Below are 134,598 nucleotides of genomic sequence, written 5' to 3'. Positions count from 1 at the left end.
TTATAAAATCACCACCAGGGGAGATATAGGTTTTATAAGGTTGAAGTTTGTGCATTTTGAGAGAACCTCTTACATAGAATACATACTTTTGGAACAAATTAGTTAGAGCACCTTGGAAAGGATTCACTTAGATGAATGAGCCTGAAGTTTAAAATTCATTAGCTTCACAGTAAGTCTACCTCAGCCAATTTCTGCTAGGCCTGATTCTTCCTACAGCCTCCAATGATCTCTCAGTGAAATCTTTCACAAGATCTCATGTCTTAGATAATCTATTGATTCCATTTTTTTTTTTTTTTTTCCATAGTGACATCCTCTGGAACCTACCTCTGTGCCTATTAGTCTGGACTGGTTGCTGTCTGGGCCTGCTACATAGTTGAGATCCTGGGACTTCCATTTGTCCTCATCCTGGGAATGATTGTCAACTGTCTCATGTATAAATTCTTGTGTCCTTGATCTCAGGTCATCCTCTTCCTTGGCTTCATCTTTTTGGTGGAGAACACCTTACTGAGAAAAGGCACATAGAAGATAAATTGTTTGAGAGCTTACATTAATGAAGATTATTTTATTCTACTCTCACACTTAGTTTGTTGTTTGGCTGGGTATTAAATTCTAGATTGAAAAGAATTTTCTTCAGAATTTTGAAGGCATTGTTTCTTTATTTTCTGGCTTCAATATTTTTTGTTGTTGTTTTGTTGTTTTGTTTTGTGTGTTTTTTTTTAAAAGAAAATTTACTTTATGGGGTGCCTGGGTGGCTCAGTCAGTTAATTGTCCAACTTTGGCTCACATCATGATTTTGTGGTTCATGAGTTTGAGCCCTGTGTCGGGCTCTGTGCTGACAGCTCAGAGCCTGGAGCCTGCTTCAGATTCTGTGTGTCTCCCTCTCTCTCTGCGCCTCCCCCTCTCCTGCTCTGTCTCTGTCTCTGTCTCTCTTAAAAATAAAAAAATAAAAACATTTAAAGAAAATATACTTTATTTAGAAAGCATATATACTATGTCCCATGATATAAAATTCTAAACAGAGTATATTTTAAAAACAGCATAATGAAAAATATAAATATCAATATTCTGTTCCTATGTATACCTTTTATGCACTTACTGTCCTTTCCTAGGTTTGCATTTTTCTTTATTTTACAATTTGATTCATATTTCCAGTAAAAACATTTTAAATATCATAGATAGGTATAAAGCAAAAAGCAGAAATTCCCTTCTCTTCATCCCCTCCTCAGATATTGGTAAATATCCTTCCACACTGTCAAACAGCTGGATATATTTTTGTTTTTTGCATAGATGATTTCACATTATACATGTTCTGTAACTTACCTTTTTAAAGAAAAATGTTTATTTACTTTGGTGGGGAGGGGCAGAGAAAGAGAGAGAGGGAGAGAGAGAATCCCAAGTAGGTTCCATGTTCATTGCAGAGCCCAACACAGGGCTCAATCTCACTACCTCAAGATCATGACCATTAGATCGTGACCTGAGCTGAAACAGGAGCCAGATGCTCAATCAATCGAGCCACCCATGCAATCCATGCATCTTACTTTTTTCACTGAATGCTGTAGTGGAAACCATTCATGATAGTACATATAGAGCTACTTCATTATTTTTAATGCTTTTATTCTTTTATGTATCAATATCTATCTAGCCAGTTCCCTCATGATGGCTATTCAAGATATTTCCAACATTTTATTAATAAAAACAAGGCTGCAACAAACATGTTGACAGCTTATTTAGACAAATGCCATTAATATATTTACTTATGTATCCCTACACCTCCTTTTAAAAACTAGTTGTTTTTTGGGGTACCTGGGTGGCTCAGTCAGTTAAGCATCCGACTTCGGCTCAGTTCATGATCTCAAGGTTCATGAGTTGGAGCCCTGCATCGAGCTCTGTGCTGACAGCTCAGAGCCTGCAGCCTGCTTTGGATTCTAAGTCTCCCTCTCTCTCTCTGCCCTTCCCCCTGCTCGTGCCCTCTCTCTCTCTCTCTCTCTCTCTTTCAAAAATAAATAAACATTTAAAAAATCAGATGTTTTTGGGGCGCCTGGGTGGCTCAGTCGGTTAAGCGTCCGACTTTGGCTCAGGTCATGATTTCACGGTCTGTGAGTTCGAGCCCCGCGTCGGGCTCTGTGCTGACAGCTCAGAGCCTGGAGCCCATTTCAGATTCTGTGTCTCCCTCTCTCTCTGCCACTCCCCTGTTCATGCTCTGTCTCTCTCTGTCTCAAAAATAAATAAACATTAAAAAAATTAAAAAATAAATAAATAAATAAAAAATCAGATGTTTTTAATGAAAGTTAAAGTATTGAAAATGAGTAATGGAATATGTGGGTAATATGTGAATTGAAAGGGAAAGAATCAGGGTTTCTGCAATCCTATTTTCATTAAGTAATATTCACAACAACAAACCAGAAAGCCATGTAAAACTAACTCGATTTATTTATTTATTTATTAAAGTTTATTTTTGAGAAAGAGAGAGCACGAGCAAGCGGGGAAGGTACAGAGAGGGGGGGAGACTGAGGATCCCAAGTGGGCTCTGTGCTGAGGGCAGAGAGCTGGATGCAGGGCTTGAACTCACAAACCGTGAGATCGTGACCTGAGCCAAAGTCAGACGCTTAACCAACTGAGGCAACCAGCTGCCCCCAAACTAACTCTTTTTAAAGACTATGACTGAGTTGGCGAGATGGAGGATTATCTAGATTAAGGGTGCTTTCTTATTATGGAATTTCTTGATGGCTCCGCTTAATTCCCTAAACACGTCCTTTTTGTTCCATGCTCAGAAGCCGCCTGGTTTATTTCAGTTCACTTTTCACTTTCAAACCTGTTTGGCAGCAGGTGCTGTACATTTTTTTTTTTTTAACATTTTTAAATTTATTTTTGAGACAGGGAGAGACAGAGCATGAACAGGGGAGGGTCAGAGAGAGGGAGACACAGAATCTGAAACAGGCTCCAGGCTCTGAGCTGTCAGCACAGAGCCCGACGCGGGGCTCGAACTCACAAACCGTGAGATCATGACCTGAGCCGAAGTCGTCCGCTTAACCGACTGAGCCACCCAGGCGCCCCTGTACATTTTTTAAGATATTTGTATCAAAAGAAATTTTTAAAGACTTTATTATTTTTTTAATGTTTCTTTTTATTTTTGAGAGAGAGAGACACAGAGTGCGAGTGGGAGAGGGGCAGAGAGAGAGGGAGACACAGAATCTGAAGGAGGCTCCGGGCTCTGAGCTGTTAGCACAGGACCCCAGGCAGAGCTCAAACTCAGGAACTGTGACATTATGACCTGAGCCAAAGTCAATGGCTTAATCGACTGAGCCACCCAAGCTCCCCTCTTCTTCTTCTTCTTTTTTTTTTTAAGTGCCCCTCTTCTTTTTTTTGTTTTTATTAAAAAAATTTTTTTTAACATTTATTCATTTTTAAGAGAGAACAGAGCATGAGCAGGGGAGGGGTAGAGAAAGAGAGAGACAGAATCCAAAGCAGGCCCCAGGCTCTGAGCTGTCTGCACAGACCCCGACGATGGGCTGGAACTCACTGACCGAGGAAGTCACTGACAACAAGATCATGACCTGAGCCAAAGTCGGACACTCAACCAACTGAGCCACCCAGGGACCCCTTCTTTTATTTTTTAAAAATAGTGTCCTGTACTTGTTTCATAGTATTATTTTTTTTATCTCTCTGAAGATATAAATTATATATATATTTTAAAATCTTTTTCTGTTGCTTAGTCTCTTTGTTTTCTCCAAGCCCCGCCCCTCCTTTTTTGTTTGTTTGTTTTAGTCTGAGTTTTCCCTATTGGAAGCCTTTCTTGGATTATTCTGCAAACTGACTGTTCCTTTATATGTGAGAGCGTGAAACCAAAAAAACTGATTAGAAGCTCTGTGTTTCAGAGAGGTATGTTGATAGATGAGTTTCACTGTGGGGAGAAGCAGGCAGTGAGTTGGATTTTTGTTGGGGGGTACCCAAGTATCAGTAGCTGTAAGTCTCTCTGGAGCTGTTCGGTCTCTCCAGAGAAGAACATTCCAGTTTTCTTTGAGGCGGGTGAAATTCTGGGTGCTAGCATGCTAGTGGCTGGGAAGGAAAAGGGATCTGTCTCATTCTTCGGTGTAGCAACTGTGGTAGGCACACACACAAAAAATGCACACCCCCACCAAAGATATATGCACTGTCTAGTGCCCAGAACCCGTGAATATTATATAGCAAAAGAATGACTATTTCCATGTATGGAAAGATGTGATCAAGTTAATGATCTAAAGAAAAGTTAGTTTATCCTGGATTATCTGGGTGGATCCTAAATGTAATTATATATATCCTTATAGGAGAGAGGCAGGGGAAGATTAGATGGAGGTCCACACAGAGGAGAAGGCAATGTGAAGCTGGAGTCAGAAATCTGAGTGATGAGGCCATAAGCCAAGGAACATCTAGAGCCACCAGAAGCTGGAAGAGGCAAGGCACAGATTCTCCCCTAGGGCCTTTGGAATGCATGTGACTCTGCTGATACTTTGCTTTTGAACTTTTGGTCTCTAGACAATGAGAGGATAAATCTCTATTGCTTTAATGCCACCAAATTTATGATAATTTGATAGCGCCATTACGGGAAACTAATACAGGGACTTTCACTTAAACTCCTGTTCTCATTCTGATTTAGTGCCCTGGTCTCCTCTGGGTCCTCTGGCTCAATTTCTCTGGAGAAAAAACTTCATATTTCCTTCTGGGAAGTTATCTGAAGAAGTTACCTGGCCGGGGAAGCATGGGAATGGGGATCTTATACAAACTATACAAACTGTCCCTTTCTCTTGCAATCTGAGGGACTTGTGCCTCCAAGTTCTGAGGCTTCTGGAATGAGGGGATGGGGCAGAGTTGTAAATTGGCATGCTTCTTATTGGTTTCACCCACTATGGGCATTTAGGCTTCATCTTGCACCAAACTGTGAAGTTATCACTCCTCCATTTGATTTCCAAAATGTGTTATCTCCTATCTACTGTTGACCTCTTTCCAGTTCTCTTTGTCCTTGTAGGTTTATTTACTTTTTTATTCTTTTACTAGCATTTTAGAGGAGAGAGTGTTCCATTTGCCTGCTTAACTGGACTTTTTTTTTTTTAACTTTTCAAACTTTTAAAAATGTTTATTTGATCATAATGGCTTCTGGATTTTGCCCGATGCTTTAGAAATAAATACCTTTTTTTTAATGTTTATTTATTTTTGACAGAGAGAGAGAAAGAGACAGAGAGAGAGAGAGAGACAGAGAGAGAGCATGAGCAGGGGAGGAGCAGAGAGAGAGGGAGACACAGAATCTGAAGCAGGCTCCAGGTTCCGGGCTGTCAGCACAGAGCCCAATGTGGGGCTCAAACCCGCAAGCAGTGAGATCATGACCTGAGCCGAAGTCAGAGTCTCAACTGACTGAGCCACCCAGGTGCCCCAGAAATAAATACCTTTTAAAAATACTTTTATGTGGGGTGCCTGGGTGGCACAGTTGGCTAAGTGTCTGACTTCAGTTCAGTTCATGATCTCACATGGGAAGCATGGGAATGGGGATCTTATATAAGCTATATAAGATTGTGCTCTATCTCTTTTAAAAATAAAAAGAATATATTAAAAATACTTTTATGGTTCATTAATTTACATTTCTTCTTTTTTTTAAGTTTATTTATTTATTTATTTATTTATTTATTTTGAGAGAGAGAGAGAATCCTAAGCACGCTCTGCACTGGCAGCACAGAGCCCAAGGCAGGGCTCAAATCCACGAACCGTGAGATCAAGACCTGAGTGGAAACCAAGAGTCTGGTAGATTAACCGACTGAGCCCTCAGGGAGCCCCCAGTAATTTACATTTCGATCACTGTTTGGTCTGCAATTTATTTCAGTTCATTTAATGACATAAGATCTAGCTTTTTCTTTCTTTTTTTAAATTAAATTTAATTTAACTTATTATTTTTTGTAATGTTTATTTATTTTAGAGAGAGAGAGAATGACAAGGCGTGAGCAGGGGAGGGGCAGAGAGAGGAGACACAGAATCAGAAGTAGTCTCCAGCCTCTGAGCTGTCAGCACAGAGCCTGATGCTGGGCTCGAACCCACCCACGAGCAGTGGGATGATGACTTGAGCCAAAGTCGGATGCTTGACTGAGCCACCCAGACACCCTGCTTTTTTTAATGTTAGAGAGAGAGCACATGGGGGAGAGGAGCAGAGGAAAAGAGAGAGAGAATCTTAAGTAGGCTCCACACTTAGCACAGAGTTTGAAGCGGGGCTCCATCCCACAACCCTGGGATCATGACCTGAGCTGAAATCAAGAGTCAGAGGCTGAACTGACTGAGCCACCCAGACGCCCTTTGATTTTCTTTTTTAATGACAAATAATTGCCTTAATTCTGTTCATTGAAAAATCTACTCTTTCCTCACTGACCTGAAATACCCTATTTATTATATGGGCTAAATTTAAAAAAAAAAAGTTGTTTCTTTGATTAATGGGTAATATTATTTCTAACTTTGGAAAGGTTTTATTTTTGTTCCCATATATACACTAGTAATTTTTTTAATTAATAAACTTTATTTTTTAGAGCAGTTTTAGGTTCACAGAAAGATTAATCAGGTACAGAGAGTTCTCATATACTCCCTGTCCCCACACATGCAAAACCTCCCCCACTATTTACATCCCACATTACATTTTTACTGTATCTGTAGTTTTGCCTTTCCAGAATGTCATATGTAACCTTTCCTGATTGGCTTTCAGTTAGCGATATGCTAACATGGTTCCTCCATGTGTTTTCATGGTTTGATAGCTCTTTTTATTTTCAACATAGAATAATATTCCAGGGGCACCCGGGTGGCTCAGTGGGTTAGGTGTCCAACTCTTGGTTTTAGCTCAGGTCATGATCTTGTGGTCCCTGTGATTTAGCCCTGTGTTGGGCTCTGCATAGACAGCGAGGAGCCTGCTGGGGATTCTCTTCCCCCACCTCTGCCTCTCCCCCACTTGCACACGCTCTCTCTCTCAAAATAAACAAACTTGAAAAAAAAATAATATTCCACAGTCTGGATGCACTACAATTTATTTATCCACTCACTTACTGAAGGATGTGTTGATTGCTCCTAAGTTTAGGCAACTATGCGTGAAGCTGCTATAAACAAGCATTCACGTGCAGGTTTTTGTGTGGACACAAGTTTTGGCTCATTTGAGTAAATACCAAGGAGGGTGGTTGCAGGATTTTATGGTAAGAATATGTTGAGTTATGTAAGAAACTGCCAAACTGTCTTCCAAAGTGGCTGTACCATTTTGAATTCCCACCAGCGATGAATGAGATTTCTTATTGCTCCACGTCCTTGGCAGCATTTGGTGTTGTCAGCGTTTTAGATTTTGACCATTCTAACTGGTGTGTAGTGATACCTCATTGTTGTTTGTAATTTGCGGCTCCATAATGATATAGGATGTTGAAGATGTTTTCATATGTTTACTTGCTATCTGTATGCCTTCTTTGACAAGATGTCCAGGTCATTTGCCCATTTTAAAAAGTCAGATGGTTCGTTTTCCTATTACTGAGTATTTTTGAATTTTAAATTATTTAAGTTAAATTTCATGAAATTCTGCTTGTTTTAACCTTTTTTTTCTGAGAGACAGAGAGAGGGCCCAAGAGAGGGAGTGACAGAGGGAGAGGGAGAGAATCTTTTTTTTTTTTTTAAGTTTATTTATTTTTGAGAGAGAGAGAGAGAATGAGCAGGGAAGGAGCAGAGAGAGGGAGAGAGAGAATCCCAAGCAGGCTCTGAGCTGTCAGCATGGAGCCTGACATGGGGCTTGACCCCAGGAACCATGAGATCATGGCCTGAGCCAAAATCAAGAGTCAGATGCTTAACTGACTGAGTCATCCCAGGCACCCTGGGAGAGAGAGAATCTTAAGCGGGCTCCACACCCAGCTTGGAGCCCAATGCAGGACTCAATCTCACCACCATGAGATCATGTCCTAAGCCAAATTCAGGTTAGATTCTCAACAACCTGATCCTTCTAGGCGGCCCTCTTATTACGAATTATTAAGAGTTCTTTGTATATTTTGGATACCAGTCCTTTATCAGATGTGTCTTCTGCAAATATTTTCTTCCAACCTGTGGCATGTCTTCTCATTCTCTTGACATTGTCTTTCTCACAGCAGAAGTTTCTAATTTTACTGAAGTCCAGCTTATTAATTGTTTCTTTCATGGATCGTGCCTTTGGTATTGTCTCTGAAATTCTTTGCCATGCTCATGCTCAAGGTCATCTACATTTTCTCCTAGCAGTTTTTTTTAAGTTTTTTTTTTTTTTTTTTTTTTTTTGAGAGAGAGAGCGTGAGTGAGTGAGCACAATCAGGGAGGGGCAGAGAGGGAGAGAGAGGATCCAAAGCAAGCTCTGCACAACCAGCACGGAGCCTGATGAAGGGCTTGAACCCACAAACCGTGAGATCGTTACCTGGGCCAAAATCAAGAGGTGGACACTTAACCTATTGGGCCACCCAGGCGCCCCTCTCCCAGCAACTTTATAGTTTTATGTTTACATTTAGGTCTATAATCCATTTTGAGTTAATTTTTGTGAAGAGTATAAAGTGTATGTCTAGATTCATTTTTTGGCATGTGAATATCCCCACAGCAAGATCCTTAATCGCATCTGTAAAGCCCTTTTTTTTAAAAAAAATATTTTTATTTTTGAGAGAGAGAAGGAGAGAGTGTGTGTGTGAAGTGGGGAGGGAGAGAGAGAGAGGAAGACACAGAATCCAAAGCAGGCTCCAGGCTCCGAGCTGTCAGCACAGAGCCCGATGTGGGGCTTGAACTCACAAACTGTGAGATCATGACCTGAGACTAAGTCAGATGCTTAACCAACTGAGCTACCCAGGCACCCCTGTAAAGCCCTTTTTGACATGCAAGGTAACATATATAGAGGTTCTGGGGATTAGGACATGTTTGGGGGCCATTATTCAGCATAGCTCTGTGTTACAAAGAACCAAGAGCAAGGATGCATCTGTTCTTGTGGAACCAGAAGAGAAGCTATCATGAGCCCAGGTGTGTTCTTCCCATCTCTCCTCTCCTTTTGCCTCCAACCTTCTGTTTTTTGTTTTCTTTCCTAGCAATAGGCTTCCTCTCGTTTTTGTCTTGAGAGGCGGAAAATAGCCACAACTTACTGCCTGAGCTTTACATGTTTCAGATCCAGTCACATAAAGAGATAAATGTATTTCTTTTTCAGACCCAACTCCTGGGGGATTGGGAGGAATAAAACTGCTTGACTCCGTTGTCTATCTCTGGTTCACTTAGCAGGTCTGAAGGACAGAGTTTTACATAGCATAAATATGGCTGCTTGCAGTCACCCATTTGACCATGTGGAAGGGGGACAGAGAAGAGGTAATCATCGTGAGATGGACAAATTTCCCACCATATTTACATACATATACCTTTAACCTCTAAGCATGTATTTTCATAATCTACTTGGGGAATTTTGGTAGAAATTTTAAGAAACACCAATAGATTCAGTAAGTGAAGCAGCGAATGACAAATTAATACAATTTTTGCCAATGGTCAGTTCTTTTATTTGCAAGGGTACAGTTTGATTAGTCAGAAAAACAACTCTTTCTACTTGCCCTCAAATAAATGCCCTTAATCCAAGCTAGGATTCTTAGACTCCTTGAGTTCTCACCCTTTTACTTGTTTCTTTTTCACTCTCTTTTGTCTCTGGCCACCACCATTGGCCTAATATCAGAGGGTTAACATGCTTGCTTATCAGTTTCATCTGATTTTATTGATCACCATGGCTACTCTGGTCAGTGGCCAGCCTTAATTTGTGGCCAGTGATCAACTAGATATTTTTCTTTCTGTTCCAGCTCCTGTTTCTTTTCTTTTTTTAAATTTTTAATGTTTTTATTTATTTTTGAGACAGAGAGAGACAGAGCATGAGCAGGGGAGGGGCAGAGAGAGACAGAGACACAGAATCTGAGGCAGGCTCCAGGCTCCAAGCTGTCAGCACAGAGCCTGACATGGGGCTCGAACTCATGGATTTTGAGATCATGACCTGAGCCGATGTCAGACGCTCAACTGACTGGGCCACCCATGCACCCCACCAGCTTCTGTTTCTAAATATCTCCAAATCTTTCCTCCCGGTGTGCTCCTATCCCACTAATATCTGGCTTCCTTTTTGTTTTGTTTTGTTAAGTTTGTTTGTTTGTTTATTTATTTTGAGAGACAGAGAGAGAGAGAGAGAGAGGGAGAGAGCATGAGCCAGGGAGGGGCAGAGAGAGGGACAGAGAGAATCTCAAGCAGGCTCCACGCTGATAGTGTGTGGCTTGAACCCATGAACTATGAGATCATGACCTGAGTCAAAGTTGGACAACTGACTGAGCCACCCATGCACCCCTGGCTTCCTTTTTGAAAGCAGGAAGTTATGTATCATCTCAAGTTTTTACAACATGGAGCATCACTCCTATAATAACACACACACACACGCAAAGACACGCTAAGGAGTGTTACAAAAACGGGCAACAGGCGAATGCACACATCATTAAGAATAGCTTCTGGATAAAAAAAAAATCTGAGAATACAGCCTTCTTTAGGATCCACAGTCTTCTTTTTCCATTATCTTTTTCTATTTCCCATTTTTTTAAAGTTCGTTTTTATTTATTTTGAGAGGGAGAGAACAAGTGAGGGAGGGACAGAGAGAGGGAGAAGGAGAATCCCAAGCAGGCTCCACATTGCCAGTGCAGAGCTCAACGCGGGGCTTGAACCTATGAACTGTGAGATCATGACCTGAGCTGAAATCAAGACTCAGATACTCAACCAACTGAGCCACCTAGGCGCCCTTATAGTTCCCATTTTGAAAACTTCTTTCGCAGCTGAGGGGTAGTGCTCATTATGCCAAAGCTGCCTGCTGCTCAAACTGGAACTTTAATTTTTTTTTTTTAACGTTTATTTATTTTTGAGACAGAGAGAGACAGAGCATGAACGGGGGAGGGTCAGAGAGAGAGGGAGACACAGAATCAGAAGCAGGCTGCAGGCTCTGGGCCATCATCAGCCCAGAGCCCGACGCGGGGCTCGAACCCACGGACCATGAGATTGTGACTTGAGCAGAAGTCGGACGCTTAACCAACTGAGCCACCCAGGCGCCCCTTAAACTGGAACTTTGACCCTTTGACACTTTAAAATCCTTTAGCACTTTCTTCCTCACTATCTGCAGGACATACTTCCTCCAGTGTCAATTAATGAATTCACTAAGAAATAAAAACAGAACCAGACTGGTGAACCCTCCACTATCCTTCTTAAGTAAGTTAGGAACAAAACATGGGCTGCAAAGGAGAGCCTGCTCCCTACGTGCCTCGCCCATCAAGCACAGCCTTCTTACCCCGCCCTCCCCCCCCAGCCCTCTCTGCGGTTGCTGGCCTGGTGGATGCAGAACTGGGTTATCCCTGGGTCTCCTTTCTCCCATCTAGTTACTACCCTCTTCAAAGGGGGAAGTCAGTGCTGAAGTCCTTCTTTTGCCAAACCCCTATCAGAGCTTTTTGCCAATACATAAGGGAGCCAAACATGAACTTTCCACGCCCATGACAGTTCCCAAACATTACAACAGATCTGTTTCCTGGGATCACAAAGTGAGAACAGGAGGCCAGAGTGTTCCCCCATATCCTACTGCCCTTGCGAAAAACAAAAATTAGTTTGGTTTTCATTAAGGAAAAAATAGTCATTCCCAGAAGGAGCAAAAATCCTTTGTGATATCATCATTTCGTTATAATCCTAGATGCTGAAAGAACACTTAAGCTTTTTTTTCCCCTTTAATTTAGTCACTTCAAAAAGAAAAAGTAAACTTGAGGGGTGCCTGGATGGCTCATTTGGTTAAGTGTCTGAACCTTGATTTCGGCTCAGGTCATGATCTCACGGTTTGTGGGTTCTCACTAGCAGTGCAGACCCTGCTTGTGATTCTCTCTCTCTCCACCCCTTCCCTGTTCATGGTTGCTCTTTCTCTCAAAATAAATAAATAAATAAATAAATAAATAAATAAATAAATAAACTTAAAAAGAAAAGTAAACTCTATACCCAATGTGGGGCTTGAATTCAGGACCCCAGGATCAATAGTGTATGCTCTATAGGGATGTCTGGGTGGCTCAGTCCGTTAAGTGTCTGACTTCGGCTCAGGTCATGATCTCACAGCTCATGAGTTCAAGCTCCGTGTTGAGCTCTGTGCTAACAGCTCAGATCCTAGAACCCGCTTCTGATTCTGTGTCTCTGTCTCTCTCTCTACCCCTCCCTTGCTCTTGTTCTGTCTCTCTCTCAAGGATAAATAAACATAAAAAAAAAAAAAAAGAGTGTATGCTGTACTGATTGAACTAGCCAGGTGCTCCCACTTAAGCTTTTTATTCCTCTACTCCCCTCCTTATTCTGGAGGCTAGCATTGATCCCTTCATGCATCCTTTTGGCACTGTCCTGGGTAATGGTATAACCAGCAGAAGCCTCCAGCAATCTCCAGGGGAGTGCTGTGGGATAATACTTTTTTCTGTGAATTGGGGTCAAGGAGCAGATCTTGGTCTCCCTCACAGGAACTAAAGAACTTAAGGATTTGGGTCTGATGTCCTCTCAGCTGAGCCAGTTCAGGCCAGTGCCCCAGTGGGTGCATGTTTGAAGAGCTATGGGTGGGTGGGAATGCCCACGATAGGGGAATGTTTGTAGGGTTCTGAGGAAGTCTGGAGCATCCTGGGAACAGAATGAGCTGGCCCAGGCCATGAGCCATCTCCAAACCCCTCCCACTTCTCCTGTCACTAACCAGTTCCAGCTGTGCACGATCTAGCCCATTGCTTCCCATCTGGCTTCTAGGAACTCATGACTAATTAAAGGAGTGTGTGTTGGGGGGTGGGGGGAGGTCCTCTTAAAAACAGAGGTTTCCAGGGTAACAGCTTGGAAAACTCAATCCCATTCAGCCAGGGAAAGTTCCCTCTCTCCTGATTCCCTCTGGGCTCAGGGGAAACAGGCCAGAGGCTAACACCACATTTCTCTAAATCAAGAGCAGTATCTGTGCCCGTGAGTTATATCTTATGTTTTTCTCACCTCCAGTTTCCAGTTTCAGTTCCCAGACTTACCCTTATACCAGGATGTCCAGCCCTAGGAGCCACCCCATTCGGATAAGGGTAGCTGTCGGAGAGGGTGGGTGGTGGTTTACACATTGGCTTCTCTTGGATTTAGAGACTTCTGCAAACTTTTGCCCCATGGCCCCTGATCACTAGAAAATACTCTCAGAATCTAACCTACTTCCTCCTGCTACCCTTTCAAATATTTTAATTAATAATATTTCTATACAAACTCTTCCACCACAATTTGTGGGCAGAGAGGGAAACTAGTTTGCAGGAAGGGAGCAAGCAAGCCAAAGAACTTGGGAGTTCTTTCTCTCAGACTCCTGTTCTCTTTTGGGGGCAGGCAGACCACATGCCCTAACCCTTTGCACACATCCCCATATCTCCCCCAGTGAGAGATGACAAATTCAGAGGCAAAAAGAGCTGGCCAGCCTGGCTCAGGGGGTGGGGGCTGGCGGAAGGGGTGGTCACCATGCCATTATGGGAAGAGTTAGTCATGCAATCCTTGACCAGATGCCCTGCCTGCAGCTCCTGGCTCTGTAGGGGGGTTTTGTTTGGGTACGTGTGGAAACTCTTGGGAAGCTGCGCACATCATCATAGCTTGAGCCCAAGCCTCTGCTGCTTCCTGGCTGTGTGACCTGAAGTAACCTACTAGACACTCGGTTTCCTTTTCTGTAAGAAGATGATAATACCAGCCTGGTTGTTGAGATTTAAACGAGGTAAATTATTTGGCAGCTTTTACTAGTTTACTCTATTCTCTCCTGGCTCCTTAGCATCTAGAATGTAGTTTCATTCCCCCGGGGCCTTCCAAGGCAGGCCAGAGTGAGCACCTACCTTTCATAATAATAATCATCTCACTAACATGCTGTCACACAATCTTAAGCGTCTGCCCTGTTCTGTTTGTTTTTGTCTTTGTTTTCGTTTTTGTTTTTTACTTATGTGAGAGAGGAGAGAGTAGTCTGCTATCACATTCATCTACTTTCTTTCATATCCTCCTGCCTGTGTCCTCCTCTCTCCCCACCACCCTCAGCTCCTGTTCCTCCTCCATTATTTTTACTATTTCTTACCACTTTTTCTTCCATCCCAGCCCCAGTCTCCAGGGGCGGAGTCTGGGCAGGCGGAGCTAGAGCTGAACCAGGGAGTTTCAAGTAAATGAGTCAAAATGTTGCTAGTGACTCTCTTCTGGGTAGAAGCCTAGAATTTAGTGGTGGTTTTCGTGTTCTTCCTTGCTTATTTTGGTATTTTCCAAATTTACGACAACAAGCAAAGGATAGCTTTTGTTCAGAAAAAAGAGCAAAGACTTTAATCAGAAAGAAATTATAATACTCAATTGGACCATGTCCTGTTCTCAAAAAAAGAGGGAGTGAGGGGTGGAGGATGGAAAGCAGGAGAGAAGGGCAAGGTTGAGAAACAACCCTGCGGGGGGCTGAATGGGAGCTGGTTCCTAAACTCTGTCATTTCCTGGGGACATCAGCCTTGGTGATGGCTTCAGTCCTGGCCTTTGTCACTCATCAGTCAGAAGCTCTCTGTTCTTCCTGGCCTGTCACTGGCCATTTGGGACTTAGTTAGCTGATTGTTACCCAGTTGAGGGTTGGATGGGTCAGGGGGATCAGCGTCATCAAAGGAAACAATGTGACTCAGGCGTCTCCCCGACCTCAACCCTGGAGTGTGAAGTGTCCCCCTGTAGCCTGCCAGCCTTATAGCCTAGGGTGTGGGGAAGGGCTCAGAATTGGGATCCTACTGAGAACATGAGTTCAGTAACCCTTTCTCCCAGTCTTACCCCTACTTCCCTGCACAACATTGTATGATGCATAAGTAATAGTGGAGCCCCTAAAGTTTCCCCTAAACATTTAAAGAACAAAACTCTGAAAGTCATTAGTGTGGTGCATGGAAAGAGTATGGGTTATGGAGTCAGCAGAGGGATTTGAATATAGCCTAGATCAACTGGGAGCTCCGTGTCCTTAGTCAAGTTCCCTCTCTGGGTCTCCATTTTCTTTTACAAAAAATGTCCAGAAAAAAAAAAAAAAAAAAAAGGCCAGAATAATTCCTCTGTTCCTCTGTCCTAGGAGGGTTGTGAAAATTAAATGAGATAATAGTTAAATCACCCAACACAAAGTAAGTGTTTTAAAATGTAAGTTTTTCAGGACCTGGGTGGCTCAGTCAGTTAAACATCCATCTTTGACTCAGGTCATGATCTCACGGTTCGTGGGTTTGATCCCCATGTTGGGCTTTGCCCTGATAGAGCCTGCTTTGGATTCTCTGTCTCCTTCTCTCTCTGCCCCCTGGTCCTTCTCACATAAGCGTGTGTTCTCTGTCTCTCAAAAATAAAAAATAAAAAATAAACTTTTTTTTTTTTCATAAATAAAATGTAAGTTTTTCACTTCTTCCTTAAATAGCCCTCAAGACCCCCTCTAAACTCTGGCTCCCAACCACTCTCCCACCCCAGTTATTTGACAAAGATTCATTAAGCACCACCTGAAGCATTGAGCTGGCCTGAAGTAGGTACTAGGGAGTCAGTGGTGAATGAAGCAATCCAGACCCTGGAAAACCACTCAGTGAGCACAGTGGCTTTTCTCAGCTCTGCACTTTTACTCAAGGCCTGCACTGTCCGTGTCCCTTGGTACTGTTTTACTCCATCCAATTCTTAGCCAGGCTTCAAAGTCTGGTTTCTTGGCGAACCTCCCCACGGCCCCATGATCCTTAGGATGGGGCATCTCCTGCCTGGCATCCTGGTTCCCCTCATTTCGGGTACTTGGGTCAGCCTTGCCACAAGCTTCCACAAGCTTCCTGTGGGCAAGCTCTGGCCTTTTACTTCTTTGTACCCTTGTTAACCCCCACCCCCACCCTGACATTATGGGCTCATGAAATGCTTGAAATAATGACTTTTTGTTAAAGCAGACACAAGTAGGCTTCAAGAACATTTAAATTCCTAATTTGGTCTTGAGTACAAAGAAATTGAGACCTCATCTCTGATTCCTCCACCTGAAACCTGAGCACCTAAGCTGCTTCCTACCTCTTCACTTTTATTTTATGTTTTTCCTATCCTAGAGCAGACAGGGACCTATGAAGGTTGAAGATGAGGGGTTTGCTGCCCAGGGTTCCTGGGGCACAGGAATGTCCAACTCCAGGGGATAGCCATGGTCCCCATCCCTAGCTCTGCAGAGACTCTGCTTCTCATCCTGCCAGGATGCCCACCCCTGGGGCAGGGCAGTATGAAAAGTCTTCCCATCTCCAGCAGAGGACCCTGTGGGAATGGGCTGGGGGCCCTTCTTGATGGAAGCTCTGTGGCAGGGCAGGGGTTAATGGAGAATTGCAACATACCTCTGGGCTTAGTCACCTCCCACTGCCACTCCCCCCAATTCCCCTCCCGTTAAGTTTTGTAAAGAGGGCCAGAGACTGGAGAGTGGAAAGAACTGGAGGCAAGAGCCCCCCACCAAGCCCGACTCCCCAGGCTCCCAGAAATCTCAGGGCAGAGGACAAGGACAGCCTCTGGAGTTCCTGCCTAGTGGGACCATGAACTGGCAGTGGCTATGGCTGGGCTTCCTACTCCTTATGACAGTCTCAGGCCGGACCCTGGGGCCTTCAGGGAAGGAGGCAGCCGTGGTGAGTTCTCCACACCCCTCCCGGGGAAAGAGGGACCAAGGCCTAGGAAGGGATCGGGGTACTGCGCCACAGTCCCATCTAGGCCTCCATCCTGAACTTCAACGTGCCTCTCCCTTCCTTTACTTTATGATCTATTCTGGCCCATCTCCCACTCCTTGCCTTTGTTCTACCTGAGCCCCTTCCTGAAGGTGCCTCTCTCCTTTAATCCTTCCATGTCTGTCCTCCCCTATCCTTATGGATCTGTTGGATCACTGAGAAGCTTTACCCTAAGACTAACTCCCTTTTTATTCTGCTTACCCTGACCCCCATCATAGGATTACCTGTTGCAGTATGGATACCTACAGAAGCCTCTCGAAGGACCTGATGACTTCAAGCCAGAAGATATCATGGAGGCTCTGAGGTGAGAGGTCATAAGGCACATGCTGTAAAGGTTGAGGTTGCAAGGTCATCTTTCCTTCTTCTCATCTCTTCCTCTCCCCAGGCCCACTTCTGCCTGACCCAAATCCATGTCAGGGATCTAGGGAATAGGACACACCATAGTTTGGGTGGTGAGGTGTGGAGTGAGATGAGGATCAAAGATGAGGAGCAGTCATTGGGTCTTCCTAAGCCCTAAGCATCGCTTTGGGGGCTCCATTCCACATCATATCCAATATACTATTAGTGACATCCCACATGAAGTATGATTTGTATGTAAAGCTATGAGTTGGGTTGAATTGGAGTTGAGTTGTTGACATGATGTTGCTTTTTGTAGACTTTTAAGTCAGCATTTACTTATATTTTGAAGTTTTCTTTTTATATTTTGGATCTAACGGATAGTTTTTCTTTCTGCTTTCGGTTATGTTTACAGTCCCTTCAAAAACCACGATGCCTGACATGCCTATGGGATGAAATTGCCCCAGAGCAGGCTGGGCTGGGGGGGGGGGGGTTGTCTAGCCAGGAGGACAAGGCTGAGGGAGGACAGGCCCTCAGGTGGGATCAGAGGTGGGAGAGTCTCCAGAGCAGGGGGACGGGACACTTCCTCAGGAGAAGGTTAGAAATTGTAGGGGAAGAGGGCTACACCTGAGGGAAACCTAACACAAATAAGAGACGGAAGATGAGGAGATGAAGCTGGAGTATCGCTATTTCTGCAGAACTGGAGAGAAAGTCCTAGTTATGAGGACTGGATACTGGAGTGATCCCATCAGCTTCAGAGATTCTGTGCCATTCTCTGCTACCACTTTGGGCAGCAGGTGGCCAGAGAGCTTTCCCCAGCTTCCAGTCATTCCAGATTCCCCTGCTCTGCTGGGCCCATCATTCTTCCTCTTCTCAGAGCTTTTCAGGAAGCATCTGAGCTGCCAGTGTCAGGTCAGCTGGATGATGCCACAAGGGCCCGCATGAGGCAGCCCCGTTGTGGCCTGGAGGACCCCTTCAACCAGAAGACCCTTAAATACCTCCTGCTGGGTGAGGACTGAGACTGGGAAAGGGAGGGAAAGGAGGGGGTGGCATGGCTCTGGAGTACAGGTGACATTGGGACAGCTCAGTGTTGAATGGATGATCACCTGGTGATTACCTGATCATCACCTGCCTGGAGACATAGCTTTGCTGAATGAATGCCCAGACTCAGGGGATCTTTCTGGGGCTGGCAAGGGATCTGTGTTTCTAACCTATTTTCTGGTCTAATAACCAGGCCGCTGGAGAAAGAAGCACCTGACCTTCCGCATCTTGAACCTGCCTTCCACCCTCCCACCCCACACAGCCCGGGAAGCCCTGCTTCAAGCTTTCCAGTACTGGAGCAATGTGGCTCCCCTGACCTTCCGGGAGGTGCAGGCTGGCTGGGCTGACATCCGTCTCTCTTTCCATGGCCGCCAGAGCCGGTACTGCTCCAATTCCTTTGATGGGCCTGGTAGGTACCAGCTCTTGGCTCCCACATCACAGGCCTCGAGATTATCTCTGTCCCCTTGAGCTAGTGACTCTGGAACCTTAATGTTCAGTCTGCCGCCTATGTCCAACTGCACCCTACACTCTCTAACTACCTTCTAATATTCCTTTGGGGAGCAGTTGGTCACCTCCCTGGGGCCTTATCAAGCCTCCTCTTTGAAGCTTATGTCTTATTCCTTGGTCTAAGTTCCCCTTCTCAAGGCACATCTCAGAGAGGATTGGGCCAGAGAGAAGAGAGTGGTTGGGAGGTACAGAAACAGAGTGATGGGCATCCCAGAGAGAAGTGGGTGATGACAGGGGATCTGAAAGGTGAGAGAGAGAGAGGCATGCAGGAGACTGAAAGTAGATGGAATTTTAAGGGAATGGAGAAATTGGGGGTTATAATAGGCAGGGGATGCTCTAGCCTAGGAGACTCTGACCTCATTCCTGTTCACCCTTGCCTTTGTCCAGGGAGGGTCCTGGCCCATGCTGACATCCCAGAGCTGGGCAGTGTGCACTTTGATGAAGATGAACTCTGGACGGAGAGGACTTACCGGGGAGTGAACCTGCGCATCATTGCAGCCCACGAACTGGGCCATGCCCTGGGGCTTGGGCACTCCCGATATACACAGGCCCTCATGGCCCCTGTCTATGCTGGTTATCGGCCCCACTTCAAGCTGCACCCGGATGATGTGGCAGGGATTCAGGCTTTATATGGTTAGTCTTTTCCCCCAGTGATCATGAGGGTCAGTGTGACCAGCATCTCTTCAGGCTTATAGAGACAGGTCTAACCTCCATGGCAGGAAATGACTTGTCTTCTTCTCTTCCTCCTACCCAGTTATTCAGGCATCTTCATTTTCAGGAGCTGTTTTTCTGACACTTCCATGTCTGATCTTCCTTCCAGGCCTCTCTCCCCTCTTGCCCTTTCTTGGGAATGAAGAATGAATATTCCAGCAAACTTCCTTCTCCCTTTCTGGTGCCTGTCAACACTATCAATTGATATCAATATGATCTTGCTTCCCATCAAGAGAAACACTCTAGGATTCCCTTTTCCCCTTTATACAGGGCCTCTGAGCCAAACTTACAGAAGAGTGGGGGGAGGTCAGTTGCTATGAGTTCTCTCCTTGAACAGCATCATGCTACCTTGCAGGGAAGAAGAGCCCAGAGACAGAGGATGAGGAAGAAGAGATGGAGCTCCCCACTGTACCACACGTGCCTACAGAACCCAGTCCCATGCCAGACCCCTGCAGTGGTGAACTGGATGCCGTGATGCTGGGTGAGGCCCTTCCCTTTCAGGCTATAGGTGGGCAGTGGCAGCAGCCCACTCACTTGAGACTTGGACAAATGGGAATGACATGGAACCTCAGCATGAGCAACAGGGGTTAGATACCCAGCAGAGGTTAGTGGCCATGGAAGGAGGCATGTGGCATGGGGAGGGAGGCTTCAGAGCCAAATTAAAGGTGGGTTAGGCAGGCATTTACCTCGGTTGCCTCCCTATAAGGGTCACTAAAACACATCTGGTAATCTAGCAAGATGGAGAAAACTATATTTACTGGAATGTCTATTAGAGAGCGTGTTATACATGCATGGAAGGACAACTTGGAAGCTATTGGAATGGAAGGTGAGGTCCCCAAAGGGGATCAGCTATCTGCAGGGCTTTTGTTTTATTGTTCAGAGCTAAGCTGCTCTGAACAGCAAAGAGGCTGAACCCGGAGTCTTCCTTCTCTACCTTTAATCTTCTCTTTGAATTAACGTTGAGTGAATTTCTGAGGGACCAGCCTGTGGGATGAAGGCAGATTATCAGCTTGTCTGAGGTATCCACAAGTCTTTATTTGACCCATCTCTTTTTGACTTGACACACTTTTGCTCTCAGGGCCCCGTGGGAAGACTTATGCCTTCAAGGGGAACTACGTGTGGACTGTGACAGATTCAGGGCTGGGTCCCTTGTTCCAAGTGTCTGCCCTTTGGGAGGGGCTCCCAGGAAACCTAGATGCTGCTGTCTACTCTCCTCGAACACAATGGATTCACTTCTTTAAGGGTAAAGGGACTAGTTTACAGTGTGTTACCTGAGGAGGGCCTACCATTAAAGAAGCCATAAAAGGGAGGGAGAGATGAGAAGTTCCTGAAGGGTGGAATGGGAGGACCGAAAGCTATCACCTGAAGACAGAGATGACTTGTTCTTTCCTTACATGCACTCAGGAGACAAGGTGTGGCGCTATATTAATTTCAAGATGTCTCCTGGCTTTCCCAAGAAGCTGAATAAGGTAGACCCCCACCTGGATGCAGCTCTCTATTGGCCTTTCAATAAAAAGGTGTTCCTCTTTAAGGTAAACAGTTCAAAGCAAGGGCAAACAGCTTCTTAGGAGGGGTGGGCTACCTCACACTGAGAAGCCAACTTGCTGTTGAGGGGAGATCATCTGCAGCTGCGGTGGGTTGGGGTTAGACCTCTGGGGATCCTTAAGCTCTCTCCTCATCCTCTTCTCTTCCCTACCCACCCCACACCTAGGGCTCCGGGTACTGGCAGTGGGACGAGCTGGCCCGAACTGACTTCAGCCACTACCCTAAACCAATCAAGGGATTGTTTACAGGAGTGCCAGACCAGCCCTCTGCTGCTATGGGTTGGCGGGATGGCCATGTCTACTTCTTCAAGGGTAAACAGTACTGGCGCCTCAACCAGCAGCTTCGAGTAGAGAAAGGCTATCCCAGAGATACCGCCCACAATTGGATGCACTGTCGTCCCCAGACCTCAGACAATACTCCATTGGGTGGGAACACCACTCCTTCAGGGACTGACAACTCAGCCATAGGAACAAACTTGGATACCACTTCCTCAGCCATAGATACCACCCTGAACACAGCCCCCTCAGCCAGAGACCCAACCTTGGACATTACCCCCTCAGCCACAGTCTCCACCACCCTTTCATTCCCTGGTAATGTCACCCTCGCAGATGATAAGATGTGAAGCAAATGTCTGCTCACTAGGCAGGAGGGCTGCACCAGGGGCATGCCGTAGACCCCAGGCCTCTAACTCCTAGCCACCACTCCTCTGTGCTCTTTCCCTCCTGGGCAGTGACTCCCTAACTCTGGGTCAGCCTCTAGACATTTTTCCTCCATCCTAGATAGCACTTCCAGCTGTGTTATCTATTCTCTGGAAGACAGTGGTAGAAGGAAGGCACCACTCAGGCCCCTGGCTTACAGGCAGCAAAGCTGGGAAGCTAAATGCCTGGGTCCGGTTCTTCCTAGATAAAGTGCAAGGAAACAGCATGGCCAGTAAAATGAGCAAGGGCTTTGGAACACTTGAGAATCACATTTACTTGCTGATGACTTTGGACAAGTTAACTAACCTCACTGAGCCTCAGATTCCCCATCTGCAAAATAAGGTGGATACCAATCCTGAAGGGTTATTGCATTAAATGAAATACTATTTGTGAAGTATATGGCACAGTGTCTGGCACATTTGTGCTTAATAAAGGCTAACTCCATGTTCATTAGGGAGGACTGAACAGTTCTTCCTCTGGCTGTGTGTGTGTGTAGCTGTGTGTACCGTAGTCCAATCTGATAAGATCATATCAGACCTTTAGGGGACAGAGGACTTGTCAGTCTGGCTAACTGGGGATGCAAAAAAAAAAAAAAAAAAAAAAAAAGAAAAAGAAAAAAACAGCAACAGCAGAGGCTGGACTCCCTGGTTCAGTGTTCAATGCCATTTTATTCACGTGCTCCCATGTTCTTCTTCCCACCCATCCTAGCTTTGTTGCCCAGGGGAGGAATATATCTTCCTTCATGCTGTCTGGAGAACCAGGAAACAGACTTTGAGCGGGAGAATCAGAGGAGGGAGAGTTAGAATGGGTTAGTGGGTGGGACAAAGTTCTAGTTAAGGAGATTAGCATCACCTACAATGAGAAGCAGAGAAGGCACTTGTCTCCTGTGCAGCCTTGAAGACCAGGCTACTTTGGGCAAAAGGGCAAGACTCTGGCATGTGGGCCAATGCTTTCTCCTTGGGGCAAATAGCCAGCTTTTGGGGGAGGCAGGTGCTGTTCCATACATTGCCCCATCGTCTTCCCTACATTAAGGAGGGAAAAGGAAGCACCATGGAGGACAGTACTCCCAACTGACGTAGGAGAAGGAGGCTTGAGCCTATGGGACTCAGGAGTAAAGGCTAACCAGGAAGCCAACTACCTTTTAATGAGAGAGGCCTAGGGATTAGGTGATCCTAGAGTTCCTCTGTGTCCTTCTCCCCATCAAAAAGCTATCAAGTGCTTTAGGGGGCTTCCTGATTTTCAATAGGTCCTAAAACAACAAAACTCCTTATTTTACCATTGTGAGGCACACCAAGGCAAGTATATAAAAGGCTATTTGGGTAAGGGCTCTCCTTGGTTTAAAGGGAATTAGAAAGTCAGTTACTTTAGGGACCAGGGCACCTCTATTTTTGGAAGAGGTAGGTTCTCCTACTTCCATTCTTCTCCCCTCCCCACGAGATTCTCCTTTACCTGTCCCTGAAACATATCCCTACAGGGTTGGTCTGGGTTGGAGTACAGATTCTATCCCCAATCTGAGAGGTGGGGAAGTTTGTGTGTGTGTCCTGTGGGCTCAGGCCTTGCACATTTGGGTGTTCCCAGGCTCTTGCTGGGGTGGAAGCCTCAGTGGAGGTTTAGGCTCAGGTATGGGTGGAACCAGAAGGTGTGGTGAGGGGTACAGTGGAACCACAGTCAGAATCCAAGTCCAGGACGGTGTGCGGGGCTGTGGCCCGGGTGCCTGGTCCCAGTTGGCGCTCTCGAAGGCTCTGGAGATAACTCTGGAGAGGCACAGGGCAGAGAAGGCAGAAGGAAGGGCCTAGGTCAGAGCCCCCCTCCCACCCCGACCAGCCCTGAGTGCCCTCTGCCCCATCCCCAGGTGTGCCCCTCCCCTCACTCACAGGAGCCAGACTATCAGCAGGGCTCCGGCCGTTGTGGGGGAGCTGGCGCCGGTAACTGCCCTCACAGAGCCCCACCCCAGGGGATGTTCGGTGCCACTTGGCCTCTTGCTGGCGGATCCGAAGGAGTTGAAGATGCCTTCGCTGGTGGCTCAAGACCACTGCTTGGGAGGGGGCAATACAGACTCAGGCCTCTTTAGACCCTAAATCCCACCCCCAAACACACTCACCCTCGACAGAAACCCATTTGTTCTTCCTGTTCTGGGTCTCTCAAACCTCATCTTTCCCCTGGTTATTCTAAAAGAAACTCTTCTTTGGAATCCTCCTACACTTTCCTCCTGGACTTCCCTGAGATATTCCTTTCCTTCTGTAACGGTCCCCAGTAACTAACTCCTCCTTATTCCCTCTGACAATTTTTCCTCATTCTCACCCAGACGGTTGGTTCCTCCAACTCTAACTTTCTTCCGATGCCCTGCCCCATTCACCTTAGACACTTCCCCCCTCTTCCCTCCCATCAAGTCTGGGAACTGGGGACATGGGCACAGGTTAGCTGCTTCTGTACCATGGCACTAACTCACCATTGGCGTGGCCTCCATGTTCCTCATCCATGAGCTTCCACTGGGCCAGGGCCCCAAGGGCCCCCAGGGCTGGCCAGGTGCCCAGCAAGACCCAGCTATACCAGCAGAGAGGAGGCAAGGCTGGAAGTGCCTGCAAGCGTTGGCCCAGCCGACTGCCCAGTGCCAGCCCCTCTAGGAAGTAGTCAGCACAGGCCACCAGCACCGCAGCACCCAGCAGGGCCGTGCCCAGAACTGTGAATGGACGTGGCCACCGAAGCGTGAGCAGGGCTCCCAGCAGTGCCAGCCCCACCAGCCCCCCAGCTGGCACCCAGGCTGAAGGTGGTTGGTAGATGGGCTCTGTGCCCAGCAGGGCCCCGGCACCCAGGGTTAGGCCTAGCAGGAGACCAGTCAGGAAGAGCCCAACGCTGCGAACCAACATGGTGACCAGGCCACAGAGGAGTCCGATGCCCAGCGCAATGCCCGCGCTCACCTCCAGGCTCAGCTGTGTCTCTAGCACTCGCTCCTTGTGGCACAGCAGGAAGATCACCAGAGCTCCTGACAGCAGGCCCGAGAGAAACATTACTGCCTTGAAGCAGCGGTAGCCTGGGAAGGGAGGCAGGAGGCACTGAGAGACAGAAAGGGGGCATCTACAGGGATGACTCTGATGAATTACAAGGGAGAGGAGTGGCTAACGAGAAGCAGAAGACAGGAGCAGCAACCCAGGGACCAAAAGGCAAGGGGTAAAAAGGGATCATCTCAGGGAGGGCAGGGACCCTTCAAAACCTGTGAGGGGTGGGAGGAAAAATTAGGAGGAAAGATGGACATGTTGAGGGAAATAACTATAGAAAAAGGGTTTAGTCCTTCCAGGGATGGCAGAAGGAATCAGCACAGGCTGATTCAGGTTATTGGGGAAGGGTTGAAGAATCATGGAGGATAATGTGGGAATGGAGTTTTGAGGTAGGAGGGAAGGGTGAAGCAAGTGATAGTTGCCAGGGGTCAGAGTCAGGGGGCATGGATGTGTGTGTGTGTGGGGGGGTGGACAAGAAGAGCTGGCAAGAGCAGCAGGGGCTACACTGAAGGTAGGCATCCCCTAATAGAGGAGTAGAGGTGGCCTAGGAGCAAAGAAGAAAGTTCCCATCATCCTTGAGGATGAGAGTCTTGGGCAGCTGCCCCCCAGAATCCTGGCCCTGCCCTCACCGAAGCAGCAGTAGATGATTCCAAAGCAGCAGCAAAGAGCACACACCAGGGCGGGTGCCAGTTCAGGATTGTCCTGGGGTTCCAAGACACATCTTGGGTCTGGAGGCTCTGGGAGTTGTTGATTAAAGGGCCTGGGGTCAGAGGTCATGGCCAGGGGCAGCAAGGCTTCCTCCATGGCCGAAGAAAAGGTGATCACAGAGGGGAAGGTCAGTGTCAGCTTCTCTCATCCATCCATGAATGTCTTGAGGGGGTTGGGAAACCTGCAAGGGGGTAGGGGGCAGGAACTTAGGTGCCCATGAATCTTGAGGATTCTGTACCTCTATGTCTTACGAAGAAAGGCCCATTTCAAGAGGGAGCATGGACTTGCTGGGGTAACTGAAAAAATCTACAGGAGTGGGTCAAGGGGAGCTGGCTGTCTCTTTACTAACCTCTGAAACAAGGACACTAAGTGAAACTTAAACTAAACTCTTATAAGGTAATGAGACTTTGTTCCCTAGCTTTCCAGGGTGGGAAGAGTCAGAAGTCCTAAGTGGGTGGAAGGAGGGGCCCAGGGGCATTAGTGGGACTGGGAACTGAAGGTTCAGCCGCCTGTTCGAGCTAAAAACAAAGCTTGCCCAATCTGCAGCTGGAACTCAAAACGACCCTACCGGACTGGGAAAGGTGGGGTTAATCCTGGGGGGAGGAGGAGAAACAGGAGAGAATGAGTCATAGTGGGGTCTCTGGACAGCTGCTCCAACCCCAGGGAAGGAAGACTTAAAAAGAAGCATATCAAAAAAGTTTGGGACAAGGAATCAGAGACAGTTCCCGCACTTTGTCAAGGTTCTGAAGCCTCGGCTTCATAGGTAGATGGAGTTAAGTTGGGGGAAGGGGTATCCGGCCACAGTCCAATTCCCATGGTCCCTCTTGGACTAAGCAGGCACCTTGCCCGCAGACATCTCACATCCTGGTAGCCTCTTGCTCCTCCCCTCAGGACACTGGTGGGACTTTTCCTACCCGCTCCCCTTTCCCCAGGGGTGTCAGGGTTGCCAGTGGGGTTTGAATTCAGTTCCTGGAAGGAGAACACCAAGGAAGGGCTGGTTTTGGGAGCACTGTGGGAGTGGGGTAGGGTGGATGCAGGCACTTTCATCTGTCTTCTTTTGGACATCAAGGTCCTAACAGGCTGGAGGGTTGGCGTGGGGAATCCCTGGGGCTCCTCACCTCAATCCGCTTGGAAGTCTAGGGACCCTAAATAAGGAGAGGGTTGGGGAAGGAGTGTTAACTACTCACCACCCTGCCAGGACTCAGGAGAGGAGGGGGTAGAAGTGCTTCCCTAACCCCCCTGCTGCATCCTTGCCCGGAGGTCCTAGGCGTCGGGGCGGCTGTCGGGCGTGGGCACCCCCAGGGCCACTCTGTTCGTTGCCCCCCTAAACTCTTGCAAGTCGTAGCCCAAGCCCTGAGAGCTAAATGCAATCAGCCTAGGGGGTGGAGGAAGGGGACAGGGTGTGTGTGTGAGGGTGGGGGAGTGGGGGTGACATCACGGGGCGGGCCCCTCCAACTCTTTTCCCTATGTGTGGGGGGACCCAGTTTGCCCACTGATCTAAGATGGGACCAGAGACCCTCGCAACCATAGCAGGGAAGGGTTTGGGGGCACCACACGAAGTTGAAGAAAACGTCTCTGAATACTTAGGCGATAACTCGACAATTAGAAGCTCTCAAAGCCCCAACGGGGGTCCCAGCGTCCCCCTAGTCCCGGCTTGGTTTCTTCCACTTCCCAGAGAATTGGAGTATTGTCTTCTGGAGAACCTGGTGGTCGAGACGGGGACCCGGGGAAGGGGCTTTTACAGGACTGGGGGCGCCGGCGAGGGGCTCATGGGCGGAAAAGCTTGCGGAGCAAGACGGGGTCTGGAAGGGGACTAACGAGAGAGGCGTGTGCAGAGGAGGGGACCAACAGAGAGGGGACCCAAGCCTGGTCTGCGTGGGGGCGGGGGCGCGTGTCGACGTCGACCGAGAGCAGCTCGGTATGCAAATGAGACGCAAAGCAGCATGCAGATGAGTGCAGTGTTTTTTGGCACTCCGCTCGGGTCCTGAGCCCAGCGGAGCTACGTTCCTGGTCGCCTGGAACCGCTCCGTGACCGTGCCTGGGAGCTGCGTCCTGAGGGGTGGGTCTGGGCCGTGGGAGCTGTAGTTATACCGGGCAGTTCGCCAGCTGGGTCTGGCGCTGGGGAGGCCGAAGATTGCTGGGAAAGAAGGGGCAGTGCAGGGAGGCCAGGGTGGGGGCTAGCCCGGGGCGTCCTCCCCGCCGCTCCACCTCCGCATGATACAAAAGGTCCTCTGTCCTCGCTACAGGCAGCAGGGAAAGGATCGGGGCGGTGGCTCCTCTACGCTCCCTGGTTTTGTCTGCAAGGGAAACAGACTGTGGCTCGGTGGCTATCCTCTATCTCCCAGTCTCTACAAAGCCCAAGAATACAGCCAGAGGAACCCTGAAAATCTGCCCCCAGTCCGCAGGCACAGCTGCAGCGCCCACCAGCGGTGCAGCCAGCGGGGATAGGACTCCAGCACTCGGAGGGCGGCAGCAGAGAGCCCTTTAAGGGGAGGGGCCAGTTTTCCCTAGGACCGCCTCCTCCGATTTGACTCAGCGCTTGCTGGACTGGCTCGCGCCTCCGCCAACCGCTTTTTCGTTTCCTTCCCGTCTCTTCCCTGGTGACCCCGGAAGTGGAAGTAACCGTAGGTCGGTGGCCACGGCGGGGACGGAAGGCGGAAGCTGAGCGTGAGCGGGAGGCGGAGCCGGGGGAGCTGCTCTCGTAGCTCCCCCTGGCCCTAGGCCCAGCTGCTGGAGGGGGAGGAGTTACCGCCGCTCTTCCGGTACGTTACCTTTACCCCCTCTACCCAGCCCAAGGGTTTCCTGGATGTCTTTCTCAGCTGCAACCCTAAGCTCGGTCCCCCAGGTTTTTCTTAAGAGCCGCGAGGTCCCCACCCTTTCGGGCAGCCTGCGGCACCCCTTTCCGGTCGTCTTTCCCTTTTTCCCCCACGAGTAACCCTAGGACCACACCCTTTACGGTACCTCCCTCTTTCCCAAATTTTGGTTTGTAGCTTTCTGGGGGAAGAAGAAAAACTAAGGGGATTTGGAGGAGGGGAGGGAGCATGGTTGTGGTTAATGGAGTATTTGCTTATTGCTGGGGACAACGAACGCTCCAGAAGAATCTGAGAAAACAAGGGAGGTGGGTGCATTAACTGTATCCCCAATTTAAGATTATTTAGCCCCTCTCTTTGTGTCCTATACTTGATCATCCCCACCTTAATACCTTTGTTACAGGCCTCAGAACTTACCATGATGGCTGTGACCTAAAATCCTCAGGAAGCCCCGGGGTCATGGCCCAGAAGCACCCCGGAGAAAGAGGGTTGTGTGGAGCCCACCACAGTGGTGGCGCCTCCCTCAGGACTTTAGGATCCTCTGTGGACCCTGAAATACTTTCATTCTCAGGACTCAGGGACTCAGCGAGGCCTGCTTCTAATGGTACCCGCTGCCTCACAGAGCACTCTAGTCCTAAGTACACACAGCCCCCAAACCCAGCCCACTGGTCGGATCCAAGCCATGGCCCCCCAAGGGGTCCAGGACCCCCTAGGGATGGAGAGGACCCTGATCAGAGTGAGGCATCTTCAGAGGAAGAGTCAGGAGTGGACCAGGAACTCTCAAGAGAGAATGAGGCTGGGTACCAGGAGGATGGGAACCCTTCTTTTCTTTCCATTCCATCTGCTTGCAACTGCCAGGGAACCCCTGGAATCCCTGAAGGGCCTTACTCTGAGGGAGGAGATAGCTCTTCTAGCAACTTTTGCCACCATTGTACCTCTCCAGTTTTGGGGGAAGATGAAGAGTTGGAAGAGGAATATGATGATGAGGAAACTCTTAAGTTCCCCAGTGATTTTTCACGTGTGCCCAGTGGAAAGAAACCACCCCGGAGACAGCGGCACCGCATTCCAGCCAAGGAGGATACTCGGGAAGGTGGACGCAGAGATCCCAGGTCCCCTGGCCGACATAGGCTGGGCCGGAAACGAAGTCAAGCAGATAAGCGCAGAGGCCTGGGATTATGGGGAGCAGAGGAACTGTGTCAGCTTGGACAGGCAGGCTTCTGGTGGCTGATTGAACTGCTGGTATTGGTGGGAGAGTATGTGGAAACTTGTGGCCATCTCATCTATGCATGCAGGCAGCTGAAAGGCAGTGATCTGGACCTTTTTCGAGTCTGGGTGGGAGTCTGGGCAGGGCGGCTGCGGGGCTGGGCCCAGGTGATGTTCCAATTTATGAGCCAAGGATGTTGCTATGGGGCAGGGCTATTAACCCGTTTTCTTAGGCTACTGGGTGCTTTGCTCCTCTTGGCTCTGGCCCTCTTGTTGGGCTGTCTACAGTTGGGCTGGCGGTTTCTGGTGGGACTGGGTGACAGGTTAGGCTGGAGGGGTAAAGCCACTTGGCTCTTTTCTTGGCTGGATTTTCCCACCCTGCAGCGTTGCCTGATTCTGCTGAGAGATAGCAGGCCATGGCAACAGTTGGTAAAAATGTTTCAGTGGGGTTGGCTGGAGTTGCCTTGGGTCAAGCCAAGGACTGACAGGCAGGGGAATGCACCTATAGCTGGTGGTCGCTACTGCCAGCCTGAAGAAGAAGTGGCTCGACTCTTGACCATGGCTGGGGTTCCTGAGGATGAGTTAAACCCTTTCCATGTGTTGGGGGTTGAAGCCACAGCATCAGATACTGAACTGAAGAAGGCCTATAGGCAGCTGGCAGTGATGGTGAGTATTTTTCCCTTCTGTTTCCTTTTCCTCTTTTGTTAAATTTTATTTTCTATTCCAATTTTAGGGAGAGTAGAATAAAGAGAAGGCAGAGTAAAAAGTCAACTTGAAGCTGGAGTAACTTTAATTCTTAGGAAACAGTCATAAAGACTTTTTCACTATGGGATCTGACTTTCCCTTCATTTTAAGTTTATTGTCATGAGATTCTTAATAAAAAGAAATGAACCTAGTGGTTCAATGTTGGACCACTCACCCTGGAATTTCCAGGTGAAGTCCCTCTAACTAGGGTGGAGAAAAGGCCTAGTCAGATAGCCTGTCAATTCCTCTACCTTGAACAAAAGAGGGTTTTTTGAACATGGGGAAATCCAGCTATCTGTCCCAGAGAGGCAAATGTGGACCTAGAGTGGGAAAGTTCAGGAAATGCATGTGATTATTCCAGGACCAGGTGAAAGGAAACGTATTTCAGGACCAGCAATATAGAGTGGGAAAAGGAAAGAGAACAGAGCATAAACCATAGAGAGGCGTGTGCATATGTATGTCATACGTGAAGATACAGCTGTATGTTTTTTTTTAAATTATTTTTTAATGTTTATTTAGAGTGTGAGCAGGGGAGGGGCAGAGAGAGAGGGGGAGAGCGAATCCCAAGCAGGCTCCACACTGCCAGTACAGAGCCCAATGCGAGGCTTGATCTCACTAACTGTGAGATCATGTGACCTGAACTGAAACCAAGAGTCTGATGCTTAATTGACTGAGCGAGCCTTAAGTAATCTCTACACCCAACTTGGGGCTTGAACCCACAACCCTGGGATCAAGAGTCACAATTGCCTTAATGACTGAGCTGGTCAGGCACCCCAAGATAGGGTTGCTTTTGTTGATAAGGGGGCGTGGTACAGATGGCAGTTGTGATGCCCCATATGCTTCAGGGAAATGGTTTAACACGAGCATGCAATCAAATTGCTATTAGTAGATATTAGGTAATTATTTTTAGATGTGATGATTATTGCTATTTTCTGTAAGTTAAACTATATTATGAATATTAAGTAATGTGTGTAAATTCCATTGGGGGCCTATTTGAGTGTATGGAACTGGACTGGTAAAAAATCATGGTGTGTAAATTACCTCAATGATTGCATGACACCAAATAGGAATGAGTAACCAAGGTGTCCATTAACTATTCAAGACACAGTAATATACCAGGTGTGTAACTTAGCAGAGGACTAAATTAGTTTGGTGGGAAATTGATGCCCCTTAGTGGATAGACGGGGCCATATTCTTAAGAGTGGGGAACAACAGCTTACACTCAGTTCGATACTAGTAGTAGAGCTCTTTTCTCCCTTTCATGTCTTTCTTTTTTTTTAAGTTTATTTTTATTTTTTGAGGGAGAGAGCACACACAAGCGGGAGAGGGGCAGAGAGAGAATCCTAAGCAGGCTCATGGGGCTGGATCCCATGACAACGAGATCATGACCTGAGCCAAAACCAAGAGTTGGCCGCTCAACCCAACCCAACCCAACCCAACCCAACCCAACCCACTGAGCCACCCAGGCGCCCCTCACTTTCATGTCTTTTAGCAGATAATCCTCTCTTGGGAAATATTGTCACAAAATTTTTCATTTTCAACTTGCTTTCTTGGAGTAGAGATGGAGTTAAGTCCCCCAATCTTCAACACACCTGTAACACATGTAAGAATTCTTCCTTGTTCTGGGCCAGTGTCTGTGGGCTTCTTTTACGGAACCTCTCACTGCCCTTATGAGGCCCCAGAGTGACCATGACTAAAAGGCTGTTCTCTAAGCTTGGATATGTGGGAGATTTAGCAGCATTCTATTTATTTGGCATCATCAGGAGACTAGCTTTATTCTGTGCTTTTGGAAAATAAGGGTGGGAACAATCAAGAAGCTGTAGGAAGTAAGGATACTATTTGTCCTAGAGAAAAGGTTGAAAAGTGGGTAAAAGGCCTGTGAGGATCACAATATGCTATATTTCATTTCTGGGACAGAAAGGCAAACTGTTGTAGGAAGTATATATGAGAATTTTCTAGTTAAAAAAGAATGAGTTTGAGGATATAATATCCTTGGAATTCTTTATGATTGATGATAAAGCTAAAATGTGAGGGCTTAGTATATGTATACCAGGTAGCGTATACATCCCTGTTTGCCTGGGATTGAGGGTTTCCTGAGACATGAACTTTCAGTGCTAAAATTGGGACAATCCCAAGCACACTGAGATGGTGGATCACCCTAATGCCAAATTCTGTACTATGTACATCATGTGTATTCTCATTCGATACTTCCAATAATCCGTGATAGATACAATATTCTAGGTCATATAGCTAATAGTGACAGACCTGGGTCTTGATCCTATAACTATTTGCAGAGCTAGAGCAATTACTTATCTAGGTGTATTGACTCTCCAAAAGGGTAGTCAAAGAGAACACTTTGATAAGAGGTTATTTTGACCTAAGATGGGGAGAGAGTTGGAATGGATTTGTGAGGAAATCTTTGTCTTGGTAGGTTCATCCTGACAAAAATCATCATCCCCGGGCCGAGGAGGCCTTCAAGGTTTTGCGGGCAGCTTGGGACATTGTCAGCAATCCTGAAAGGCGGAAGGAATATGAGATGTAAGTGGGAAATAGGAAATTGTAAGTGGAAAATAGGAAAGTGGGGTAAATGAGTTATCTTCAGTAGTAGAGGTCCCTGGACTTGTGGCTGGAGGAGGCTCTCTGAGGTGGAGGGAATTGGGGTTGCTTATCTTTCTAGCTGGCCAGGAGCCTCAAGAGGCTAAAATATTCATCTCCCTTTGTCCCTTGCTCAATACCCTCTCATTTACAAAGGCTTTCTTCTCTTAGGAAACGAATGGCAGAGAATGAGCTGAGCCGGTCGGTGAATGAGTTTCTGTCCAAGCTGCAGGATGACCTCAAAGAGGCAATGAACACTATGATGTGCAGCCGATGCCAGGGAAAGCATAGGTATGAAATAGGACAGGAATGGGACAGCCACAACTTAGGGATTGGGTAGCCAAAGACCTCCTTGTATTTCTGGTAGTTGGGGGATATAGATGATGAGTAAAAAGACCCTGAGGTTTCTGCTTTTGCCATCGTATCAAGAGATTGGGGATTTGAATTAGCAATAAAAAAAAAAGTAGTTATTTTTAGATTTAATATAGAAGGCTGAGGGTAAGGGTGTTTGTAGGCATATGTAACAACTGAGTGGAAATAATTTTAGATCTTTCAGCCATCTTTGTTAATAACGATGATATTAGGGGTGCCTGGGTGGCTCAGTCGGTTGAGCGTCTGACTTCGGCTCGGGTCATGATCTCACAGTTTGTGGGTTCGAGTCCTGCGTCGGGCTCTGTGCTGACAGCTGAGAGCCTGGAGCCTGCTTCGGATTCTGTGTCTCCCTCTCTCTGCCCCTAATCCACCCGCATTCTGTCTCTGTCTTTCAAAAACAAACAACAACAAAAAAGATATTATACACTTGATCTTAGCCAAAAGGCTGAGAAGTGATCATAATGGTGATACTATAGCAACACCGTAGGCTTGACAAATTAAGGAATTTTTGTTGTTGTGTTGGGTTGTAGGAGGTTTGAAATGGACCGGGAACCTAAAAGTGCCAGATACTGTGCTGAGTGTAATAGACTGCATCCTGCTGAGGAAGGAGACTTTTGGGCAGAGTCAAGCATGTTGGGCCTCAAGATCACCTATTTTGCGCTAATGGATGGAAAGGTGTATGACATCACAGGTATACTTCTGTTCTCTAGAAATATGGGCTTATGTACGCTCAAAACTATAATGTTTTGGCTAATTACTTCTCATGCTTGCAGAGTGGGCTGGATGCCAGCGTGTGGGAATCTCCCCAGATACTCATAGAGTCCCCTATCACATCTCATTTGGTTCTCGGATTCCAGGCACCAGTGGGCGGCAGAGGTAAGTGTTATTTCTTTCAACAATCTACCTGCTATTCTAGTTCTGAGTATGATTTCAGACGACATGCCGTTTAGGACACCTAGATGTCTCACCCTTAAGAAGTCTGGCAACTGACTTAGTGTGTCTTTAACTTAGGTATAAACAGGTAACAATATAACTCAGTATTTCTTGCCTCGTTATGTTTTCTATTGTCCCTTCAGAGCAGCCCCAGAAGCCCCTCCTGCAGACCTTCAGGATTTCTTGAGCCGGATCTTTCAAGTACCCCCAGGCCAGATGTCCAATGGGAACTTCTTTGCAGCTCCTCAGCCTGGCCCTGGGGCCACTGCAGCCTCTAAGCCCAACAGCACAGTACCCAAGGGAGAAGCCAAACCGAAGCGGCGGAAGAAAGTGAGGAGGCCCTTCCAACGATGACACCCCTTCTCTTCTTTCCTCAGATCAATGTCAGGGAGTCAAAAGGGCTGTGTATAGCACAGGATGGAGTTTTGATTTGTTTATTTTTAAATACTGAAAAAAGGGAAAATTTTAAGTTCAAATTGTTCACTCAGTACCTGTAGGAAGCCCCAGAACCACTCTCCCTCCTCCACCAGCACCTAGGAACTGAAACTTGTCTTTAGACAATACCAAAGAAATAGGGGGTGGCTAGAGCAAAGAACCTAGAGCCTGGATCTGGGCTGGACAGTATCTCCCATGGTAGCATGGGAACTGGGTATTTCCCTGGGGTCTGTATGCCTTTGTCTTTTGCTTCTAGAGCAGATGACACTTCCCCCCCTCTTTTAAAACTGTAAGTCTATCTGATTTCCTGACCCATTTCAGGAGGGAGCCCCCTCCTTTACCCCAACATACTAGTTAAAAGACAGAACAAGAAAGCATGTAGCCCTAATTATAGGAGGTTATACATAGAATTCAAAGAGTGGGAACTCTACATTTTTCCTGACATTCACCTTGTGGGTAATCACCCAACTTCATGCTTGTTGCTGCAGGGATGGCCAAAACTGATAATTTTTAAAAAGCAGACTCATGCCCTCTGCCCTTGGGTGAGAGGGAAGGAAAAAGGGGCTCCCAGCAGCCCCTTTATGATCCAAGGGTTTGTATTTTTTTAAGTTTGTTCATATTTGTATGTACATATCTATTTAAAGCCAGGGGATTATCTTTCTATAAATATATAACTGGCAACCTGTATCTTCCCTTTCTTCTTTGCCCATATAGTGGAGCCCTTTTTCTCACTTGAGAATCCTTTTCCTACTCTTAGCTGAGAGTGAAGGGCATCTCCTACTGGACCAAGGGAGAGGGGATTAAAAAAAAACCTTAGAGAAGTTTTATACAGAAAGTTACTGTCATTTCTTCCCCAGTCTTATGAGGACATCTCCCAACCCTTCATGCTGACCGAACTGTAGTCATATCTGAAAAAAAATTATCTTTATTATAAGGAAAATACACAGTAAAACAAAGCTGGAAGGTAGTGGGAGTGGAAGATCTAGAAAAACTTAAATCACCAAACAAGCTGCCCAAACTTGGCTTCCTTCTGTGGAAAAAAGAGTGATTTGGCCCTTATCTTTCCCGCCTTTCCTGATTTAAAGAAACCTGCTGTTAGCAGGGCTGGGCCCAGGGAGGCCCATTTTCCTATCTGTTCTCTTCCTGGGAGTTTGGGAAAGGTGGTATAGTTCTCAGGCTTTCAAGATACAGAAGACAGTATGGAGAAGGAAAGGATGTTACAGCCCTTTGGTCCAGTGTCATCCCCAGCCCCATCCTTCAGTATTTGTTGATGCCAAAGAGACGAACCCCATGGAATTGGGGTAACTTAGGCAGCAGTACACTGAGCAATGAGGCTGTATTGATGAGGAAGTGAGCAGCATCATACTTGGTGTAGAAGCTGGCGAGGAGGTAGCTGTGGAGAGAAGAAATGGGTTGAATGAAGCTGGCCTTCCCTATCCGTATTTATGCCTTTCCAGTGACTTTCTCTTCTATTTTAAATGACCAGTTTTATTGCATGTAGTCCTAGAATATCTGAAAATATTCCGGTCACTTTAACAGTGTTTACTTTGGGGTTGGGGAGATAATCAGATGACACCTTTAACTGGAGATTAAGTTAGAGTGTTTTTTAATTGTTAATGACATGTGGCAAATGACAGCTGAAGCCTATATGTCAGAGTCCCTTTGTTTCCATTCCCAACAGTTTTCACAGATTTATATAATCTCTGCTTTATTCATTCACTTCCTCTGGAAGTGTAACACCATTTGGTTTTATTTGGCATTTTCTTAGTCCTTTCTCCATTCCCCTACCACCAAAGGGACAGCAAAGAAAATCTATTTACTGTCTTCCATTTCTTTACTGCTCTTCCTAGATTTAGATCATACCTTATCTTCAAAGTGTTTAAGTGCGTAGTCTGCTTTTTTAAAACTTCCCTGTGGGTGTTTGTACTTGGCACTTGGAGCATTTCCCACCTCTCCCCCTGGACTCACAGTACAATAGGAGAGATGCTGAGGAATTTGCGGGAAGAGGTAAATTGGAGCCCGTAGTCCATCTGTTCCCAGTGTGTCAGTAGCCGAGCCTTTCCTTGGTCAGGGGTCTCAAAGGGTGTCCCTTTCACAGTATGTAAGAAGACATACATAGCCTGGGAAGAGGGATGGGGGCAGTGTGAGGAGGCAGAAAATGGTCCTTCAGCCCAAGAATTACACTGAGATCCCCAAAGGAAGACATACATCCCCAAATAATTGGTGCTTTTGGTTTTGGTTGGGAAAAGCCTGGGTTAGGTATAATGGTGTGGTTTAGTGCTCACCAAGTTATGGATGACGTTGGTCAGGGTCCAGACAACAGGAATGCTGAAGAAGGGGATGCTGAGTAGAACCACATGCAGCAGTCCTACCAAGATGATGTAGGCCAGCCAGATGCCCCGGCTATTCATCACTCGAGTGTTGGGGTTCACTTCACTGTGTGCCACCCCTACATTCATCCTACCACAGTGGGGGATCAGGCAGGAGTCCTACTCAATTTCCTCTCCACCTCTTTGAGTTTGTTCCCCCAAGTTGTCTCCTGTATAGTCCAAATCCCCTGACCTCTATTGGGAATGAAGGAACTTCCCCCACTGCGCACAAAGGAAAAACTGAAGACTTAGGGAAGAAAACTTGAAAGACGAGATGGGTCCTCTCTACTCTTCAAGACATTAATAGTAATCTTTTTTTTTTTTTAATTTTTTTTTTTTTTTTTTCAACGTTTTTTATTTATTTTTGGGACAGAGAGAGACAGAGCATGAACGGGGGAGGGGCAGAGAGAGAGGGAGACACAGAATCGGAAACAGGCTCCAGGCTCCAAGCCATCAGCCCAGAGCCTGACGCGGGGCTCGAACTCACAGACCGCGAGATCGTGACCTGGTTGAAGTCGGACGCTTAACCGACTGCGCCACCCAGGCGCCCCAAGACATTAATAGTAATCTTTACTCTGATCCTTGCACTTCAACTATAACTTGAAGGGGCACGCCTAGGCTTGGGCAGGGACTTCAAGCAGCAAGGGAAACAGGTATCTCACTTTCCTGAAGAAGCTTATAAGAAATCAGAGAGAGGTTACATGCACCAGAATTTCATTAGAAGGTCATGGGAAACAAGGAGCCACTGAGAAACGTTGTGGTAATAAAACTACTTCTAATTCCCACCTTTTCCTCTGGGGCTTGCCCGTCCTGTCTCTCCTCCCCTTGGCATGTGAGCAGGCAGCATCCCAATTCCTTCTTTCAAGCGTCGGGCGCTGCCAAGTATTTACCCGTGACTTTTGGATTGAGCTACGAAGGGACCTGCGCTCAGCATCCTGAGATGGAGCCCTTTCCCCGAGTCCAGGGGCGGCTCTGAGCGTCTGAACCTGGCTCCTTGAAGTCGTGCTAACTCTAAACTTGAGGTCTGTTTGGGAAGCAGATCTCGTCCCTCCCCCTTAAATTCCTCACACCCTGGTATGAAACCACCCCAAGCTCCTCCCAGCTTCCCTCTCTCGTTTGTCGTTCATTGGCTGTTCTCAAGGCTCTCTTCAGAGCTCCTCTCTCGGTATTTAACTCGCCGCTGCTCTGTCTCCCTCCTCCCCCCCACCTTTCGGCCCTCACCACTTTTCCTCAGCACCCCTTTCCTGTCGGCCGTCCGCCCCTACCTGCTGGCTTCAGAAGCCCGTGGGGCCCGAGGCGCGGCGATCGCTTCCACACCTGCGGTCTCCAGGAAGCAGCCGCCCTCGCCCATCTGCGCTCTTTCTATTGGTGGAACAGAATCGGCGCTGCCACCACCCATTGGTTGGCAGTTTGCAATGGAGCCGCGCAATTGGTCTCCATTTCCGCCGGTCGGGAAGTGCGGAACCCGCCCCTCTCCCTGTCCCACCTTTTGAGAGAGGTGGGGAAAGCTGCCTGGAAGAGCGAGAGCGACGTCAACTGTTGACTAATGGGAAGAGCTGATAGTGTGAGGTGGGAGTAAGAGTGGCAGCGATTGGTCGGCCGTGGTTGTCTGCGCCTAGGCGGGAGCTCCTGGAAGCCGAGGCTGCGGGTGGGGGCCTGGTGGACTGGAGGGGTAACAAGATGGCGTCGGAGACGGTGGAGCTCCATAAGCTGAAGGTACCGTGAGGCGGGGAAGGGCTGAGTTGGACTTTGCTGGGACTGAATTCTGCTGGGTGGCTTGCGCCTTTTCCTACGTGTTCACCTTGCAGGCTTTTCCACTTCGTTTTCTGGCTCCCGCCGTAGTTCTTTTCTTTTGTGCCTCCCTACGTCCCCGCTACGCCTTCCCCAATTTTCCATTTCTCCGCATGGTTTTACGGTATCTTTGTTGTTTTGACTCTTTCTTCATCGTTGTCTCATCTGTGTCACTTCCCCACCGGGTGTGCAAGTGCTTTCAACCTGTTATACCCCCTTCTCGTTTCTCGTCAGAGCTGCATTACGTCAATGGTCCCCTCCTCTTTGCCCCGTGCTGGAGCCAGGACCCCTATCTCTTCCTTGGATTGATGCTTCCCAGTCTGTTGTCCAGAGCCGCGATTGCGGTTAGCAGATGGCACCTTTGTGTTTTCCGCCCATCCAGGTCTCAGGAGCCAAAAAATGCTTCCACTCCTTTTTTTTTTTTTTTTTTCTTTTTTCTTTTAGGTGGGGTCACGCCTTCGGAGCTAACTTTGCAATTTGAGGAGAGGCCTCAGAAGCTAGGCCTCTCCATAGAAGCCAGGGGTTTCGAGACCTAAAGGGTTAGTAAAGGCACAGATAGGTCAGATTTAAAAGTTTTTCGAATTCTCCCACGCGCTTCTCCGCCCGCCAGCCTTACCCCCTAACCTTACCCCTTACCACTAGAGAGACAACTCAGTCATAGCTGTTAATATTTTGGGAAAGCATTTCCGAGGTTAGCTTTAGCTCTTCCCATTTCACGTTGCGGATGGACCCGGACCCTGCATCTCTTGGTGTCACCACTGGGTGACACTCTCAGTCACAGGGTGGTTTTAAGTTGTATCTTTGAGGAATGTTGGTAGCTTCGACACATTGAGATTGTTATTTTTCTAGAAGAAAAGAGTAATTTTAGGGCGAATTAAGAGGACTTCTTTAGTTGTCCATTTGTGGTTTCACAAGTAGCTTTCCCATCAGATGTTTTGGTCTTGTTTTGGTCACATCCTGGGAACCTTAGACAAACCAGGCTGATTTAGCCAAAGCTAAAAACTGATGCTTTAAAGCTTGATGAGCTTAAATAAAGACATAAGGAGAATAAGTGTAGGGAGGACACATACTAGTTGACACCAATTAACCTTTCTGTGAAAACTGGTTTCTTACTCATGGATTCTAAACTGTGCTAGTGGGTTTTCATGGATCACGGAGTTACTGTTAAATTGGTGGCACTGAAATGTGTAGATCATATTTGTGGTCTCCTAATATGAGTAAAAAAAATTGAGTAACCACCTCTGTCATATGTGTAGTTACTTAAATAAATTGTGTTCTGCCATAATGTTATGTATGTTATAAAGCATGCACAGGAAAGAAAGTTTTGAGTGAATGAGATAAAAAGGAAATATGAATAGAAGATTTAATATTTTCTTTTTATTCCACTTTTGAAATCACTGGAGTAAGTCACCAGCTGTATGACTTGCCTTTATGGATTTTATATTGGTTTATGGAGTGATTCTTTCTATGCGATCTGTTTTGTCAGGTGTGTATTAAATTTGATATTGATAGGATAATGTCCTCTGACCTGATTTCGGGTTTTATAGTCTGAGAGAACATGAGGCACTCCTGACAGCCTGAAAAAGATTCACTCTTTTAATCACATTTGCTTGTCTTTGCTTTTTCTCTAGAGCACTTCTTAACCTTTTGGAGGTCACAGATATCTTTGAAACTCTGATGAAAGGTATGGACCCTTTCCCCAGAAAAAGGCATGTACACATACTTTGCATGCGATTTGAGGGGCTTCATAAAACTACCTTGTAGCCCTGAGGAGTCCGTGGACCTCTGGTTAAGAACCTATGCCTTTAATTCTGACTTCCGGGACAGTTAATGTTTGGTTCCACTGGCGATCTTGATGGAGTGATCCTGATTTTTGGGTTGACTTAGAGTTTTATCTCTTTTTTAAAAACTCCTCCCAGTTTTATAAAAAGAATTTGGGGCTTTAGTATGGAGTCCCAGAAGAAAGAAACAAGCTTTGAAGTAAGAGGGGAAAGTATTAATTGGATTGATATGTAAGTCCACATCAACAGCAAATTTCTGAAGATTTTGTAGAAATGCAGTCATTCTAACACAGAAAGAGACTGAATGTGGATGAAAATGCCTTGAATTATAATAGTACCAAATTTATAGTCCATGCTGAAAACAGGGACTACTGCAAAGAGAACCACAAGGGTGTATAGTATAGTGTTAGATAATATTGAAGCATAAAGCGCATGTGTGTTGGTGGTTGAAGATAGTTTGGAAAGCAGGTGAACTTTGTAACCATAAAGGTGGAATGGAGTGATGTTGAAAAGGGCCTTTTGACTTGTGTAAGGTGATTGTTTTTTGTCATGCAGGTGGAAGGTGAGGAGCCTTTGAAAATTTGAAAGGAAGAGCTGATATGATCAGTTGTTGTTCTTTTGGCAGTATGGAGGATGGGGTCTGGAGACAGAGATTTTTACCAGTTAGATTTTCATTATAGTAGTCACTCCGCTGCTTAAAACCTTTTAATTATAGGGACGTCTGGGTGGCTTAGTTGGTTAAGAATCTGACTCTTGGGGCGCCTGGGTGGCTCAGTCGGTTGAGCGTCTGACTTCGGCTCAGGTCATGATCTCACAGCTCCTGAGTTCAAGCCCCGTGTCGGGCTCTGTGCTAACAGCTCAGAGCCTGGAGCCTCCTTCAGATTCTGTGTCTCCTCCTCTCTCTGCCCCTCCCAGGCTCATGCTCTGTTTCTCTTGCTCTTTCAAAAATAAATAAACGTTTAAAAAAATAAAAAAAAAAGAATCTGACTCTTGATTTCGGCTCAAGTCATTATCTCACAGTTCCTGAGATGGAGTCCTGTGTTGGGCCCTGAACTGATAGCATGGAGCCTGCTTGGGATTCTCTCTCTCCCTCTGTCTCTTCCCCTTCCCTGCTCATGCGCATCCTCTCTCTCTCTCTCTCAAAATAAATGAACTTAAAAAAAGAAAACAACTTTTAATTATATTCTTATAAATCCAGCTTAGTTTCTTACACTCCCAACCACAGTGGCTTGATTTTATTTCATTCCTCAGAATGACTGTGTTAATTACTAACACTTAGCATTTACTATGTTGCAAGATCTGGTTGAAGCTACTTACATAGGTTAACTGATGTAATTCTCAAAATAACCCTGTAAGGTAAATGCCTCTATTATTCTCATTTCAAAATGAGAAAATTGGAAGCTCAGAGAGATTAACTGAGTAACTTGCCCCCTAGGTTGCAGAGCTAATAAGTGGTGGCTCAAATCCAAATAGCCTGTCCCCCAGATTTGTGTTTTTTTTTAAATTTTTAATGTTTATTTTTGAGAGAGACAGAGAAGCAGAGCACGAGCTGGGGAGGGGCAGAGAGAGGGAGAGACACAGAATCCAAAGCTGGCTCCAGGCTCTGAGCTGTCAGCACAGAGCCTGACATGGGGCTGGAACTCATAAACTGTGAGATCATGACCTGAGCTGGAGCTGGACACTTAACCGACTGAGCCACCCAGGCTTCCCTCCAGATTTGTGTTCTTAATCACTGCACTACAGCCTGTCTTACCTCGGAACCCAGAACTGTTATACATGCTTTTGGCTGTAGTGCTCCTGCCACTCCCATCCCCCATACCTTTGTCTAATTAACTAATTAACTGCTAGTTCCCTTCCGATACCAGCCAAACATCATTTACCCAAGGAACCCTTAGGTAGGATAAGTTCTCCATATCCACACACATGATTTGACTACTTTTTAAATGCTTTCATGGGACCTTGTACTTTTTTTTTTAAAGTAGACTCCATGCCTAATGTGGGGCTTGAACTCACGACCCTGAAATCAAGAGTACATGTTCCACCGACTGAGCCACCCAGGTGCCCTGTATGCTGTACTTTTTTATGTTAATTAAACATTATATTAATGATCATTGATTGCCTTGTTTTTGTTTTTGTTTTTGTTTTTTACCAGATTGTAAACTTCATGTGGGCAAGAACTCTTTTATCTTTTGTTTATGATTATTTCCTTGTATCTAAGATAATGCTTGATGGAATGGGTGTTCAATAACTGTCAAGTGAATAAACTTAGTAAAATCTGAAATAAGGTAGTGGCTATTACAATGGGAGTAAATGAGTAAATTTGAAAGAAATTTGGGATATAAAACTGTAAGTATGTATAGATCAGTTAGATGTAGGAGGAATGAAAGATGAATCCAAGGTTTGAGTAGTCTAGGTTGAGAGAAGAGGAAGAAGTCAGTTTTGTGGAACAGAGAAGATAAGTTCAGTTTTTGGCTTAAGTGTCTTTGAGATTTGCACTTGGAGATGTCTAATAGTCAGTTGCAAATGTGGGTCTCTAGTTCAAGAGCTGAGGGCTGATAGGAAAGGTTTGCAACTTACTCAAAATATTTATGGAGTACCTACCATGTGTGCTACCATAGGTTTTGAACATATAGCAGTGAACAAAGCAGATGAAATTCTTGCTGTCATGGAGTTTATATTTTAGTGGGGGAAGTCTCAATAAATAAAATTTATAGTATGTCAAATAGTGATAAGGTCTGTAGAGAAAAATAGTAAAGGGGTTAGGTAGTAGTACAGTGGGACTAAGGGTATTAAAATTTTAAAAAGGGTGACTAGGGAAGGTCTTGGTGAGAAGGTGATGTCAAAGCAGAGACTCAGATGTGAAGTTGGGAGTCTTACATGCAAAGTGTTATAAGAAGACCTTTTAGGTGATTAGAACTCTGGCTTACCCTTGAGATAAGCAACCAGTGGGGGATTTTTGAATAGAGAAATGACATGTTTTGACTTTTTTTTTTTTCCTGATTTAAATTTTTAAAAGATCACTCTGGATACTTTGTTGAGAGTAAACTATAATGAGGTGCAAGGGCTGAGAGTTTTTACAGTAATTTGTATCAAAGACCTGAAAGGGTTAGATTCTGGATGCAGTAGATCCCTCCCCCCACCCCCCATTCATAGGAGATATGTTCCAAGACCCCCAATGGCTGCCTAAAATCTAGTGTATGGAAACCTATGTGTATCGTATTTTTTCCTATAAGTATATACTTATAATAAAGTTTAATTTTTACTTGTTTGTTTTCTTTAACATTTACTCATTTTTGAGAGACAGAGCATAGTGGGGGTGGGACAGAGAGAGAGGGAGACACAGAATCCAAAGCGGGCTCCAGGATCTGAGCTGTTAGCACAGGGCCCAACGCGGGGCTCAAACTCATGAACCCACAAACCATGAGATCATGACCTGAGCCGAGATTGGATGCCTAACCAACTGAGCCACCCAGGCACCCCATAAAGTTTAATTTTTAAATTAGGTACAGTAAGAGATTAACACAGTAAGTAATAGAATAACTATAATATACTGTAATAAAAGTTATGTCAACGTGGTCTCTCTCAAAATATTGTACTATACTCAACCTTATGATAATGTGAGATGATAAAATGCCTTCGTGCTAAGATGAAGTGAGGTGAATGATGCAGGCATTAGGACATAGTATTAGGCTATTATTGACTTGATGAAGTGTCAGGAGGAGGATCATGTACTTCCGGACTACAGTTGTCCCAGGGTAATTGAAATCACAGAAAGCAAAACTGTGGATGAGTGGGGGACTACTGTTATGTTATGTATTTGTTTTATTTTTAAATGTTTACTTACTTATTTTGAAGGGGGGAGGGGCAGAGAGAGAGGGAGAGAGAGATGACCTGAGCTGTAATCAAGACGGACACTTGGGGCACCTGGGTGGCTCGGTTAAGTGTCTGACTTCGGCTCAAGTCATGATCTTGCAGTTCATGAGTTCGAGCCCCAAGTCGGGCTCTGTGCTTATAGCTCAGAGCCTGGAGCCTGCTTCTGATTCTGTGTTTCCCTCTCTCTCTGCCCCTCCCCTGCCTGCTTGTGTGCTCTCTCTCTCTCAAAAATAAAGAAAAACATTTAGAAAAAAGAAAAAAAACATGGGCATTTAACCTGAGTGAACCACCCATGTGCCCTGGGGGACTACTGTATTTTAAAGCGAAGCTGACAGGATTTGCCAGTGATTGGATTCTGAGATTGAAAAAGCTTTTGAGGGGAGCCTGGGTGGCTCAGCCACCTGGATGGCTCTGTCAGTTGGGCGTCCAACTTCATCTCAGGTCATGATCTCACAGTTCATGAGTTCGAGCCCTGAGTCAGGCTCTGTGCTAACAGCTCAGAGCCTGGAACTGCTTTGGATTCTGTGTCTCCTTCTCTCTCTCTCTCTCTCTCTCTCTCTCTCTCTCTCTCTCCCCCCCCCCCCCCACCCCACTTGTGCTCTCTCTCTCAAAAATAAATAAATATTAAAAATAAAGCTTTTGATATAAATGGAATGAGAAGAAGGCCAAAGCAGTCTTAGTGAATATCAGTATTCACAGGGTTAGATGGAAGAAGAGCTAGCAAGGAAAAGATAGAGGGGTGCCTCGGTGGCTCAGTAGGTTAAGTGTCCAACTCTTTTAATTTTTTTTTAATGTTTATTTATTTTTGAGAGAGAGACAGAATGCAAGTGGGTTAGGGCCAGAGAGAGAGGGAGACACAGAATCCGAAGCAGGCTCCAGGCTCCGAGCTGTCAGCACAGAGTCCTGTTGGAGGCACGAACCCACGAGCTGTGAGATCATGACCTGAGTTGAAGTCAGACGCTCAACCAGCTGAGCCACCCAGGCACGCCTAAGTCTCCAATTCTTAAATTTTGGCTCAGGTCATGATCTCAGGATTCATGAGTTCAAGCCCCATGTCAAGGGCTCCTCACTGATAGTGCAGAGCCTGCTTGGGATTCTCTTTCTCTCCATTGCTCTGTCCCTGCCCTGCTCGTGCGTGTACACACTTGGCTCTTTCTCAAAGTAATAAACTTAAAAAAATTTTTTTTTTTTAAAAGGCGGGGAGATAGAGCTTGTATATGAGAGCAGTGCCAGCATCTCGGTAGTTAAGATAGAGCTTAAATCAAAGAGCCTGAGCTGGCATATTATCTCTACTATTTTTTAGCTGTGTGATTGTTAAGCAAATTGTTGAATTTTTTTAAGCTTCATTTTCTTAATTTCTTAGTTTATAAAGTGGGGTTGTACTACTAATCACATATATTTGTTGTGAGGATTAAGTGAGGAAATCAAAAGTACTTAGTGCTGTTGGAGGTGGGGGCCTGGATGGTTCAGTCTGTTAAGCGTCTGTCTTTGGCTCAGGTCATGATCTCATGGTTGGTGGAATCCCAGCCCTGCATCGGGCTCTGTGCTGACGGCTTGGAATTCTGTGTCTCCCTCTCTCTGTGCCCCTCCCCCACTCATGCTCACACGCACCCTCTCTCTTTCTCTCTGTCTGTCAAAAATAAACATTAAAAAAATAAAAAACAAAGTACTTAGCACTTTATCTGGCATGGATTAATAAAATAAAGTTGAGGGGCCCCTGGGTGGCTCAGTTGATTAAGCATCTGACTTCATCCCCCATCATGATCTCAGGGTTTGTGGATTCGAGCCCCTGTCAGGCTTTCTGCTGTCAGCACGGAGTCTGCTTCAGACCCTCTGTCCCCTCTCTGTCTGCCCCTCCTGTACTTGCACTCTCTCATTCAAAAATAAACATTAAAAAAATAAATTTCAGTTCCTGTCATATGAAATATTATAAATTATATAAGGCGTCTCTGCCTTCAAAGAATGTACAAACCAGATTGAGAGATAACAGATGAAAAAAGATTTGAATTAAAATTCAAGATTTGTAAACTAGAGGAAATCGGGAGAATGAATGATTAATGTCAAATGTCAAATGCTATCCAGTTTGGGGAAGGAAAGAGAAGGGAGGAAAAGCTTTGTTAGAAAGTTGAGCTTTTTTTTTTAATTTTAATTTTTTTTTTAATGTTTATTCTTGAGAGAACAGAGTGTGAGCAGGGGAGGGGCAGAGAGAAGACGGAGACATGGAATCGGATGGAATCAGAAGCAGACTCCAGGCTCTCAGCTGTCAGCACAGAGCCCGATGTGGGGCTCGAACCCACGAACTGTGAGATCATGACCTGAGCCCAAGTCGGATGCTTAGCTGACTGAGCCACCCAGGCGCCACTAATTTTAATTTTATTTTTTTTAACTAGGCTACATGCCCAATGTGGGTCTTGAACTCACAACCCTGAGATTAAGAGTCACATATTCTAGGGGCGCCTGGGCGGCTCAATCAGTTAAGTGTCAGACTTCGGCTCCGATCATGATCTCACAGTTTGCGGGTTGCGGGAGCCTGCTTCTGCTTCAGATTCTGTGTCTCCCTCTCTCTCTCTGCCCCTCCCCCACTCACGCTCTGTCTCTCAAAAAATGAGCAAATGTCAGAAAAAAAATTTTTTTTAAAGGTCTCATATTCTACCAACTGAGCCAGCAAGTCAAACTTTGAATTGTCTGAATATTTACCAAAAGTGTTACTTAAACCAGGGGGAAAAGGAATGGAGGCTTCTGAGGAAGATAAGGGGTTAAAAGAAATAAAGAAGTTGTATTGCTATGTAAATAACCAACCAGCACCTTATAAACACATACACACAAACGATATATTTAAAATGTTAGATGTCTGAGTGTTGGGCTTACATAAGATTTTATTTTCTTCTATACTTTTTGGAATTTTCAAACCATTCTACAGTGAACAGTACTTTTGTAAGGAACTAATAAAACTTTTTAAACTGTAACTAAAATCAAAAGCCTTGTTCTCCAGGAAGCTGAAAGAAAATGAAGAAACAAAGTACCGATGTGGGAAAGACCCAGATTCTTAAGAAATGGACCTTAGAGATCACTTAAGTCTAGATTTTAGCTTAATACTATTCAGGGTATGGCCTGCAGGCCAGTGCTGGTCCATGAACTGTTACTGGTTAGTGATGAGCTAAGTTTAAAAAAAAAAAAGAAAGGAAAGAAACTTTTTCTAGCAGTTTTTGCATCAGTGCTCCATCCAAATGTGTGATCCTTTTTCTAGTAATCAGTTTTTATTGTTTTTTATAAAAGTATCCATCTTGTTGGAATATTATAAAAAGCTGGCAGCCCTGTCAGTCTGCCTAATAAAAAATACACTGATCTGTGAAATTCAGAAATCTGAGAAGCAGTGATTCTAATCTTGTCTAACCCTTCACCCAGTGTTTAACACTTATGAAGTGCTTACTAGCTTGTCAAACACTATTGTAAATGGTTTACAAATATTTACTGACTTAATCTTCCTAACAACCCTATGGTATAGGTACTATTTATTGCATTATCCCCATTTCATAGGAGACTGAGGCACAAAGAGGTTAAGTTATTCATGCAAGGTTACACAGCTGTAAGTGGTAAAGCTAGAATTTGAATCCAAGTGACTTTAAAAGAGGCCATGTTATGCTGTGCAGCCATTCCACATTTTTAAGTATCCTTGCCTGCCTTACCTGCTCAATGAATGCTCCACTTGCCCAATCATCGTGGGGGGGAGAAAAGCTCTCCTCTCCATTTTCAAATGCTCCTTTGGTTGAAAGCCTTCTAGAGATGGCCAGCATATTCCCTTAATTGTAAAGTTTTTTCTTCTATAGGGATCTGCTTTCTGACTTCTTATTGGTCTTCTTTCAGTGCACATCTATTTGTGCAGTGATCTGCATATAGGATTTCTGGAGCTTTCCTTTTCCTGCTTGTTTTCCTTGGATCAGCATGTCATTATACTTCTTAAAATAAGAATCAAATAAATAATCACTTAATAATATAGATTCTGTTTTTCAGTTACCATAACCTGGAATTACTTTGGCAGCAAATCATACTGTTAACCCTCTTTGTACTTGTAATCATCTAAAATTCTAAGGTCTGTATCCTTAGAGTTACTGTTGAGTCAGATCTTCCTTATCTGGTTTTTGAACAGTTTAAGTTTTGAATATAAATGTAATTATAGGTGTACCTATTCCTTCTAAATTGAATCTTCTTTTTGGCTCGTTCTCTCTGAAGAGATCTCCTCCCTGCCCTCCCCACCCCTTAGTTCTGTCAGTAATCCATTGATCCTTCCTCCTGTTGTCTGCACAGTTGATAAGCATACCTGTTACTTGTTTAGTCAAATTACTGATTTAAAACTCTTCTAGGGCGCCTGGGTGGCTCAGTCGGTTAAGCGGCCGACTTTGGCTCAGGTCATGATTTTGCGGTCCGTGAGTTCGAGCCCCGCATCGGGCTCTGTGCTGACAGCTTGGAGCCTGGAGCTTATTTCGGATTCTGTGTCTCCCTCTCTTTGACCCTCCCCCGTTCATGCTCTGTCTCTCTCTGTCTCAAAAATAAATAAACGTTAAAAAAAATTTAAAACTCTTCCACAGAACCCTATGGCATGCCATTAGATATTTTTTCCACTTTGACTAGATTCTTTGATTGTTGCCATTAAAATAGCTAACACATCTACCTAATTCTTCAGTGGTCAGGCCTGTATGCATGTGTATAGTAGATTGCAGTAAAGGATCTGGGATAATAGTAAGAAGAATCTGCTTTTAGATAATTAGATTTTCTACTTAAAGATTCATTTTTTTTTATTGTTATTAAAGTAGGACACTTACTCTTAACCATCTGTTAGAAAAGTCCTTTTGTATATTGACTATTGTTACAGGGAAGTGGACCATCTTTGTGGATCTGGAGGCTTGGTGTAGTTAGGAGCAGTAGTTTTGGATTGAACTTTTCATTTTTTCTTTATTGTGAGAAGTAATTTTTTTTTTTTTTTTTAAATCACCAGGTTCATTCTGTTAACTAAGGAAAAGCTTTACTCTTTTTTCTCAGCTTGCTGAACTAAAGCAGGAATGTCTTGCTCGTGGTTTGGAGACCAAGGGAATAAAACAAGATCTCATCAACAGGCTCCAGGCATATCTTGAAGAGCATGGTGAGTGCTTTGTAGAGGCAGAGTAATATGAGTGAGGGGGTTAATTTTTAGGCTCTGCCGTATGAAGATTTCTTTTCTTCCTTTAGGTTGTTGGTGATGTAAGTTCTTAATTTACTGTGTCAGGAAAACTCTTGATCATTTAAAACAGTGGTTATAATGTAAAGAAATACACCCCTCCCCCTTTTTTAAGACACTAAGTTTATTTCAGCAAATTATTTAAAAGGAAGTATGGGAAAACAAGTATCGTTAGACTGAGAATGGGAAGATTTGAATTCTGAATCCTCTTATGACAAATTTATTCTGTCACTTTAAACAGTCACTATTTACATGATTAGGTGTCTGTTCTGATCTATGAAATGAGACACATGTTTCCACCCTTGAAATTCATAAACCTAGGTAATCTCTGGTCCCTTCTAGCTCTGACGTTCTGTAATTCCACCTTTTTAAAAACAAAACTCTCTTTATTTAAGGCATATTATTATCCCCGGTTGTACAAGTCCCTGCTGTAATTTTTATTCCCTTTTATTCTCATTTCTTTTACCCCAGCTCCCTTAGGCATCTATTCTAATGTGCTTGATATGTAATTTTTGTCTTTGTCCTTGTAAACCATGTAGTGTTGTTTTGGAATACAATATTTTTATAGAATTGGCAATGAGGCCATAGCCTGCCTTCTTGCTTTTTTTTCTCTAAGTACTGTCTTTTTTTTTTTTTTTTTTTCTCTTTTTAAGACTTATTCGTATGGCCTGCAGCTGTGTGGTCATCTAGTCTTTTAATTCAAATTCCTGCATAGTGTTCTACCATGTATGGAATCCACCACATTTTACTTTAATTCACCTGGTGATAGACACCTGTATTGCCTCCTGGTCTACTTTCATGTTCCTTTGTGTTTCTCTGTGAGAGTTTATACCCAGGAATGGGATTGCTAATTAATATCTATTTATAAATGTGTATTTGATGTGATTAAGCATTGACAAATTGTTTTCCAAAATTGCTCTGTAAATCTACACTCTCATCATCAGTGCATGAGGGTTCTTGTATCTCCTCCACACACCTGAACTTGGAACTATTTTATCAAGTGGCTTAATTTTTGCTAATCTGCTGGCTCAATATACTTTCCTTTAATTATTAAAACGTTTGGACATTTGTTGTGTTCATGGTTTTTTTTGGCTTTTTCCTTTGCTGTCTTTCTGTTGGTGTTCCCATAATTCACTTGTTAGTTTGCAGACATTTATTTGACATTCTGGTAACTATTCCCTTGTTGGTTTTAGGCACAAGTACCTTCTTTGTCATTTGTTTCTTTTTCCATGGTGTCCTTGCTTAGTTTTGGAAAATCTGCGATTTTTCATATATTACTTTTGCTTAAGGGCTTTTTCCAAAAATCCTTCCCCACCACTAAATCTTAAAGATATTCTCCCACATTACTTTTTACTAGTGTTGTCATTTGACCTCACCACAATTTTTCAGTCCAGCTGGAGTTCAACTTTGTATTAATGTTAGAGAATACTGTTTTATTTTCTCCGTGTGGAACAAATTTTAAGAGCATCATTTTTACCTTCTATTATTGAATTTATTTTGGGAAAGCAGAATGATTATAATTCTAGCCTAAGTACAGTGATCAAGATGGTTTTTTAGCAGGGCTTGACCTGAATATTTTAATATTCTTTAGCTGAAGAGGAGGCAAATGAAGAAGATGTACTGGGAGATGAAACAGAGGTGAGTTGGAGAGTAAGGTTAGTCAGTGTGGCTGCTACCTTGGCCACATTGCTTAACATCAATTATTATAGGGCTCAAATGCTAATGTGCTAGGGGAGCACAGAGGGGGAATGAAGGTTCTGAAAAATTGGTTCATTTTTGAGTTCTCATATTCTCTTATTGGTGGGTATTTACTGTTGATTTATATTAACCATTGTTTCATTTGGTTTTAGGAAGAAGAACCAAAGCCCATAGAACTGCCTATCAAAGAGGAAGAACCCCCTGAGAAAACTGTTGATATGTAACTATCCCTTTTTTATGATCTGAGTATAGGGCAGACAGTTCTGGGTTTTGGAGGGGTTCTAGTCTTTTTTTTTCCTTTTAAAAAAAAAAAAATTTTTTTTTTAACATTTATTTATTTTTGAGACAGAGAGACAGAGCATGAACGGGGGAGGGTCACAGAGAGACGGAGACACAGAATCTGAAACAGTCTCCAGGCTCTGATTTGTCAGCACAGAGCCCGACGCGGGGCTCAAACTCACGGACTGTGAGATCATGACCTGAGCCGAAGTCGGACACTCAACCGACTGAGCCATCCAGGCGCCCTAATGGAGGGGTTTTAGTCTTTTACTCTGCTTACCTTTTATACATTTCCATTGGATTTTTATTTTTTTCTTTTCTTTTTTTTTTTTTAAGGTTATTTATTTTGAGAGAGAGGGTAAGTGAGCGGGGGAGGAGTAGAGAGAGGGGGAGAGAGAATCCCAAGCAGGCTCTGCACTGTTCAGTCTAATGAACCATGAGATCATGACCTGAGCTGAAATCAAGAGTCAGATACTTAGCTAACTGAGCCACCTAGGTGCCCTCTCATTGTCTTTTTCATTTCCCATTAGATCATTTTCAGAAGAGTCTAATTCATTTTAAGTACACGGTCCCAGTGAAGCAAAGTAGTTTGTCTCTGGGTTATGTAATAGATAATTAGGACCAGGAGACTTCAAGCCCAGACAGAGTTTAGTTCTAGCCTCTGGGGTAGCACCATAATAGGTGATTCTTTTTCCATATAGAGAATCATATAGATTCTCTGTGTATAAGGAATTTTGTAAGGAGGGAGGGTACTGAGCAGAGATTATATCTCTGAGGTAACACTATATTTTCTGTTCCTTTTTTGATTTACAGTGGAGGAAGGGAGGCCAAAGTACTAGAGTGGGAAGTAGATCTTGATTTATTTATCCCACAAGGTTGATAATAGACAAACAAAAAGGTTGATCACAAACATCTTTCTGGGGGACTCTTTCTATGAATGTCTGGCCATTTTATACTCCACATTAGTAACAGTTGAATCCTTTTTAAAATTTTTGTTCCTCGTAGCTATATTTATGCAGTTAATTATAAGAGATATATGTGTTAGTGAAAATCAAACAATACGTAGAGGAGTATATGAATAGAGAATTATGTACCTCTTGTTCTCACCCGCATCTGACTTCCCAGAGGTTTTCAGTATATTCTCTCAGAATGTTTTATATGGGGAGTTTGTGTATATACAGATACATACACACACCAGACATATTGTGGGTTCCTTGATTTTTTTTCAGATCTGGAGATCTTTTTGTATCATTACATGTAATGTTTTTATTTAAATGTGAGTTACAGTAAAACCTTAGATTGTGAGTAACTTGTTCTGCAAGTGTTCCACAAGATGAGCAAACATGTCTAATAAATTTTAACTTGATTAACAAGCGATAGCTTGCAATACAAGTAGTATGTGACACCAAATGTCACATGATCACAACTGAGCCAAGGGTTCTTGAAATTCGCTTTGAAATACTAGTGCTTTGGATTATAAGCATGTTTCCTGAATGAATTATGCTCGCAAACCAAGGTTTTACTGTGTATATTAGGCAGGGTTATAAGCATTTTTACGTGTATTGTCGCTTAATCCTCACATCAGCTGTATGGAATAAGGATAATTATCCTTGTAAGTGATAGGTCTTTTTTTTTTTTTTTTTAGCTTGTTATGGGAAATTGCAAGTATATACAAAAGTTACGAGAATAGTATAATAGATCCCCATATACCTATCACCCAGATTTAATACTTATCAATTTAGAACCTTATTCTTTCTAGCAGCTAATAGTACTCCATCCTATAGATAAACAGTAATTTCATCAGTTTCCTATTGGTGGAAATTTAGATAATTCATAGTAGCAAAAAATGCAGTGCTGAATGTTGTTATGTATAACTATTTTTATACTGACACAAGTATGTCCATATGATAAACTCCTTGCAGTGGATTTGCTGCAAGGGGATGTGCATTTTTGTCTAACACTACTGCTTTCTAAAGCCATGTAGTTATCTTCCATCATAGGAGGTTTATGTTTAGATATATTACCTTAAGGAAATGGCTTATGGAATAGCTTTAAGTTTACTTACTTTTTTTTTTTTTTCATTTTTTAACGTTTATTTATTTTTGAGACAGCATGAATGGGGGAGGAGCAGAGAGAGAGGGAGATACAGAATCGGAAGCAGGCTCCAGGCTCTGAGCCATCAGCCCAGAGCCCGACGTGGGGCTCGAACTCACGGACCGCGAGATCGTGACCTGAGCCGAAGTCGGACGCCTAACTGACTGAGCCACCCAGGCGCCCCTACTTACTTATTTTTGAGGGAGAGAATCCCCAGCAGGCTCCGTGCTGTCAGCACAGAACCCAATATGGGGCTTGAACTCACAAACTGTGACATCATGACCTGAGCCAAAATCAAGAGTCAGACGCTTAACCAACTTAGCCACCCAGGTGCCCTATAGAATAGCTTTAAAGTACTGATGTTTTGGGGACTTCTAGAGTAAGAAAGAAGATGAGGTAAATACAGTGATAATTGGCTTGTGTGGGTTAACAGTGAAGTTTGAAAATTCTAGAAGTTTCATTATCCTTAGAATATATAAAATGTGCAATTCTTTCATTTAGAGGGCTTTGATTTTATTAATGAATTTCTAAACAAGGAATTTGAAAGTGTGTGTGTTTGGGGAGGTGATTTTGCTCTTTAGAGGGATAGTCGTGGTTAGACTACAGAAAGGTTCTGGGTCCCTGAAGTTTGGAGGATGTCTTGTATGTGCCTATGAGTAGGAGAGAAATTTCTCAGTGAAGAGAAGAAATTTCCCGTGAGTTCCAAAATGTGATGTGTATTTATGGCTTGAGCTTAATTGTGCCTGAAGGAGTTAGAACACAGCAGAAGGAAGCTTCCTCTCTGGGGTTCCCTTTCTACCACGAGGTGTACTGCAGTAATTGTGCTTCAAGATGGGAATGTGAAGAAAGTCATTAGCTTGAGGTTGGCGGAGGTCTTAATGGCATTGGACTTCAAGTAAAACATTAAACTTCAGTGACCCTTTCTGCAAGAACAAGACAGAGCGAGAGCTGGAGAAGGAAGAATGACCAGGAAATGGGAAGAATTCAGGAATTTCTTTAAAGTAGGAATATTCAGGGCTAATATAGGTGCTTTGAACATTCAAAAGGAGATCTTCTTGCTTCATCTTTGGCTTGAGGTTCTCCCAAAATATGCTTGTTTCTAGTTTGATCTCCTCCCCACCCCTCACCAACACCCTCCATCCCCAAACAGGGCAGTTAAATATTGTAGGATGTAGTTATGGTCAGCAGGGGGCACCCATTGCTCACCTGTCAGTTCAGGGACCTCCAACAAAAGGATGGAGAGAGTAAGTTCCTGTTCCAGAATTGCTTCCTCTGAAAATGCCATTAAACCATTACTACCTTTCAGGGCATCAAATGGGAAAAGTGTCCGGGATACTGGAACAAAGGCTGTCCATGTCTTTAAATGAGGGACCTTAATGAGACTGGTTATGACCCACAGTTTTATGGGAGTTGTTTGGTGGAGGGTTAATGCCCTTCCGTTTATCCTGGGTACTTCCGAACTTTGTCTCCCACCCCTATGGTCCCCCCTCTTTTGTTTTCTGTTAAACCTTTTGACTAGTAGCTTACCATGTTTTCCTAATTCAAACTCCCCATAGCCTTTTTTCTTCCCACTCCCTTTGGCATTTTTATTTGTCTCACTTTGACTATTCTAGCTAGAGCTACAGTTCCCATGGGAGAAATAAAGGATTTTTAACACAAGGAAACCAGAGCTTGTAGAGTAACACTTGTTAATCGTCGTCGTGATGAAAATTGAGAGCTGCCATTTAAATGAGGATTGGAGGAATAGTCATTAGTCCGGAAGTAAATTTAAAGTTCCTAAAGTAAATGAAATGGTTTTTGGTGTCCTTTGAGTGTTTTCCTTCAACCCAGTGTATATACCCAGGCCTCTTTTCTGATATATTTTTTTAATACTTTTTTTTTTTTATGTTTTTATTAATTTATTTTTGAGACAGAGACAGAGCATGAGCAGGGGAGGGACAGAGAGAGAGGGAGACACAGAATCTGAAGCAGGCTCCAGGCTCTGAGCTGGCAGCACAGAGCCCAATGTGGGGCTCGAACTCACAGAGTGGGAGATCATGACCTGAGCTGAAGTTGGACGCTCAACCAACTGAGCCACCCAGGCGCCCCTATTTTTTTAATACTTTATTTAGCAAAGTAAGTTAGTCTGTTATTTGAACTCATCAATAGATGGCAGTTCAAGAAACTGAAGTTCTCCTGGGTTTCATATTTTTTTGGACTAAGGGATGATGGAGAGATAATGGGACAGAAGACCTGATTCAGGTGAATTCTTCTACATTCTAAGGTTTAGGGTTAGAATATTAATAAGTTTTCTGATTAAAAAAAAAAAATATCTTTCATTTCCAGGACAACAGAGAAGAAAGTGGTAAAAATTACATCTGAGATACCACAGACTGAGGTAGGTATTCTGCTCCCTAGTAGAAAAGCAGTCTTTCTATATATCTTTCTGTTTCTTACTTTTTTTTTTCTTTTAATGTTTATTTTTGAGAGAGAGACAGACAGAACATGAGCAGAGGAGGGGCAGAGAGAGAGAGGGAGACACAGAATCCGAAGCAGGCTCCAGGCTCTAGGCTGTCAGCACAGAGCCTGACATGGGGCTCGAACTCACAAACTGAGATCATGAAGTTGGACGCCCAGCTGACTAAGCCACCCAAGCACCCTTTTTATTCTATCTGTATCATCACTTTAAAGAACTGACTCATACGCAGAAAATCAGTATTGACAGATTTTGGTATTGATATATTTTTCTGCCACCTGCGCTTGGGAAAATATTTGGGTTGGCATAGTCATCTTTGAAGCCCTAGTCTTTTTGTATATAGTACTAAGGCCTTAGTGGTATCTCTCTTTAGATGTTGGCAAATTAGGATTAGAGTTTGGGAGGATTGTACCTTGGAAAAGATGAAAAATAAGGGAAGATGTCACTACTGGACAGCTGGTAAGACTGAAATGTCTCTGAACTTTGTGTCAAGATCTCTGAAGTTAGGTTCCAGTTAAGATGTATGGGGTTTTTTGGGTTTTTTTTTTGTTTGTTTTGTTTTGGTACCTTTAAAGTAGAGATGGCATAGGACAACACTGCCTCATTTCTAACTGAAAGAGTACTACTAGTGTTGGAACCAAGCTGTTCCTTTGATCCGTTTTCAAAGGTCAACTAAACACAGCTTTTGTCTTCTTGGCTTCGTGCAGAATGTGGGTTTTATTTTATTCCTTTCCTTTTGTTTTTGAGGACATGAATGTAATAATAGTCTTTTGTGTTTGCTTTCTGGAAAAGGCTGTTGAGTTAAGCCCTGGGTGGATACAACCTGATATCCTCTAGGGGTGTCAGTATTCTCAGTTTAGACCTTATGAAATATACTCCTGATGTTCTAAAGATACCCTCTTCTAAACAACTTTTCTCTTTAAAGAAGGAAACCAGAAATTAATTTTTCTCTTCCACTTTTTTTGTCTTTTTATCACCTAGAGAATGCAGAAGAGAGCTGAGCGATTCAATGTACCTGTGAGCTTAGAGAGTAAAAAAGCTGCTCGGGCAGCAAGGTGAGTGTCCTGAGCCTTTTATATCTGAGATAGTGATAATACGAAGGTGGAGGCATGATCCTAGATTTTAAATATAATTCTTGATTTTAAGTAGAATAGAGACCTTGCTGAAAAGAAATACTCTTTTGGCTTTGTTCAGAACATCTCTCCTGATTTGGATGTAGTAGCTATAGATTGGGTGTTATCAAGCAGAATTTTTCTAATAGGTGAAAGTCAGAAACTGACTTCCCCCAATTTTGATAAGGCTCCCTTTTAGCTTATTCTGTGGGCTCTTGGTGAGAAAAAGAGTAAACTGAACCTCTTTCATGAGGTTGTTAGAATTAGCTAATGATTGCAAGGCTTGAGATCACAAGCAAGAAGTGCCATATGTACACTTGACACGGAGACAGACAACCAGGAGTGTGAACAGCTTCCTAATATTTATCTTGTTTTTCTTTCTACAGATTTGGGATTTCTTCAGTTCCATCAAAAGGTAAGAGTACAGAGACTCTAATGAGAAAGTTGTCTTTATTTTTTTACTTTTCTGTCACAACAAATTAAGGCAAACTTGTTAGTTTTAGAAAACCTTTAAGAGGTTATAGCATTCACCTCTTTGCTTTACGTAAAACCATACTTAAGCCTTCCCAGGCAATTTAGTATAGGAGGGAGTACCAACATTTGTTTTGGTCTTCTTGGACATCTTTAGAGAAGTTTCATTTTTTTATTACTTTCCCTACTTATTCTGGTGTTTCAAATCAGCATGTAATTATTGTGTACCTGTCCAGTGTTCTGCCTTATGTGAGTGGTGAAAGAACAGAGTTCTTTTGCTTCAGCAGTCTTAACTTCTAGGAATTTACAAGGAAATGATCTTGGATATGCTTAAAGACTTAGCCATAAGGATTATCACAGTATTATTTTTAGTGGTAATTGGAAACAATGTAATATACAATAGGGAATTGGTTAAATAAATGTGTACCATAGTATATAGTAGAAGACTATGTAAATGTTAAAGTGATATTGAAGAAAATTTGTCAGAAAAATATTAGGTGAAAACAGGTTATAAAATTGTATTTGCAGTATATTCCCCTTTTGGTAGTAGAAGTACACATATGGATAGAAAAAAGTTGGGGTTGCCTGACTGGCTTAGTTGGTGGAGCATGTGACTTTGGGTCTTAAAGTTGTAAGTTCAGGCCGCACATGTGACCATGGAGTTTACTAAAAAATAAGAATTAAAAAAATTTTTTAATATAAAAAGGAATAGAGGTTGGAGGAATATATACTAAATTGTTACTGCTCCTGGTCTCTGATTGGTGGAATTTTGAGTGACTTCTTTTTGCTGGTCTGTGTTTTTAAAATTAGTACATTGAATATGTATCTTGTAATAAATTAGGGGAAAAGTTACTTCTTAAAATTTTTTTATTTTAGAGAGTGTAAACGGGAGAGGAGTAGAGGGAGAGAGAGAATCTTTTGTTTTGTTTTGTTTTGTTTTTTCTTTCTTTTTTTTTTTTTTTTTTTTTTTTTTTTTTTTTTTTTTTTAATGTTTATTTTTGAGACAGAGAGAGACAGAGCATGAACGGGGGAGGGTCAGAGAGAGAGGGAGACACAGAATCTGAAACAGGCTCCAGGTTCTGAGCTGTCAGCACAGAGCCCGACGCGGGGCTCGAACTCACGGACCGCGAGATCATGACCTGAGCCGAAGTCAGCCGCTTAACCGACTGAGCCACCCAGGCGCCCCTTGTTTTTTCTTTCGAGTGTAAGCTGGGAGGGGCAGAGAGAGGAACAGAGGCTCTGAAGCAGGCTCTGCCCTGACAGCAGTGAGCCCTGAACTCACAAACCATGAGATGATGATGAACCGAAAGCAAGAGTCAGACACTTAACCTACTTAACCACCCAGGTGCCCCAGGAAAAAGTTACTTTCAAAAAGAATAAAGTCCACATTCTAGAGACTTAAATTTTAAATGTAGTATCTTAATCTGATTTAGTCTTCCTAGTGATCTGTCAGTTTAAAGTGTGTTAAGAAAACACAAAGATCTAGTGTTTTGGTGGATCTAGTCCTCCAAAGATCTAGTGTTTTGGTGTGCTTTTTAAAAAGACTAGCAAAATTCTAGCCACTATCACTACATGTTTTGTTTTATTTGTTTGTTTATTTTTAAATGTTTATTTTTGAGAGGGAGAGCATGAGCGGGGGAGAGGCAGAGCAAGAATGAGACAGAGGATCCAAAGCAGACTCTGTGCTGACAGCAGAGAGCCTGATGTAGGGCTTGAACTCACAAGCAATGAGATCGTGACCTGAGCCGAAATCAGACGCTTAACCAACTGAGCCACCCACGCGCCCGTCTTTCTTTTTTTTAACAGCTTTATTGAAATATAATTCATATTCCATATAGCTTATCCATTTAAAGTATATAATTCAATGGTTTTTTAAAAAATATATTCACAGCATTGTGCAATCATCACCACAGTCTAATTTTACATGTTCATCTCCCCAAAAAGAAACCCTGTACTTATTAGCAATTGTTTCCCATTCCCTCCCACCTCCCCTACCCAAACAACCACTCATTTTTTTCTGTGCATATAAATTTGCCTTCATATAAATAGAATTGTACAATTCATAGTTTTTTGTGACTGGCTTCTTAGCATAATGTATTCAGGGTTCATCCATATTGTAGAATGCATCAGTACTTCCTTTCTTTTTAATGTTGGATAATTATCCATTGTATGCATATGCCACATTTTATCCATTCATCAGCTAATGGACATTTGGGTTTTTACTTTTGGCTACTATAGCTCATGCTGCTGTGAACATTCATATATAAGTTTTGGTGTGGATGTATGTTTCGTTTCTCTTGGGTGTATAGTGAGAAGTGGGATTATTGGGTCATACGGTACATTCTCTGTTTAACTTTTTGAGTAACTGCCAAATTGTTTTCTAAAGTGGCTCTACCAGGGCGCTTGGGTGGTTCAGTCAGTTAAACATCTGACTTTGGCTCAGGTCATGATCTCTCTTTTGGGCTTTGTGCTGACAGTACGGAGCCTGCTTGGGATTCTGTCTCCCCCTCTCTGTGTTCCTCCCCTGCACTTGCTTTGTCTCTCTTTCTCAAAAATAAACATTAAAAAGAATTAAAATGTTAAATAAAACTTTCTTATTTTCTTCTTTAGGCCTGTCTTCTGATGCCAAGCCTATGGTAAGACATCTTTTTTTTATACCTTGAGAGAGAAATCTCAACTCTAGTTTTAAAGTTAGAAACAACTTCTCCCCAGATCATAGGACTCTCTGAGATCATATGAGTTTGGTGACTGTTTGTTTTCAATATAGTGTTTTATGTTCTAAATAAAATGAATTGAGTACTTAGAGGTCAGGAAAATGCCATATCTTCAGAGTCACTATAGACATCTTCCTTCGTATCATTCTTCTTGAAAAAATGAATAGATTTTGTTAGCTACAGGACAATCCATATAATTCTTTGTTTTATGATACTGTAGTTTTAGGCCTTATCCAGTGGCTTTGGACAATGTCTGATTCTTAGTTACCACAAGTGAATCTGTGGAAGCAACTTAAGAGTTCTGTTGGTAGATACTGGTATTTTTCAACACTACCTATTAAATATAAAATCGTAAAATAAGGAATACTAGAATATGTCTGGACCATTGTGATTAGGTGGCATATTTAGAAAATGAAAACAAATGCTTTGGGTGGATGATGTTTGACTTTATGAAATCCTGTTTGGGATTACAGTGTAGTATCATAAGTGAAGCTGAAATGTAGTAGTACCAGTAGTTGCAGTAGTAGTAGTAGTAGTAATGAAATGTCCCACATATCCTTATGATAGTAAGTTTTGTATATCAAGGCTTCCAAGAAAAAGGAAGAGAATTGAATTGGGTACTGGTGGTAGATTTGGTTTCTGAAGTAATGAGAGTTGGGTATAGAGTTAAGAACTATTGCAAAGGCTATGTATAGGAATTAATGATTTTTGAACTGTGAATAATAGACTTGTTTGGAGGTGATTATTTAGATATTTGTTTGCTCCTTCAAGGAGTGTTTGGCCTACTTTGATTTTAAACCCTCTTTAGGCTCTTGCCACCTTTGATGAACGAAGGAGGCTGGGCTGAATCTTTGACTTCATTCCAGAAAAGGCCTTTTAATAATTAATGGCATGGATGGGTGCTGCTTAGTTTCCTGATTTGGCACATATAGAGTATCTTTGATATCGTAGGTTTAATTGAACTCTTAGCTTTGGACTATAATTTCTGCTTTTTGTATTTTCTGTTTTGATTTTTTTAAATATGGGTTCCCCCTTTGCCTTTTTTTTATAGGTTAACCTTGATAAACTAAAGGAAAGAGCTCAAAGATTTGGTTTGAATGTCTCTTCAATCTCCAGAAAGGTAAAGTACTGTTTTTGCCACCTTAGAACAGCTTGGGGGCTACATAGACTGGAAATGACTGTCCTGAGAATATAGCAAGCTATTCAGCACTTCATTTCATGAAGTCTTTTGACTATCACCTCTTCTCACTGACTTTTTTATTTTTTAACGTTTGTTTATTTTTGAGAGAGACAGCATGAGCGGGGAGAGACAGAGAGAGAAGGAGACACAATCTGAAGCAGGCTCCAGGCTCTGAGCTGTTAGTGCAGGGCCTGACACAGGGCTTGAACTCACGATCATTGAACATAAGATCATGTCCTGAGCTGAGGTCGGGTGCTTAACTGACTGAGCCACCCAGGGGCCTCCTCTCACTGACTTTTGATTGCATTACAGGAATTATTTCACATAGCGAATTTTTTTTTTTCCCCTGCAGATTTTTTTCATAGTTTTCACTCAGGCAGTTAGAACGTGGTCTGCATTTCTCTTGGTTAGGATGTTGAATTCAATGATGTTAAAAACCTGCTACATCTGCTGTAACTTCTGATATAGTTATAATGGAAACAGGAGATGACAGTCCTGTCTTTAGGTCAAAGGTACCTAGAAACAAAATTTGAAGGTTTCCTGGAACAAAAACGAGAAAATTATTTCATTCTTTCTGCTCCTCTGCTAACAGACACTATTGAGTTTATTAAGCAAGATAACACCTGCTGTGTGGTGCAATCAGTTCTACAGGGCATTGTTGTATTTGGAGTTTTGCCAGGCACATTGGCGAAAATGCTGAGGATTCTCCTTTGCCTAGAGCAGGTAGTCTCTTAATCTTTGCTCTGTGAGAATGAAAGCATGTTTCTTGGTTGTTGAAATGGGGACAGGATTAAGGAAGACTACTTCAAACCAGAAGAACTGTCAAAAGAAAAAGTCACTGGGGCACCTTCTGGCTCAGTTGGAAGAGCATGCGACTCTTAATCTCGGAGTTGTGAGTTTGAGCCCCATGTTGAGGGTAGAGATTACATAAATAAATAAACCTAAAAAAAAGTCATTTCTTACTTGAGTATGGAAACATTTAACTCTCTGAAAATCTATTGGAAAATACTGACAGTGGTTGTTACATTTTTGCTCAGGAGAAAAATTGAGCACTAAAAAGTAAACACTTGTGACTCAGTGGGGCTTCTCAGACAAAAGTGTGCTCCATTTTCCTTCCTTTTAGGTTACGTTTTTTATGTTTACCAGAAGCATAACATCAGGTCTTTGTGCCCAGCTTGATGCTGAGACCATAGGTGTTCAGTAGGGGTATTTACTAGTTTATGTGAAATTTTAATTTATTTTTTTATTATGTTTTTAAATATTTATTTTTGAGAGAGGCAGAGAGACAGAGGATCCCAAGCAGGGCCCGTGCTATTAGCACAGAGCCCATTGTGGGGCTCAAACTCACAAGAACTATGAGATCATGACCTGAGCTGAAATCAAGAGTCTGCTGCTTAACCGACTGAGCCACCCATGTGCCCCTATTTCAAATTAAAAAAAAAAAAGGAGTTGAGAGTAGGCAGAGTATGTGATTCTTAAACCACATGTAGCTTAATTGGGAAAAATTATAACAAACCAAGTCTTTTGTGTTTTGCTCGATAGCCAAGGGGAAGGGTGCTTGGATCTGTGGCCTCAGTTCTCATCTGTCTCCTTTTGTATATGAAGACTAGGTGTCTGAGAATCGTATTGGAATCAGTGTAATAAATGGAACTTGTATGCAAAGAGAATATCTCAAAAGTTACAAGCTTCCAAGCAAAGTGGTTCCTGGAAGAAATCTCAGCAGTAACTTCACTGTAGAGAATTGTGTGTTCCATTAAAATTAACAAAATTGAACATACTATCTCCAGCTATGTAGCTCATTTGGGTACATTCCTGAGAGGAGTTTGCCCCTCACTTTATACTGCCCACGTGAGTTATTTTCATAGTATTTCATTACAGGGATATCGGCCTTTTCACTTCACTTACCTAGAATCTTTCTCCATATTTGACTTGCTTTCATTTTTAGTCCATAGGAAGAAGCTAAAGCATGAATAAATACATTTTTTAACTTTGTGACTTTGAGCAAATTACTAAACTTCTGTAAAACTGGGAGTAACACTAGTAAACTAGTAACACTAGTAAAACTACCTAACACTGTTTGTGAAGGGGAAATGCGTATATGAAATTATCTAAAGTAGTGACACTTTGATCTTTAATAAATGTTTGTTTTCTTAGTTCTGTTGGCCACCTGGCTTTATGACTTTAATTGAGGTAATTAACTTTTGTGTTTTAGTTCATCACTGATAAGATTTCAGTTCCTATTTTAAATCTCTGAAGAGTTGGGGCACCTGGCTAGCATGCGACTCTTTTTTTTTTTTTTAATGTATGTTTGTTTTGAGAGGGAGAGAGTCCACACATGTGTGTGCAGGGGAGAGGCAGAGAGAGGAGAATAGGAGAGAATCCCAAGCAGGCTCCGGGATATCAGTGCAGAGCCTGACGCGGGGCTCCATCTCACAAACCACAAGATCATAACCCGAGCTGAAGTCAAGAGTCGGGCAATCTTGCCCAAAGTGTGCAACTCTTGAGGTTGTGAGTTCCAGCCCCAGGCTGGGTGTAGGGATTACTAAAACAAAATAAATAAACTTAAAAAAATAATTTAAAAAATTAATCTTTGAAGGGTTATAATCAGATAATGGTAATTGGTAAAACTCTCACTTTATGAGTTCCGTTTTCAGATAACGTTCATTGTCATACATGTGTTCTAGAGTAGTTTTCTCAAATTCTGTAGCAAAATACTAGTTAAAAAATTTTAATTTAATTAATTTATTTTTAGAGAGACAGAGAGATAGTGTGAGTGGTGGAAGGGTGGAGAGAGAGAGAGAGAGAGAGAAAGAGAGTCCCAAGTAGGTTCCGCACTGTCAGCACAGAGCTTGACGTGGGGCTTGAACCCACAAACTATGAGATTGTAACCTGAGCTGAGATCAAGTCGGATGCTTAACTGAGCCACCCAGGTGCCCAAGGTTTTTTAAATTTCTAATTCATTTGGGCCACCTGGCTGGCTCACTCAGTAGAGCATGTGACTCTTGATCTCTTGGTCAGAGAGAGCTTTCCTAAAATTTTTAGGGGTGCCTGGAAACTGAAAATTTTAATTAAATTTAAATAGCTACATGTATATTGGACAGTTCAAGCCTGCCTTATATCTCACACAGTTTTCACACTTGGAAGTATCATGGAAATTCTTTTTTTTTAATTTTTTTTTTTTTCAACGTCTTTTTATTTTTATTTTTGGGACAGAGAGAGACAGAGCATGAATGGGGGAGGGGCAGAGAGAGAGGGAGACACAGAATCGGAAACAGGCTCCAGGCTCCGAGCCATCAGCGCAGAGCCTGACGCGGGGCTCGAACTCACGGACCGCAAGATCGTGACCTGGCTGAAGTCGGACGCTTAACCGACTGCGCCACCCAGGCGCCCCGGAAATTCTTTATCAGACCACATACTTGGACCACTGTCTCTGTAGCCCAGAATTTTTTAGTGCCTATAGAAGATAAGCAGTTTTAGGGGCTCCACGTGGCTCAGTTGGTTCAGTTACAGATTCTTAATAACCACTCAGGTCATGATTTCATGATTTCATGATTTCATTGAGCCCATGTCAGGCTCTGTGCTGACTTTGTGGAGCCTGCTTGGGATTCTTCTCTCTCTGCCCTTCTTTCTCTGCCCCTCCTGCATGCACATATGCAATGAGTGCACTCTCAAAATAAACATTAAAATATATATATGCAACCTCAGAGTGAATGTGGAAGGAGAGAAATTGGAGGAGAGGGAGTAGTAAGAGATAAGAAGGACTAAGTGTTCTTTTTTTCAAGTAACTTTTCCCCCAGAACTTAGTTGTTCTAGATCCAGATCCTCAAATTGCAACTGGCTGCATTCTCAGTGAGAGTTGTTTGGTTCAGAATCTTGTGCTTAACTGTTCTCTATCACCAGAGATGATTTGCTACTTAGTATTTGGTTGGCCAAGGTTAGTGACCTGATTAAGTTTGTATTTATGGAACAGCCAGATCAGCATACTCTGGGGTCCTGGGTTCCAGTATAGCCTCCTCTAATATAATTTGGTCATCTGTCTTTCAAGTTTTATAATTCTCTAGGCACAGATCTCATTCATTTAGGTAAAATGCAAATAGTGGAAGTTAGCGGGTAGTGTAGAGATTTCTCTTCTTCATCCTAGTATTCTGAAAAAGGCAATGAGAAACCCCCCTCCTGTTATCTCCATTGCATGGGGTTTGTGTTTGCTTGATCCAGCTTAAATCCCAGATTGCTTGCTCGTTTCTCTTCAGTAGATTCCTCTATAGACCAGTGTATATGATAAAGAGAAAGCGTGTGAGAGGAAGTGAGCCATGGGTCAATAGTGTTTATGACTGATTTTTTTTTTTTTTTAACTGTCACAATTCGATCATTTTTTCTTTATATTTTAGATTTATATCTTGAGCATGTTACAAATTTGAGGAAACTAAATCTCTGCTATTCTTCTTAGGCTGACTTTTGCATGACTGCTCGTGTATTTCAGCTTTCATCTCCACTAGTATACTTTACATGTTAGGCAGTACACAGAAACTTAAAGAAATCTGGCTTCCCTCCTCACCCCCCCCCCCCCCCCCCGCCCCAATCATCTTCCTCCTTTCCCCCTGCCCAAGAAAGGCCTGTCCGTTCATGTTTCCAGCTCAAGTCTCAGTGAATAGAATCCTGTTGGTTTAGGATAATGGGAAGTGACAGGGCAAAGAATGGCACTGGCATTTATAGACATTTTTTACACAAGAGGCTGTAAATTGTCCCCTCCAACTCTTTGGACTATTTGAGGATAGAATGGCATGCCTTTTCTCATATAAGCCTCATGGTGACTATGGGCTGAGAAACCTCCCAACCCCTCAAACAAAACAAAACCCAGATAAAATAACCTCTGCCTGGTTGGTTCTGATTGATCACCAGCTAGGTTTTCAGTCTTGTGCTACACTGGTTGTTGTTGTTGTTATTGTTGTTTTCTCCCCCCTCTCTCTGTCAGTTTTCCATGTCTCCTAAGAGGAGTAGTGTTTGGGTTAGTCCTATTGGTGAAGGACAGGACTCGGCTTGGCATGTAAGAAACTCCTCTTTGAAAGGAGCGAGAGATGGATAGAGGGAATAGATGGGAAGCCAGCTCAGTTAATAGGTGATGGTCATAGGACGTTAGTTTTATCAAAACTCTGGGCTTAGAGTTATGGTGTTAAGTGATGTAGCTAATTTGGATTGTTTTGTTTTCATTTTTTCTCCCCAAACGTTGGCATATTTGGGGGAAGTAAAACTTGATACTTTAGGAAGTTATAGAACATCCAGCTTAGTAAGTATTAAAACAAAACAAAACCCAAACTCAGGCACTAAGCAGAAAACTGAAATGTAGTTTATACTCTTCTCCCCCACATGTGAGGGGCATGTGTTACTGCTTCTTGGTTCTTAATTAGTAGTAGAAACTATAGGCATCTTTTATCCCTATTGACCTTAGTATATCTTCCTTATTTCTGGGCTGGCATTTTACTGAGATTTCCCTACTTTGTAGCTTGTGTTAAGGTCACTGTCCTAATGAGTTATCTTGAGGCCTGTATACCCTAAAGTCTGCTTTTCCTGTGTTGTGATTTTTGCCAGTTTTCTTCCCTGATGGTTATGGTCTGTGTTATTATACAGTGTCCGAATATAAAATGTTAAAAAATTAAATATCCCTCCATTGATCATTGTCTTGTTGTTGAGGCTGGTAGTTAGAAGATTGTCAGGCAGTGCTTAGTTTCATGAACTTTTCATGTAATTACATGTTTTTGCTCACCATTGCTTGGGGATGAACCACATCAGAGTGAGAGAGATACTGGACTTAGTTTTTTGAGGATCTTGTCACTGAAATCTGTTGAGCTATCAGAGAAGCAGCTGGGACAAAGAGTCAGTTCCAGGCACAGGAGAGCATCAGTGTCTCCTAGCATACAGATTTCACTGTGGCTAAATGATGGTGGGTTGGTTTCCATTCAGTCTCTTCTGGAAGGCCTATTTGATTCTGTCTATATTCCCTTCCACCACCTGAAATAAATGAAGAAATGTTTGTTCTTCCCCTTCAGCATTCGGTTTTGGTATAGAGGGATGTGGAGAGAAGGAAGTTCACACTATGGATTTAGTCATAGTCATCAGCTTTCTCAGAGAGTCTATAAATTGTTAGAGTTTAGGTATATGTATACAAACCTTTTCCAAAGGAAGAACTGTGGGGCCACGCATAGGACATCGCCAACATGGTACTATAAGAACCTGAAGAACCATAAGCTATGGTGAGGAATTTGGTAGAATATTTTTTTTTTTTTTAATTTTTTTTAATTTTTTTTTTTTAATGTTTATTTAGTTTTGAGACAGAGAGAGACAGAGCATGAACGGGGGGAGGGTCAGAGAGAGAGAGAGAGACACAGAATCTGAAACAGGCTCCAGGCTCTGAGCGGTCAGCACAGAGCCTGACGCGGGGCTTGAACTCACGGACTGCGAGATCATGACCTGAGCCGAAGTCGGACGCTTAACCGACTAAGCCACCCAGGCGCCCCTGGTAGAATATTTTTTAAAAGCGTAGTGGTAGAAGATTTAGATCCCAAGATAAGTTGGAAAAGTAGCCTGCTAAGTGGGTTTGGATTCTTTTCCATCCATATATACTCAAGTAGCAGTACCTAGGCCAAGTACACTACTTAATTCTCTATTAGCCTTTCTCATGGGGCCCCTTGAGACCAAGAAGAATGCATATAGTAGGATTGTAGATGGGAAGAACTTAATTGTAGATCTACTTAGACATTGTATTTCATTGAGCAGGGGTTTGGGGGGGAACATCGCACACCTCATCCTGGATTGGCGTTTTCCCAAAAATGCTTCTTCCACTTGAAAAACTACATTATTTTGAGTTTACATTAACCCACAAGAAAAGATTTGTATGGGTTTTTTATATATGGTACAGATAGCACTTGAGAGTGGCTGTCAGGATGAATTTCAGGAAGAGCTAAGATGAACCCCACATAGTTAGTTTTCGGCATTTCTTAGGAGCATTTTGGGGCCCAACTAAAATTTAACCAGTCCTTAAAATCTTCTTCTAATTAATAATAATTTGAAAATGAATATTTGGCCATTTTTTTCCCTGCCTCTTCTCTAAGATAAAAACTGCTGTTTCTCCACCCGCCCATTGGAACAAACGTTGAGGGAGTGGTGAAGGAGCTGTTTAAAGAGGAAACAATAGGGAAAACTCTCTGACCTCAGTTTATCCCCTCATCTGGTTCTTCATTTGTCCCTGCTGAGGAACAGAACTTGTCTTTTGTCTGTAACACAAATACATCTTCACCTCCCTCCCTTCCCACTCCCCCCCACCACCCGCTCTTCTCACTCTCTTCTATTATAGTTCCAATCAATGATGTCATTATGTGTGCCATTCAACTGCTGTTGAGCCACTTGGCTATAGGAATTTGGAAGAGCAAAGAGGCAGAATGGAATTTTTCTCTGTCCTGCCCAGGGCTCTTGAAAATGTATTCCAATTTTAACTTGAGAAATAGGAGTCAGGTTTTTCTTTGCTCTGTTTCTTCTTCTACCCTCCCATCTATGTTCTAACCCTTAAACATGTTTTTACCTAGCTGTGTGTGAGGGAAAAATTGGATAAAAAGTGTTAGGAATATAAATTGAACGCTCGAAGAAGAAAAACTTTAAAAATTTGTGGAAGCAAGATGAAAATTTTGATGTTTTGTCAGCATTTATGGCTGGTGTTTTGCCCTGTTTCCTGTAAGTTGGGTCTTTGAGAAGTTTCTGGTAGAGGGTTGTATTTCCCTAGGGTGCGTGGTTGAGAACACTAAGGATCTTATACCTTTTCATTTTATTTTTCTTACCTGATTTTATACCTAAAGAACTAGAGGTAAGGAAGTTTGTAGTAAGAAAAAAACTTACTCTTTGCTATCTCCCCAGCTTAACACCCCACCCCCACTTACCTCTTTGCATTCCTTCTTCTAACATGTCAGAACTGATGACTTTGATAAAAAACAAGTTTTATGCCTCTTTGTGGTCCCCCTGTAGTATTTTCCCTAAGAATAAACACAGCCTGGAAAAGGAGGGAATGCTGGATTCTGTTGAGTCTGTTTTATTTTAAATACATTTAGTTGTTTGTGTGAGCCAGGTTGTTGGGGTGGGATCATTCTCTGAGTGTCAGTTTAAAAAAAAAAATTTTTTTTCCATTCATGGTACACAAGGTAAATAATTTTTTGTATTTTTTTTTTAACATTTATTTATTTTTGAGAGAGAGCCAGAGTGCGAGCAGGGGAGGGGCAGAGAGAAAGGGAGATGAGAATTGGAAACCGGCTCCATGCTCTGAGCTGTCAGCACAGAGCCCAATGTGAGCTCTAACCGCAAGATCATGATCTGAGCCAAAGCCGGATGTTTAAACCAACTGAGCCACCCAGGTGCCCCTCATTTTAAAAATTCACTTGCAAACACATATCTGATTGTATATCAGTCTGTCTGACTTGGGAGTGACCAGTACCTGTGTCTAATTTCGAGGTGACCAGTAGCTGGCCTGGCATTTTTAAGGAGAGCAGTATCTGTCTGATCACTCTCAGATACTCTCCCTATGGTGAAATGTGAGCATGAGCTTAGTTTCTGAATCCAAGTCTATCTGTCCTTCAGAATCTGTATGGGAGAAAAAAGTATGGGGTGTTTTTTGGGTTGGGTTGGTGGTTGGTGGGGCGGGGGGGGTGGGTGGGTGTGTATTACTACTTTTGGGAGGTGGTCTGAGCTCATGGTTTGAGAGTTGCAGCAATATAGGGATGTTTAAGATGTATTTTAATACTTGAGAGGCTAACACTTGAGTAATAGTGTTCCTTGGACTAACATCGATAAGAAGTAACATTTTATTTTTGAAAATACATACAGGTTCAAAAAAAATAGATATAAGTTCAATTCAAATAAAGTTTAATAATTATGTGACAGTTCATTTTCTTAGGTATTCACTGGAATAATAGAATTACTTTTCAGGCCTGATAGCTAATGCTGTATATTTTGGAGATAGGGATGGGGATGAGCCAGGGTGTCAGATTGGGAGATATCTTATGGGGGGATATTTGGTGGTGATGTTTGCAAACTAGCAAAGGCCCTGTTTTTTGTTTTTTAAGATTTTTTTTTATTTTTTAAGTAATCTGTATGCCCAACCTGGGGCTTGAATTTACAATCCAAGATCAAGAGTCTCGTGTTGTACCGACTGAGCCAGTGAGGCACCACGAAAAGTCCCTCCTGTTCTTAATAAAACCTGAGGTGTTGGGGGTGCCTGGGTGGCTCAGTCGGTTGGACATCCAACTTTTGGTTTCAGCTCAGGTCCTGATCTCACAGTTCAAGAGATTGAGCCCCGTGTTGGGCTCTGTGCCGACAGTGTGGAGCCTGTTTGGGATTGGAATTTTCTCTTTCTCTTTCACTCTGCCTCTCCCCTGCTTGCACTGTCTCTATCTCTCTCAAAATAAATATTAAAATAAATAAAATCTGAGGTGTCTTGTTAAGACTTAGAAAATGTTAGCTCCTTCCCTCCCCTCCTTTCCTTTGTTAATCTTTTCTCACATTTTTTTAAATAGTATTTTAACCAAATTTTACCTTCTCATTGCTAGAGCAGATTCTTAGGTCAGAAATTGAAATGTATATTCAGGATGTTCTACACTTGGAATTCATGTCAAATATTGAATCTTTAAATCTCTAGCAGTGAAGATGTGTTCCTGAGAAAGATATTATGTTTATAGTGCTTGCTTTCTGGATTTTAGAAAGTATCAGGTGAGGAGTTCATTGAGGTATAGAGTAGAGGAGGAAGTTACAGAATTTTCACTACCATGTTCATGCTTAGGTATGAGGTAGTTGAGGAAGTGCAGCCGGAAGTGAAAAGAGCTGTAAGATGAGAGCCTTCATGTAATGGACTTCTTTGGTTCTCCAAATAACAAGCAAAGCACATGAGCCCGAAGACAAATTCTATCTGTTCTCATGTCTGCTCTCTATTGATATTCCCCCTCACCCTCTGTATCAATTCTGCAGAAAAAAAATACTTTTGTGTACTTGAACCTAGTTGCCTCCCTCTTTCCCCCACATGCCTGAAGTCTTCCCTGATCTTGTTTTGGCATGTTTTCCTTGTATTGAGCTCCTCTTGCAAAAGAGTTTGTGTGTTCTGCTGCTTGAATTCTACAAAGGAAGTAAGATAGGTGTGCTCCTTAGAGCCAGCTGTGATTTCTTCATAGCTTTGTTTTGCCTTTCACATCCCTACAGCTGAGATACCCTGTTTGTAGGAAGTGTAAACTTTTTTAGAAGGACTGACGCTTTTGGGGAAAAATTGGGAGTCAAGCAGCAGCCTTGTTTGGACTTGGTGAGATTTTTTTTTTGGTTTTTTTTTTTGTAATTTTGGTCTCTGTTTTCTCAAAGCCATTTGCAATTATTCATAGCTGTAGCTGCACATAAGGCTCACCAGGGGACCCTTTTTAAAATACATTTCCCTAAGTAAGCTCTTCGTTTTGAGATTCAGGTTTATTAGGTTGGATTGAAACCAGAAATCTGCGTTTTGTTTTATTATTTTAGAGAGCAAGAGACAGCATGCCAGCAGGGAAGACGGGCAGAGGGAGGGAGAGAAAGAGAATCTTGAGCAGGCTCCATGCTCAGCACGGAGACCAACGTGGGGCTTTATCCCACGACCGGAGCCAAAATCAAGAATCACACTCAACCAACTGAGCCACCCAGGTGCCCCAGAAATCTGCATTTTATTTTATTTTATTTTTTAATTTTTTTGTTTTAACGTTTTATTTATTTTTGAGACAGGGAGAGACAGAGCATGAACAGGGGAGGGTCAGAGAGAGGGAGACCCAGAATCTGAAACAGGCTCCAGGCTCTGAGCTGTCAGCACAGAGCCCGACGTGGGGCTCGAACTCATGGACTGCGAGATCATGACCTGAGCTGAAGTCGGCTGCTCAACCGACTGAGCCACCCAGGTGCCCCGAAATCTGCATTTTAAAATATTGCAGATGGGGTGCCTAGCTATCTCAGTTGGTAGAGCATGTGACTTGGGTCGTGAGTTCGAGCTCCATGTTGGGCATAGCTCTTACATTAAAATATGTGTGTGTGCACGTGTGTGTGTATATTACAGGTGAGAAGAATCTGCTTTCCTAGTGCCCATTCTAATTTCTGAATGCTAGGTAACTATCATCCTTCGTTCTCTGTATATTTGGTTAAGACCACATTTACTTCCCCTCAAAGTTTTTAGCTTCCCTCTACTGACTTCTTGACATTTCTGCCAAGCTCTGCATCACTTATCCTTAAAAGCAGCAGCTTCCTGGCTTTTAAGGGAGAGAGGGTGGGGACTTTTAATAGAAACTTGGTTTCCGGGGGTCTCAAGTGTGAAGCCTTCATTTCCTCCACCTGCCTTGCTTTGTCCTACAGTCAGCTAGATCAAGACCGAGACGACCTCCTCTGGAGTTGGAGAGGAGTGGGGGTTGGGGAAGGAACTTGATTTAGATAAAGAGAAAAAGTGATGGGAGCTAGTGACTCAGAAGAGTGTTTGGTTCTGAGCTGTGTTTGGGGACTTCAAATCCTGGGAAGATAGGAGGAGATACAGTTCCTGGTGGTCTCTAAATCTCATGTAGCTTTAAATTTCCTGGCATCCTCTTGGCCCTAGAAAGTTGATTCTGATCTCACAGTTGAAAAGTTTTTAGAGTAGGTAAGATGGTTGTATTGGGAAGTGTATTTTTTGTTATGTGTGTGGGAGTGTTGGGAGTGTCTCTATTATTATGTGCTAAAATGGCATACCCTTTGCTAGTCCAGCCCTTCACCTTTGTCTTTTTTAGTTAGCTTCTGTGCATTAGTGTTTAGGACCACCTTATGTTCTGTGGTCTGACTGGCATAAGCAGGCTCAGGAATAAACATGTTCAGATAAATTTCAGAAACTGGGACAGGGAGGGGACAGCTGTGTGCTGAAGCATTGCAGTGTTTCTGAGAGAAAAACCATCAGTTGCTGTCATTCACTCTGAGAGTATGAAATTGGAAGCCCACTTACCCTGGAGTGTTTCATAACCTTTACCTCTGGGAAGTCAAGGCCATGTCATTATTAATCTACCATCGCTTGAAAGCCCCCAGCCTCTGCTTTTCATCCTGACATCAGTCACGTGGCAGTGAGAGTCAGGAAAGTGCCCATAAAGCTCTACCTTTTCTTTTTGCCTGACTCTTACCTTACATTCCCTTGGAAAATCAGACTGGCCTGAGAACTGTTAACATTTTTGTATGATAATTCGTTTACAAAAGGGGACAGTTATTTGTTATTTTTGAAATGCAACCCATTTTGGCTCGCTCTTAGTCTCTGTTCTATCATTCCAGGCAAAAGACTTCTGAGAAAATAACTGTTAAAGTGAGGTAAATAAAACGGCAGAGTTTATGTCGTGATGGAAATATATAGGAGACTCTTAACATTGAAGAGTGTTGAATGTGAAGAATAGCTGTCATTAAAACAGTTCTAGGAGAACAGCCTGCTCCAACTCATAGTAGTACCTGAGCTTCCCTGAAGTGTCTTTTTCTGCTTATAAGGATATCTCTGACTGAATTGTTTAGATTGAAATTTCTGCTTCTCAAACATGGTATAAGGAGAGATGATGAATGATGAGCTGTTGCACTGACCAGGGAAAATGTCTGGCTTGGTTAATTCATTTGGTTTCCTCTGAGAATAGTGAGGATATCTTTTATTTTATTTTATTTTATTTTATTTTATTTTATTTTATTTTATTTTATTTTATTTTATTTTTTTTAATGTTTATTTCTGAGACAGGGAGAGACAGAGCACGAGTGGGGGAGGGGCAGAGAGAGAGGGAGACACAGAATCCAAAGCAGGCTCCAGGCTCTGAGCTGTCCGCACAGAGCCCGACATGGGGCTGGAACTCACAAACCATGAAATCATGACCTGAGCCGAAGTCGGTTGTTCAACTGACTGAGCCACCTAGGCACCCCAGTAGTGAGGATATCTTACATTTAAATTCAGTAAATACTTTTGTTTTGTGTTTTGGGAATTACGGTTCCCTAAAGAAGTCTTGGTTACATTTGGGTCGCTGTTTTGTTTCTCCTAGTTGTTGTTGTTGTTGTTGTTGTTGTTGTTGTTTCTGTTTCTTCTTCTTCTTCTAAGATTTTATTTTTGGGGGCACCTCGGTGGCTCAGTCTGTTAGGCATCCAACTCTTGCTTTCGGCTCAGGTCATGATCTCACTGTGTTGTGAGATCAAGCCCCTCTTTGGGTCCTGCACTGGGCGTGGAGCCTGCCTAAGATTGTTTCTCTCCCTCTGTCCCTCCCCTGCTCGTTCTCTCTCTCTCTCTCTCTCTCTCTCTCTCTCTCTCTCTAAAATACGTGTGTGTGTGTGTATATATGTTTTTATTTTACTTTATTATTTTATTTTTGAGAGAGAGAGAGTCTTTTGGGGGAGTAGTTTCATTTTATTCTCAACAAAAGGAAAATTTAGGTTTAAGAGAAAGTCTTTTAGTTTGTTAAGACATGTTTGATGGTTAAAGTCTTTTTTCTTATTTTATTTTTTTTAATTTCCATCCAAATTAGCATATATATAGAGAGAGAATCTTAAGCAGGCTCCATGCTCAGTGTGGAGCCCCGTGTGGGGCTTGATCCCACAACCCTAGGATCACGACCTGAGCCAAAATCAAGAGTTGGACGTGTAACCAACTGAGGCCACCCAGGTGCCCCAGTATTTTATTTTTTTAAGTAGTCTCTGTACCCAGAATGGGGCTTGAATTTACAACCTGTAGATCAAGAGTTGCATGCTCTACCAACTGAGCCAGGAAGCCACTCCTAGTTTCTTTTGATGATTGAGGATGACATTGGTAATAAGATTGTATCTTGAAGATGCAGATTGGGTTTGGAAGATAACAAAGCTAGAATCTACTTCATCTTGGATATTCTTGCTACCCTTTGCCATAGAAAAAAAACAATCACTTTAGAAAGTGTCTATGAATTTCAGGCTGCTGATTGTTGTAGCTGATCTTCCGTTTGGGACTTAATTCCTGGCTATAGTATATATATGCCATGCAAACCATTGACAAGAGCCCTTAATTTAATATGTCTAGTAATAACCTGGTACTTCCTTTCCCTCTTTTTTTCCTTCTTGGGGGCACTGAAGTGTTTTCTAATTAATCCCATTATATTTAGAGAGGAATAAGTTCTTTTTTTTTTTTTTTTTTTAAATGTTTATTTTTGAGAGAGCGCAAGCAGGGGAGGGACAGAGAGAGGGGGACAGAGGATCTGAAGAAGGCTCTGCGCTGACAGCAGTGAGACCAAACTCACAAACCATGAGGTCATGACCTGAGCCGAAGTTGGATTCTCAATCGACTGAACCACCCAGGTTCCCCGAGAGGAGTAAGTTCTTAAGGCACCAGCAGCAACCCTGTAACTAACTTCACTTCATCTTCTAAGCTTCTGTCTAGGGATCTGGGTATTGGATCACTGTCTCTAGATCTCACTTTAATACTTCTTTCTCACCTTAATACTTCTGGCTAATAGAAATATTTTCAAAACTGCTTACCAGAGACAGACCATACATTTGGCTCCAAATTTTATAGCTATCAATAGAAAAAAACACAGAGTGTTTCCAGTGATTCACAGGGTTCAGAAGGTAAAAACTTACAAGTTGATCAGCAAAAGCATAATTATTTTACATCTGGGGACCAGAAAGAAAATTTCCCAATGGGTCCTCATAATGCAGTAATGTAATAAACAATAGTATACATCTTTACCAGAACTCAGTCGTAAATTCATAAGTCCCATGAGGTTAAGGACCTTGGTCTTACTCATCTCTGTTCCCAATGCCCGAACAGTGCCTAACCTAGACACTAAGTAGATATTTGAATGACTAGTGGATGAATGGATTAATTTTGTGGTATTATTTAAAATGTTGATGGAGGAATGCCTGGGTGACTCAGTTGATTCCAATTCTTTTTTTAATTTTTTAAATTTTTTTTAATGTTTTTATTTATTTTTGAGATAGAGACAGAGCATGAGCAGGGGAGGGTCAGAGAGAGAGGGAGACACAGAATCCGAAACAGGCTCCAGGCTCTGAGCTGTCAGCACGGAGCCCGACGCAGGGCTCGAACTCATGGACCGCGAGATTGTGACCCGAGCCGAAGTCGGCCGCTTAACTGACTGAGCCACCCAGGTGCCCAGATTCCAGTTCTTGATTTCAGCTCAGGTCATGATGGTTTGTGAGTTCAAGCCCCACATTAGGCTCCAAACTGTCAGTGGAAACTGATGTCTGTAATTCAGTGAAAGCAATTCCTCAGGGGCCTTTATAGTTAGTACCTAAGATTGGGTCTACAGAGTTAGAGTTTGGATCCTTGCTCTGTTCCCTTGGATATTATCTAGATATTTTTGGTGTTGTCATTAATTGTTAGATTTAATGAAATCGGTAAAGCCTGCTAGCATAAATTTTTTTTTAGGGTCTCAGAAGAAGATGGTTAATAATACTTGTTGGAGAAGACTGGTTTTGTCTCATTACTTATTCTGCCACACTTTAACCCTAAATCTACTCATCATTCCAAATACTCATTCACTTTGCAGACAAAGGGAATTTCTTTGTTGTCTTGGTAATGGGTCTGATTCTTACCTACTTTTTTTTTTTAATGTTTATTTATGTTTGAGAGAAAGAGTCAGAGTGTGAGTAGTGGGAGGAACAGAAAGAGGGAAACACAGAATCTGAAGCAGGTTCCAGGCTCTGAGCTGTCAGCACAGAGCCCAACGCGGGGCTTGAACTCACAAACTGAGATCATGATCTGAGCTGAAGTTGGATGCTTAACCAACTGAGTCACCCACGTGTCCCTACTTTTTTTGTTTTAAGTTTTTATTTATTAGCTTAAGTAATCTCTGTACACAACTTGGGACTTGAATTCATGGTCCTGACATCAAGAATTGCATGGTATTCAGACTGAACCAGCCAGGCACCCCAAGATTCTTACCTACTTTTTTTTTTTTTTTTTAATTTTGAGAGAGAGAGACAGAATCTCAAGCAGGCCCCGCACTGTCAGTGCACAGCCCCACATGGGGCTCGAACCCACAAACTGTGAGATCATAACCTGAGATAAAATCAAGAGCCAGATGCTTAACTGACTGAGCCACCCAGGAGCCCCCTTACCTACTTTTGATGACTTTGCTTCTAATGTAGAAGATAAATAAATGGTATTATTATCTTCGGAATTTTGTTGGTGGTCTCAGACTTTGTTTCAAAGACCAGGAGGAAGGTTGCAGTGGAAATAATAGCTACCATTTATTGAATGTTTATATAATAGTCCCTATATACAAGTGCTTTCACACATGTAATTTATATCTCAAGGTAGTCTTGAATGTCTCAGTCTTTTCCTTCTAGAAGGCATTGTTTTCTTTATGTTGCCTGAGGATTTTCCAAATATGAAAGGGAAACAAGAAAAGTGAATTTGGAAAGTTGAAGAATTTGAAGAGCTCAGTTTAGAACTATCTTATTCCATGATGGAAAATACATTGATAGTAATTCATGGGGATATTTGGCTTTTTAAATATATACCTTGCTTTCTGTCCTGTGTTTTGTATATGGGCTGTCTCATCTTTTGCACAACTCTCTTTCTTATTTTTATCAACGAGCTTTTAAAAAGAAAGACAAGGCAGTTATTGGGAGATAGAAGGATTATGTATGCTGAAATTACTGGCTGTCAGTCAGTTGGCTTGCTCTTTAAGTCTTGAGGATGGGGCAAGTGAAGTATATGGATCAATCTGAACATCCAATGCCTGTGTTTAGTCAGTGAGGACAGGTTCCTTTTCTGGTTTTGGATACAAGTTGTATGTTTTGAGGAGTTTCCACTTGATAAGAAATAAGGGCACTTTAGATTCCAGCACTATTCTTCCCACACAGGAGCATACATGGGAAAAAAAAAAGGATTTGTTAGTGGTTGAAGGTTTGCGGGAGGGAAGTGGGGGGAGAATCAAGAAGGGAAAGGTTTGCAAATGAATATGACACTGAGCTAGAGGGGTCAGTGCTGCCTGCAGATGCACAACCCCATTTGTGCACTTGAGCATGGCCTGAGGGAGTATTGGCCTGATGAATGCAGAGAGAGATGCGTTTTGATCGAGGTAATTTCCCTCAGATGGGTCTCACCATCCCATGAATCAAAACCTGTCAGCAAGGAGCTAAAGATGGAGTGAAGTTTATTGTACATTTGTTTCCATGCGACACCGTCACGCTAGAAGGGTCAAGTGAGAGAGATCATTAGAACTGTGTTGATTTACTGGGCCTGTTGTGCACTTTCCCTGCAGGGCAAGGGGGAAAGAGGCTTTAGGAGGGGAGCTGAGAGGCTCTGGGTGGGGAGGGAAGGGCAGGCATGCACAAAATAAATAAAACCCTCACTGGTCTCTGCGGGTGAGGGGTGGGCAGGCTGTTTGTAGGGGGTGGGAGGTGGGGGATCTGTATTGTTTTTTTTTCCCCCTAGAGCCCCTGGTAGATTTGCAGCAGATGCTCTGCCTGGATCTCCAGTAGAGATACCAAAGGTCTGATTAAAAAGGGAAGCTCATGGAGAACTCTCTGACCCTAGACTTAGTGGCTAGAGAAGTGTGCCCCCTCTCCTTTCTTTTCATCCCTCAGTCTTTCCTCACCTCTTAGTTCAAAAGGAAGCACAGGAAATTTAATTTGGAAGTGAAAATCCCCATTTCAGGATGTAGCAAAATAGAGAACCAGAGGAAAGGCTGTCCCACACATTCTAAATAGATATAGGCTTTGTGATGAGGTTTGTGAAGGGAGTGGCCCCAGGGTTTGCACTGGGGGGGGTGAGGGGGGGAGGAGGGAGAAGGGCTGTGTTTCAAAAGTACCATCTCCCTGTCTGTAATTTGAACTTGTTAAAAGTACCCCTACCTCTGAATTGAATGAAAATAAGTATATAGTGATAGTTCAGCAATATAGGATCTAGTCTTGCCTTTCCTCATGACGAGTGTGGATGCTCCTTTTATTACCCCTAACACCATGCTTGGCCTGGAGACTTCATGAAAGTGAGAGGTTTCATCTAGAATATTCTATAGAGATTCTCATTTTGAGTGCTCCATTTTTATCTTACTTTTATCTAAATGGTGGTAGATAAAATCAAGAAAACTTTTCCTAGTGACTTTGGTAAGGAAAATATATGAGAGCTGTTGTGTTCATTGGAAACCTTCCTAATTCTTTTATTACAGTTCAACAGATGGAGTAGCCAGTTAGGCAAAATTAGAAACAAATTCAGTTGAGAAAATCTTTAGTATAAGATTACGAACTGGAGTCCTTTCCCTAGATCCCTAGTTAGTTACAGTGTGGAGGCATGTGTTATGGTAGAAAAGAGGATGGGATCCTAGCATTGACCCAGGTTATTTGATATGGAAATGGTTGAAGTAGTTTACAACTACCTTTAGCTAAGGGTCCTAGTAATCCATCTTCCTTTAGGAATTAAGCAGCTCTTCCATTCTGCTACTGTTCTTCCAAAGAAATGCTTATGTGAGATACTTGAGGAAATGGTAAAGTTAGGAAAGTGGGTTGAGTAAAATGTCCTGGGTTCCATTCCTGGCTCTGCCACTTACTATTTGTGAGACTTTGGTCAGGTTACTTAATTTCTCCAAGTCTTAGTTTTCTTATCTATGAAATGAATTTAGTCATAGTGCCTACTATGTATGTAATAGTACATACCTATTTAGTACAAACCTACCGTGTTTGAGATTATTATAAGAAGTAAATGAGGGGTGCCTGGCTGGCTCAGTTGGAAGAGCATGCAGCTCTTGATCTTGGGGTCTTGAGTTCAGGCCCCATGTTAGGAGTAGAGTTACTAAAAAAATTAATTAATTTTAAAAGTAAGGGTGCCTGGGTGACTCAGTTAAGCATCCAACTCTTGATATCCGCTCAGGTCTTGATATCAGGGTCGTGTGTGAGTTCAAGCCCTGCACTGGGCTCCATGCTGGGTTTGAAGCCTACTAAAAAAAAAAAAAAAGTAAATGAGATAACTGCATGTAAAGAACTTCATACGGTACCTGGCATATAGTACGCACTCAGATGTTAGTGACAGTAATATCATTATTTTAATTTATGATTATTACAAACAAGAATACTTTTTTTCTTCAAACCTGGCTCAGTGTTTTACAGTAGTTTAGATTGCATCAATTATGTGCCCACTATGGACTTGCTGATGGTTATAATGAAAAAGGCAGAAAAACTAGGCAATATTTTTTTCTTAGTAATACACTATGATTAAGTGAGAACTTGTGTGTGTTGGATACTTCAGTCTTTCATAGCCACCAACCTTTCTTGGCTCCTTTCTTTTCCTTTTTCTTTTTCTTTTTCTTTTTCTTTTTTAAGTTTATTTATTTATTTTGAGAGAGAGACCGTGCACAGGAGGGGCAGAGAGAGCAAGAATCCCAACCAGGCTCTGCACTGTCCGCACGGAGCCTGATGTGGGGCTTGAACTCATGAACCGAAGAGATTATGACCTGAGCTGAAATCAAGTCAGGTGCTTATTAACTGACTGAGCCATTCAGGCACCCCTCTTGACTTCTTTCTAACTTACTAGAAGGCAGGTACAGCAAAAGGGAAAAAATAAACATGCTTCTCAAGCTGAAAGAACCAAAGACCAAGAAAGTATTCCTGCCTACTGTGTTCAGAGAACTGGACTAGTTAAATAAATTAAACGCAGAAGGTTGGATAGCTGCCCTGTTTTTCGCCAAAGTGGTGGCTTCTGTGGTCATAGGAACAAAGGCAACTCCTTGGGGATGAGAGTTAGAGGTTTTAAAAAATTCCTGTGTTTCTTGGGCGCCTGGGTGACTCAGTCATTTAAGAGTCCGACTCTTGGTTTTGGCTCAGGTCGTGATCTCATGGTTTTGTGAGTTCGAGCGCAGCATCGGGCTCTGTGCTGACAGAGTGGATCCTGCTTGGGATTCTCTCTCTCCCTCTCTCTTTCACGCTGTCTCTGTCTCTCTCAAAAATAAAATTTAAAAAAATTAATGTGTTTCTGTAGATCTCTTGATTGCCTTTCTTTTGACTCTCTTATACAACCTACCTTCAGACTGCAGGGTATGAACTCTCTGGGGTTTAAAAAAAAAAAATTAGCTCAGGAGCATCACACAGAAGTATGTTCGAAAGTTTGTTTGAACTATTGACTTGACCTTATATTGGTTACCTTTTGTAAATAAAGTCAAAGAAACTGTCCTAGCCCTTGGTGAGGGTGCGTATGTATGTATGGAGTAGAGGGTCTCATGAGATATACGGAGAGGATAGGATCTTTGTCTAGATGTGTGCCAAATTCTTTAAAATCCTTCTGGATGGAAGAACACCCAGGGAGCCCATCTGATTTTATGTGTTTTTTTTCTTTTTCTTTTTTTTTTTAATTTTTTTTTTAAAGTTTATTTATTTTTGAGACAGAGACAGAGCATGAACGGGGGAGGGGCAGAGAGAGAGGGAGACACAGAATCGGAAGCAGGCTGCAGACTCTGAGCCATCAGCCCAGAGCCCGACGCGGGGCTCGAACTCATGGACCGCGAGATCATAACCTGAGCTGAAGTCGGACGCTTAACCGACTGAGCCACCCAGGCGTCCCTGATTTTATATGTTTACTAATCCCAGGGCTGTGGTTTTGATTATTGGTGATTGGGTGTGGGGGGAAGGTGGAAAAGGAGAAAATAATTTTGTTTTGTTTTTGTTTTAAGATTTTAGTTTTAAATAATGTTTATATTCAACGTGGGGCTCGAATTTACAGCCTTGAGATCAAGAGTTGGATACACCAAGCCAGCCAGGTGCCCCGAAAATAACTGTTTAAAGTGGGGTAAATAAATCGGTAGGGTTTAGGTCCTGATGAGAATATATATGAGCCTCTTAACATTGAACAGTGTTAGATGTGAACATTAGCTCAGTCATTAAAATAGCTATAGGAGAATGACCAGCTCTAATGCATACTAGCTGTAATATTCTCTCCAGTTACAGGGCAGGTATCATGAATCTCTTAGAAGCTTGGGAAAGGTCCAGAGCATCTTTTCTCTTAGATGACTGCAGCTAATTTCTTGACTCCCCTTTTTTCAAAATCATTTCAAACTATTCAGAGCCTTCTGTGACTTTGCTGGGCATTCATAATGCTTGGTTTTCTTTGTATGTTCTTCAGAAACATCACTCTGGTGTCTTTCCCTTCTAATCCTTGACAAGTAAATGGAACTTGTAAGCAGTGTTCAACAAATAGTTTGGGTGTCTCCTACTAACCTTTTGTCCTTAGGTGTTATTGAAGCCTCAGTGTTCCATATCTGTGAATTACAGAAGTTTTTTCACAGAAATTTGTTGTATGGGTATTTTGTTTGTTTTCTTGACTCCACGTGTCTTATGAATATTGAGGCCCTACTTAAAATTAAGTTTTTCATCATTCTTAGGGATGGCATACTGTATGCTTGCTTGTTCAGTTTCCTGTTTTTTTCTGTTTGTGTGATAACTTAGTTCTTAGTGCAAGATTGGCTGGCATATTGTGACCATTAAGTTACAATTTCATTCTCTTTTGTCTTGTGAGTGGAAGCTCACTTGTTTCAATCCTCTTCTTTGTCCCTGAACAGTCTGAAGATGATGAGAAACTGAAAAAGAGGAAGGAGCGATTTGGGATTGTCACAAGTTCGGCTGGAACAGGAACCACAGAGGATACAGAGGTAAAATATACCTAGACTGCTTCATAGAGCCCTTGAAAGGAAGTGAGGGTGAAGAAACATTATTTCCCCAGCCTACTACTACTACTACCTTTTCTTTTTTTTTTTTTTAAGTAGGCTCCACACCCAACTTGGGGCTCAAACTCACCACCCTGAGACCAAGAGTCAGGTGCCCCTCCCTGGCCTTTTTTTTTTTTTTTTTTTTTTTTTTTTTTAAGTTTATTTATTTTGAGAGGCAGGGGCAGAGAGGGAGGGAGAGAGAGAATCCCAAGCAGGCTTCACACTGCCAGCGCAGAGAGCCCAATGCAGGGCTGAAACCCATGAACCATGAGATCACAACCTTAGCTGAAATCTAGAGTTGGACAGTCAACCTACTGAGCCACCCAGGTGCCCCTTCCTCAGCATACTACTTAAGTGCCCAAGTAATAAGATCTTTTGTTCTTTGCTTGGTATCTGTTTGGATAAAGTGGCCACACTGAATTCCATCAGTACATTTAATTCGGTGTTAAAGCCAATTAGCCTAGAAAGGAGCACAAGATTTGGAATCACAGAAGCTTGGATTTGAAAAGTGTTTTTGCCACTTAGTATTACTTACAAGTTATGGCACTTTTCTGAGCCTCAGTTTCATCATCTGGGAAGTAGAGATAATACCTACCTCGGAGTGGTATTTTAAGCATGAAATTATTCTATGTAAAAAGAGATGATTCTATGTAAAATGCTTGACACAAAGCCTATCATATTATATTTAGTAACAATGTGTTTGATTATGTGCTTGGCGTATTTCTTTGATTATTTAGTGAAGACCGTATCCACCTCAGACACTAGTTGAACCTATCTCCCCTCTGGTCAGTGGACTCAAATGAGACTTCTTGTTCTTACCACTTTATTTATAGTTTTTTTGTTTTTAATTTTTTTTTTTAAGTTTATTTATTTATTTATTTTGAGAGAGTGCATGGGAGGGGCAGAGAGAGAGAGAGAGAGAGAGAAAGAGAAAGAGAATATCCCAAGTAGGCTCTGCACTGAACTCATGAACTGTGAGATCATGAGCTGAGTCAAGATCAAGAGTCAGGGTGCTTAACCAACTGTGCCACCCAGGGGGCCTCTGTTGTTTGTTTTTTAAAGACTTGTGTTTATCCACCGGAGTAACTCACTGAGTTTGCTGAGACCCTGAGCACTGGCAAAACTACTCAGAGCTTTGACAGACAATATTGATTTGGTTTAAATTTAAATTTAAGAGTATCAATAATGGGGGTCCTGGCTCAGTAGAGCATGGGACTCTTGATCTCAGATCGAGTTCCAGCTCTACCTTGAGCATAGAGATTATTAAAAAAAAAAAAAAAAAAAAAAAGGTATTTTATTATAATGGAGACCAAGTATCACCTGAGGTTTACATAAAGAACTGTTGAAATAATATGTTTAGAATTCTAGAAACTTCTTGGGTGGTAAAGTTTGCAATGTTCTTTCTTCCTTTAATCCACATTTACCTCTTTCCATCTACCTCTGGGGATGGACTTTATTGTTTTGTTTTGTTTTGTTTTAAAGTAGGCTGTATGCCCAACATAGGGCTTAAACTCATGACCCTAAGATCAAGAGTTGCATGCTCTACCAACTGAGCCAGCCAGACAGCCCTGGAAATGACCTTTGAATATCTATTACCTAACACATTCAAAATCTTACAAAGTCTTTTTATGAATAAATATCAGAGTCAGTCTTGGGGTGCCTGGGTGTCTCAGTCAGTTGAGCATCTGACTTCAGCTCAGGTAATCTCAAGGCTGGTGAGTTCAGGCCCCATATCAGGCTTGTGTGCTGTCAGCCTTGCCAGTGCAGAGCCTGCTTCATATCTTCTCTCTCCCTCTCTCTGCCCCTCCTCTGCTTGTGCTCTCTCAAAACTAAATTAACATTAAAAATAAATAAATATCCCAGTCAGTCTTGTAAATAAACCCTGAAAATTTTACAATCTGATAAGTTTACATCTCTATTAGGAAGAAACTTGAAGAAGTTTGTATTCTTTGTGCTACTAATTTAGAATAAAGCATTACCTTTTTTTTTTTTTTTTTTTTTTTTTTAATGTTGATTTAGTTTTGAGAGAGAGAGTACAAGCAGGGGAGGTGCAGAGAGAGGCGGGGACAGAGGATCCAAAGTGGGCTCTGCACTGACAGCAGAGAGCCTGATGGGCTCGAACTCACAAACCGTGAGATCATGACCTGAGCCCAAGTTGACACTCACCCAACTGAGCCACCCAGGTGCCTCAGAATAAAGCATTACCTGTTATAAATATCAGCTTAATTACTGACTCGCCAGAATGAGCAGTAGTAAACTTAAAGGCTTGTTTTTCTGTTTTGTTTTGTTTTTAACATTTATCCATCTTTGAGAGACAGAGAGAGTGAGAGCGAGCGCGTGTGAGTGGGGGAGGAGCAGAGAGAGCGGGAGACACAGAATCTGAAGCAGGCTCCAGGCTCTGAGCTGTCAGCACAGAGCCCGTTGAGGGACCTGAACTCACTGGCTGTGAGATCATGACCTGAGCTGAAGTCGGACGCCTAACCTACTGAGCCACCCAGGTGCCCCCTTAAAGGCTTGTTTTAATTGTAGTAAAACTGCTCCCTCTTTGCCAAGGAAACTGTTGAACTAGTGGTGTTCACTAAGGTGGTACATTTGGCTTCTCCAAGATAAGGCACATGAGGATTTTGTTGCTTGCCAAGGAATAGTGGCTTTTGTTGGGAGAGTCAGTGCATGTAAAGCAGTAGTAACATCAGAGGTTGATGGAGTTTACATGAATCAGGTAACTTTTATTTGATTCCAAAGAATTGTGTCAGTCATCCAGGTAAAATGGGCTGGGCTTATATACTCTTTTTTTTTTTTTTTTTTTTTAAGTTTATTTATTTATTTTGAGAGAGAGAGAGCGGGAAGGACAGAGAGAGAGGGAGAGAGAGAATCTCAAGCAGGCTCCGCACTGTTAGTGCAGAGCCCGATGCAAGGCTCAAACTCCCAACCCGCAAGATCATGACCTGAGCCAAAATCAAGAGTCAGGTGCTTAACTGCCTGAGCCACCCAGGCACCCCTCTATATACTCTTCTTCTTTTTTTTTTTTTTTTTTTTTAATGTTTATTTCTGAGACAGAGACAGAGCATGAGTGGGGGAGGGACAGAGAGACCGAGACACAGAATCCGAAGCAGGCTCCAGGCTCCGAGCTGTCAGCACAGAGCCCGATGTGGGGCTCGAACTCACAAACCATGAGATCATGACCTGAACCAAAGTCGGTCATTCAACCAACTGAGACACCCAGGCGCCCCGTTACACTCTTCTTTTTAATCTAAATTAAACTTCCTGTGTGGATGGAATGAAAAAAAAAAGTCCCCTCTGCTGGAGGCAGTAGTTGGAGTGAGGATGAAAGACTCAGTGCTGTTTGTGAGTCACTCCCAGAACAAAAACATCTTTATCTCCTTCTCCCCCACTCCTCATTTTGTGCCTCTCTCCAGTACTGACTCCCTTAAGGAGATTCATATTAAGGACTCACTTCCCTCCCAGTTATTCTGTTAGCATTGTAGATTTATGTGTCCTCTGTGGATTTGGAGGCTTACCGAATAGCTGGTGGTTGGGGCTTAATGCCCAGAAGGGCATCCTCCTCACTTTCTCTGTGAAAAAATAGCATTGGTCAACTCTTTTCCTGTGAGATCTGTCATCTCCCCACTGACTGGAATACTCTCCAGCCTGTTAAGAGTCCATTGTTTCCAGACTAACTTGCTATAAGGCTGAGTGGCCCTCTCCTTCAGGAATCTTTTTCTACCACTATTCTCTTCTTTCTCTTCCCCCCACTCCCTATTCCCCACTCCCTACAGTCTTCTCCCCTCCTTTCCTACCAGATCTTCCCAGCTCTAACTAGATAACTAGAGAGATTCAGGAATGAAATCTCTGGCTAGCAAGCTTAAGCCTGGGTCTTCCCTCCTTCTTGAACCTTGTGATAGCTCATGTGAGTTTGGATTAAAGCATCCAGGAACCCAGGCCACTGTTGTCTTGCAATCTAATTTTTTTCTTCTTGCTTCTTCCTTACAGGCAAAGAAGAGGAAAAGGGCAGAGCGCTTTGGGATTGCCTGATGAAAAGCTCTTAATGCTTTCTGTTCTCCAGTGGTTTCCATCTCTCTGACTTTTCTTGGTCATATATATAAATGCACAGTCATGTGCCTAGGTCCTGCCTCACAGTGAGAGAGCATGTACCCCGGGTACATCCAGGAACTTCAGCAGCAATTTGACTCATTGCTGTTCCAACTTTAAGGTTGTTGTTCTTGTGTTGTTTTTTAATTATTATTTTGCTTGTTAATAAAAAACAAATAGAAAAGAAAACAATGCGTTTTATCAGATGCTCCTTTGAGTTCTTGGGGCCAGATTAGACTAGATAAGGGGGAGCTTCAGGGGCAAATATTACAGGAAATTAGCCATAAGGCCTTTATCCTTTACAAAAGAGAATAAGGAAAAGGATTTGAGTCTGTCCCTTTAAGCCTATTTATTCCCTTCTCTCATACTCACAAGCATCCTTTTATTCTTTATCCTCTATGAAGAGGCCAAGTTTCGCCCTGACTCTTTGCTTTGGCAGGTTGGCGTGACCCATAGGAGTAGAACATGGGGGAACCCTGAGTTTTAGGAGGTGCAAAGGATATAAATACAAGGGCTGATGATTGGTAGTCTGTTAGGGAATGGAGTTCCGTGTCCCTATTAAGGAGACCAGCAGGACCCTGTTTTCAAGAGTGACATGGTATGATACTATCTGGTTTCAGTCAGAGCCAATATGTGGAACCCTACTGGTTATGCAGTTCAGGAAAGGAGATGGGTCAGTTACCCCTCAGAGCTAGAAGAAAGTGTAGGGATTCAAAGCAAGACAGAAGATGGTCAGAGGTGTTAAGAATTGTTATCTAGGTCATTAGGAAGCAGTGGACTGGAGGCCTCTACTTTTTTTTTTTTTTTAAGTTTGTTTGTTTATGTATGTATGTATGTAATCTCTACACCCAGCTTGGGGCTCAGTGAACTCAAGATAGATCTGGAGATCAAAAGCATGCTCTTCCAGCCAGGCCCCCCTGGAAGCTTCTACATTCTATCTAATCAAATCCTGTGCTAATTTGTTGTCTTCAGAAGTATACAGTTTTGGTGGTTGTGTTTCTTAGATATTACTAAAACTCCTTTTCCTTGCTAAGCCTCTTAGGTTTGGCTCTAAGCAGGCTACTTGTTTGTATTTGATGTTTCACCTAGATTTGAGACATCCTACTTAATCTTTTTTGGATATGTTGGTATAGGGTTTCTCCTCTTACTCTTTATTTCTAGACATCTCTGTAAGGTTAGTTTTTGGTTTTTTTGTTTTGTTTTTTAGAATAAAACTTAAATGCCTGGCACCTTACGTGAAGACTTTCATACCTTGATCAGATCCTGTGTTGCTGTGGTGTAATTCCTTATTTCAGTTTCTACTAAAACTCTCCTGGTTTTGTGGTTAATAGAAAAGTAATGGTTTGAATTCCTTCCTAACAAGAATCTCCTTCCACAATGCCTCTTTGGTAGCTGAGTAGGATGGGGACCTAAGTTTAGATGCTTTAAAAAAACTATGCCTTGGAGAGCAGATCCAAAGATTGCCTATTTATTGTGAAAATTGCCCCAATTTGAGACTTTGGAGAGGTGAACAAAAGGGAACACTGGTTAAACTTTTCCTTCCCTCTCTTCCTTCTGGCCTGTTCTGTTTGCCTTCCTTTTCTTTTCTCCAGGCCCTAATCTGGAGGCTAACTTTTCCTCTCTTTACTGTGTCTCTTACTTTATTTGAAAACAGAACCACAGAAAATTAGTTGTTTTGTAGCTTGAGAGAGACTATAGATTCAGTAAGGGTTTTCTACCCAAGGATGGGAAAAGTAAGAAATAGGTATAGGAATAGAGCACTGGGTCCTTCAGAAGTTTTCTTCACTTTGTCTCTTCATCATCATCTTTGTTAAAAAAAATTTTTAACGTTTGTTTTTGGGAGAGAGAAAGACAGTGTGAGCAGGGTAGTGGCAGAGAGAGGAGGAGACACAGAATCTGAAGCAGACTCCAGGCTCTGAGCTGTCAGTGCAGAGCCCAATGTGGGCCTTGAACTCAAGAACAGTGAGATCATGTGACCTGAGCCGAAGTGGGACGCTTACCTGACTGCACCTCCCAGGTGCCCCTAAATGGATTTTTTAATAACCTTTTTCATCCAATTCCAGCAGCTGTTCTTATGTTGATCAGAAGTCGTTCATCTCCAAACCTGATCACCAAATCCTCCTCTTCCTGTCTCATTGTAGTCATTCCTTGCATACTTTTTGAGTGTATGAAAATTCAGGATGCCTGCCTTTTTTAATAATTCAAATCTTAACATAGTAAGTCCCTTTAAAAGCATCCAGGCTTGGAATTCATTATCTAAGATCCAAGTACCTTTCCTTTCTATTCCCCACTCGCCCTAGTGTAGCTGATCTAGGATCCAGATATAGTTAGCTGACTCCAGTCCTCTTTTCCCTGTCCTGAAGCTGTGACATTCTCTGCATACCTGGAAGCTCTTAATGAGAGAGTCTATAAAAGATGTGGAGGGAACTACCTTTCTCAGCTATAAATCTGTGCCTTTTTATGGTTCTCTGAGAACCATGGGATCGTTCTTTTTCTCCACCATCACCCCAAACTGCCCTTCCCCCTACTCCAACTCCTGGGAACTTCTGAAGATAGAAGGCTAGAAGTTTCTGTAGTGGTGAGAGCTATAGGAAGGAAGACATGAATAAGAGCAGGACTTCTTGGGTTTGAGTCGTATTGCCATGTCTGACATGAGAAACAGATGAGGGGGAAGAAAGGAACTTAATATAAGGGAGAATAACTTTTTCTCTGTTCTCTTCCATGTGGGCCTCTCACAGGTAATGTCTTCCCTCTGATTCTTGAAATCCACTAAAATCTAACCTCCCCCTCTTGCTACATGTCCACATTCTTGTTTTTTACTTTCAAAGGGATTGAAAAATAATGGCAGGTTTCATACCTTTGCGTACCCTTTGTGCCCAGGGTGATCCCAGCTTTCTCTTTAGAAATAAAGAAAAAATTTTCTTGTCCTTTTCTTTCCCTGCCTTTAGTTTTTTTGCCTCTCAGATTACTATTACTAGAACAGATTAGAGTGGAATATTGTGTAGCAACTACTTAGAGGTAATTCCTCATTCCTCCATACTAATTCTACTGGCTCAGACTGGGCAAATCATTCCATGACTTTCCAGACTACCCAGTAGCGACCCTATGAAAATTGATAATAATGTACTCAGCACAATTTGTTTACCATAGTTTGCATAGTAATCATTCAGTAAACTCTTAATTTTACTAGGTGACTTACAGTGGAAATATTTCTTTTCCCTGAGTAGGTTCCAGCCAGAGGGTAGGGAGGGAGCTGAGTAGATTCATTTGACTGTGTTTGTGAGTGTATGTGCTCAAGCGCTGCATATGCAGATGCATGTAGGGATTCTGAGGGTGGGAAGAGGTGGGAGTCCTAATTGCTCCCATACTCCAGCTCAGGGGCAGGAAAGCTGACCTTGTGGCCTGGGGCATTGACTTCCCTGCCTCTGCCTCACTAAGGATCAGAAGCTATAAATGCCACTGCTTGCTGGTTCTTAGCTTGGGGCCCTGGCATCCTAAAAGTGGGCCAAGGAAGAGACTAGGATAGCTACTCATGCATGGGGTGGGGGGTTGTTTGGGGATAAAAGTCATCCGGCAATCTCTTCTAGGTGTCCTTTCAACATAGGAAATGAGTGATGAGAGAGAAAACCTATTTTTAGCTCAAGCCAAAATCTAGGAGTAGGTGTGGATAAAGCAGTTCCTTGGGAAAATACAATATGTAGCACTTTCATCCTCTTTCAACCTTATTGTTGTAGTTGGTCTGAGGTGGGGTCAGTCTACTGACAGAACTGATAGGACAGGGAAAACATGGTGGCACACTGAACCCACTGTTAACAGTTACAGTGGCCCCTATTACAGATCAGGTTGATGTGATAGGAGCTTTCCTTTGTTTTTTGTTGTTGTTTGCTTGGTTTTTAAATGTGAATTAGGCAATATTCTTTTGTTCTAGGTACATGGGAGACATTTTTATGGCTGAATCAGAGAAAGACTATTTAAGATGCTGAATCATCTTGGTACATTTACAAGTTGAAGGCTATGTTGGTTTGGTTTGTGGATTTTGGTGAAACTGTTGAGGAAACCTAGGATCAGGGAACTGTAGGAGAATGGGACAGATATTAGCTGGATCATCTTAAGAGAACCTACAGATCTTCTGTTAGTGTGAGCCTAGAAGAGGGTTTTGGTAATCTTTGGGACTGTTTTGGATCAAGTTATCCAGAGAGGAGTTGTTGCAGGTCCCCTCCCTTTCCCATTCTCTGCCCATCCTCCCTCGGACTATATATGTCCCCACCCTCATCCCAAATACCCCTAATGTTTTTTTTGCTCCAAAAACCACCACCACCCCCAACCCCCATTTTCTTTGAGCACAAAGTTTCATCCTGTCAGAGCCTCTTTTGTTCCTGGTCTCCGATGAATAAATGTGGCGCTTGATTAGGGAGAAGAGTTCATCACTGAATTCTAAACTCTTTGACTGCTTTTATTTATTTATTTTTTTCAGGTTCAAGTGCTGGATTGTGTCATGTGACCATCCCAAAACTCAGAGCACCCTATGGCCATCCTTGCCCTCTGTCACATAACTTGAAAACTGCCAGATGGCCTTTTTGCAATGGTTCCCTCCAGGAAGCCTTGATCTCAGTGAAGAAGTCCTTTCCCGGCATTCCAGTGCCCCTGTCATCCCCATACTCCTCAGTCACCCTTAACAAACAAAGGCAATCACACACATGGTGTAACAAATACACAAAGTAAATAATAATTACACTACTTATGATCAGAGGGGCACTGGCCAGGTCCACACACAACATAAAGTGGGAGAGGGGGTGCTAGTTCCCACTAGGTTGCTGGACTGTGCCTCCAAGCCTCTTTAACCCCATGCCTCTTTGGGGGGTGAGGGGGACCAAGGAAATGAGATTTCAACTCTTAGATTTATGTTCAAAAGAAAAAGACCCTCCCCCAACAAAGGTAATTATTTGGCGGTGTTAAAGGGGCATAGTCTAAGTGTCCCCCAAGTCTAATGCTTCAGCTCTCTAGAATTTGTAGAGGGAAGTCACCTGATGTCTATTGCCCAACCCCCACCCTGTGCCAAGATCAGGAGACCGGAGCATTTGATCTTGGAGGAGGCATCTTCTGTTCTTCACTTCTCTGTTCCTCTCCTTCAACCAAGGAAATGTGAATGGTGTTGTCAGGTGTATCTTGTTCTCCAAGATTGGGGTAGAAGGAAGGATGAAGAACAGGGCCAGAGAGGAGAGGCTGGGGGTTAGCATAGCTGTTATATGGGAGGCGAGTTGAAATACTTAACAGCCCTTGCCCATTCCTGTACCAAAACACCTCATCTCATTTTTTCACTATGGGAATGGGAAGAAGATACTAAAGCTCACCAACATCACCTTCCCAAGAGTGGTCACATACCTTTGCCCCTTCTACCTGGGCCAGTCAGGAGAGTCATACTCGGGAAGAACAGGCCTTCCAGGTCATCTCTCCAGGCCGGGCTTCAGTCCGGTATTGTTTGCATCAGACCCATAACTGCTGGCTCTACTTAGAGTGACAGTTTTGCTGAAGGTTCTTTATCTCCTCTCCTGACATCCTCTAGGCTCTTGCCTGAAGCCAAGAGGTCTGTGGTGAGGTATGGATAGGGTGTGGATCAGGAGAATCTCAACTCCTTGGCTTCAGGCACACTGTCCAGCTGGGAGGCAGAGGGGAACTTGTACTCTGAAGCCTGTGACTCCTCTAAGCCTCACATCTCTTCACCACTACTCTGGTGCCCTGGTTATCTGTCCCACAGCGAGAGGTATTTTATGTCCATAAAGTGCCCGTGGTAAGTGCTCAGAATTCATCTCTTGGCTGTGGCGGGTGCTGCTATTTCTCATTCCATCGAGGGGAAGAAACTGAGGCACAGTGAGTCCAGAGGATGGTGGGTCAGGATTATGGGAGGAATGAATAGGCCCAGCTAGTGACTTGGAGTGGCAACAAGTCCCTGCCTGTTTCCTAGCCTTCCAAACCAGGGAGTCTCCATCCTAATCCTCTGCTCTAACTGGCCTTGTCAGATGCTTTTTCCTTCCCCATTGTATTGTCCCCTCCCTGCTGCCAGGTACTGCTAGATTCCAAAAATAAAAGATAAAAATAATTATAGACACTCTGCTCCCTTGTTCTCCCCCCTTCCACCCTGAGCTTTGGGTTTGGAGGAACTAGAATGTCCCCCCTCCAGAATCCCTTCCATCTTGGTCTGCTGGCTCTACTCCCTAGCCCAGAGCAGTGATTTGGATTCAAATGCCCTGTAACCTTCAACCTTCTTACTAATTTCTTGACTCCTCCTAACCCTTCCCAGACCTGGGACTCTGGGATCTCTATACTTTTTTTATTGACCTGAAGATAGAGGCTGGGAGTAGGGGTATTCCACAGGCTCTTTGGTCTCTCTCTTAGCTGGGGGGAATTTGGGCATATGTGGGCCACACCCTCTGGCTAAATAACTCAGGACTATGAGGGTGGATATGAGGGTTAATTTAGTGGCTCTCATACAGATCCTGAATGTTGAGGGTGCTCCCCTCCCCTTCTCCCCACCTCCAGCTCCTAAGCCCTAACCTCTTACCAGTTTCCATGACTGCTGGAATTCAGTTCAACCCATTTGGCTCAGGAAGGTTAAGTTGGGTGATTATGGGTTGGAAACTTCCATGTGTTAGCCCTCTTGCCCTCTACTCCCATTCCCAACCCTGGAGGCTTTATACAAGTGCTTAAGTAGGTGGGTATTGAGGGAGAACAGTGGGTGGGTAGGTGGGTAATAAGGGAGAAATGGGGCACAGTGGGCAGGGGCCCTTCTATTTCAGTAAAGCCAAATACCAAAAAATGAAAAGTCACAATAAATAAATAAATAAAATTCCAAAATCCTTACTTTTGCCCCTGCCCTCGCTTCCCTTCCCCTGGCCACTGCTGGAGGGAGAAAGGGAAGAAGCTAAGAATGGATTTTTTATTTCCTCCTACTGAGAATGGTAGTCAGGGGATCTCCCCAAACCATACCAAGCCCCCACCTTGCCAGTGGAAGAAAGGAGGCTGGGTGTGGGGCTTTCTCTTATTCCATTTCAGCCTCTTTCTCATCTTTTATCTCTGCCTGGTCTCTGTCTCTTCTGCCTCTCTCTCCCTTTGCCTTCTCACTGCTGCTCTTTTTGTTCCTCTGTCTCTATCCCTCTGCTCTACCTCTGTCTCTACGTCTCTCCGTCTTCTTGCCAAACCTTCTCACTTGCAAACCTCAAACACTCCCCACCTGACCATGCCCCCTCTTCCCCCTGTCCCCCAAACCCCTCACCCATCAATCCCCACCTGCCTCCCTCTGTTGTATTGCACACTGCTTGGGCAGGGAACAAGGTGTGATGTTCATGGGAAGAGGTGGAGGGAGCTCAAGGGCCTGGGGGCATGGGGATCAGGGCTGGGGGTCTAGGGGTAGGGTCTATGGGGGAGGCATCCTCTGTCCCCCACCTTAGGAGCAGCCACAGCGATCCACCACCATGCCAGGGATCTTGCCGTAGATAATCTGCTGCTTGTCATTGAAGTAGAGCATGTTGATTGGGGACATCTTGGTGGGAGTACAGCAGGGCCCAGCAGAGCCTCTTGGATTAGCCTGTTGCACCAAGTGGGTGTGCGGATACTTTTGCATGAACATGTACTCGCACTGGCCGGAGCAGTAGTTGGCCTTGTATCGTTTAGGCGCGATGATCCAGTCCCAGCCAAAAGCCTCAAAGTCCACAGTGAGGGGGTATCGGCAGCAGCGGGACTCACTCGAGTGCTCATCGCAGTCCAGGCCCAGGTTCCGCCGGGACCGTTTTGTGTTCTCTAGGACCCGAAGCTCCATAAAAGGATGCTGGGGATGAGGGAGAGGAGAAAGAGATGTGATAGAGCCCTGAAGAGTTCCTACTCCCTTTCCTTTCTCACCTGCCCTTCAACAGGGGCATCGGAACAGAGACCATTGCCTTCTAAGCTGTTCCTCTGCTCCCATACCCCATATCTTCTACCCTCTCTCCTTGTAAGCTAGGTATCTGTCCTTCAACTCACTTCTTGAATTCCCCCTCTCCTGGCAACCTGATCCTGATCAGCCCCTTGGCCCCAGGCCTCATCAACAGCCCATTTTTGTGTTCTCTTGGATCTCCCATTAACTCACACTTCACCCCAAATCCAGTCTTCAGCTGTTGTCTGGCTTGTATCTGAAAAACACTAGCTGCCACTCCCCACCCAATCCCCCAAAACTGCTCCTCTAGAATCAGCTCCTGGCCCAAGAGAAATAATGCTGGTCCCCAGCCCTTCTCATCCCTGATCTACCTTTTCCAACATCCCACCTCCTCAGGACCAGGTTACACATATCTGACACCATCTCAAGCTCCCTGCTCACCAGCCCCTCAGCTCCCGGCCCCAGGGAGGTGACAGCCAGGTCTGTGCCACTGGGATCAAAGGCGTTGATCTCGATGCCCCAGTTGCTCTGTGGCTGGCGGAACCAGCTGTGTAGCACTTGCTTGAAGTCGATGCTCTGCCAGTGGCCTGAGCGTGAGTGCAGCTCAATCTTGAGTGAGCGGATACGGATGTGACGCCGGCCTCCGCCCCCTCCCCCTGCAGTCCCTTCCCCAGTTAGGGGTTTCAGTCGCAAGATCTGCAGGTAGACTGTGGCTGGGCGGGGCACGGGCCGTAGATACACCCACAGCTGGGCCTTCAGTACCTTTGTGAACATCACCTTGGGGCTGAAGTGGAAATGGCAGCAGAGAGGGCTACCATCTGTCTGCACCGCAGGGTCCGCTGATAAGAGAGAAGGGGGCACAGCATCAGCAAAGGGTATTTGTGAAGGGCATCAGCAGCCCTGGGTGGCATTGACAACTTAGAAAACTCCTCCTGAGTTGTCCAGTTCTTTACCCTTCTCGTGTTTGTCTTGTTGACTACTATGTCACTGGTACTCAGAACAGTGCCTCCTTTCTTTCCCTATAGGATATCTCTCTCAGGCCTTACTGATCTGCATCCATTTTCCCCAGTACACACAATCCCCTCTACCAGATAACCTGCACAGATAGCTATCAGGGATATCCCCTTCCACCTGCAGACTTCCATTCCTCCAACTGCACCCCCTGCCCCCCAGCATGTAGGGCTCCACATTTTTCTGAACTTTTGATGCTCTTCATAGAAGCCAAACCTCATATCACACCTGCTGTCCTCATGGCACCTTGCCCCATTTCTGCTCTGTGTTGTATGGTGGCCAGGTGGAGCCTGGCACAGCCCCCACCCCCAACCAGATGGTCTTGAGGATGGATAACCAGGGTCCAGGTAGGGAACAGGGGCTAAATGTATTCCATGAGGTAAACCAAGAAGCATCTTAGGCTTCTTGTACCATTCATGCTAGAAATAATATACTCAGAAGAATGGAGCTACTCAAGTACTTCTTGTGCATCTGACTCTCCAGTCCCTTGAACCTGAGAACAAGCTTCCTGAGCTGCTTCTTCCTCATCATCACCATACTGCCTCAACTCTTGAGGAAGGGAAAAACTACCTCCATGTTGTTTACTCCTACTGCCCAAAAGCATCAGCAATAATATTCAACACATCAGATCAACTGGAATCAGTCTTCTTTTCTCCCCCTAGTTTCTTTTGGTTTCTCTGTCCAAGGCCAATAAGTCTTTACAAAGGTTTAACATCTCAACTTTACATTTTGGCCCATTACCCCTTATTCTGGACTATAAATTGACCCTTCTTGGGCCTAATGGCTGATCCTCAGCATCTGCCTTTGCTTCCATTTCAGTTCCTCTCAGTTACGCTTTCTGAGCTCTTAAGTCAGTTGGAAATGCCCTAAATAATGTTTCTCATTCTAAACAAACTGAGAGAAAAAGAGGAATGAGTGTCCAGAGCTATGTAATTATGAGCAGGAAGTCCAGGACCTTAGGTATCATGCCCAGGTCTTGAGTTCTGCATAATCATGGAGGACTTAGCATCTATTGTCTCCCATCAGCACTGCCCCATCCCCGCCTACCCCCCCCCCCCCAGGAGAAGGAGGGTCTTCCAAGTGAAGTGAGGAGGAAAGTGTTCTACGATCTTCATATATTCAGGAATGAGACACAAAATTCCTCTGGTAGCTTCCTTTCCCTTGGTTCTTCTCTGAGGTCCTAGGGCACTGGTAGTCCTCCCAGTTATCCTCCTGCTGGAGCTGTAGTGCCAGTATTCAAGGGAAGGTTCAGGGAGTAGAGATTCAGAGAGTAGATGGGGCGGGGAAGCTGTTGGTGAGATGGGGCTACTTACTATGCCTAATTTCATCAGGTTGTCTTATTTTCCCACCTGTCTTCACTATTAGCTATTAATCTCCATGAGGGTGGACACTTGTCAATACTGTGTCTGTTTTGCTCCTTGTTGTAGCTTTAATGCCTCCCATAATACCAAGCAGTGTTCAATAAATGCATGCTGAATGAACTCCCGAAACTTCAAATCTTATATTATACAGGCAAGGGTCTAAAAGTTCTTCCTGGCATTGAAACACTGTTCTTTGACTACAGTCAAAGTGGGCTTGATCACTGCTTGACTTCTCATTAACCTGTATCTGACCTTACCCACCAAATGTCTCAGGGATACAGTTAATAATTCTTGTTTCATAGGAGTGCTCAGCATTAAATAAAGAATGAAAATAGTAGTAGCTTCTCAGTAAATGGTGGTTTATTGTTAGTTTTGTAAACTCTAAACATACTGCCCTACCTAAGCTGACCCAAGGTTTAGAAATGGAGAATTGGGCACCAGGGCCCCATCTCTCGAAGTCTTTGGTTTCTTCAGACAGATACCCCAGGGAATCACCATCCCCTTCTCCCCCAGTGGATGTGGGACAATTGGTACTACAAGGGGACGGGGCCAAGATGGATGGAGAAAGAAAAGGGAAAGGAGAAGAGACAGGAGAGAGACTGGAGGTGGTGAGAGAGATAAGAACAGAGAAGACACTGTTAAGAGATGAAGGCAGGCTGAAAAAGACAGGCAAGAGAACTGGAGGAAAGGAGGAAGGGAGAGGGGAAGATCATGGTAGGGGGAGAAGAAATAAGCTTGGGAGTTGAAGAACACTGGGAGAGAAGGGGGAATGCAAAAGGAATAGGTGGAGGCTAAAAAGTGAAAGGAGGAAGGTAGTAAGCTCTGTGGGGTAAAGAGAAAGGATAGAAGGATACAGAGAGAGGAACAAAGGAGAAGCAGGTAGTGCCACAGAGGGAAACAAGAGGCTTGGGAGAGTCCCCAACACACACATAGGCCCAGCTCCCAAGGGGAGGGGAAGGAGCCACATCTGTGTTGGATTGATCGGGTTGATGGCAGGCAGCAGGTCAGGTTTAGTAGGCGGTGCTGGTCTGGAGAGAGGTCATTGCACTATTTTCAGCAAAAGCCCAACCCCCTCCCAGCTCACCACCTCCTCCTCCACCCACCCCCCCCAACCCCCTTACACACTCTCCTTACCCAGGCTGGAAGGCCTAGGGGCAGGAGGTTGGGCTGAGAGGGCAGGGGCCTCTTGGTGTATGAGAGCAGAGAGAAACTGAGGGGCTGGGCTTGGCTCCCAGAAGGGCAAGGGGGCTGGGTTCCCAGGATGAAGGCTGGGGTGGGAGAGCCTGAGAGGGTGGAGGGAACTAGGGCAGGCACTGCAGCCTAGGAGAGGTGGGGGCTGGGGTCCAGGGCTGAGGGCTGGGGGAGGGGAGGAAGGGGGAGGGGAGCGGAGGCCATCTCTGCTGACAAACACCTCCCCCGATTAGCAGAGCACAAGTCTCTTATTAAAGCGGGTCCCTGGGGATTAGACTATAAAAGTCTCTTTTTCCTTTTCCCCTCTCTCCCTCCCTTCCCCTCCGCTCCCCCTCCCTCTCATAAGAGCTCAGCTTTGCTCTTAAAGGGGACGTACAATACCTGGCTGGAGACCTAGTTCCCTAGTTATCCTTAAGTGAAAAGAGGGCGGAAGTTCGGGAAGAACCCCACCTACTGGTGTTCTTCCCTGCACCCCCCCCCCCACCCCAGCCTAACCTGCACTTCCCGATGCAAGCACAGAGTGCCTTCACTTCCTGCACCCCCTTTACCAAGACTAACTCTGGGCTCAAGTCCGTTGGTTAAGAGATGCTAAGGATGGAGAAAGGCAAGGGGAAGGTCCATCACCCATTCTGAAACTCCTTACACACACTATACCACAGGGACCAGAGTACCTTTTCTCTCTGTACCCTTCATCTTCTTCCAGCAAACTCTTTTTCAGAATTCCTCTACAACTGTTTCCTAGAATCCCCACCCCCACCCCTGCCTTCAGTCAATCTTAGACTGACCCTAGCTTCTGTAAAGCAGAAACCTTAGGAACACAAGGGAGACTGAGGAACCCAGACAGATCCCAGGCTTTCTTCACCACCACCACCACCCTCCTCAGCAAGTTTCCTAGTCATTTGGGTTTTCTTTTCTTTATGGCCTGGGCAAGTATTGTGGAGTTAGGGTCTGCAGAAAGACTGGTGGCAGTATGAGGCACTCAGCCTCCCAGAAGCACACCTGGGTTCCTGCTTCTCCCATGGGGTGGGCTACTAGGACTCCACCTCAGCCCCCAGCTTTTTATGACCCATCTGCCAATAAACCAGTCCCCCCCCCCTTCTGTTCAGAGCCATAAAACCAAACTGTGGGGTGGCGGGAGTGACTTTGCCAAACCACTAGGGAATAAGGGAGGGCCTGGTTCCCTGGAGTTGGAGCGGGGAAGGGGTGAAGGGACCTCAGTGGGGGAGGGGAAAGGGAGTCATCTGACCCTAGGGAGAGCTGGGGGGGGTGGGGGTTGGCCTGGATTTTCCAGGCCATAAAATTTCAAAGCAGCTCAAGTCTATTAACATGTTCATCTTCCGTTTGGCCAGGGGCTTGAATGCCTGGGTTCCCCCTCCCTCCTTATCTATTTCTTTCTTTTTTTCCCTAGGTCTCCCTCTCTCTCCTCAAATCCGGTTTCTAGTAAAGGCGGGTGAATATGGAAAGGAACGATAAGCTTTGAGTAGCCAAAGGGCTGCCCTTAGCCCTAGCGCAAGAGTTGAGTTCTCTGAGCTCGGTCAGTACGGAGAAGACACAGCTTTTCCAGCCCCTTGGGAGACCTGGTGTCAGAAGGGCTCTGGGTGAAATGAGTGCCAGTTGGGCTGCCAGGAGAGACACGGGGCTCTGGGACCTCACTCCTGCTGGAGGGAGAAGAGCACTCAGTTCTCTGCAGCTCAAGTGGGCGCGCTGCGGTGCCAGGGGTGGAAAGGGTGGAGAGTTGGTGCCAAGGCCATTGGGAGGCAGAGAGCACCGCAGCCCGCTAGGGACTGAGGGGGTCCTGAAGCGTCCCGATTCGGTTCTCCAGCCTCTCTACCATCGCCCCTCAGGACTGAGCTGTTGCCCCTTCCACTCCGCTGCGAATGGGCCCCAGCTTCCCCAGTCTCCCCGCAACACGGGTCTTTTTTCGCACACATGGGGTGGAAGGCGGTATCTCGCAACCCTCTCGGTTTGCCCTCCCACCTCAGGGAACGGAGTGTGCATACAACTCCGCAGCCCATCTCCACCGCTCAAAAAACTTCTGCAGAGCAGCCCCCGTCCCCCAATCAGTCAAGTTTTCGCAGAAAAGGCTTCTGGGCCAGAGCAGCCGCGAGCGCCCCGCTTCAGAGCGGGAGGCGCTCACTTTCCCGGAGCCCGAGCCAGCACCCCACTGCTCGCGCCCCGCCGCCCACTTACTCTCCTGAGCCATGCTAATGACAGTCTCGGTGGTGGCGTGGTACTCGTCCTCCTCCAGGAAGTCCTCGGGCTGCAGCGCGTCGCCCTGGAAGTCGTGCAGGTCCAGGATCTGCTGTAGCGGCGGCGCCTTGGGCAGCAGCTGCTTCACCACCTCGCGGCTGATGTTGGGCGCCTCCTTGAGCCGCAGTTTGCTCAGGATCTGTGACTTGATGCTCTCCAGGCGCAGCTCGCGGCTGTGCTGCCGCCACACGCACACGGGGCAGCCGTCGGGCTCCGGCGCCACGGACGGGGCCGGCCGGCTCGAGCGCTCCCCCCCGGCCCCCGCCGCCGCCGCCGCCGCCGCCGCCGCGGGGCCCTCGGCCGCCTCCCCCCGGGGCCGCAGCTCCAGGGCGAGGAGCAGGAAGCCCAGCAGCAGCGGGGCCGCGAGCACCATGCTGGAGGGGAGGGGAGGGAGGACTGGGGGGCGGGGACGCCGGAGTCCCGCAGGGAGGGGGCGGAGGGAGAAGGGAGGGAGGAGGAGGGGGTCCGGGCGGCGCGGGATTGGGGGCTGCCCGGCCGAGGGGGGGCCGGGGGGGCCGGGGGCGGCGGGCGCGCGGGCGGGGCGGGCGGGCGGCCGGGGCGGGCGGCTGGGGGGGCCCGAGCCCGGGCCAGGCCCTTTATAGCCCCGGCCCCCGTGTCGTCAGCGGCCGCGATTGGCTGCGGAGCCAACAAAAGAGGCAGCGCTGTCATCCGAGGCGAGAGAGGGAGCCGGAGAGAGCCGAGGAAAAGAGAGAGAGAGGGAGGGAGAGAGGGAGAGGGAGCGAGGGAGCGAGGGCCCAGAGAGAGATGAAGAGACAGAGATACTGGGCTGAGGGAGAGGAATGGAGAGAAAGAGAAAGTCAGAGTCAGAGAGACCAAGGAGAGACAGAGAGATAGAGACGTAGGAGACAGATCAAGAGACAGAGAGGAAGAGCAGCAGCAAGAGGAGAGACAAAGGGGGGAGAAGACAGAGGGGAGAAGACAGAGAGAGGAGAGACTTAGCTAGAGAGACAGAGACAGAGAAGGAAAGAGACTGGTAGAACTAGTGGGACAGTTAGAGGGGGGAGAATCAGGGACAAAGACAGGGGAGAGAGACCAGAGAGAGGAGAGAAGTATGGCCAGACCGAGGGAAGAGATGGAGGTCTATGGAGCCAGACCGCAAGAGGTCAGGGATACAGAGAGATGGGAACCGGGGCAGAGGAACTGATGGGACAGAGACCAGAGCCCCGGGAAAGAAGGAGAGGGAGAGAAATCTAGAAAGGGAGGCTTGGGAGATGCCAAGGGAGCCCCTGAGGAGGCAGCCACAGAAGATCAGAGGAAGGCAGAGATGAGAAGACAGAGACTCGGCAAGGGAAGGAGAGACAGCACAGTGACAGGGTCAGCCTTGGTGGGAGTATGGAGAGCCCAAGGGAGAGGAGGTAGAGAATTTGAACCCAGAGGAACCCCAGCTACCAGAGGTAGCCCAAATAAAATGTTTCCAGAAGCCATGGAGGGAAGCATCAGGCTAGGCTCCCTAGGGGCTCAGGAACAGTGAAATGGAGGGAAGGGACATGGGGGTAGCAAGAGAGACTAGGAGAGAAAGAGAACAGGGACAATCTGAGCACTTGGGGAGGTGGTGGGGAAGCCCTGATACAAGAGGGAGTCTTAGAGCTGGGAAGAGTGTGAGCCTGAAACTGAGGCCTGAAAGGGATAAAGGAGTCAGCAGGCTGGAAAAAGGCAGGAACTATGGACCACTGGGGACCACTGGGACTGGGGGAGGAGTAGAGGAAGCAGGCGGGAGACCACTTGCTTGCAGAGGAATCTGGGACTCTGAATTCCTAGCTACACTGTTGCATCTGCAGGGTCTTAGAAGTCTGAGAAGGCTCTTGTAATTGCAGAGAATGAGAGAGAAGTCTGCCCTCAGCCGCCTTGAGTTGGAGACAGCAAGTTGCAAAGGGAGAAACCCAGATGTGGGACCAGCCCTACCTTGCAGGTGTGACTCTGGGTACAGCTAGAGGGCAGAGTGAAAGAGAGCTAAAATGCTCCTGAGGTGCTTGACTTCTGGTTCTGGATTCTTTTTCCCAGTCCTCAGTTTGCCCATGCTTATTTCTTGAGTCCAGAGCCCTGGAGATCAATAGACAACCAGTAGATTGAAAATGTTTGAAGGGATTGGGTCTTGCTCACTTCCTGGTACACACAGTATTTTATTGAGTAACGAGATGATCATTATTGGGCTTCTCAGGCAGAAAAAAGAGACACCGCTTTCCTCTGTGGATTAGAGCCCAAGAGAATGTCTTGAAATGGAACACTAGGCATAAGGACAAAGTTGGGTTGGGAGCTGGAGTGAAATGAGGGAAGAAACTGGAGGTCCAGGTGTGAGGCAGGAAGGTTGGGTAGGGGTCCGGAAAACCAAGCTGGGGAGCTTTGAAGAGATGAACCATTTCCATGGAGAACAGGAACTAAGACTGCAACAGAATGGAGTAAATTAGACAGTTTGTTCTCTCTCTTGCTTTGGACCAAGACACGGGCATCTCAACATTTCATCAAGTTTCTTCATCTATAAAATGTTGATCACACCATCTCTCTGCAACAAGCTGCGAGGATTACATAGTAATCAATCAATCAATCAATCAATCAATAATGGCCTTGATGGGCTCCTTCTTCTTTGTGACTCTTTCCTTTCTGATCTCCTAGAGCAATGATTGCCTTTACCACATATCCTGGCCTAGCCTGTTCTCCAAAATGTTTCTCTGATGTAATTTCCTCAGTGAAACTCCTTGAGAGCAGAGGTGATATCACCTCCTTCTCCTTCCTCGGAGGAAGCTGCCTAGCCTTCTCTTCCTCACTAAGCATGTTTCTAATGGTAGGTCTACGAGAGATGCAAAGATAAATGACTCAGCCCCTTTCCTCAGGAATCATCTAGAGTGGACATGACACTAGGTAAACAGTAGCAGCCAAAACTCCAAGACAGATGCCTTCTTGATATTTCTATCTGGATGTCCCAAGGTACCTCAAATATCATGAGTTAAATATGATAAATAGATAACTCCTTCTCTCCCCTGAAAATGTGCCCCCAGTGTGCCATTGCTGAGGCACATTTTCATTTTATTGAATAAGAATCATCAGGCCAGAAACCTGGAGCTAGACTTCACCTTTTTTCTCTTGATCATCTCTGAATCTTTGCATAAATTGTTTCCTCTTCTTGGAACAACTACCCTTTCTACTTCCCCTGCCCCCACTCTCCAGTCTCTTGGCCAAATTTATTCTGTCTTCAGGTTGCAGTGTAGAGATTTTAGACATGTCTTCCAAAAGTCCAGTCCTGACTCCAAAGCCTAGAGTAGATGCTTTTCTTAGCTACCTCTGCACCATTCTGTGTGGTATGGAGGTTACTCTTACATAGCTTCTAGACTAGAACCAGGCTGCCTGGGTTCAAGGTCCCGCCCTCCTGCTTACCTGGCTGTGTAAACTTGGCTCTTTATGCTTATCTGTAAGATGGGGATAACAATATTGTACCTATTTCATAAGGTTATGAGGATTAACTCCCTGACACAGAATTCTTTTTTCCCCCTGACACACAATTCTAAATGAGTTAGTTAGTCATTCCTATTACCCCAATTTATCACCCTTACACTGTGACTGGGATCCAAGGCAACAGGAAATTTTTCCACGGAAGTGTTCCTTAGCTCCTTTGAAAGAAGAATGAATGGACCCCGCTAACTGGATCTGGTCAGAGCCGGGTTGGGGGGAGAGAAAACTGGGTATTTATGGCCATGAGGAGTTATGAGTGTCTGCCAAATGCCAGAGAGAGAGCAGGAGTCAGGAACAACTTGTGAGACAGAAAAGATTTTCACCTCCTGGCTTCCCCACCAGTTCCAGGACTGGGCTTAATCCAATGAGTGGGCAAGACTGCCATCTGGTGGTAGAATCTGGAATTTTAGCTCCTTGGAGGTGGGACTAGAACTGCTGTTTTGCTTTGCATACTTTGCATATTTTCACTTTAGATTTCTAACCCAAGAGTTCTATATCATAATGCATTAAGCCTTGTTTCTTTCTCCAGACCTTCCCGCATCTTGCCTCGTTCCTTAGTTCTCTCAGGCTTGATTACTGTTGGGTTCCCCTGAGCTGCAGGAACTAACCCCTGGGAGGTCTCTTTCAGAAGCTTCAGACTTCCAGCTGCCCTAGACCCAGTCCCCAGGAGGGGGCCCTGGAGGCTTCACAGAAAAGGAACTGGGAGAGAGGATCTGGACATTTAGATCTTTTCTCATCCCCAAACAGGCTAACCAGGGTTTGGGGCCCCGCCCACTGTCCTGGTCTCCCTAGCAACTGTCTTCCTGCCAGGGGTGCCCCTCTCAGGCGTTACCCAGGCAACCTTCAAGGCCCGCCTCCTTCAAGGTCCTGACTGGTTCACGGCAAATGTGGGTCGGGGCCTAAGGGAAGGCATTGAGGTTTGAAGGCTGCGAGCTGCCCGGAGAGAAGCAGGAGGTGTCCCAGGGGGAGGGGTAAGGTTTCCGGAGCTACTGGAGGAAAGAGGCGCCTGTGTAGCCTCGGGTGGAGGGTCTGTTCCATGCTCAGGAAGAGGAACTGGAGGTCTTGGGAGCCGGTCACCAGGGTTCAAGCCAGAGACACCTGGGCCACTCTCGGAGCAGGAGACACCAGAACTGGGGAAGCTCTATAAAGAGGGAGGACTCCTGCCATCGTGCACCCCTTCCCCGCAGACTACCCCGCATACTTAAACTGCCTTATCCCTCACAGCTGGGTCAGTGGGCAGCAACCCAGGATCCCTAAAGCCATCTCTTGTCACTTTTTCCTCCTAAAGTCCCTATTTTTAGGATCAGTGGCTCATTCCCTGGCACCGCAGGTCTTTCCAAGGAGGGGAGGGACTGGGTCATTGAGAAGCTGCTGAGGGGAAGGGGCTGAGGGGCTTCCCTACTAGGCTTGCTTCCCCCTTCTCCTGCCCTCCCAGGGTGAGCCTCTGGGAATGTGGTTTGGGGAGACTATTCTGGGCTGGAATGTTAGTGGAATGGACTCCTCCCAGGTCTCTGCCCACAAAGCCTGAAGCCCCCAGAGAGGACCTCACTGTGTAATTACCATCCTCTTCCACACCACATTCTAAACCCTATAATTACCCTGCTGGATCTCCTAGCAGGCCTGTTAACCTCTTTAACCCCAGGCCCTTGAAGAGAAGTTGGAGGTCGGGAGGAGGGATCCAGAGAGTTTGTATTTTGTGGGGAGCAGGTGGAGGTGGAGTACAGCTGGGGAACTCTGAGAGTCATTTGGAAGTCACATCTTCCTTTGCCCACTGGCCTTCCTAAAGATACCCTACCCTGCCCCCTTCAGCTCCTCTTAGGGCAGGCCCAGCCCTCCAGACTCACAGGTGCACCCTCTGTCCCACCTTCACTCAGTCTCCCCAGGCTTCTCCATCTTTTCCCATCTTTCTCAACAATTGCTCCCTCTCCAGGCCCAGGCCTGACACGGGTCCTGCTGGGGGCCACGGCCAAGGCCGCCCCTGTGCCCAGTTTGGCCAGCACAAGGCACCTGCTGATCCAAGGAAAGGAGGGGTCTGAGCATAAAGCCGGTTCTCCTTCTCCAGGGACTTCAGAACGCTGGTGGCTGTGCTGACCCGGGAGGTGGGCTGCCAGGTGAGGAGAGCTGGAATGTTCAGAGGGAATCCAATGTCTAGGAGAAAGCACGGGGCAGTGAAGGTCAAGGTTGTTGCCAAATGAGGTGTGTGCGTGTGTGTGCGCGTGTCTGTGTGTAGCAATGGCGAGGGTGTGCGGATGGCCAGAAGGTCTGGGTGGGGTCTGGGAATGGGAACCAGAGATTAGAGATGTGAGGGCAGGACAGACTGCTCTGGGCTCTGCCTGGTGGTGCCAGCGACCCCCACCCATTCAACCCTGCATGCTCTCCTCACTTCTAGTGCCCTGGACTGCAAGGCCGCATCCATGGGAAGGAGTCTACTGTGTGAGCAGGTTGAGTGAATGCTCCCCGAGGCCTTCAGTACTCTCTGCTCCCCTCAGCCTGTGGTAGGTGGCTCCCAGCACCCAGAGCTTCTCTTTGGCACACCCCTACCCACACTATTTGTTGTCTGTGCCTACAGGCTGTAACTAGAACTGTGTCTCACTCATCTCTGTATAGTCCCTGTGCCTGGCTGGTTTAGGCTTTCAGTAACTGGATGGATAGATGGATGGATGAAGGAATGCCCCAAGGAACAGAAAGCTGAAGTAACTACCCTGTCCCAGCATTGCCTCTTCTCGTTGCTCCCATGTTCATGTCTGCTGCATCCTAGGGGACTGGTTAGTTGTGTGGGTCTGTGATTGTCAGGTGGGAGACCACTGCCCTCCTGAGCTGGCCCTGGACCAGAACCACACAGCAGCTGACCTCCTGGCCCAGGCTGTGCATGAACAGCCTGGGGCACCTGCCCTGCTCACTCACCAGCTGAGCATCTAGATTGACCCCACTGACAACAGTGAGGAGGCTGGGACAGGAGCCAGGCAAGGTTGGGGAGAAGGAGGGGCCAGAAGTCCGGCCCAAGGAGCAGGGAAAGGAACAGGCAAGAACTGGGGCAGAGCGCTGCGGATGGAGCCTGGGCAGTGGAGGGGGTTCTGGGGAAGGCCCTGGGGCTTGAAACGGGGCTCTGGGCTGAGACCAAGGTGGGAAGGAGGGATGCAAGGAGGCTGAATTGTCCCTTCCAACACTTTCCTTGGCCACGTCAAGTGGCGTGGAGTCCAGATATTTCTCAAAGCAAAATCATTTTCATTCTCATGTTACCCCAAAACAGGGTAGGATAAAGGCTTAAGGTAACAAAATCGATCCCCTTAATGTCTTCTGCAATCCTCACAACTGCCCTGTAAGGTGTGGAAGGGAGTAGTTTTCCTCTTACTTAAGTGGGGAGGAAGCTGAGGCTCAGGAAGTGTGAACGTTTGGCCAAAGTCCCCTCATTCGTGCCATGCAGAGCCTCTGTGGCACGAGTGCCTCTGAACTTAGAGCACCTGCTGGAGGTGGGCGGGGTGCACCCGGAGTCTGTGTGTCTGGTACCTGCGGGATCTGCAGGCTACCCCTGAGCCTCGCTTTCCTTGAAGAAAGGATGTAAGGTGACTTTGGCAGTGATGGTGTTCTCCTGGGTACTAGGGTGCTGTGACCTTGTCTTGCCAGGCATCTGGGGGAGTCAGAGAGGGCCACCATGGTGACTCCACCAACCAGGGCATCTCTGACCTTGCCCTTGTTTTGATCTAACCCTGTAGTCTGGGAGCTGCCATCGAGCACCCACGCCTCCCTTATAACCAAAGCTGGGGCCTTTGGATTTAGATCTCAGTTCCCTAATTCAGACACAACCTCCTGACCTTAAGTTCTAGCCACCACCCTTTCTATCCTCTCTAGCAAAGGGATGGCCCTGATGCTGCACCCTTTGGTTCCTCTGTCTCCCTCCCCTCTCCTCCTCTTCCTCCTCCCCACCGTTTCCCTGGCATCTCTTTTCCCCTCTGTATTGTTTCCCTCACCACCACTACCCACCCCCCACCCCCCAGCCATCCTTCCATGCCTCCCCTTCCCCTATTCTCTCCTGTATCTCCCAGCTGTCCTCAACTCTTCTCTTCCCTTCTCTCTCCTCCAGTTCTTCCCAGTCTCCTCACTCTTTCTTTCCTCCAGTCCTTCCCAGTCTCCTCACTCCTTTCTCATGCTCCCCACCCCCACTGGCCTCTGCAGGTGGCAGCTCCCAGGTCATGGGGCCTCTCCTACCAGGGCACCCACAGTTGCATATCTGGATGACATATCTGGATGCCAGACCTTTGGAGTAGGTGCTGGGAGCTCTGAAGGACATGATGTGAGGGGCCAGGTCCCAGTCAGCTGCTTCCCCACTCAGAGGGGCACAGGGCTATATGCCAACTTTCCAGACTAGGGGGTAGGCCATTTGTGTGTATGTGTGTGCATGTGCGTGTGCGTGTGTGTTAAAATACAGATGACATAAAATCTACCAGTTGAACCATTTTTAAGAGAACAGGTCAGGAGCACCTGAGTGGTTCAGTTGGTTAAGCAACTGACGATCTCTGCTCAAGTCATGATCTCATGGTTCGTGGGTTTAAGCTCTGAGTCGGGCTCTGTGCTGGGATTCTGTCTCCCTCTCTCTGCCCCTCCCTCTCTCAAAATAAATAAATAAACTTAAAAAAAAAAAAGAGTACAGTTCTAAGTACATTCACCGTGGTATGCAACCATCATGGCCATCTATCTCCAGAACTTTTTCATCTTCCCAAACTGAAACACATTGACCCCTAACTCCCCATTCCTCCCTCCTTCCAGCCCCTGGCAACAAACTTTCTACTATCTGTCTCCATGAACTTGACTCGGTGTGGGCTTTTCTTGTCCTCCCGCTACCAGCACCACACTGGCTGTTTTCCAGGGGTCTCTCTGGCCCTAATCTGGAGTTCCTCTCCTGACATTTACCTCAGCTCTGCCCCTGCCCACCTGGACGTCTCCACCTCCCTCTCCTCCCTTCTCAGGCCCAGCAGGTGCTCCAGATCCTGCCCTGACACTGCTCTGGAGAAGACCACCCCATCTAACGGTTTTCTCTTGTTTCTCACCCAAGTTGACCTTTCTATACTATTTGATGCTTCTGGCCGCTGTCCCTCCTCTTGCTGTGAAGTTCTGTTTTCTCCCAACTCCCAAAAGAAAAGTGGAAGAACACAGGCCTTGGAACCCTGAGAGATCTGGGTTCAGATTCTAACACTGGTGATTATTGGTTTGGACTCTGGGCATGTCATTCCCTATCATAGAATCTCAGTTTCCTATCTCTAAAACAGGACAAATCATACAGATCTCAAAGGGTTGTTCTGAGGGTCAAATGAGCTAATGTGTATAATGCCAGTACCAAGCCTGGTAGAGTGTGGGGGTCCTGCTCCACAGCTTTCTTTTCCTTTTGGTTCCTTTACTGGATACTGACCCCTCCCACATGTGCCTGAAACATAAGGGTTCCCTGAGGCTCTGTCTTTGTTTTCTTCTCTTGCTCTGGTCCTCATCCATCTATGAATTTAAATATCACTTTTTATCTCTAGTCTGACTACTCCTCTCTTCTGAGTTTCACATCTCCAATTTCTGGTGGATATCTCCACCTGGATGCCCCTTGTGGGTGCCTCCTGTCTTGGGTGACCACCACCTCCTCCCCTGGTGCCCAGGTCTGGAAGCTCTGAGTTGTTTTGGACTTTTCCCACTTACTCTCCCCTTCCACAGGTAGGCAGTCACCCAGTCCTTTATTTGCCCTCTGAAATGCCACTCAGACTTCCCTCTTTTCCAGGGTTCCAGGCTCCTTTTTCTTTTTTTTTTTTAAGTAGGCTTCACCCCCACCACGGAGCCCAGTGTGGGATTTGAACTCACAACCCTGAGATCAAGATCTGAGCTGAGATCAAGAGTCGGATGCTTAGCCGACTGAGCCATACAGGCACCCTGTGGTTCCAGCCTTCATTAACTCTCCCTTGGATGGTGGCAGTGATGTCTCAAAGATCTTCTGGGCTACCTGCCATTCATTCCTCCTTATTTCAATGTAGGACCAGCCCCAAGATGTTCAACCTCTCAAAAACTCCCCACCGCCTTTAGAACATTCCCCACTGCCTTTAGAACATTGGTGTGCCTGGGTGGCTCAGTCCGTAGAGGATGTGACTCTTGATCTTGGGGTTATGAGTCTGAGCCCCACATTGGGCATAAAGTTTACTTAAAAGAAAAAAAAAACCCCAATATAGCCTTCTAGGCCCTCAATGGTCCTATCACCTAGACTCTCTGCTTTTTGCTGCATCTGTTTAGTGAAGTATTCCAAAGCAAATACAGCTATCACATCACTCTTAAATATTTTAGTATGCATCTTTAAAAAATAATTTTCTTATATAATCATACCATCATCATAACTAACAAAATTATTTTTTTCATGTCTAATTCTCAGTCCATATTCAAACTCCCCCAGTTGTTCTCAAAATGTCTTTCACAGTTCATTTGTTCAGACAAAGATTTAATCAAAGACCAAGCGTTATACTTGGTTGTTATCCATCTAAAGTTTCTCAATCTTAACTTCAGACCACTGTCCTGTCCATTTTTCACCACATCCTTCCTGAACCCTTTGAGCTAGCCAACCCCAGCCTGCCCTGGGCTTTTAAAAATATTCCTTTTTTATACTTGGCTCTTTCCTGGTCCCTGGAACTGAGAGCTTGTTTCTTTATTCTCTAAGGTCATCTCAGAGAGTACCACCCACCTTTGTGATAAGAGATCTGAAATCTCTTCCTTCTCTTTCTCCTCTGGGGCAGAGATACCACCTGCCCCTCCCTCTGAGCTTGTCCACCTACCACCAGGGTTTCTGTCTCTGCTTACAGTGTGGACTTGGCTCTGTCTGTTGATCCAGGTCAGTGCCACTGTCTTCCTTCCCTTGTCCACCCTCTCCATCTCCTGTGCATAGCACATGCCTGGCATCTAGTGGCAGCACAATAAACAGATGAATACTTTTTCCAGCATCTTCTCTCCTCTTCCACTGCCTGCCTACTGTGGTAACTAGGGAGCAAGGTTCAGAATGGGCTTGGTGTGCCTTGCTGGGAGGTTGTGATTCTGTTAACTGGTTCCCAGCCCAGCCCAGATCTCTTTCCTTTGGCTGATAACAGTTTCTTTCCTTCTTTGTGTACACATACTAAGACTCAGGAAGTGGTTCTTAAGTCAGGACCACAAGAACCTCGGGTGTGGGGCCCAGGCTTGGGGGAGCCTGGAGTAATGGCTGGTTCTGTCCTTGGAGGTTCACACAGCTCCTTCTGGGGTCCACTGTGGCACACAATGGAGGGAGGCAGCTTGAGGCCTCCACCTCCCCTTCCAGCCCTCATCTGGCTTTGCCCCCTGGGATGTGAAGTGCTGCCTGCTGGTATGGGATGGGAGATCCATAAGATAGATGCCATGCCTGCTTTAGTGTCCTCCCCCAGGCCTCCACCTGATAAGAAGCTCATCAGGGAGTGGGGGTGGTGGGAGCACAGACCTTGTCAACCCACCCCCAGAGGGAGGAACCAGACTCTGGGGCGTCACGATTGACTGACTTCTTCCCGTGCTCAGCCCACTACTCCGGAGCCCCAGAATATGGAGAAAGGGACTAACAGAAGGGGGACCGGAATACCCACTCTAGAATGTTGGGGGACTCCCAGGATGTGAGGCCAGGGACCTTCTGGAAGTGTTTATTCTGACCCCACCCGATCCCAGGGATCTAACAGCGCCCTCTGCCGACTCGGGGATGGGGATGGGGGCTTCAATAGAGATGGAGCCAGAGGAAGGTGGGCTCCGGGTGCAGGATGAAGCGGCCTCTTGAAGACCATTCCGTCACCTTGCCTCAGCTCGGTCACTCGGTCCGGGCGCTCAGAGTGTAACTCCGGGCCGCTCACGCCTGCTTGGCTCGCACACGCTTCCTCCGCTTCCCTGAACCAGAGAGAATCTGGCGCCGCTCGGTCCCGCTCTCCCAGTCGAGGTGGTATGGGGACGGGGACGCCAGAAGGGCCCCAGGCACACTGAGGTCCTGCCCTCGGTGGCCTCTCGGGGGTGGGCGCCGTCTTCTGGGTAGGGGCCACGTGGCCTTGGCCGGGCGGGGGGCTCGGCCCTCCCCTCGCCGGCCGGGTGACTCAGGCCGCAGCTGTTACCGCGTCACATGAGGGAGGCAGGCGGCCACTGGGCGGGGGAGGTGGCGGGGGAGGGGGCTGTGGCTGGAGGCCGGGGCGGGGCCGCGCGGCGGGCGGGGCCGCAGCCGGGGGCGCCGCTAGAGAGCCCCTGAGCCGCGGCGGGAGAGGAGCGCACAGCCTCGGGGAGCCCAGGTGAGGCCTCGGGGAGCCCAGGTGAGGCCTCGGGGCCCACGGCCGGCCTCAGCTCCGGGTGGGTGGTCGCTGGCAGCTCCCTCCTCCGGGGCTCGGCCCGGGTCCCCGGAGATCCGCCGTGCTCCCGGGCGCGCCCGAGGCCCTACAAACTTTGCAACTTTGAAAAGTTCCAGAGGCCCGGGCGGGGTGCGGTGGCGAGCTGGTCGCGCTTCTGTTTTGGGGGTGGTCAGGGCGCAGGGGAAGGCGGCTGGGGGTCGCGCTTGGCCGAGGACCATTGTTTTAGGGACTGGAGGGGTGGGGAGGGGGTGTTGGGCGCCGGGGGGCTGGCGGGCCGAGGGTGGGCGTCGGGCTCCGGCCTCTGTCGGCGCCCTGGGATCTTGCCCCGGGGCCCGGGAGGCTGCGGGGCAGGTCCGGGCTTCGCGGCGGTCGCCCCCACCCCTCTCCAGCCTGGAAGAAGAGGGGGCTGGGAGACGTGGATCCGACCGCGGGTTTCCGGGTGGGAGGGGCCGGGAAAGGGGGCCGAGCAGGGAAGGCCTCGAGGGCCGGCGGGGAGCTTTGCAACCGAGGTCCCCCTCCTCGGCCTGTTCTGATCCCCCTGCCCTCCCCTCTGCCCCAGGCCCGGCAGCCATGGCGGTAGAAGGAGGAATGAAATGTGTCAAGTTCTTGCTCTACGTTCTTCTGCTGGCCTTCTGCGTGAGTGGGATGGGGGATGATCGGGGCGCGCTGGCAGGGTGTGGGGAGACCGGGATCCGGAGTGGTGAGGGCTGGGGGGCCACGAATGAAGGCAGCTGGAGACCAGATGCGGGAGAGCCCGGGAAACGGGCCGAAGACAGCAGGGCCACCCCACCCCCTCCAGCTTTCAGGGACCTCTGAGGCTAGTTTGGACCAAGAATGGACTGCGTGGGTGCGCAGCACCCTCCCCCTCGCCCCTTCTGGCCCTTCCTGTCTGGTGACCCAACCAACCACTTGTGATACCGGGTAATGGGGCAACCAGCCAACGGCCGGCCTGATGCTATCGCCTTGGGGCTTCCCCCTCCTCCCCACCCTTCTCCCCTACCCCCCATTCCTTTCCATTCCCTCATCCCTCTCACCGCTTCGGGGTGGGGAAGGGCTCAGCCGGCCACAATTTGCTCCTGCCCTGGGGTCCTGGCTTGAGAGACTGCTCTATGTCCAGGGAGGAGCTCACCACTCTTACCTCTTTTCCTTCTCCCTTCTCCTCCTTGGCCTTGTGGGCCTGAGGAACCTGAGTCACAGCTGAGGAGGAGGGGGTGGCCATTGGAAGATAGTGAGATGGCAATTCTGGGAGCCCTAGAGGCCCACAGGAAGCACCACTCTAGGTTAGAAATATGTGCCCTGGGGTCAAGGCTTTCTGGGAACTCCTCTTTTGGCCTTTGATCAAACTGTGGGGCAAATATGGGTCATCCCACACCATATTCTCCCAGGTGTGAGAATCTGTCTCTCTGGGATGGGGCTAAGTCTGTGTCCTGGGTGCAGCTGCTGCCCTCTGTCACGGAGGTCTGCCAGGTCGTGGGTCTGGCCTAACCCTGACCTGCCCTCCTCGCAGGCCTGTGCAGTGGGATTGATCGCCGTGGGTGTAGGGGCCCAGCTGGTCCTGAGGCAGACCATTGTCCAGGGGGCCACGCCTGGCTCCCTGTTGCCCGTGGTCATCATCGCAGTGGGTGCCTTCCTCTTCCTGGTGGCCTTCGTAGGCTGCTGTGGGGCCTGCAAGGAGAACTACTGTCTTATGGTCACGGTGAGCACAGTGTGGGGCCAGCATGGGTGTCTGGGACTGCTGGGAGGGCACTTCTACTGTGGGGGCTTAGGAGGTGGGTGAGGAAAACCTTTATGAAGGAGCTAGAGGCTGGCTGGGCCACAGCAGGCCACTCTCACCAAGACTCCAAACCTGACCCTTGCCCATTGTGCCTGCAGTTTGCCATCTTCCTGTCTCTTATCATGCTGGTGGAGGTGGCTGTAGCCATTGCTGGCTATGTGTTTAGAGACAAGGTAAGCAGGGAAAAGGGGAGGGCCCTGCCTCAGAGGTCTGGCTGCTCTGGGACCCGTTTGCCTTAGTTTGACCTCAACAATGCTCCTTCCAATTCCCAGGTGATGTCAGAATTTAATAAGGACTTCCGGCAGCAGATGCAGAATTATCCAAAAAACAACCACACGGTTTCGATTGTGGACAGGATGCAGGAAGATGTGAGTGAGGTTTCTGGGAGCAGGGGTAGTGTGGGGGAAGAAGATTCTCATCTTCATATTGAAGGTGGATGTTCACGCAATAACCTTCTGCCTGGTATTTCTCCTCTCGTGCAGTTTAAATGCTGTGGGGCAGCTAACTACACAGACTGGGAGAGCATCCCTCTCATGCCCAAGGACCGAGTCCCGGACTCCTGCTGCATCAATGTCACCCAGGGCTGTGGGATTTCTTTCAAGGTGAAGGAGATCCACGAAGAGGTAAGGGAGAAGTTGAGAGAACAGGGGACTTGGGAAACCTGGGAAATGTTTCAAGAGTTGAGAGGGACCAGGGATGGAGGTGGAGAGGGTTGGGGTTTTGGGATGGGGGGGGGTCGGTATCTGGGAATGCTAGTGGCAGGGTGAAAGATACAGAGCGTGCGGGAGAGATCAAAGGACCCAGGAGGTGGGTGGGAAATTTCTGATTGTGTTCTTGCCTTGTGTGGCTACTACCCTTCAGGGCTGTGTGCAGAAGATTGGGGGCTGGCTGAGGAGCAATGTGCTGGTGGTGGCTGCAGCAGCCTTGGGCATTGCCTTTGTGGAGGTGAGAGGCATCTTTTGGACTTCTGGGGCATCTGAGCAGTAGGGGCAGTGGGAAGAGGTGCTGAGGAGGTACTGGCTTGGAGATGAGGGCCCTGGTTGTGTTTGGGGTCTCTTGGGTGGGTCTGGGGTACTTTGCCTTTCTGACTCTTCTCCACCCCTCTATCTTTGCTTTTAGGTACTGGGAATTATCTTTGCCTGCTGCCTCGTGAAGAGCATCCGAAGTGGCTATGAGGTGATGTAGGGGTCTGGTCGCTTCAGCCCCCTCATCTAAGGGAGTGGGGTAGCACACTCCAGGTTTTTCAATTAAACTGATTATTTTTTCAGACTGAAAAAAAGTCTCAGTTTGTCTTGAAGAATGATACTTTATCCTTTCCCTCTCCTCCACCGTGTTCCTGTCCTGTGGGACCTTGTATTTGCACCTTGGGCAAGAAAGGCTAATTTTGGGGGGGGGTGGGGAGGGATGTTTTGGAAAGGCAGGTTTTGCTGAAGGCGTTAGTGGGGCTAGCAGTGGAAGGGGGATCTGGAGGTTGTGGCCCATTGTCCTCCCTGTCTCCTAGCCATGTGCTGCAATGTTCATGAAGCCATCTCCTTCAAAAGTCAGGGGGTTCCCCACAAAGGTTCTGTCTGGGAGAGGCCAGCCCAGATTTACCATGGACATCTTTTCCCTGGCCTTCTGCCCACCTCTGAGGGCCCAGCAACTCCCTCCCCAACAAAGGGGACCTGGCTCCTTTCAGGCTGGTGATAAGTTGCTATGACACCTTTGTGGCCAGTATCCATCTTTCTGGACTTAGATAATAGAAGACAACTGAAGTGGGTATTGCCTTTTTTCCCCAATGGAAACCACCCATCCTGGCCCTGACCCCTCCTCACCACCTTCTGTCCCTCCCAAGAAAAGCAGGTGAAGGCCATTTGCACTCCCAACACTGAGCTGCAACTTGACTCCTTGTAGAAAATACATGCCCAATAGTGCCATCTGGTGGCCATTCTTCCATGTGCTTCAAAGAGCACCTAGTCACAAGCCAGTTCCCTTAGCCTCTGTCCCCCTTCCCGCTAGTTGCTAGTTGTTTTGCAGTCATTAAACAGTCCAGAGACCCTGGGCATTAAATCAGCCTAGGGGCTAGCACTTAAATGGGGTCAGTCCCCCACTGGGCAACTCCATTTCTGCCCACTTCCAGTGCTTTTTTTTAACAATACACATTTATTCAGTACTTATTTTGTACCAGTACCAGGCAGTACCCAGGTGGGGACTGAAACAATCTTTTGCTGGAAGGCTGGATTCAGCAGACTGCCTGGGCAGGCTTGGGAAAGACCCAGGTGAGCACAGCATCCACCAGGCTGGCTGGCAAGTAGGAGGCCGGCAGCCAGAGCAGCTTGGCATCCCAGCCTGGGCTGTAGCGGGTTCTGGGGTGACGAGCAGTCAGGGCATGCTCCAGGCACCTGCTCACCTTGGTCAGGTCTGGGTCACAGATCAGGCTCATGATGCGCCGCTGCATTTTAAAGTCTGCAGTCCAGGAGGTGGTTGTAATCAGTGTCCCTGTCCCACCCCAGCCTATCTCAGGCCCTGTCTTCTGGGTCCTGGAACTGGTCCCCGGCAGAGGTGAGATGGATCCTTAGTCCCCTCCCCAGTTTGGCGAGTAGGCAGGTTCCACATGGCCTGGATGTTCTTTGGCATCTCATTCTCCCTCACCTCCTCTCTGCCCACCTCCTCCCAGCAGGCTGGTGTAGGATGGGCCCTTCTGGCACTTTCATTTCCCTTCGTACGACCCTGTGTGGGCCCAGATACTCACACTTGGTGAGGAAGGCCTCCCCGTAGTGGGCCTGTGTGTCAGGAGGTAGCCGTGCCCAGCACTCCTGCAGCGTGTTCTCCAAACTCTCCAGGTTTGTCACAGGGGTTTGGAAGAAGCCAGGCTCCACAATGGAGACTCGGACACCAAAAGGAGCCACATCCCGCCTGGATGGGAGTAGACCGGAGGTTTTTGGGTTCTTGCTCTATAGGAAAGGGATCTTCTGACACATGGGTATGGGGGCTAAAATGGGGAAGTTATCACAGGCCAGGGACAGAGGTCCTGATGGTAAAGGAGATCCCTGCTGTCCTGGGATGGGGACAAGTGGAACAGGTATTTTTGAGGTTTCCTTTATATTCTATGATCTAGAGTGGGGGGTCAGTAAACTTCTTAAAGAGCCAGGCAGTAAATACTTTTGGCATCGCAGACATAAAAATTAATGATATCATGTAGGTACTTTTTTTATTTTTACATTTTTTTAAATGTCTGTATTTGAGGGGGGAGGGAGGGGCAGAGAGAGATGGAGACAGAATCTGAAGCAGGCTCCTGATTCTGAGCTGTCAGCACAGAGTCTGACGTGGGGTGCAAACCCACAAGCTGTGAGATCATGACCTGAGCTGAAGTTGGATCCTTAACTGAGCCATCCAGGTGCCCTGGTACTTTAAAAGGTGTTTATTTTTGAGTGAGAGAGAGTGTGAGTGGGGGAGGGGCAGAGAAGAGGGAAACAGAGGATACGAAGCAGGCTCTACTTCGATAGCACAGAGCCTGATACAGGGCTCAAACTCACGAACTTGGAGATCATGACCTGAGCTGAAGTCGGAAGCTTAACTGACAGCCACCCAGGTGCCCTCAGATAGGTACTTCTATAATCACTTACAGTGTAACCATTTAAAAATGTAAATACCATTATTAGCTTGTAGGCTACTGACCAGATTTGGCTTAAGAACCAGTTTACCAACTCCTGAGCTAGAAGAACCCCTTTCCCTAGGTCCCAGAACACAGCATGGAATCCTGAGTGCTGGACATGAAGGGAGTAGATTGGTGTTTGCTGCGGAGACTGCAGGGATACATCCAACTCCCCTGACATGGATGCAGAAATCCAAGTATAAAGTCTGTGTTCCATGATGCTGAGTGGAAAATGAAAAGACCCAAGGATAGGGAACGCCTGCGTGGCTCAGTCGCTTATGTGGTAGATTCTTCATTTCGGCTCAGGTCATGATCTCAGTCAGGAGATTGAGCCCTGCCTGCATCGAAAGCTCTGTGCTGGGCATGGAGTCTGCTTAAGATTCTCCCTCTCTCTTTGCCCCTTTTCCACTTGTGCACGCACATGCGCGCTCTCTTTCAAAAAAACCAAAAAACAACCCCCCCCCCCCCAAAAGGTATATAATTTAAATTCATTGCTGAGTGAAGGTGACGAAGGCAGGCTTCCTACAGAAGATAGGCTGGCTGGGGGGTACTTGTACTGCTCAGAATTCAGGCTCTGGTCTCATGTGGTACTTGTCAAGTCTCCTTTATGCTCTCAAGGGACTTTGGACATTATTGCTTAAAGATGAGGGATGGGAGAATGTAATGACCAGGCAAGCAGACTTGGGGGCAAGTCCCTGCATTTCTACTAACTAGTTGTGTGGTCTTGGGTAATAACTTGGGTAAGTTATATTACCCTGAGGATATTAATACCTAATCCCTTATAAGGTTGCTGGAAGAAATGAGAAAATGTTCCACAAAGGTACTAGCTCATCACAAGTAACAGTTATTAATAATAATACTAATAATGACAGCAGGCTTCTTGGGGCATTTTCTACATGCCAGTCTCTGTTGGGGCCTTACATGTACCTCAATCTACTCACAACACCCATGAGGCAGGTCTTCTCATTCTGATTTAACAGGTAGGGAATAAACTGGGGGAAAAGAGAAGTAACCTATCAAGGTCACAAAGCAGAGACGGCTGGCATCTGAAGCCACAAAGCTAAGCCCTCAGCTGTCTCCTCTTCAGTATCGCACTCTGCAGTGTTTTAGTCATCTCTGCCGGGCAGCCCAGGGCTCTGCACCCCTTACCTCAGGCTGTCAGAGAAGGCCTCCAGGCCAAACTTGGAGACACAGTAGCCCCCACCATTGGCTGCCAGGCGACCCAGAACACTGGTGATGTTGACCACCCGGCCCCTGGCCTGCTGGAGCAGGGGGAGCAGGGCAAGGGTGACCCCGATGGGACCCAGCGTATTCACGCTCAGCACCCGATGGAAATCATCTCGTGTGAGCCACGGCGTGGGCCCAATGATACCAGCCACACCAGCATTATTCACCAGACCAAAAAGCCCTGTGGAGAGATGAAACAGATCCCGTCGGGTAGGTAAGGCGTTCCAACACTCTCTCCTGATCACTCCTCCTTCCCCACGCAGTTTTTCTTGCTTCCCGCCGCCCCTGTGACTGAGCACCCTGCACCACGAGCCCTGTGGCCCCACTGCTACTCACCTGCTTCACCAACATGTGTTTCCACCCACTTGGCTGCCCGCTGGACACTCTGGGGCTCAGTGACATCAAGCAGGGTGGTGTGGAGGCGAGAGGAGGCCACGCGCTGTAGGTCCTCTGCCCCTGAGGGGGTCAGGCAGCTGGCCAGGACTCGGAAGCCTCTCTGGTCCAGTCTCAGTGCCAGAAGCCGCCCGAAGCCTGAGTCACAGCCGGTGATGAAGATGAAAGCATCGCTGGCGGGCAGGCTCTGTCGGTCCCTGAACAACCACAGCGCTGCCCAGATCAAGACTCCCAGCAGCAGAGGCAGCCACATGGCCAGAGCCCAAGTGACCTGCAGGTGGCAGCCGAGACTGGGCAGGAAAACTTGTCTAGTTTACTCTGGCTCTTAAACCCTTGCCCCTAATATCCTCCCCTCCCTCACTGGAAGTCTGGTCTGAGCATATTGAGAAATTACCTGCTGGGCGGGTAATTAGCAAACTAGGGCTCATCTAAGCAAAGCAAAGATTGAGGCAGACCCTATATTTGTTGCTAACTTAACTAAAATCAGATTAGCGGGGTCCTGTGTGCAGGCCTGCTGCACGGGAGCAGAGGGATCTGGTTCGCAGTCACCTCTCCCGCCAAGCCAGGGACATCTAAATTCTCTAAATGTAAACTGGGCCTTATTTTTTGAAACACATGGGGCAAAGAGCCCCACATTTTAGTCCTGGTGGCCCTAAACTTACTGTGGGATGCTGAGTATCTCACCTGTTTTCTATTTTACCAGTGGGGCCAACACCCACCGTGGTCCACCTGGGAATTGTGGAGGGTCAGAGGGGATAATGTGTGAGGAAACACATGAAAAGCTTTGACTTATCAATACATGCAACACCTGGATACTCCTCTCATAGCACCCAGCTCCCAGTGCCCTGCTTACCTCCTCTGGGGAAAGCTAGCAGGTAGGTGCCCCAAATCCTTCTTTTCCTTTGTTCGAGAGGCTTTGCTCCCAGTCTTCCCAGGTTTCCACACTAGCTACAGCTAATGCCAATGTCTGCAGTGGGCGGACTGGGTGTCAGGGTATTAAGTGGATGTGGGTGAGGGGAGGGGCTGGGAGGAGGAGCCAGGGAAGCTGGAGCCTGGCAATTGAAGCCAAGGCTTGGCACAGGCCAGGTGTGCCCCAGCCCCCTTCTTGGCTGGCTTTACCAGCTGGGGGTACCTGACCACCTGTGTCGTGGGCTCCCAGGAAGAGGGCTATGTCAAGGATGGCACCTACCCCTCTCTGTTGGTGACCTTGGACCTGACACTCCTCCTTCTTCCAAGCCCTGAAGTGCCCCCATGACCAAGAATTAATCTCCAACCTGGTCCGGACTCATGACACCGCTTAGCACCAGGCTGGGAGAGGCCACGAGCACGTGGAGAGGCAGAGAGCCAGAGCCAGCACCAGGCCTGCTCCCTGTCCTATTTCTCCTCTGCAAGAAACTGAAGTCCTGTGTTAGGAAGCTTGGGGCAGGGCACCCAGACCTTCTCTGGGGAGGTGCGGGAAACTTCTACCCTCTAGGTACCCAACATACACCTGCACCAGGCCCAAAGAGGAAAAGAGGGGTGAGATAGTAAGAGGAAGCTAGTTCCACCCTCTAGCCAAAGGGTACCTGTAGCTTAGGGAGACAGTCTTTGAATCTTCCACTCCTACCCACCATGCTGGGCTGGTAGCTCTTTGAAACATACCACAGAGAAATGGAGGCTTGTGTTTTATTCTTGTCTCCTGCCCCCCCACCCCCCACCCCAGGGGAGATAGGAGGGGCGGGGCAGAGGAAAGGGAAGAGGGGCTAGGAGGGGGCAGACTGCAGCTGCCCTTTGTACACGTATTCCAGTGCGGTGGCAATGGTTCGCATGTCCAGCTCGATGCTCCGAGCCCAGTTCTCCACATCCCCGATTTCCTGGGAAGGGGAGGAGGTGGGAGGTGGGGAATCAGGGTGGGTAGAATGTAGCTCTAAGGAGACAGACAGGGGCACTTTCCGTCCATCCCCTAGAAAGGGCTTTGCTTGGACCCACCAGCTATTTTCATCTCTCTAGCTTTTCTGACACTGGGGCCATACGTGGCATTTCTGGGACCAGCCCCACTTCTTTTTTAACCTGAGGCCTAAGGTGACCCGACTGGAGGCATTTAACGGGGGCCCAGGATGGGGCCAGTGATGTAGGGAGTGTGGCCCACCTTGAGTGCCTGATTGAAGTTCTCCACCATCCCGATCCACTGGCCTGTTTGCTTGGCAAACTGGGCAGCCTGGACCTGTAGGGTCTTCACCTCATGATCCAGCTTTCTCTGGTTCATGTAGGCCTGGGCCACACTAGAGGTTGGAAGAGAGACGAGATCAACTCACCCGGCTGGTGGGGAGTGGTCTCTAGGACTAATATTCCACTGCAAGAGCCGGAGGTCAGCCAGGAGTCAGGCTGGGGAAAACCTCATGATTTTGGCCATTCTTGGATGTGATGCAAATGACTACTGTACATGCAAACGAACCAGCTTCTTCCTCCCACTCCCAGGATTCCCAGGAAAGCCTAGCTGGGAGCTGACTAGAAACTTACCATCTCCTACCCCCCCAAAGGAATTCCTGAAGCTGGGTGAGAGAAGGGAGGATTCCCTGAGGAAGAAGCTGAGAGGGTAAAGGGGGTGCAGAGAAGCTGGGAAAATCCAGCAGCAGGGACACATCTGGCAGTGATTGGAAGCCCAAGGGTCTGTGCAAGAAGTTGGGAAGGGAAATTGGGCCCCTCCCTGACTCTGGGATGCGATGGGAGAGCGGCTCCCCTCCCCAGGAACTCAGGGTCAAGAGAAGATATCCCAGGGGCTGCCTCTTGGCTCTCAAGTCTCTCTCCCAACCCTTCTCTTTTCGCCCACACAGATGAACGAACACACACACATAATCTCTCTCTCTCTCCCTTCCTTCTTTCTGCTCTAGGCAGTAGTTTTTCTTTTCTCCTCAACCAAGGTTGGCTGTACTTACCATTAATACCATGAGGTTGGTACCTCCAACTCTCTGCCCTGTTCCCCCTTCCCCTAATCTCACAATAACTGTTCTCTCTTACTGGCTAGGGAGTCTTTTCACTCACCATCCCAAAGCTCTAGGTCAGCTGGGAGACTCCGCATCCGGTATCCACCCCCCACTGGAATCTGTGGGGGCTGGAGGGGGCAACGGGTTGGGGTGGGTGGAAAGAGTGGGAAGGACACCTGACAGGGGCTGAGATAGACTGAGCCTTTGTTTTCCTTTCCAGGGAATGAGAGGACCCGTGGGCAGAACACAAAACCCTTTCTAATCTGGCTTTGGCTTAGCTGTCCTTTAAGCTGAAAGAGGGGTGGCCCCTAGCAAAGGAAGAGCATAGGGAGAAGCCTGGCCAGTCTCACAGCAGAGCCCGAGAGGCACCAATGTGGGAGGAAGGAAAGGGGGCAGACCCTGTCCTTTTTCTTTGGGAGACAGCTTGGCCATAGTAGGGGGTAGTGTACGAGCTGAAACAGTAATAGCGGGCTCCCAATGCTTCAAGAGATTCCCCTGGGAGTTCCTAAAATGCCAGTTTTTCCTATTGACCTCCTATTTTCACACTGAGTGAAGGGAGAGGTCTGGAGGGGAGAGATCAGAGGCCCCAACCACTGCCTTCTTGTCCCTTAATCTTCCCCAGAGATGACTAATGAAGATGACAGTCCCTGCATGGCTCACTTGGGTGACTCAGTCTCTGGATTCACAGCCAAGCTATTCTACTTGCCCTGCCATGGAAGACATCATACTGCCCCTTTTCTTCCGACAGATAGCCTATCACATCATCGTCGCAGCACTCTTCTGGGTCACTCAGGGTCAAGAGACAATATTCTTTGCTCCTTCCCAAGTTTTTGGTTATTACTGGCATTCTCATATAGGGCTGGCACAGGGGGTGGTCTCTGGAGACCGGGAAGGAAGGGAAGAGACAGCCTGGCTCTGCTACAGCTCCTGGCATAGGTTCTGCCCTCACCCTCACTGGCTGTGCCACCTCTTTCCTGCCAGCTGCTCCCCAGGCCTGCCAGAGGGTGGGAGGTAGAGAAGGAGAGGGTGGCAAGTTGTGGTAAAGGAGGGTGCTCTCCCTCCTGCTGAAGTGACAGCTGGGCTTGGAGGAGTGAAGGGAAGTGGGCAGATGGCATCAAGTTGTGAGCACCAGGGAAGTTATTAGGGGGAGGGGGAAATCTGGCTGCCTCTTCAACCACTGCTGCTGCTCCTCCTTGTGCAACGTTAGGGGTCAGAGCTGACTCAAGCCTTTCTCTATAAAATTAAGCTGGGTGACAGGAATGGAGGGAATGAAATGGAACATCTCATCCCCTCAACAGCAATCTGAGGGCTAGACGTTGCCAGTGCCTAAATTTGGGGGGCGGGGGGTGGTGGTGGTTAATGGGAAGACGTTCATACCCCACATTGAGGTGATCCACCAAAGCTTCTGTCAGGCAGGTCGCTGCAGTGATAGCCTCTCGCCTCCTCTTCTCTGGGGGTGGGGGGAAAAGGGATTGGAGTGGAGACTTGGTTTTTTGAAGCGTGGTGCTGAAGGTTCACCACCCATTAATTACTATTCCGCTAGTTGCGGGAACATCTCAGCTAATCTCACAGCGCCAGAGCTGAAAAGGACCTTGCAAAACATAAAGGAAGCCTTTTCATTTTATTTCATTATTTAAAAAAAAAAATTATTAGAAAACTTTTTTTCTAGGCCTTTTCATTTTAGAGGTGAGTTAACTGGTACCCTGGGAGGGGAAGCGACTCACCCGGGAACGCTAACGAGTCAGTGGCAGCGCCCAGGACTCCAGACCCTTGGGCACTATTTTCCCACAGTCTTGGCTTGAGGATTGGTAACTCCCGGATTCCCTGGCCAGATTCAGGAAACAAGGGCCCCACCCCTATTTCGGTGGTTTTAGGCCTCTAAGAGTCCCGGCTCAGTCGGGTCCTAGCACCCCCCTGCCTTCAGGAGCGTCCCTTGCCACTTTCAGGACGCGAGGCTCCCTGGGCCAATCGGCACCGCGTTCCACGCGCAGGGGCGGGACCAGGATGCGGGAAGACAGAGCGTGGGGGGCGTGGCCCAGAAGAGGCCGTAGTGTTGCCGAGGGGCCAGAGCCCGTTGGCAAGGGAACCGAATTTCCAAAAAAGCGCCCCCACCCCCTCCCCGACGCCCATGCCCACTAGCCCGCGCCCTTCCCTGGATCTGGGCCGTTACTTGAGGTCCAGGCTCCGGCTGAGGCTAGGCCGCGGCGGGAGAGAAAACGGCGGACAGGGACGTTCTGCTCACCCTGCAGCTCCTTGCGTTCGTTCTGCTTGGCTTGGTGTTCTTTCAGCAGGCGAGACAGCATGATCGCGGCGCGCTGGGGGCTGGGCGCGCCCGGCCCTCTCCGACTGCGGGAACTGGAACTGGTGCTTCGGCTCCCGAGGGGCCCGGGTCACGTGACCGCAGTGTCACGTGAGCCCTGGACCGCCCCCTTTTGAGACCTAGGGTAGAGGACATAGAAGATCTTGGCTGGGAACGGAGGGACTTGTAGAGGGTTGGGGGTAGGCGAGCTTTTGTCTTTATTGGGGGCTCCCTTTTTGGTCAGTGTTGGAAGAAATTTTCTCCAGTACCCATATTATAGAGCTCGTTTTGGACATCTTTGGATCTCAAGGCTCCCGGGAGGGTTGGTACTGCCAGGATATCCATCCTTGTTCCGTATTGGGGGAGCAGAGACTCCCTGGACTCATTGAAATTCTTTTCCTTTCCTCGCCTTTCCCTTCTGGCAGCTCTGGCCGGTTCTCAGTTGATTCTGAGCACTCTCCCTCTGGGAGGGAAAGCATTCCTCTCGTTTCCAGCCCTTTCTCTTAGTACTCTGCCAAGGTTCTTCAGCTCTGGGTGATCATTGTAGAGAAGAAGCATTTTCGGCATTTCAAGCGGCCTCCTAGGGAGCTTTGCTAATTTGGTTGACCATGTGTGGTGAAAGTATAATCCCATCTCTGTCCTTTTGTGGTCAGGGAATGCGAACCCTTTCAGTCTGACCAGAAGAAAAAGTGCTGCTGTCACAGTAAAAGGTAAATCATATAACACCTCTCTGAATTAAAGAGAAATGCTTCCGGGATTAACTCCAACAAGAAAAATCTGTAAACATTATCAACATATTCTTGCTATTGCCATAATCTCTCTTGGTGCACCACGCACTAACATGCTGGGTGATTCTGGGCAAGTTGCTTATGCACTCTGGATTTTGATTTTCCCCCTAGTAAAATAAGGGGATTGGATTAAATCAGCAGCTCTCAACCCTGGCTAAACATTAGGTCCACCTGGGGAAGTTTGCAAAAATGCCTTGGCCCTAGGTAAATTAACTTAGATCTGTAAGGAGTGGACCCCAAGTACAAATATTTTTTACTTTTTTATGAAAAAGATTTTTTAGGGGCTTCTGGGTGGCTCAGTCGGTTAAGCATCCGACTTCAGCTCAGGTCATGGTCCCACGGTCTGTGAGTTTAAGCCCTGCGTCGGGCTCTGCGCGCTGACAGCTCAGAGCCTGGAGTCTGCTTCCGATTCTGTGTCTCCCTCTCTCTCTGCCCCTCCCCCACTAGCGCTGTGTCTCCCTCTGTCTCAAAAATAAATAAACATTAAAAAAACTCCCCCGCTCATGCTCTGTCTCTCTCTGCCTCAAAAATAGACATTAAAAAAACTAAAAAAAAATTTTTTTTAATGTTTATTTATTTTTGAGACAGAGGGAGACACAGCGCTAGTGGGGGAGGGGCAGAGAGAGAGGGAGACACAGAATCGGAAGCAGACTCCAGGCTCTGAGCTGTCAGCGCAGAGCCTGACCAGGGGCTCGAATTTGTCAACCATGAGATCATGGCCTGAGCCGAAATCAGACATTCAACAGACTGAGTCACCCCGGCGCCCCAGTACAAGTATTTTTTAAAAAGTTATTTAACTAATTCTAGTATGCATCTGACATTGAGAATCGTTGGACTAAACCATATCTAAGGCTGTTTCCAACTTTGGCAGTCTCATTTTGTGATCCAGTTACATACTAGAAAATTAGCCTTGGGGCGCCTGGGTGGCTCGGTCAGTTAAGCGTCCGACTTCGGCTCAGGTCACGATCTCGCGATCTCGCGATCTCGCAGTCCGTGGGTTCGAGCCCTGCGTCGGGCTCTGGGCTGATGGCTCAGAGCCTGGAGCCTGCTTCCGATTCTGTGTCTCCCTCTCTCTCTGCTCCTCCCCCGTTCATGCTCTGTCTCTCTCTCTGTCTCAAAAATAAATAAACGTTAAAAAAAATAAAAAAAAGAAAATTAGCCTTGCTATATGTACTTGCAGGGGAAGAGAAATAGGCGCTGATTTATTTATTTATTAAAAAAATTTTTTTAAATGTTTATTTATTTTTGACAGAGACAGAGACAATGCAAGTGGGTTAGGGGCAGAAAGAGAGGGAGACACAGAATCCGAAGCAGGCTCCAGGCTCTGAGCTGTCAGTACAGAGCCTGACGCGGGGCTCGAACTCACGAGGTGTGAGTTCATGACTTGAGCTCAACCAACTGAGCCACCCAGGCACCCCGATAGGTGCTGATTTAGAATAAAACATTCTTGGGTTTTCTGAGAAAGAGTTGAGGATCACTGATTGATTGAGTCATTCAGCTGTTTGGAGAGTAGCATATTAAGTCCTGGGAGGTGTGCAACCTTGAAAGTGTTAGTGAATGAAATAGTTAAGTGGTAGCATAAAGCAGGACATTAAATGCCCCCAACATAAAAACTCTGAATAAAAATGTTACAGGGGCGCCTGGGTGGCGCAGTCGGTTAAGCGTCCGACTTCAGCCAGGTCATGATCTTGCGGTCTGTGGGTTCGAGCCCCGCGTCAGGCTCTGGGCTGATGGCTCGGAGCCTGGAGCCTGTTTCCGATTCTGTGTCTCCCTCTCTCTCTGCCCCTCCCCCGTTCATGCTCTGTCTCTCTCTGTCCCAAAAATAAATAAAAAACGTTGAAAAAAAAAAAATGTTAGACTGTGGGGGCGCCTGGGTGACTCAGTTGGTTAGGTGTTCGACTTCAGCTCAGGTCATGATCTCATGGTTTGTGAGTTTGAGCCCTGTGTCAGGCTCTGTGCTGACAGCTCAGAGCCTGGAGCCTGCCTCAGATTCTGTCTGTTCTCTCTCTGTCTCTCTCTGTCTCTGTTTCTCTCTGTCTCTCTCTCTCTCGGCCTCTCCCTCACTCACGCTCTGTCACTATCTCTCTCTCAAAGGTAAATGAACATTAAAAAATTTTTAAAAAATGTTGGAGTGTGTACGTCTGTGTCTATGCTTGTATGTGTCCTATCATTTACTTTTCCAACATTTCCTGAGTACTTCTCATGGGTCAAACGCCTTGCATGTATTACTTCATTTAATCCCTAGAACTATCGTGTGAAGTATTGTCCTCAATTTTCAGATGAAGAATCTGAGATACAGAGCAGATAAGTAATAGAGCTAAGTGGTAGAGCTAGGATACAAATCCGGGCTATCTGGCTCCAGAGGCCGAGTGTAACCACTGTACTATGCTGCACAAACCATGGGAAAGACCCCAGGAGGGGAGATTCTGTCTCTCATCACTATGACCTTCTAGCTTGTGGGCACAGTTGAAGAGAATCCTGGCAAGGGGAGGAGTGTTTGGGAAGAGGTTCTGCTCTAGCAAGGGGCTGATCAATAGAAGTGGGAAGAGTGAGAGCATCACCGGGCAGCCTATTCCAATCCTACCCCCAACCCCCCACTTGGCTCCAGCTTCCAACTGCAATGAGCAAGCAAAATAGAAGCACATTGGAAGATGCTGGGTGCCTCACTCCCAGAGCTGTGGGGCCTGGGAGAGACGAGCAGGGGTTGGAAGGGGTTCCAGAAAATGGCTACTTGGGGATGTGAAACAGAGGGCAGGGGCTAATGAGGGGGGGGGGTTGGTGTCGGGGGTTTCAGTGGTGAGTTTGTGAATGTTAAGATTAAGTTGACTCAGGGAGAGTGCCAGCCCATCCTGCATTACCCTCACCCCCCTTGGCACAACCGCCTGACATTTTCACAATCGGCATGGAGACTGCCAGGATTCTGCAGACATCAGCCCTGCCCTCCTCCCCACACTGGCTGTTCCTTTGCCCTAGAGCTGGGCAGAGGACACAGGTACCTGTATTTGGGGACCCCAGCTGATCTCTCTGGGTCATCGTCCAGATGCTCTTTTTCTAGGCTTTTGCTGCTCACTGTGTAACTTGAGTTTCTGCTGAGTTGAAGCTCAGCTCCCCAGTTGCCTTTGGTAGAGATGGGCACAAGATTCGTGCCTCCCTGGAGAATGACTTGACATGTGAAATCTCTTTTTGCCCACCTCTCTGTACACTTTCCCACCTAGATTATTTTCTCTTAATGAATGAATGGATGCAACTCCACACTCCTTTCCCCCACTCATTTCCTTGTTCTTTTGAAATCTCTTTCTGAGTTAGCTTTAATTAGCAAGCTTCAAACTGAAGATGGGGCCAAACATTAGGGCCGGAAGCTGCTGAATTGTTAAGGGTTGGGTGGGGACTGAAGGAGAACATGGAGTGAGTGGAGAAGGCTTCTCATGCTGGGAAGTCTGGCTGGGCTTCAAGAAGGGGGGTGCCGTTGGTGGTGTGGCCAAGTTCCAAATGTTGGCCCAAGGCCAGTGCTCCAAGAAAAGGGCCCTCAAGACAGCCTAAATGGCTCCCTGTGGGAAGTGACCTCCCAGCCCTTCTCCAGAAGATGCATGGGTTTCCCTAGGATCCCTAAAGCAGTCAAGTCATTTCCCCCGTGACTCCTTTCAATCAAACTTATATTCTTTCTCTCCCAGCTACTCCCATAGTTTGAGCTTTGGCTACAGCCAGCATTCAGAGGCAGGCAGAAGGAATCCAGTGCTAGAGATGTGGGTGGGGTGAGAAAGTCCTCATGTTGTGTGTGTCGGGGAGGAAGAGGCTGACCCTGGGATGTATGCTCTAAGCCTCTGCTGCCAGATGAGGTGGAGGGAAGTTAACCCTGCAGCGTGTTCTAGAAGTGTTTGCTTGTAGGCTAGAGGCAGTGGTTAGAAAATGTCTAGTCTGGGGAAGCTGAAAAACAGGGATCCTCCATGGAGGTGGGGCTGGAGAAAGTCTCAGCTTCCACTCAGATAAAGGCTGAAAGCTTTGCTGGACTTGGACATTTATCAATTTTTAAAATTATTTTGAAATAGTTATAGACGCAGAGGAAGTTGCAAAAATCGTACATGAAGCCCTGTGTACCCTTCACCCAGCTTTCCTCGGTGGTGACATCTCATATAACTGTAGCAATATCAAAACCAAGAAGCTGACATAGGTATACCGTTAACTAGCTTACAGGCTTTATTCAGTTTTTATCAGTGCTCTACATGTATTCATGTGTGTGTAAGTGTGTACATGTGTGTGTAGTTCCGTGCAATTTTATCCCGTGTATTGATCTGAGTAACTAATCAAGATACAGATTTCTTCATCATCACAATGGAACCTCCCATGCTATATATATATTTTTTTGGTATTTGGTATTTATTTACTTATTTATAAATGTTTATATATTTTTGAGAGAGAGAGAGAGAGAGAGAGAGAGAGAGAGAGTGCACGAGAGTGGGCTAGGGGCAGAGAGTGAGAGAGGATAGAGGATCTGAAGTGGGCTCTACACTGATAGTAGAGAGCCCAGTATGGGTCTCGAACTCACAAACTGTGAAATCATGACCTGAGCTGAAGATGGACGCTTAAACCGACTGAGCCACCCAGGCGCCCCTATTTATTTATTTTTAAAGTATAATTAACATACGTGTTATATTAGTTTCAGGTATAAGGTGCTATCTTTTTATATTTATCTCCTCCCATCCCTGTCCCCTGGCAATCACTAACCTGTTCTTCATCTTTATAGTTTTAATTTAATGAATTTCCAAACTCTTCACTCAAATACAAGAAGTTCTCTGGCAGATTATTTATTTACACGTTGAGCTTCCTTTATTTTTCAGATCCCTTTTGCTTCTTCATTCCCCCCCTTTACCTATGATATTGTGCCTCACTCCAACAATCTGGTCTCACTCCTTTTCTTTTTAAAACCATTTTTTTTTTTTAAGGTTTCTTCATTTTTCAGACAAGAGGGTGACAAAGTGTGAGTGGGGGAGGGGCAGAGAGAGAGGGAGGCACAGAATCCGAAGAAGGCTCCAGGATCTGAGCTGTCAGCACAGAGCCCCATGCGGAGTTCAAACTCACGATAGGGAGATCATGACCTGAGCTGAAGCCAGACGCTTAACCCCGACTGAGCCACCCAGGCGCCCCTGGTCCTCCTAAAAGAGGTTTAGGGAAAATCTACATGTCTAAATTTACTAGGCTGGTTTAGGGCTCTTACATTTTCAACTGCCCTCCCTTGCCCCACTATTTATAGCCAGGCTAATTTTGGGCAGCCTCTCTCTCTCTTTTTCCTGCTCCTTCCTCCTGTGGTGGGTGAGATGACTTCTCAAATATTTGGGCAGAGGAGGTCAGAAGCAGATTCTTGGCATTTGATTTAGCAGGAGCCAGTGGGGTGGAGATGAAGGGAGGCAGAAGCTGCAGGTGCAGAGAGGAAGGCACCTGGGGCTCTAAAGGCATTCTGACTCCTGTTGGAGATCTGGGCTCAGAGTCAGGAGTCCTGGGTTCGATCCTGATTTTACTACTCTGCAGTCACATATCAGCTCTACTGTCTGGGGCTCTGAGATAGAAAAGGGATGGAGAGGGCAGATCTTGGGGATAATAAAAGTAGGATCCTGGTGCCAACTTGCTGGCAGCACATGTATTTCCTTGATAGTACTTATTTATAGTGCTAGTCCCCTGGAAGGGATGTCCACAAATGTAGTGTTGCAAAAACAGAGGACCAAACCTTCAAATGTATGGTAACTTACCCAGGGCAAGGACTGTCTCAGGGCCAGCAGAATGAAAGCCTACCTTTTTGTTTGTTTTTTAAAAGTATAATCTTGGACAAAGAAGTAAGAGAGACAAAGGGAGCATGGGGAAAAATTAGGTAGGACACATTGGGGCTTTTAAGAAAGGGTAGAAGAGAAAATCTTTTTCCCCCCAAAGATTTCACTTTTTTTTTTTTTTTTTTTTTAAATTTTTTTTTCAACGTTTTTTATTTATTTTTGGGACAGAGAGAGACAGAGCATGAACGGGGGAGGGGCAGAGAGAGAGGGAGACACAGAATCGGAAACAGGCTCCAGGCTCCGAGCCATCAGCCCAAAGCCCGACGCGGGGCTCGAACTCACGGACCGCGAGATCGTGACCTGGCTGAAGTCGGACGCTTAACCGACTGCGCCACCCAGGCGCCCCAAGATTTCACTTTTAAGTAATTTCTCCACCCAATGTGGGGCTCAAACTTACAACCCTGAGATCAAGAGTCAAATGCTCTACAGACTGGGCCAGCCAGGTGCTCCATGAAAAGAGAAAATCTTTTTTTTTTAATACATATTTTAAAAAGTTTATTCACTTTTGAGAGACAGAGAGGGAACAGGGGAGGGGCAGAGAGAGAGGGAGACACAGAATCCAAAGCAGGCTCCAGGCTCTGAGGTGTCAGTACAGAGGCCGAAGGGGAGTTGAAGGGGCTGGAACCCACAAACTGTGAGGTCATGACCTGAGCCTAAGTTGAACGCTTAACCCACTGAGCCACCCAGGCGCCCCTGAGAAGAGAAAATCTCAAGAGTGTAATAAAGTTTGAGGGGCAGAGACAACATATAGATATTGAAAAATTGTTGAAGAAGGGTTCCAAGTGACAGAGACAAGAAGAGGGACAAAAAGAGTTTGAGATGAGACAAAACAAGATAGAGAGACAAGGGAAAGATGGACAGGTGGATATACAAAAGACCAACACCCAATGAGAAGGGAGGTGGGAACAAGCTAGGTTCCAGTTGTCCCAAATTATTTCCTATCTCTCCTCCTGGCTCCGTTTCTGGATTGGAGTTATAAATAGCAGAGGGTTGGAAAATGTCCCCCTCCCTTTGCTTCTGTCTCAGCCTGGGGGAAAGGGAGAGGAAAAGGGACAGGCTTGCAGTTCCCTGTGGAGATCCTTGCAAAGCCCCACCCTGATCCTGCCTGGACCAGTCTGGAACTCTGCCCTCTCCAATGAAGACATCCTTTCCATCCCTCTCCCTCTTGGGTCCAATCTTTTTCATCTTTGCCCTTCTTTGACCCCCACTCCCTTTTTGCTGCTTAATTTCCTCTTCTTGTATCAGATTCAGTAATTTTCTTTTCTCCATTCCATTCCTTGTGGGTGTTTTTATTTTCTCCCTTCCTTCCTTCCTTCCTTCCTTCCTTCCTTCCTTCCTCCTTCTCTCTCTCTCCCTTCCTTTCTTCTCTCTCTCTCTTTCTCTTTCTTTCTCTCTTGTAATCTTTCTGCCCAAGGTGGGGCTCCAACTCAGACTGGGAGATCAAGAATCTCATGCTCTATGGACAGAGCCGGCCAAGCGCCCCCCTCCCCCCCCGCCTTTATTAGTCAAACTCTTGCCCTTCTTTCTCCATCTCTTTTCTCTTTCTGTTTTCTTTCTACCTGCTTCTTTTGCTCTCCTCTCCAGACCTGCTGAGTTTCTCTCTCTCCTCTTTCCTCTATCTTTTCCTCAGTCTCCCTGAATGCTGACGTCGTGGCTAGCGTAGCCGTTGTCATTGCTGGGCGTTTCTGGGGGGGGTGGAGTGTGGGATGGCATGGGGCGGGAAGCGGCGTGATTCAAAAAGCAATGAGGCGTTCTACTTGACCTTGGAGAGAAAGGAGCACCAAAGGACCACACAGGACCCTCCCCTTTCATCTCTCCGTCTGCATCTCTCTTCCCAGACTGCGTCACGCACTTCTCATCTCATACGTTCCTTTCTCTTTTTCGGTCCCTTTCTATCTGTACTTCTCTTCCCCCCCATTCCCAGGCGCCGCCCGCACCACTCGCGGGTTTGGGCTGGAGTGGGGGAAGGGCAGGAGCGCGCAGGCTGGGGCGGGGCCGAAGCTGGGGTGGGGATCCCGCCGAGCCAGGCCCTTTCCTACCCGGAGTCGCCAGCCCGGGCATCCCTTTGCGGCGCAGCGAAGCCTCCACCTGCCGCGCGGGCGAGGGGCGGGGCCGAGGGCGGAGCCGGGGTGCGGGGCGGCACCCCTGGGAGCGGAGGCGGGAGCTCTGGCTTACCCTTGGGCTGCGGCCGCTGCAGTTGCCCTGGAGGGGTGCTGGGGCGGCGGGGCGGCGGGAGAGGGGGGCGAGGCGAGAGATTGGAGACCCCTGAAAGATCTGCGAGACGCGAGACCAGAGGCTCGCCGTGGGAGACCTGGAGCTTGGGGCGGGAGCGAGTTTTCCTGCGCTCGTGGGAAGCGCGCGCAAGGTTCGCCGCATGGCCGGGACTCCGGGCCGTGGTCCTCGGGGCTCCCCCGGGATTTGTTACCTTCTTGGCTCCCTGCTGGCCGGCCTGCTCTGCCCGGGGGCTGTCGCCTTCAATCTGGACGTGATGGGCGCCCTGCGCAAGGAGGGCGAGCCGGGTAGCCTCTTCGGCTTCTCTGTGGCTCTGCACCGGCAGTTGCAGCCCCGACCCCAGAGCTGGTGAGTCACCGCACCCGCCCAGAATCCCCGTGCCCGAGCCACAGATTTCCCCCAACCCCCATCCCATCTCTGTCTTCCAACCCCACGACGACTCAGGCTGTCCACAGATACCCCACACTCCAACCTTGCCTCATCTGTCTTGGGTCTGGAGGCGTACCCTCAGGCTCTGAGACCCCGAGGGTCTTGCTTTGGGGATGAGTTGGGAGAGAGAGGTTCTTGTCTTGGCAGGGAACGATCTCCTTTTGTTTTCCCCCCAACTTGCATCCTTGCTCCAGTCCCAGGGTCTGTGACTCCCCTCCGTCAGAGGGCTCAATTTCCTCAGGAAGAGGGACTGAACGTCTTGTCTTTGCTTAGGGCAGGAGGAGAGGGAAAGGGCAGAGAGGTTGAAGACACCCTGGGAAGGATGGAGGGT

The 134,598-nt window shown here is 46.2% G+C and overlaps 10 protein-coding genes and 2 long non-coding RNA genes across 27 annotated transcripts in view; 6 read left to right on the top strand and 6 right to left on the bottom strand.

Annotated features, from left to right (window-relative positions):
• The first annotated feature begins 16,403 nt into the window (after positions 1–16,403).
• On the top strand, positions 16,404–22,042 carry MMP19 (matrix metallopeptidase 19). The gene is made up of 9 exons (XM_060657341.3): positions 16,404–16,643; positions 16,958–17,043; positions 17,953–18,083; positions 18,310–18,525; positions 19,011–19,256; positions 19,690–19,815; positions 20,413–20,577; positions 20,739–20,866; positions 21,046–22,042. Exons 1-9 carry the CDS (start codon positions 16,554–16,556, stop codon positions 21,499–21,501), a joined length of 1,644 nt encoding a protein of 547 aa, XP_060513324.1. The 5' UTR covers positions 16,404–16,553; the 3' UTR covers positions 21,502–22,042.
• A 183-nt stretch (positions 22,043–22,225) lies between these two features.
• LOC132694240 (transmembrane protein 198-like) lies at positions 22,226–26,890 on the bottom strand. Of its 4 annotated transcripts, none has more exons than XM_060657343.3 (5): positions 26,469–26,890; positions 25,203–25,462; positions 24,027–24,608; positions 23,452–23,612; positions 22,226–23,331 (listed from the first exon to the last, which is right to left on the bottom strand). In XM_060657343.3, exons 2-5 carry the CDS (start codon positions 25,375–25,377, stop codon positions 23,194–23,196), a joined length of 1,056 nt encoding a protein of 351 aa, XP_060513326.3. In that variant the 5' UTR covers positions 25,378–25,462; positions 26,469–26,890; the 3' UTR covers positions 22,226–23,193. The 4 variants fall into 4 exon arrangements, with proteins under 4 accessions (XP_060513326.3, XP_060513327.3, XP_060513328.3 ...); XM_060657344.3 differs by having other exon boundaries at positions 23,452–23,609; positions 26,469–26,712; XM_060657345.3 differs by lacking the exon at positions 25,203–25,462.
• Positions 26,891–27,231: 341 nt separating this feature from the next.
• Positions 27,232–35,060, top strand: DNAJC14 (DnaJ heat shock protein family (Hsp40) member C14). 4 transcript variants are annotated; one of them, XM_060657337.3, is made up of 8 exons: positions 27,232–27,340; positions 27,895–28,043; positions 28,495–29,960; positions 32,470–32,576; positions 32,805–32,924; positions 33,536–33,696; positions 33,779–33,881; positions 34,082–35,060. In XM_060657337.3, the coding sequence occupies exons 3-8, from the start codon at positions 28,551–28,553 to the stop codon at positions 34,290–34,292; spliced, it is 2,112 nt and encodes a 703-aa protein (XP_060513320.1). In that variant the 5' UTR covers positions 27,232–27,340; positions 27,895–28,043; positions 28,495–28,550; the 3' UTR covers positions 34,293–35,060. The 4 variants fall into 4 exon arrangements, with proteins under 4 accessions (XP_060513320.1, XP_060513319.1, XP_060513323.1 ...); XM_060657336.3 differs by lacking the exon at positions 27,232–27,340 and having other exon boundaries at positions 27,870–28,043; XM_060657340.2 differs by lacking the exons at positions 27,232–27,340; positions 27,895–28,043 and adding an exon at positions 28,052–28,238.
• A 222-nt stretch (positions 35,061–35,282) lies between these two features.
• Positions 35,283–38,141, bottom strand: ORMDL2 (ORMDL sphingolipid biosynthesis regulator 2). 2 transcript variants are annotated; one of them, XM_081796189.1, is made up of 5 exons: positions 38,008–38,091; positions 37,283–37,417; positions 36,659–37,025; positions 36,342–36,493; positions 35,283–35,766 (listed from the first exon to the last, which is right to left on the bottom strand). In XM_081796189.1, exons 3-5 carry the CDS (start codon positions 36,830–36,832, stop codon positions 35,631–35,633), a joined length of 462 nt encoding a protein of 153 aa, XP_081652315.1. In that variant the 5' UTR covers positions 36,833–37,025; positions 37,283–37,417; positions 38,008–38,091; the 3' UTR covers positions 35,283–35,630. The 2 variants fall into 2 exon arrangements, with proteins under 2 accessions (XP_081652315.1, XP_060513331.1); XM_060657348.3 differs by lacking the exon at positions 37,283–37,417 and having other exon boundaries at positions 36,659–36,833; positions 38,008–38,141.
• A 166-nt stretch (positions 38,142–38,307) lies between these two features.
• On the top strand, positions 38,308–93,288 carry SARNP (SAP domain containing ribonucleoprotein). 2 transcript variants are annotated; one of them, XR_009617216.3, is made up of 12 exons: positions 38,308–38,458; positions 49,225–49,324; positions 50,991–51,037; positions 51,250–51,317; positions 55,796–55,847; positions 56,907–56,980; positions 57,424–57,452; positions 60,119–60,144; positions 61,274–61,342; positions 82,951–83,040; positions 87,088–87,307; positions 91,661–93,288. XR_009617216.3 is itself a non-coding variant. In XM_060657347.2 (11 exons), exons 1-11 carry the CDS (start codon positions 38,423–38,425, stop codon positions 87,127–87,129), a joined length of 633 nt encoding a protein of 210 aa, XP_060513330.1. In that variant the 5' UTR covers positions 38,308–38,422; the 3' UTR covers positions 87,130–89,291. The 2 variants fall into 2 exon arrangements, 1 of the variants encoding a protein (XP_060513330.1); XM_060657347.2 differs by lacking the exon at positions 91,661–93,288 and having other exon boundaries at positions 87,088–89,291.
• Positions 66,839–68,692, bottom strand: LOC132694244 (uncharacterized). Its single transcript, XR_009617217.3, has 3 exons — positions 68,607–68,692; positions 67,568–67,630; positions 66,839–67,408 (listed from the first exon to the last, which is right to left on the bottom strand). It is a non-coding gene; the product is annotated as an uncharacterized LOC132694244 (long non-coding RNA).
• GDF11 (growth differentiation factor 11) lies at positions 91,615–101,404 on the bottom strand. Its single transcript, XM_060657342.3, has 3 exons — positions 100,846–101,404; positions 95,534–95,931; positions 91,615–95,008 (listed from the first exon to the last, which is right to left on the bottom strand). The coding sequence occupies exons 1-3, from the start codon at positions 101,276–101,278 to the stop codon at positions 94,628–94,630; spliced, it is 1,212 nt and encodes a 403-aa protein (XP_060513325.3). The 5' UTR covers positions 101,279–101,404; the 3' UTR covers positions 91,615–94,627.
• A 3,819-nt stretch (positions 101,405–105,223) lies between these two features.
• On the top strand, positions 105,224–107,441 carry LOC132660301 (uncharacterized). Of its 2 annotated transcripts, none has more exons than XR_009601714.3 (3): positions 105,224–105,341; positions 106,307–106,481; positions 106,760–107,441. It is a non-coding gene; the product is annotated as an uncharacterized LOC132660301 (long non-coding RNA). The 2 variants fall into 2 exon arrangements; XR_009601715.3 differs by having other exon boundaries at positions 106,301–106,481.
• A 5,084-nt stretch (positions 107,442–112,525) lies between these two features.
• On the top strand, positions 112,526–115,762 carry CD63 (CD63 molecule). Of its 2 annotated transcripts, none has more exons than XM_060657353.3 (8): positions 112,526–112,652; positions 113,269–113,345; positions 114,217–114,405; positions 114,582–114,656; positions 114,756–114,851; positions 114,966–115,106; positions 115,345–115,428; positions 115,603–115,762. In XM_060657353.3, the coding sequence occupies exons 2-8, from the start codon at positions 113,280–113,282 to the stop codon at positions 115,666–115,668; spliced, it is 717 nt and encodes a 238-aa protein (XP_060513336.1). In that variant the 5' UTR covers positions 112,526–112,652; positions 113,269–113,279; the 3' UTR covers positions 115,669–115,762. The 2 variants fall into 2 exon arrangements, with proteins under 2 accessions (XP_060513336.1, XP_081652314.1); XM_081796188.1 differs by lacking the exon at positions 112,526–112,652 and adding an exon at positions 112,664–112,673.
• An 843-nt stretch (positions 115,763–116,605) lies between these two features.
• On the bottom strand, positions 116,606–121,271 carry RDH5 (retinol dehydrogenase 5). Of its 2 annotated transcripts, none has more exons than XM_060657352.3 (5): positions 120,591–121,271; positions 119,681–120,027; positions 119,267–119,525; positions 117,215–117,378; positions 116,606–116,928 (listed from the first exon to the last, which is right to left on the bottom strand). In XM_060657352.3, exons 2-5 carry the CDS (start codon positions 119,988–119,990, stop codon positions 116,705–116,707), a joined length of 957 nt encoding a protein of 318 aa, XP_060513335.1. In that variant the 5' UTR covers positions 119,991–120,027; positions 120,591–121,271; the 3' UTR covers positions 116,606–116,704. The 2 variants fall into 2 exon arrangements, with proteins under 2 accessions (XP_060513335.1, XP_060513333.1); XM_060657350.3 differs by having other exon boundaries at positions 119,681–120,008.
• A 117-nt stretch (positions 121,272–121,388) lies between these two features.
• On the bottom strand, positions 121,389–125,111 carry BLOC1S1 (biogenesis of lysosomal organelles complex 1 subunit 1). The gene is made up of 4 exons (XM_060657354.3): positions 124,943–125,111; positions 124,078–124,150; positions 121,866–121,998; positions 121,389–121,590 (listed from the first exon to the last, which is right to left on the bottom strand). Exons 1-4 carry the CDS (start codon positions 125,001–125,003, stop codon positions 121,480–121,482), a joined length of 378 nt encoding a protein of 125 aa, XP_060513337.1. The 5' UTR covers positions 125,004–125,111; the 3' UTR covers positions 121,389–121,479.
• An 8,527-nt stretch (positions 125,112–133,638) lies between these two features.
• The window catches only part of ITGA7 (integrin subunit alpha 7), a 20,317-nt gene continuing 19,357 nt past the window's right edge, over positions 133,639–134,598 (top strand). For 2 of the 5 annotated variants that reach the window (XM_060657359.3, XM_060657358.3), the window contains exon 1: positions 133,647–134,186. In XM_060657359.3, coding sequence (XP_060513342.3) covers positions 133,981–134,186 — 206 coding nt within the window. In that variant the 5' untranslated portion in view covers positions 133,647–133,980. Of the gene's footprint in view, positions 134,187–134,598 lie in introns of all 5 variants that reach the window. The other 3 variants (XM_060657357.3, XM_060657355.3, XM_060657356.3) reach the window with 3 other exon arrangements.

Source organism: Panthera onca, chromosome B4, assembly GCF_046562875.1.
Source record: "Panthera onca isolate mPanOnc1 chromosome B4, mPanOnc1 haplotype 2, whole genome shotgun sequence".
NCBI lineage: Eukaryota > Metazoa > Chordata > Mammalia > Carnivora > Felidae > Panthera > Panthera onca.
This window is presented reverse-complemented; position numbering and strand designations above follow the sequence as displayed.

Bases quoted from the DNA above. Each gene is read 5' to 3' on its own strand.
- DNAJC14 (XM_060657337.3), top strand. From the start codon at position 28,551: ATGGCCCAGAAGCACCCCGGAGAAAGAGGGTTGTGTGGAGCCCACCAC. The intron at 29,961-32,469 runs GTGAGTATTTTT...TTGTCTTGGTAG, and splicing joins ATAGGCAGCTGGCAGTGATG to GTTCATCCTGACAAAAATCA. The intron at 33,882-34,081 runs GTAAGTGTTATT...TTGTCCCTTCAG, and splicing joins GGCACCAGTGGGCGGCAGAG to AGCAGCCCCAGAAGCCCCTC.
- MMP19 (XM_060657341.3), top strand. From the start codon at position 16,554: ATGAACTGGCAGTGGCTATGGCTGGGCTTCCTACTCCTTATGACAGTC. The intron at 18,526-19,010 runs GTAGGTACCAGC...GCCTTTGTCCAG, and splicing joins CAATTCCTTTGATGGGCCTG to GGAGGGTCCTGGCCCATGCT. The intron at 20,578-20,738 runs GTAAAGGGACTA...ACATGCACTCAG, and splicing joins ATGGATTCACTTCTTTAAGG to GAGACAAGGTGTGGCGCTAT.
- BLOC1S1 (XM_060657354.3), bottom strand. From the start codon at position 125,003: ATGCTGTCTCGCCTGCTGAAAGAACACCAAGCCAAGCAGAACGAACGC. The intron at 124,151-124,942 runs GTGAGCAGAACG...CCCCACCCCCAG, and splicing joins CGAACGCAAGGAGCTGCAGG to AGAAGAGGAGGCGAGAGGCT. The intron at 121,999-124,077 runs GTATGAACGTCT...TCCAACCTCTAG, and splicing joins GTGGATCACCTCAATGTGGG to TGTGGCCCAGGCCTACATGA.
- RDH5 (XM_060657352.3), bottom strand. From the start codon at position 119,990: ATGTGGCTGCCTCTGCTGCTGGGAGTCTTGATCTGGGCAGCGCTGTGG. The intron at 119,526-119,680 runs GTGAGTAGCAGT...ATCTCTCCACAG, and splicing joins AACACATGTTGGTGAAGCAG to GGCTTTTTGGTCTGGTGAAT. The intron at 116,929-117,214 runs GTGAGTATCTGG...CCTGGACTGCAG, and splicing joins GGAGGCCTTCCTCACCAAGT to ACTTTAAAATGCAGCGGCGC.
- ORMDL2 (XM_060657348.3), bottom strand. From the start codon at position 38,141: ATGGGTGGTGGCAGCGCCGATTCTGTTCCACCAATAGAAAGAGCGCAG. The intron at 36,494-36,658 runs GTGAGCACTAAA...CCCTCTTCCCAG, and splicing joins CCAACGTCATCCATAACTTG to GCTATGTATGTCTTCTTACA. The intron at 35,767-36,341 runs GTGAGTCCAGGG...TTCTCTCCACAG, and splicing joins AGCATCTCTCCTATTGTACT to CTACCTCCTCGCCAGCTTCT.
- LOC132694240 (XM_060657343.3), bottom strand. From the start codon at position 25,377: ATGGAGGAAGCCTTGCTGCCCCTGGCCATGACCTCTGACCCCAGGCCC. The intron at 24,609-25,202 runs GTGAGGGCAGGG...CTCCCTTCCCAG, and splicing joins AATCATCTACTGCTGCTTCG to GCTACCGCTGCTTCAAGGCA. The intron at 23,332-23,451 runs GTGAGTGAGGGG...GTGCCTCTCCAG, and splicing joins CTGCTGATAGTCTGGCTCCT to AGTTATCTCCAGAGCCTTCG.
- CD63 (XM_060657353.3), top strand. From the start codon at position 113,280: ATGGCGGTAGAAGGAGGAATGAAATGTGTCAAGTTCTTGCTCTACGTT. The intron at 113,346-114,216 runs GTGAGTGGGATG...CCCTCCTCGCAG, and splicing joins TTCTTCTGCTGGCCTTCTGC to GCCTGTGCAGTGGGATTGAT. The intron at 114,852-114,965 runs GTGAGTGAGGTT...CCTCTCGTGCAG, and splicing joins TGGACAGGATGCAGGAAGAT to TTTAAATGCTGTGGGGCAGC.
- GDF11 (XM_060657342.3), bottom strand. From the start codon at position 101,278: ATGGTGCTCGCGGCCCCGCTGCTGCTGGGCTTCCTGCTCCTCGCCCTG. The intron at 95,932-100,845 runs GTAAGTGGGCGG...CTCTCTTATCAG, and splicing joins CATTAGCATGGCTCAGGAGA to CGGACCCTGCGGTGCAGACA. The intron at 95,009-95,533 runs GTGAGCAGGGAG...CCTCATCCCCAG, and splicing joins GGCCGGGAGCTGAGGGGCTG to CATCCTTTTATGGAGCTTCG.
- SARNP (XM_060657347.2), top strand. From the start codon at position 38,423: ATGGCGTCGGAGACGGTGGAGCTCCATAAGCTGAAG. The intron at 38,459-49,224 runs GTACCGTGAGGC...CTTTTTTCTCAG, and splicing joins TGGAGCTCCATAAGCTGAAG to CTTGCTGAACTAAAGCAGGA. The intron at 56,981-57,423 runs GTGAGTGTCCTG...TTCTTTCTACAG, and splicing joins AAAGCTGCTCGGGCAGCAAG to ATTTGGGATTTCTTCAGTTC.